General features: G+C 56.6%; 9 protein-coding genes across 12 annotated transcripts; 3 read left to right on the top strand and 6 right to left on the bottom strand.

The window, feature by feature from the left end:
* Positions 1-3,447: 3,447 nt before the first annotated feature.
* Positions 3,448-48,809, bottom strand: CBL (Cbl proto-oncogene). Its single transcript, XM_068159953.1, has 16 exons — positions 48,525-48,809; positions 42,483-42,730; positions 27,709-27,855; positions 25,509-25,665; positions 23,585-23,706; positions 22,494-22,631; positions 21,522-21,609; positions 20,027-20,158; positions 19,246-19,449; positions 16,949-17,080; positions 16,107-16,484; positions 15,491-15,585; positions 14,812-14,967; positions 13,456-13,559; positions 12,794-12,976; positions 3,448-8,777 (listed from the first exon to the last, which is right to left on the bottom strand). The coding sequence occupies exons 1-16, from the start codon at positions 48,669-48,671 to the stop codon at positions 8,497-8,499; spliced, it is 2,712 nt and encodes a 903-aa protein (XP_068016054.1). The 5' UTR covers positions 48,672-48,809; the 3' UTR covers positions 3,448-8,496.
* Positions 48,810-51,049: 2,240 nt separating this feature from the next.
* DRC12 (dynein regulatory complex subunit 12 homolog) lies at positions 51,050-52,173 on the top strand. The gene is made up of 4 exons (XM_068159895.1): positions 51,050-51,143; positions 51,620-51,779; positions 51,842-51,968; positions 52,045-52,173. The coding sequence occupies exons 1-4, from the start codon at positions 51,062-51,064 to the stop codon at positions 52,171-52,173; spliced, it is 498 nt and encodes a 165-aa protein (XP_068015996.1). The 5' UTR covers positions 51,050-51,061.
* A 170-nt stretch (positions 52,174-52,343) lies between these two features.
* Positions 52,344-56,993, bottom strand: NHERF4 (NHERF family PDZ scaffold protein 4). Of its 2 annotated transcripts, none has more exons than XM_068159951.1 (10): positions 56,921-56,993; positions 55,627-55,654; positions 55,248-55,312; positions 54,824-55,035; positions 54,484-54,670; positions 54,264-54,400; positions 53,984-54,188; positions 53,602-53,798; positions 53,277-53,447; positions 52,344-53,026 (listed from the first exon to the last, which is right to left on the bottom strand). In XM_068159951.1, exons 1-10 carry the CDS (start codon positions 56,961-56,963, stop codon positions 52,982-52,984), a joined length of 1,290 nt encoding a protein of 429 aa, XP_068016052.1. In that variant the 5' UTR covers positions 56,964-56,993; the 3' UTR covers positions 52,344-52,981. The 2 variants fall into 2 exon arrangements, with proteins under 2 accessions (XP_068016052.1, XP_068016053.1); XM_068159952.1 differs by lacking the exon at positions 56,921-56,993 and adding an exon at positions 56,287-56,622.
* Positions 56,994-57,063: 70 nt separating this feature from the next.
* Positions 57,064-63,613, bottom strand: NLRX1 (NLR family member X1). Its single transcript, XM_068159950.1, has 9 exons — positions 63,436-63,613; positions 62,017-62,144; positions 61,775-61,835; positions 61,541-61,638; positions 60,637-61,253; positions 58,778-60,192; positions 57,908-57,994; positions 57,552-57,803; positions 57,064-57,388 (listed from the first exon to the last, which is right to left on the bottom strand). Exons 2-9 carry the CDS (start codon positions 62,135-62,137, stop codon positions 57,070-57,072), a joined length of 2,970 nt encoding a protein of 989 aa, XP_068016051.1. The 5' UTR covers positions 62,138-62,144; positions 63,436-63,613; the 3' UTR covers positions 57,064-57,069.
* Positions 63,614-64,474: 861 nt separating this feature from the next.
* Positions 64,475-80,743, bottom strand: ABCG4 (ATP binding cassette subfamily G member 4). Of its 2 annotated transcripts, none has more exons than XM_068159947.1 (15): positions 80,206-80,743; positions 78,467-78,704; positions 75,598-75,715; positions 74,639-74,771; positions 74,371-74,421; positions 73,165-73,310; positions 72,715-72,838; positions 72,378-72,492; positions 71,965-72,104; positions 71,585-71,683; positions 70,395-70,563; positions 69,542-69,642; positions 69,205-69,363; positions 68,920-69,038; positions 64,475-68,806 (listed from the first exon to the last, which is right to left on the bottom strand). In XM_068159947.1, the coding sequence occupies exons 2-15, from the start codon at positions 78,693-78,695 to the stop codon at positions 68,581-68,583; spliced, it is 1,929 nt and encodes a 642-aa protein (XP_068016048.1). In that variant the 5' UTR covers positions 78,696-78,704; positions 80,206-80,743; the 3' UTR covers positions 64,475-68,580. The 2 variants fall into 2 exon arrangements, with proteins under 2 accessions (XP_068016048.1, XP_068016050.1); XM_068159949.1 differs by having other exon boundaries at positions 78,467-78,699.
* Positions 80,744-82,751: 2,008 nt separating this feature from the next.
* On the bottom strand, positions 82,752-85,564 carry LOC137451936 (sushi, nidogen and EGF-like domain-containing protein 1). Of its 2 annotated transcripts, XM_068159907.1 has the most exons (6): positions 85,470-85,564; positions 84,399-84,510; positions 83,952-84,086; positions 83,508-83,675; positions 82,949-83,152; positions 82,752-82,837 (listed from the first exon to the last, which is right to left on the bottom strand). In XM_068159907.1, the coding sequence occupies exons 2-6, from the start codon at positions 84,463-84,465 to the stop codon at positions 82,824-82,826; spliced, it is 588 nt and encodes a 195-aa protein (XP_068016008.1). In that variant the 5' UTR covers positions 84,466-84,510; positions 85,470-85,564; the 3' UTR covers positions 82,752-82,823. The 2 variants fall into 2 exon arrangements, with proteins under 2 accessions (XP_068016008.1, XP_068016007.1); XM_068159906.1 differs by lacking the exon at positions 85,470-85,564 and having other exon boundaries at positions 84,399-84,542.
* Positions 85,565-85,616: 52 nt separating this feature from the next.
* HINFP (histone H4 transcription factor) lies at positions 85,617-92,191 on the bottom strand. Its single transcript, XM_068159946.1, has 9 exons — positions 91,828-92,191; positions 91,392-91,618; positions 90,892-91,003; positions 89,408-89,560; positions 88,408-88,485; positions 88,194-88,314; positions 87,961-88,099; positions 87,564-87,688; positions 85,617-86,863 (listed from the first exon to the last, which is right to left on the bottom strand). Exons 1-9 carry the CDS (start codon positions 91,988-91,990, stop codon positions 86,341-86,343), a joined length of 1,641 nt encoding a protein of 546 aa, XP_068016047.1. The 5' UTR covers positions 91,991-92,191; the 3' UTR covers positions 85,617-86,340.
* Positions 92,192-95,993: 3,802 nt separating this feature from the next.
* POU2AF2 (POU class 2 homeobox associating factor 2) lies at positions 95,994-106,945 on the top strand. The gene is made up of 5 exons (XM_068159905.1): positions 95,994-96,117; positions 98,855-98,964; positions 104,600-104,642; positions 105,384-105,682; positions 106,383-106,945. Exons 1-5 carry the CDS (start codon positions 96,108-96,110, stop codon positions 106,782-106,784), a joined length of 864 nt encoding a protein of 287 aa, XP_068016006.1. The 5' UTR covers positions 95,994-96,107; the 3' UTR covers positions 106,785-106,945.
* A 5,605-nt stretch (positions 106,946-112,550) lies between these two features.
* On the top strand, positions 112,551-119,241 carry POU2AF3 (POU class 2 homeobox associating factor 3; the record flags this gene model as incomplete). Its single annotated transcript, XM_068159893.1, has 4 exons — positions 112,551-112,712; positions 115,503-115,569; positions 117,817-118,043; positions 118,732-119,241. Coding segments are annotated over 4 exons (789 nt in total), but the record flags the coding sequence as incomplete, so codon positions are not given.
* Positions 119,242-119,485: the final 244 nt, after the last annotated feature.

The following is a 119,485-nucleotide window of genomic DNA, read 5'->3' as shown; positions in this document are numbered from 1 at the left end:
ACCCCAATTAAGTGGAGGTTACTAAAGGGCAAAATTAGGAGGGGCTTCATTTGACCTAAAGTAACCCCTGTGACCTAAAGTAACCCCAATTAAGTACAGGTCACCATAGGGCAAAATTGAGAGGGGCTTCATTTGACCTATAGTAACCCCTGTGACCTAAAGTAACCCCAATTGAGTACAGGTTACTATAGGACAAAATTGAAGGGGGCTTCTTTTGACCTAAAGTAACCCCTGTGACCTAGAGTAACCCCAATTAAGTAGAGGTTACTTTAGGACAAAATTGAGAGGGGCTTCATTTGACCTAAAGTAACCCCTGTGACCTAGAGTAACCCCAATTAAGTACAGGTCACTATAGGGCAAAATTGAGAGGGGCTTCTTTTGACCTCAAGTAACTCCTGTGACCTAAAATAACCCCAATTAATGCAGGTTACTATAGGACAAAATTGAGAGGGGCTTCACTTGACCTAAAGTAACTCCTGTGACCCAAAGTAACCCCAATTAAGTGGAGGTTACTACAGGGCAAAATTAGGAGGGGCTTCATTTGACCTAAAGTAACCCCTGTGACCTAAAGTAACCCCAATTAAGTACAGGTCACCATAGGGCAAAATTGAGAGGGGCTTCATTTGACCTATAGTAACCCCTGTGACCTAAAGTAACCCCAATTGAGTACAGGTTACTACAGGACAAAATTGAAGGGGGCTTCTTTTGACCTAAAGTAACCCCTGTGACCTAGAGTAACCCCAATTAAGTAGAGGTTACTTTAGGACAAAATTGAGAGGGGCTTCATTTGACCTAAAGTAACCCCTGTGACCTAGAATAACCCCAATTAAGTACAGGTCACTATAGGGCAAAATTGAGAGGGGCTTCTTTTGACCTCAAGTAACTCCTGTGACCTAAAATAACCCCAATTAATGCAGGTTACTATAGGACAAAATTGGGAGGACCTTCATTTGACCTTTAATAACCCCTGTGACCTAAAGTAACACCAATTAAGTGGAGGTTACTATAGGGCAAAATTGAGAGGGGCTTCATTTGACCTATAGTTACCCCTGTGACCTAAAGTAACCCCAATTAAGTGGAGGTTACTGTAGGGCAAAATTGATAGGGGCTTCATTTGACCTAAAGTAACCCCTGTGACCCAAAGTAACCCAAATTGAGTGGAGGTTACTTTAGGACAAAATTGAGAGGGGCTTCATTTGACCTAAAGTAACCCCTGTGACCTAAAGTAACCCCTGTGACCCAAAGTAACCCCAATTAAGTACAGGTTACTATAGGGCAAAATTGATAGGGGCTTCATTTGACCTAAAGTAACCCCTGTGACCCAAAGTAACCCCAATTAAGTGGAGGTCACTATAGGGCAAAACTCAGAGTGGCTTCATTTGACCTAGATTAATCCCTGTGACCTAAAGTAACCCCTGTGACCCAAAGTAACCCCTGTGACCCAAAGTAACCCCAATTAAGTAGAGGTTACTTTAGGACAAAATTCAGAGGAGCTTCATTTGACCTAAAGTAACCCCTGTGACCTAGAGTAACCCCAATTAATGCAGGTTACTATAGGGCAAAACTGAGAGTGGCTTCATTTGACCTATAGTAACCCCTGTGACCCAAAGTAACCCAAATTGAGTACAGGTCACTATAGGACAAAATTGAGAGGGGCTACATTTGACCTAAAGTAACCCCTGTGACCTAGAGTAACCCCAATTAATTCAGGTTACTTTAGGACAAACTTGAGAGGGGCTTCATTTGACCTAAAGTAACCCCTGTGACCTAGAGTAACCCCAATTAAGTACAGGTCACTATAGGGCAAAATTGAGAGGGGCTTCATTTGCCCTAAAGTAACCCCTGTGACCTAAAATAACCCAAATTAATGCAGGTTACTATAGGGGAAAACTGAGAGGGGCTTCATTTGACCTATAGTAACCCCTGTGACCTAAAGTAACCCCTGTGACCTAAAGTAACCCCAATTAAGTACAGGTCACTATAGGGCAAAATTGAGAGGGGCTTCATTTGACCTAAAGTAACCCCTGTGACCTAAAATAACCCCAATTAATGCAGGTTACTATAGGGCAAAACTGAGAGGGGCTTCATTTGACCTATAGTAACCCCTGTGACCTAAAGTAACCCCAATTAAGTGGAGGTTACTACAGGGCAAAATCAAGAGGGTCCTCATTTGACCTAGAGTAACCCCTGTGACCTAAAGTAACCCTAATTAAGTGGAGGTCACTATAGGGCAAAATTGAGAGGGACTTCATTTGACCTAAAGTAACCCCTGTGACCTCAATTAAGTGTAGGAGAAAGTTCTCTTTTTAAGGGTCAATGAATACAGTCTGCAACTCAGGAACTTCCACCTCAAAGTGAGCAGAAACCACTTTGGTGTGAGGCTGCTGGAGGCCTGGAGCAGGCTGCCAGGAGAGGTTGTAGAGCCTCCTGCTCTGGAGACTTTCAAGACCCAGCCGGCTGTGTTCCTGTGTCACCTGCCCTGGGTGGCCCTGCTCTGGCAGGGGGCTTGGATTGGATGCTCTCCAGTGGTCCCTTCCACCCCCTCCCCTTCCCTGTTACGCCCATCAATAGACTCCTCAGTGTCAACTCAGTGTAACTCCTCCAGTGTGATGCAGCAGAGAACTGGGGCACCACTTCCCCCAGGAGATCCAGGAGACCAACGGACCACGGCAGGGAGCACCAGGGGAGGCTGAGGCTGGAGATGAGCCTCAGAAGAGGCTGTCAGGGCCTGGAACAGGCTTGCCCAGGGCAGTGGTGGAGTCCCCCTCCCTGGCTGGGTTTCCAGCCTGACAGCTGTGGTACTGAGGACCACACTTTAGGGGTGACCCAGAGCTGGCCCCCAGCATCTCAAAGGTCTCTTCCAAGGGGGGGAGGGAGGGGGCAGCCTGCAGAAGATGTCTCTGAGCCAGGCCTGAGGAAGGACTCTGAAGGACTCTTCCTTTCCTAGGCCTGACAGAACCAACACCACCCAGACCCTCTGCTACAACAAAGGAAAATTTTATTGAAAAATAAAACTTTGTTTTTATTTTCCTTTTTTTTTCCTCCTTTTCTTTTTCCTTTTTTTTTTCTTCCTTTTTTTTTTCCTTTTTTTTTCTTCCTTTTTTTCCTTCTCTTTTTTTCTTCCTTTTTTCCCTCTCTTTTTTTTCTTCTCTTTTTTCTTTTCTTTTTTCTTTTTTTCCTTTTTTTCTTCCTTCCTTTTTTTATCTTTTTTTTTTCTTCTTTTTGTCTTTTTTCTTCTTTTTTTTTCTTCCTTTTTTTCCTTCTTTTTTTTCCTTCTATTTTTCTTCCTTTTTTTCTTCTCTTTTTTTCCTTCTCTTTTATTTTTCTTCCTTTTTTTTTCCTTCTCTTTTATTTTTCTTCTCTTTTATTTTTCTTCCTTTTTTTTCTTCTCTTTTATTTTTCTTCTTTTTTTTCTTTCTCTTTTAATTTTCTTCCTTTTTATTCTTCTCTTTTTTTTCCTTCTCTTTTATTTTTTTTCCTCTTCCTCCTTTTTTTTTTGTTTTTCCTTCTCTCTTTATTTTATTTTGTTTTCCATAACTGACACAGGTGAATGAAACCCCCCCCCTCAGAAACAAAAGAAGCTCTTTTTAGTGGGCAGCATACAAGAATGGGAACAATTAATAAATAACATTAGTATCAACCTCTAAACATCAACAAGGCAACAACAACAACAACAAAAAACAACAAAAAACCAACACCTCCCCCCCCCCCCAAACAAACCCCCCCAAAAAATGAGGACTTTTTAAAACCCAAAGTGAACCTTTAAAGCTCAGCTACTCTCTGTAAGAATATTTACCTTCTGTTCTTTCTTTGTTTCCTCCTCATTCTTTACAGATCTGAAAGGATTAAATACTGCTAGTAGAGTCTGGGGGGGCTGGGGGGGGTCTTTTATATTAATGACACTATTATACCTCTTTTATTTCCCTCTCTCCTCCTTTAAAATAGTTTGTGACAAACAAAAGACATCTCAGCATTTAGTATTTCTTTCCTTTTAACACTGACATTGTACAAATTGAAGGGGGTGGGGGTAAGGGGTGTGGGGGGGTTGCTGTTTGGAAAGGGAAGAACCAGCTGGGTTCTGCCCCACTGAGGGTTTGAGCCATAGAATAATAGAAGTCCAGGCTGCTGTCCCCTGCAGAAAGGACACAGAGCTGAGGGAGCGAGGCCAGAGGAGGGCCACAAAGAGGAGCCAAGGGTTGGAGCACCTCTGCTGGGAGGATGGAGCTGGGGGGGGTTCAGCCTGGAGAAGAGAAGACTCTGAAGGGACCTCAGAGCTGCCTTCCAACAGCTGAAGGGATCCTGCAGGAAGGCTGCAGAGAGACTTTTCCTAAGGGTGCCTACAGACAGGACAAGGGGGAATGGTTTGAAGCTGAGGGAGAGCAGGGTTAGACTGGAGCTGAGGAAGAAGTTCTTCAGGATGAGGGTGGTGAGACTCTGGAAGAGGCTGCCCCAGGAAGGCTGTGGATGCCTCCTCCCTGGGGGTGATCAAGGCCAGGCTGGATGAGGCCTTGATCAGCTGAGTCTAGCTGAGAGATGTCCCTGCCCGTGGCAGGAGGTTGGAGCAGATGATCTCTGAGGTCCCTTCCAACCTGAGCCATTCTATGATTCTATGATTCAAGGGAAAGCACAACTGGTCCTTCCCCCCAGAGAAGTGCCCAAAAGATTTCTGTTAGGACCTTCAAAAACAAATGTCCTTATTCCTCCCTGATTTCTGCAGGGGCATCTTTAAGACAGTGCCCAGGGAGATGCATTTTTTACTTGCTCAACTGAAAAACAACAACAACAGCAACAAAAAACATTTACAGTAAGGACCCTGCCTCAGGATTAGCTACAGTAATGTCATCACTCTAGTGCAGGAGGCAACATGCTGTACTCAGAGCCTGCCTGGCTCCCCCAAGGGAAGGGCATGCAGAAAGCTGCTGAGAGTGAAAGCAAGAGCCCAGCATGGGCACCCCAGGCCTCACACTGCAGAGACACAGACACAGAGGCAATGCAGCAGCCACCCACAGCCCTGCCAGGCTGGGGGCTCACCTCACATTCCCATTCCTGCTGGCACTGAAGTCAGCCGGAAACCCTCTGCAGCTGCCTGCTGCTTGCCATGCAGAGATGGGGGCTGCTCCCACACATTTGGTGCCCAGCTCCAACTCTACAAAGTGTTTCCTGCTTGCTTTGTGTCCAGGGTTGCCAGACAGTGGGGGGAGCCCAGCCTCTCTTACCAGCAGCAGTAGCATTCTGTTACAAGCAAACCCAGCCCTGTCCTACAGCTCTACTGTCCTCACACTAAGCTTGGCACAGCACCAGTCCAGACAAGTCACTGTTAGTAACAGGCAAAGTAGGAAAGAGTTGAAATGCTACAAAACACAGTGTCAGGGTTGCAGTGACAGTTGCCCATCTTTCTTGCCCCTTCTTCCCACTCCTCTCCAAGCAGTCTCAGATGTCTAGCCTGGGCTCTTCATTTTCAGAGAGGGATGGACACTCAGATCCAGCCTAGGGATGCAGCATTCCCTTCAACAAGGCACTGGACATTTGGGTTGGGTTCTGGTTTGTTTCCTTTAAAAGTTAACTTCTTAAGAATAAAGAGCAAGGAGGCAAAGGGAAGAAAGAGAAATCAATCTGAGAGTTAACCTCTCCTGAAAGAACAACAAGCAAACAGAACACACACCACCACTCTGCAGTGCCTGGGTTGACTTCAGAGAGCACAGCCCTAAGACAAGGCTGCTGCACTAAGCAAACACTTCCATGTTTCAGGAAGAGAAAGGTCAAGGCTTCAGTTTCTTCAATCAGTTTGAGACACCAACAGTGCACAGAGAGGACACATGCAGGAAAAATGAGTGATACATGCCCCAGAGATTTGCCCTCTCTAATCTCTAATCCCTGGCACAACACCCACAGGATTGCCTCTCAGCACACAGAGCCCAAGGGCAGGGCTGCAACAGCCCTGCTAGGCAAGGAGTGAATTCAACCTCACCACAAGCCTGCAGTAGAGGGCTTGCATGGGGCAGGGCATCACTACCCTGGCCACACACACTGTGCAAGGCCAGAGTTAAGGCTCTCCAGCTGGCTCTGATGCAGCCCTGGCAGTGGCAAGAGTCACACATCACAGCTGAACACACTTGCACTGGGTTTACACAGCGAGTCAGAACTGAAGTGGCTCCAAACCCCAGAGGGAGCTGGTGGCAGCACTGGAGAGGACACCCAGAAAGAGAGAAATAAGCCCAGAGTGCTCCCTCAGCAGGGGGTTTGGCCTGGCTCTGCAGGACAGGGCCAGGACATCACTCAGGCACTAGGACTCCCAAGTGTCACATGCAGATCCACTGAGGCAGCGAGCCCAGTGCTCCACCTTCCTGCCCCAGCAGCACCAGGGCTGGGCTTGCTTCCCCACAAGCTCCCACAGACAGCCTGAGCAAGGCTGCAGGGCACAGCTGGCAGAGCACTCCACAAAGAGCAGCAGCAGCACTGAGCTGTGGCACACATGGGCAGAGGAAAGAGAAGAGCTTCTCTTCTCCAAGCCTTCCAACCCAGCACCTTCAGCAAAGCCAGACCCTGCTGCCCCTGCCCTCTCCCTGCAGCACTGCAGAGGCCATGCCCACTGCCAGCAATCTCATCAGTGTGCTGCATTTGCAAGTTCCAGGCCTGGCCCCAAAAGAGGAGTGGTGCTGACAGTCAGGAGAGCTCTTCAGGGCCTCAGAGAACATTTTCTTCACTACAGAAAGGAGGAAAGGAAAGAGGGACAGCTCGTGCTTGGGAACTGCCTGGACCCCACTGCATCAGTTTCTAAAGCTGGAGATGCAGAGAGAAACAACCTCACCCTCCATACACAACAAACATTTACTCCCAGCTCCCTTTGCTTCTCAAGCCCTCTGCCAATTTCAAGCAGTTCCTCTGAGACCTGGGCCCAGCTCCTGGATTCTTTAAAAGCCCAAACTGCATCCAGCTGCCATAACCACTCCAAGTTGCAGCCCTTGGCCCAGAGGCTGCTGCTGCCCTTAGAGAGGTGCAAATAACGCTGGAGATGCTCCCAAAGGCTGCCAGCCCCTCGGTGTGCACAGAGCTCATCTGCCAGGCTGTGACCTCTGTACTTCAGCCCTCTCAAAGGGAGTCACACACCTCTTGCACATCAAGCCTGTACAGAGTTAAGTAGCTGAGTAAGCAAGTCAGCCTTGGTTGGGTTGGGTTTTCTTGCCCCACTTTTAAAGCCATGTTGGTTGTTTCACAAACACAGAAGTTTCCCCAGAGCTCTTTTAACACAGAAGTTTCCCCAGAGCTCTTTTAACACCAGCCCTGGCTACACCTTAGAGCAATGGACATGGAAAGACGAAGAAGAAGAAGAGGAGCCCCCACGTTGGTGGTTTGGGTTGTGTTTTGATAGCCATGCAGAGAACTGCTGCATTTCTTTTGACTGCAAAGCAGGCAGAGATACCAAACAAAGACATCAGCTGCACCTACCACTTCCACAAGACAGCCTGGCACAAAGACAGCTAAACTCCTGCAAAAGCTCTCTGAAGGAGAGGATGGAATGTGTGTGAAGGCCACTAGTCTGCCACAACCACCATGCAATTAAGATAAATAAAACATCCCAAAGCCCAGGTGCAACATTCCTGGAGACAGAGCAGATGGGGAGTGCCCAGGGGGGCTGCTCCAAGCCCAGCAGGGCCACCACATCAAGTCTGAGCACTGAAGCACAGAAATGCTCAAGGCTGAAAAAACAACCACCCCACAAAGGAGAAGCAACAGCAGCCAGCTCTTTGCTCTCACTCCAGATTCTTCCCCCCCTCTCCCACCCCTCAAACCCAGCACATTTAGCTGCCTGCAGTCTGGTGCTGCCAGCAAGAGGACACCTAGGAGAGAAATCCAACCCCTAGCGCCGTCAGGAGCCTGCCAGGAGCTAGCCACACTACCTCCAAGCAAGAAGGGAGGTAGCAAACACCACTACTACAGGCAAGAGGGAAATGCCAAGGCAAACAGGAAGCAATCCAAAGATCCTTCCAAGGTCTCCTATTTATTCCCAGTGGAAAGTGACCTCCCAGCTGTTCTACAAAAGCCTGAGCCAGACACATAGCAGCGAACAGATCCAGACCCAGTACCACGAACCACAGGACACACCACACCGACCTCAAGACTTTGCTTCTCAGAGCATCCACTTAGAATTCACAGCACAAACACTGCCCCCAGCCTCCAGGGCACCAGCCTGGGGGGCCCTCCTGGCGACACCTTCCTCTGCCAGCCCCCTGGGAACAGAGCTGCTCTCTCAGACAAGAGGTAGGGGGAAAGGACTCCGAGACACACGCTGCATGTAGAACGCCACTCTGCTCCGTCCCCTTCCCCTGCTTTGAAATCTGGAACCACAGAAACCTGATAACTGATTCTCTGAAGAGGCAAGGACTGACCTCAGCCTTGAAGTCTCTAAAGGAACCCCTTCCCCTTTGGTGAGTAGCTGGGCCAGGGCTGCCCAGGCAGTTGGTCCACAGGAGCTGCAGCAGGCGTGGAGGTCGTGTGCTATGTGGCCACGTGCGCCGGGGAGGAAATGGAGACGAACTCCCGCAGAATATTCTTGGCCATTTCAATATTGTTATGTGCAATGAGCAGTGCTTTCTGAATGTCCTGATATGAGTAGCCTTGGCTCAGGAGGTTCTCAATCTCGCTGGAGAGCTGCAGGGAGGCGCTGGGCCCGCTGCTGGCCCCTCCTGCTGGGCAGCTCCCTGCTTTCCGCTCCGAGTTTATCCTCCGCGGCAGCGGCTTCGGAGGCCTCTCTGGGACCTGAGAGCCATCTGAAAAACCTGGAGGGAGAAAGAAATGCATCACTGACAGGCTGGAGAGGTGGGCACAGGCCAACCTCAGGAAGTTCAAGAAGAGCAAGGGCAGGGTCCTGCAGCTGGCTGGAGGCAATCCCAGGCACAAATCCAGGCTGGGCAGGGACTGGCTGGAAAGCAGCCCTGAGGAGAGAGACTTGGGGGTGCTGGGGGAGGAGAAGCTCACCAGGAGCTCTCAGTGTGCACTTGCAGCCCAGAAAGCCAATCAGATCCTGGGCTGCAGCAGGAGAAGTGTGGCCAGCAGGGCAAGGGAGGTGATTCTCCCCCTCTGCTCAGCTCTGATGAGACCCCACCTGGAGTACTGCCTCCAGTTCTGGAGCCCCTATGGCAAGAGGGATCTGGAGGTGCTGGAAGGTGTCCAGAGAAGGGCCAGGAGGATGAGCAGAGGGCTGAAGCACCTCTCCTGTGAGGACAGACTGAAGGAGCTGGGGCTGTTCAGTCTGCAGAAGAGAAGGCTCCCAGGTGACCTCATTGTGGCCTTCCAGTATCTGAAGGGGGCTCCAGGAAGGCTGGGGAGGGACTGCTCAGGATCTCAGGTGGTGATAGGACTAGGGGGAATGGAATGAAGCTGGAGGTGGGGAGATTCAGGCTGGAGGTGAGGAGGAAGTTCTTCCCCATGAGAGTGGTGAAGCCCTGGAATGGGTTGTCCAGGGAGGTGGTTGGAGCCCCATCCCTGGAGGTGTTTAAGCCCAGGCTGGCTGAGGCTCTGGCCAGGCTGATCTAGTGTGGGGTGTCCCTGCCCATGGCAGGGGGGTTGGAACTGGCTGATCCTTGTGGTCCCTTCCAACCCTGACTGATTCTATGATACTTCAAAAGCCAAAGGCCATGTGATTCTTGCTTGGAACAAAGCAAGCATGACATGGGCCTGATAAATGGCTCCTGGGAAACGTGCCACCGAGAGCCGCTGGGCTGCCTCTGCCTCCCGCCCCGCGGCAGGGATTAGCTCAGCTTCCCCTCGCGGGCAGCAACTGCCACGGAGACTTCTTTTCAACCAGGAAGCCACATCAGGGTCACTCATTAAGATAAGACCATAAAAATAGAAGGAAAAGATAAAAAACAGCACTGGCAAGGAGCCTTACAGTAGAGGCAGAGACCTGCTAGGAAACAATGACACAGAGAATGGGGCAGCTCTAGCAAGCAAAGGATCACAGAGTGGGTTGGGGCGGAAGGGACCTTGAAGAACATCCAGCTCCAGTCCCCTGCCATGGGCAGGGACACTTCTCAGCTAGACTCAGATGCTCAAGACTTTAAAGACCTCCAAGGATATCCACAGCCTTCCTGGGCAGCCTATTCCAGAGTCTCAGCACCCTTGTACTGAAGCTAGACTCAGCTGATCAAGGCCTCATCCAGCCTGGCCTTGATCACCCCCAGGGAGGAGGCATCCACAGCCTTCCTGGGCAGTCTATTCCAGAGTCTCAGCACCCTTGTACTGAAGAACTTCTTCATAGTATCATAGTATCAGCCAGGGTTGGAAGGGACCACAAGGATCAGCCAGTTCCACCCCCCCTGCCATGGGCAGGGACACCCCACACTAGATCAGCCTGGCCAGAGCCTCAGCCAGCCTGGGCTTAAACACCTCCAGGGACAGGGCCCCAACCACCTCCCTGGACAACCCATTCCAGGGCTTCACCACTCTCATGGGGAAGAACTTCCTCCTCACATCCAGTGTGAGTCCTCAGCTCCAGTCTAACCCTGCTCTCCCTCAGCTTCAAACCATTCCCCCCTGCCCTGTCTCTAGAAACCCACATGAAAAGTCCCTCTGCAGCCTTCCTGGAGAGTCTCTTCAGGCACTGGAAGGCAGCTCTATGGTCCCCCCAGTCTTCTCCTCTCCAGGCTGAACACCCCCAGCTCCCTCAGCCTGTCCTCACAGCAGAGGTGCTGCAGGCCTTGGATCATCTTTGTGGCCCTGTCTGTGCTACAACAAACAGTTCTGTAAGAGCAAGAACGTCCAAACCATCCCTTTTGAAGAGCAGGCACTGCAGCACTGCTCTGAAAGGCAGCAGTCACCATGGAGCCTTGCCCAAAAGCTTGTTCCAGAAGGACTAAGACAGAGAAAGCTCTTGAGGAAACAAAGTCATTGAAGCTTCCTCACCAACCACGCTGCAGTCTAACTCCCCAGTCTTCAAAGCACAAACTTCTTAGACATCAAAAGCTTTTTGTACAGCTGAGGCAAAGGACTGCCCCCTCCTCTGCCACAAATTGCCTTTGGAAATGGCTGATTCAGCTTGGGCTGGATGGCATTTCAGAGCCCATGGGTCACTTTGAAAGGACCACTACCAGCACAGGGGTTTTTTTGTTGTAAATGATTAAGGAATTCAGCTGTAAGGCATGAGAACAGAGATCTGCCTCAGTGGATCCCATCCTAGGCTGGCTTGCTCAGCAGCAGCCAATCCCCAGGGTTTCAGAAAGCTCCCTGTGCTTCCCAGGAACAACCAGCAGGTCCACAGCACTTTTCAGCAGAGATTCATAGAATGGGTTGGGTTGGAGAGGACCTTAAAGATCACCCAGTCCCAACCTCCCTGCCATGGGCAGAGACACCTTCCACTAGCCCAGGCTGCTCAAGGCCTCATCCAACCCGGCCTTGGACACCTCACATCACTTCCTGACACTACAGATCAGGACAGCAGCATTGCTATTTCAGGGGTGTTGACAGAAAGAAGCAGCAATGACTAAGCTGGGATGAGGATGTGAGCTCTCTCTGTCCCTTCTTATCCCTGTCTGCCACATCCTACAGACACAGGGACAGCAGGAAGGAGTGGTAAAAGCAAATAAACTACCTGCACTAGCAAACTCTTCTCTGTGCTCTACAAGGGCAAGCTCAGGGAAGGGGAAATAGTGAATAGAAGACTCACTGAGGCAAGCAGTGCTGGGTACAGGAGGCTCTGCACATCACCTGACTCCAGAAGGAACTAGAAGCTCACTGCTCCTACCTGGCAAATCACCAGGGTGCTCAGACATGCTGAGAGCCCTCAACAGGAAGAGATTCAGAGCTTCCTTTAGAGTGGCTGGGCAGCTGCAGGGACTAAGTCAGGCATTATTCAGGAAGGTTCCTGGGAGAGATGAGGCTTTGACTGCTCCCTCAGAGAGTGTGCCTTGCATCCAGAAGGCCAAGATGTCCTCTGCTCCCCAAGGACAGAAAGGTGACCTTGCTGAGCCCCTAGGTCCCTGCTCCACGTCTGCTCAGGCAGCACACTTCTGCCATCTGCTGGCAGCGGCCGCGGCCCAGCCTGCAGCAGAGGCTGTGCAAGCCCAGCTGGGACATCTCCGTGCAGCAGTGACAGCAGCAACCTCTGCCAGCTCTCCTTCATGCCCTGCTACAAAAGGAATGCCCTGCAGCAAACAGTGGCTTAAGAAATGTCCTTTAAGTTGAGGACAGGTTTTCCTAACCCTGCCTGAAACGTGATTTGCTAGCTCAGAATCCCAGAGTGCCAGGCTGGGAGGGACCCCAGGGCTCACCTGCTCCAACCTTTCCAGGTGAGAGTGGAGTTGAAATCAGCTGGCTCAGCACCCTGGCAAGCTGAGTCCTACAACTGTCCAATGGAGGGGACCCCACTGCTTCCCCTGGGAGATGATTCAAATCTCTACCTGTTCTCATGATGACCAATTGTCCTCTGGAGTCCAGTGGGAATCTCCCCAGCAGGACCTTGTCCCCATCACTCCTTGTCTCTTCCATGGGACTCCTTGTCAAAAGGGAGTCTCCATCCTCCTGGTAGCCACTCTTTATTCACTGGTCCATAGCCTTCTCTCCTCAGGGCTGACCAAGCCCAGCTCTGTCAGCCTCTCCTCCTGGGGCAGGTCAGTGACTGAGAGCCCAAGGCAGGGCACTCCCAGTTGCAAACCAAACTAAGCTTCTACCAGCAGAGTCACTTCTGCCCTGCCGCTTTGACTCCACAGCTTACACTGAAAATCTCGCCTGAGAAGCTTCAAACCTGCACAGCAGCCCACCAGCAGGCACTGCAAGAGGAGGAGCAGAGGTGCCTCACCTGTGACAGGGTCGTTTTCCAAGGACATTCTGCTGAAGGCAGGCGTGGCGTTGGAGATGTCGGACAGCGTGCGCCGAGCGCTGGCCACCGGCAGCGGAGGTTTGGGGACGTCGTAGCCATCTTCTTCATTTTCTGACTCCTCAGGGCCATTGCTGGCACTGGCTGCTGCCAGATCCCCTGCATCTACAACAACAACAGGCACACCTCTGAGCTCTGGGACTGGACACAGGCTCCATCTCTCAGGGCAGGCTCTCTCCCCCTGCCGCCCCCAAGCGCTGCCGGGACACTGAAGGCTTCGCTGCCGAAACTCCCTTCAGGGGAAGCTCTTTTCAGGAGGTGCTGCTAGAATCACAGTGCTCAGGATAGATGTGGGCTGACAAATGCTGCCCAGGAAAATAAACCAACCACCAAACAATTCAAACCTTCAGCATTTTTTCCCCCTACCACCTGCTGAGCATTTGTACAGCGCTGAGCTTCTCAGCATCGTCCCCGCACCACACAGGCTGAGGACAAAGACCCAGATGTTTCCAACAGACATCCCAGCCATGGGAACAGTGAAAGCAAATCACACTCAGTTTAGCCTCAAATGCTGCTCCAGCTGGGACTGGGAGCAGTTCACTGCACCCCAGTTTCTCAGTTGCTTTCTCAGCACACCCACTCACCAGAAGTGTTGGCAGCCTCGAAGGCAGAGGATGCTGCCTGGGAGTGAATGTTGTACATCGCTTCATACATGCAGGCCTCTGGCTGCTGCTCGCACTCTGAAACTCTGAGGGAGAGAGAGAACAAAGATTTCCCTTCACTCATGGATGCCCCCTCCCTGGAGGTGTTCAAGGCCAGGCTGGATGAGGCCTTGAGCCACCTGGGCTGGTGGGAGGTGTCCCTGCCCAGGGCAGGGGGTTGGAACTGGATGATCTTCAAGATCCCTTCCAACCCAACCCATTCCACAGCTACCACCTAGTCTCTCTGGCTGAGATTCTGCACAGGTTGTAGCCAGGAGGGGGTTGGTCTCTTCTCCCAGGCACCCAGCACCAGAACAAGAGGACACAGTCTCAAGCTGTGCCAGGGGAAGTTTAGGCTGGAGGTGAGGAGAAAGTTCTTCATGTAGAGAGTTGTTAGGCATTGGGATGTGCTGCCCAGGGAGGTGGTGGAGTCCCCACCCCTGGAGGTGTTGAAGAGGGGATTGGATGTGGCACTTGGTGCCATGGTTTAGTAGTCAGGAGGTGTTGGGTGCCAGGTTGGACTTGATGATCCTTGAGGTCTTTCCCAACCTTATTGATTCTGTGATTCCAAGTGACCTGGGAAAGAATGCTTGCTGCAGAGAATGTCCCAGCAATGGACAGTGCAATAATCAGCTTAAGAGAACTTAACTGATACCAGCAGAACACAAACTGCAGATGGAATTTTCACCTTCAGTGGCTGCTGCTCTCACAAGGAAGAATCCCAGAGTGCCAGGTTGGAAAGGACCCCAAGGATCATCTGGCCCAACCTTTCTAGGTGAGAGTGGAGTTGAAATGAGCTGGCTCAGCACCCTGGCAAGATGAGTCCTAAAAGTGTCCAGGGGAGGGAAATCCACTGCTTGCCTTGGGAGATGATTCCAATCCCTAATTGTTCTCATGATGAGTCCAATGGGAATCTCCCCAGCAGTACCTTGACCCCATCACCCTTGACTTCTCCATGGGATTCCTTGTCAAACGGGAGTCTCCATCCTCCTGGTAGCCAACCTTTATTCACTGGTCCATAGTAAAAAGGTCTCCCCTCAGCCTTCTCTTCTCAAGGCTGAACAAACCCAGAGCTCTCTGATGAGAAGGGAGTGGCTACCTGGCCCCTTCTACACTGTGCAAGGCTTCAGCAAGAGAGCAGCAGCCACATTTCACTCACACTCAGCTGTGTCAGCCTAGGCCTGGTGAGCATCACTGGGGAGGAATTCAGCAAACCAAGCAAGGAGAATCATCTAGCAAACAAATCTGCTTGCCCAGAGCTGTGAGGGGGAGGCAGAGTGCACACAAACAGAACCTCACCGTAAGCTCTGAGTCATTTCCAAAGGCATTTTGAGCTCTGGTTTTTGTACAGCAGGTCCTGGAGGCACCACAGGCAGAGAGGATGGTGACATGTATTCAGTGTCCTCATCACTTTCAGACTGCTCCCCAGGAGGCAGTTTTGGTACAGGCAGTGGTCTGGAGGCAGCAGAAAGAGAACAGAAACATCAGGAAAATACTGATGGCAAATCTAACTCAGATGAAGTTGGCCTTTAAAACCCCCAGTGGGACCAACAAGCAGCTGCCTTGGGGTGACTCTGGCTACAGACAGACTTTGGCTTTCAGGGTCCTCAGCTGCAGCCCAGCTGCAAAGTCACACTGGTGCAAAGTGTGCAGAAGGAAGCTGACAGTGTCACACCCTTTATGCATCACCTGCACCACCACAAAGACCAGCTCAGAAGGGAGCTCCTAAGGGAGTTAATGGAACTGTAGCCTCTTTCCTATGGCCACAGCCAAGGGGTGACTGCCAGCACAGTCCATGGATCTTTGCCATGCTGATCCCATCCACCTCCTCTAGGTTGTGTCTTTTGAGTCTGTCAGAAATGGAAACCAAGGCTGACAGAGCTTTGTCAAATTCTGTCCCTGGCAGCAGCATGGAGGGAGCCCTGCAGTTACAGTTCTCTAAGTTACAGAAGAGCACTTCTGCTGGAAAGCAACAGACCTGGCAGCTAAGGAGTAGATGGCATTGGCAGATGAGGAGGGTTTGATTTTGGGGTGTTCACACTCTGAGGTTGTTGGAGGACCAGTGTTCAAGCTCTGAAAGAAACAAAGTCCAAAGCAGGCATCAGAAACACCAAATACAGCAGAGTCATGGCAAAGCTGCTGGGGACTCACTGAACTCATTCACAGGCTGCACTGGCTTGGAAGGGACACTCACAGGGCGTCTTGTTCAACTCCCCTGCACTCAGCAGGGACACCTCCAACTCCAGCAGGCTGCCCACAGCCACATGAAGGTTGATCTTGGATGTGGGGCCTCAACCACATCCCTGTGCAACCTGTTCCAATGTTTCACTGCTCTCATTGTGAGGAACTTCCTCCTGACATCCAACCTAAATCTGCCCTGCTCCAGGGTCAAACCATTGCCCCTCAAAGCACCTCCCTCAGAAGCCCTCCCATTATTCTCCCTCAATTCCCCTGCATTCCAGGCACTCCTCAGCTCCTTTTCATCTCACCCTCAGCACAGGATCAGCCTATTCAGCCATAAACCATGAGAAGAGGGCACCTTGAAAGCCTCAGTTCCTCCCAGATTAACTTCACCTCCAGCAGGCCCTACTCACCACTGGGTTGTCCAGGCTGACTGTGCTGCCGAGCCGATGGCTCTCAGCCCTGGAGTCCATCTGAGAGGGCAGGGAGAAGGGAAGGGAGTGCCTGTTGGACAGCTCTCTGCCAGCCCAAGGGTCACCGGGGCTGAGAGCCACAGGGGGGGCCTTGGGAATGGGCCTGGCTGGCCACAGCTCTGCCTGGCGGTTGGAGGGCACAGGGGGAGGTTTGTCCCTTGCAGGGCAGTCCCCAGGCGTGCAGGGCAGGGGGCGCCGCTGAGCTCGCCCTTCAGTGCCGATGGAATGCGGCCGGTCCGGCGGCGGCGGCGGGGGGAGGTCTCTGAGCGTGGGTGGGATCGGCAGAGGTTTGTCCTTGTGAAGAGCACCAGGGGCAGCCTGCAGGGCAGAAGAATGCAGAACATTGCTCAACAAAGGCAGTGGAGCCCCGAGAGAGAGCAGGGAGGGGGGTGGGTGGCAGAAGGGTGGGGTTTGGCATTCACTTTGTCTCTAAGGATGTGGAGATAACTCTCCAGAGCTCCACTAGGTTAACCCTCCAGAGACATCCCCTCTGCAGGCTCCAAGGGAACAGGCTCACAGGTTGGAAGGGCCCCTTAAAGGGTATCTTGTCCAAGCCCCCTGCACTCAGCAGGGACACCTCCAACGACATCAGGCTGCCCACATCAAGGCTGACATGACTATCTCCAGGGGTGGGGTCTCAGACACACCCCTGGGCAGCCTGTGCCAGTCTTTCACCAACCTCATCGTGCAGAACTCCCTCCTGACGTCCCACCTACATCTCCCCTGCTCTCCTGCCTGCCTGCCCCACCACAAATCCCAGCTGAGTGTTTGGTGTCTCTGACCTTTGAAGTGGTGCCAGGACTGGAAGCCCCGGGTGGGTTGGCCACTCTCTGCTGCAGCAGGTCCAGCCGTGGCGGCACAGGGGGCAGGGCAGCCTGGGGAGCTACTGAGAACGGAGACGGAGGACGCTCCACCTGAGAAACAAAAGCATGAGGGAAATCAACACAGGGCCAAAGGCAGCAGGAGTCCTTTTGTCTGGAGAGGTTTCCAGGCTCTGAGAGTTGCAGTGGCTTCAACACTGCTGCTGGTAACAAACTGCATCAGTAGCTACACACAGAGGAAATCCAGGCACAGCACAACGGCAGCCGACTGGCAGCAAGCCTTGATCATAGTATCATAGAATCAGTCAGGGTTGGAAGGGACCACAAGGATCAGCCAGTTCCAACCCCCCTGCCATGGGCAGGGACACCCCACACTAGATCAGCCTGGCCACAGCCTCATCCAGCCTGGCCTTAAACACCTCCAGGGACGGGGCCCCAACCACCTCCCTGCACAACCCATTCCAGGGCTTCACCACTCTCATGGGGAAGAACCTCCTCCTCACCTCCAGCCTGAATCTCCCCACCTCCAGCTTCATTCCATTCCCCCTAGTCCTATCACTGCCTGAGATCCTGAGCAGTCCCTCCCCAGCCTTCCTGGAGCCCCCTTCAGATACTGGAAGGCCACAATGAGGTCACCTGGGAGCCTTCTCTTCTCCAGACTGAACAGCCCCAACTCCTTCAGTCTGTCCTCACAGGAGAGGTGCTCCAGCCCTCTGCTCATCCTTGTGGCCCTTCTCTGGACACCTTCCAGCACCTCCACATCCCTCCTGTAATAGGGGCTCCAGAACTGGACACAGTACTCCAGGTGATCACCAACAGCCTCAGGTGTGGCACGATAGACAAGCTGTTTGTGCTGGAGTAACAAGAGCTGCCTTACTGTGCCCTCAGCAGAAGCAAGCTGCTTCTTTTCTTGACACAAGAGGGCAGGATGTGCTGCAAAACCTCCTTAGAGCTGCAGGCACCAGTGTGCAAACGACCAGGTCCCACACTAACAGCCTGCAGCAATCATTTTGTGCACCAAAACCTTCCTTTTTGCCCCTGGAAAGCTCTTTATCCACCTACCAAACGACAGAATGTTAGGGGTTGAAAGTGACCTTGAAGATCATCCAGTTCCAACCCCCCTGCCATGGGCAGGGACACCTTCCACCAGCCCAGGGTGCTCAAGGCCTCATCCAACCTGGTTTTGAACACCTCCAGGGAGGGGGCAGCCACAGCCTGCCTGTTCCAGGGTCTCCCCATCCCCACTGGAAAGAATTTCTTCCTAATACCCACTCTGAATCTGCCCTCCTCAAGCTTCAACCCATTGGCCCTTGTCCTATCACTGATGGCAGAGTTATCACACCTTTATTGGACAAAACTATCAGCCAGCCTGCAACAAGCTGACAGGCAAACTGGCTTCCTCAGCAGAACAGCTTTGCCCTCTACCCAGTTAGTCATCAGGACCTTGGGAAGGCTTTCTCTGGTTGGCTGCATCCATCACTGAGGGAAAGGGATGAAGTTCTGCTGACATGGGTGAACTATGGCTAGTAGATCAAAAGCACCACTGCTAAGCATGCACACAGGTGTTGCAAAGCCAGACCTCACATTCCCATAGGTCAAGTCAGACATTTCGCCCTTCTGAGGCATCTTTCAGGATAAGCCACTAAAGATTCACAGATTGCATCAGGTTGGAAGGGACCCTCCAAGGTCATCTTGCCAGCAGGGACACCTCCAACCAGAGCAGGCTGCCCAGGGCCACATCAAGTCTTGAATGTCTCCAGAGATGGAGCCTCAAACACATCCCTGGGCAACCTCTCCCAGTATTTCACCACCCTCACTGCAAAGAGCTTCCCCTGATGTCCAGCCTAACTCTGCCCTGCTCCAGTTTCAAACCATTGCCTCTCATCCTACCACTCCAAGCCCTTCTAAACAGTCCCTCCCCAGCCTTCCCCTTCAGACACTGAAAGGCAGCTCTAAGATCTCCCTGGAGCCTTCACTTCTGCAGGCTGAACAGCCCCCATTCTTTCAGCCTGTCTTCACAGCAGAGGTGCTCCAGCCCTCTGATCACAAAGATTTCAAAGTGTGATCCCCACTGACAGTGCAAACTGAAGTGACAAAAGCTAACCTAAATCTCTGCTTTGCAGCCTGAATAGAAATCTCTCCTGCTACAAGGCCTGGCAACCCTCCCCCCTCCCCCCCAACAAATCACTGAGCCCACAGAAAGCTGGTGGAGAACAACACACTGCAACAGCTGCTAGCACACACTTGGGCAGCCTTACTTTGGTACCAGCAAGTTCCTTCATCATGAAGAGGGAGTCATCAGCTCTGTCATCATCATCATCATCATAATTGGGTGAGGGGGTCCCTTCTGCCCCTTGTCTGGACAATCCTCCTCCTCCCCTGGGGTCGAAGGGGTCGACGACAATGGGCTCTGTGCCTTTGATTTCACAGCGGCAGAAAGGGCAGCCCTGGCCCTCTGACTCCTGCAGGGAGGAAGAGCACTGTTACAGCAGCCACTGAGCTGCAGGCTCCAACACACACTTCATGCACAAAGAGCTTTAAAGCTGGGGTTTGGCAGCTACCATGACCACCTCCAGGGATGGGGGGGACTCCACCACCTCCCTGGGCAGCCTGTGCCAATCCCTCACCGCTCCTGAAGCAAAGAAATTGTTCCTGATCTCCAACCTAACTCTCCTCTGGCATGATTTCAGGCCATTCCCTCTCCTTCTATCACCTGATACTAGGAAGACCAACCCCCATCTCACTTCAGCATCCTTTCAGGGAGCTGTAGAGAGCAATGAGCTCTCCACTCAGCCTCCTCTTCTCCACACTGAACACCCCCAGCTCCCTCAGCTGCTCCTCCCCAGCCCCTTCCCCAGCTTCATTGCCCTTCTCTGGACCTGCTCCAGCCCCTCAATGTCCTTCTTGGAGTGAGGAGCCCAAAACTGAACATCAGCTGAACAGCTGAGGGAAACTGAACAGCTGTGGAAAGTGAAGACACCACTGCTGCAAAGAACCAGCAGCCAGAGAGACGAAGCAGCAGCAGCAGCAATGCCTCACCTGCCAGGCAGTGAGACAGGAGGTGCACATCAGATGGCCACAGGGTTCAATCTTCACATCCTTGTCATTCTCAGCACAGATTTTACACAGCTGAAAGGTGGAGCCCATCTCACAGTACAATTCATATTGTTCCTGGAGGAAAGACAGACAGACAGACAGGGGTGGGTGATGCTGTAAAATGCCAAGCATGGGCAGAGGGAGCTGTGAGAAACCCAACAGGAGAGTCACAGGAAGAAAAGGAATTGCAAACACCTGTACACAGGGCAAAGGAGAGTGGAAGTCTGCTGCTAGAACTGTCAAGCTCTGAAAAAGTGGGCTTCAGGTCATCCCAGAGCTTCATAGACTCACAGAATGGGTTGGGTTGGAAGAGATCTTGAAGATCATCCAGTTCCAACCCCCCTGCCATGGGCAAGGACACCTCCCACCAGCCCAGGTTGCTCAAGGCCTCATCCAGCCTGGCCTTGAACACCTCCAGGGAGGGCACATCCACAGCCTCATTGGGCAGCCTGTGCCAGTGTCTCCCCACCCTCACTGTCAAGAATTTCTTCCTAATCTTCAGCCTAAACCTGCCCTCCCCAAGCTTCAATCCATTCCCTCTCATCTAGTCATAGAATCAATAAGGTTGGAAAGGACCTCAAAGGTCATCAAATCCAAGCTGGCACCCAATACCTCCTGGCTACTAAACCATGGCACCAAGTGCCACATCCAATCCCCTATTGAACACCTCCAGGGATGGGGACTCCACCACCTCCCTGGGCCACACATTCCAATGCCTAACAACTCTCTCTGGGAAGAACTTTCTCCTCACCTCCAGCCTAAACCTCCCCTGGCACAGCTTGAGACTGTGTCCTCTTGTTCTGGTGCTACTTGCCTGGGAGAAGAGACCAACCCCCACCTGGCTACAACTTCAGGGAGCTGGAGAGAGCAAGAAGGTCTCCCCTGAGCCTCCTCTTCTCCAGGCTAAGCAACCCCAGCTCCCTCAGCCTCTCCTCACAGGGCTGTGCTCCAGACCCCTCCCCAGCCTCATTGCTCTTCTCTGGACACCTCCAAGTCTCTCAATGTCCTTCTTAAATTGAGGGGCCCAGAACTGGACACAGGACTCCAGGTGTGGCCTAACCAGTGCTGAGCACAGGGCAGAATGACCTCCCTGCTCCTGCTGGCCACACTCTTCCTGATGCAGGCCAGGATGCCATTGGCCCTCTTGGCCACCTGGGCACACTGCTGGCTCATGTTCAGTCACTTGTCAACCAGTACCCCCAGGTCCCTTTCTGCCTGGCTGCTCTCAGCCACCCTGTCCCCAGCCTGTAGCACTGCCTGGGGTTGCTGTGGCCACAGTGCAGCCCCTGGCACTTGGACTTGTCCAACCCCCGACTGTAGCTCCTGCAAAATCCAATATGCCAGCCTTAAAAAGAAGCCTTGGGGATACCAAGCATGAGAGAATAGGGGTAGAAGCTGAGAAGAAAGTGAGTTTTATGGGCTGGAACACTTTGCTCACCTGTGTGACTTTGATGTGGTCCTGAGGTGTGGGCTCACACAAGCCTGTCAAGTCAGGGTTCTGATTCCGGCCGTCGGGGAATAAATAACTGTGGGGAGTGGGGGAGAACAAATGGAGTCTGTGTGCAGGAACACATCTGAACAGGTATAAAGCATCTCATGGGGAAGTAGGGGAGGCAAGAAGGAATGAGGGTGAGAAGTGATGGGTAGGAATTTGAGTTACTCTGAATTCAAAAGAGGTTTGGGCAGAGTTTCCCTGGGGGGTAAAGTGCAGGCATAATGTCCTTCTTAAACACCAAAAGGAAACTTGTCTGCCTGGCTGGCAGCAGCCTGGATTTGAAAGAGGATGCTATGGTCCCAGAATACTCCTCTTAAATCATCCTAGAATCATAGAATTGTTTGGGTTGGAAAAGCCCTCTAGGGTCATCCAGTCCAACCAGCAACCCAACCCCACCATGGCCACCGAACCACGGCCCCAAGTGCCACGGCCACAGGGTTCTTGAGCACCTCCAGGGATGGGGATTCCACCACCTCCCTGGGCAGCCTGTTTCAATCCTTGACCACTCCTGCAGCAAAGAATTTTTTCCTCATCTCCAACCTAACCTTCCCTTAGCCCAATTTCAGGCCATTTCTTTTTGCTCTGAGACTAGGGAGCAGAGCCCAACCCCCACTCACCGCAGCCTCCTTTCAGGGAGTTGTAGAGAGCAGCCAGGTCTCCCCTCAGCCTTCTCTCCTCAGGGCTGAACAAACACAGCTCTCTCAGCCTTTCCTCAAATGTCAATAAAGCTTTCCTGACCTCTGCTACCTCTCCTGTGAAGTAGCTCCTGTGTGGTGTCCCCAGAGGCTACACTTCACCACTCAAATCCACTTCGAGACCTCCTCGGAGGATTGATTAAACAAACGGAGAGCGAAGAAGGGCAGAAGTGCAAGGAAAAAAACCCCCCCAAAACTCAGTGCTGCTGAAGTTACTTACAAGCCTTCCCTGAAGCCATCAATCAGTGCTTGGAAGAGAGGTTTGTTGTGGGGGATTGTCTGAAGGATGTTGCCATCTGCAGTGACGTAGCCAATGGCCCACTGCCCCAGCCGCGTGCAGCTCAGCCGGAAAATGTAACTGCAACACACGGGAAAGAAATTCACTGGGGGCTGCAGCAGCAAGGAGAGATGAAATGCCAAGCAGGCAATGTCTTTGCCTGGCTGTCCCAAGGCAGCAAACCAAAGCTAGCAGGAATAAGCTGATGAATTGTGGCAGCTTTCCTCTCAGTTTACCCCCCAGGCAGATTAAAGAATGGTTTGGGTTGGAAGGGACCTTCAAGATCAGCCAGTTCCAAGCCCCTGCTGTGGGCAGGGACACCTCCCACCAGCCCAGCTTGCTCAAGGCCTCATCCAGCCTGGCCTTGAACACCTCCAGGGAGGGGACATCCACAGCCTCCCTGGGCAACCTGTTCCATTGTCTCTCCACCCTCACTGTAAAGATTTTTTTCCTCATCTCCAGTCTAAATCTCTGCTCCTCCAGCTTCAATCCACTCCCTCTCATCCTAGCACTCCAAGCCCTTGTCAGAAGTCCCTCCCCTGTAGCCCCTTTGGGTATTGGAAGGCTGCTCTAAGGTCTCCCCAGAGCCTTCTCCTCCCCAGACTGAACAACCCCAACTCCTGTAGCCTGTACCCACAGGGGAGGTGCTCCCCTGTACTGCTCAGCTGCCTTCTCTGTCTGAAGTTGGCTTCAAATGTCCACACTGCTTGTGGGAGCTGCAATCTACTCAGCTGAGCTGGTTTTACACATGTGCAGCAGGAAGCTATGGGACCCACAGACACATTCCCCTACTCCTGATCCTGTCAGCCCACTGTTCAGGCTCCTTCTGGCAGCACCCCCTCGGTGTGCTCACGTTCTGTTGTGGTAACCTGGAGAGTGGGCAGGAGGAAAGTCACCACCCCATGGAGGCTGATCTCCACACAGAGGGCAAGCTAGAGTTTTCTACAGCTTACATTTCTGAGGAAGCCTCAAAAGACAAAGACAAAGCCAACTTCCCCAGCCAGGAATGAGCCAAGAAGTTGTCAAGCACCAACCTGCCAGGTTTGTGAATGAATTTCTGCAGCCTGGCTTTCACCTCATCATAGGTGAGGAATGCCATATAACCAGGGTGAGTCACTGCTAGGCTATTCCAGTTCCTGAGCAAGGAGGACCATGGCTGTAGAAACAAGAAAGAAACAGATTAACCATGAACAAGGCAGCAACACACAGAGAGTGCTCCTTAAGCAAAGGGATGAGTTCTTAGGTTAAAGCAGCATCATGAATCCAGCAGAGGAACCAAACCTGCATTTCCATGCAGCAGTTTCTCTCTTGTTGGTGATAAAAGCATCCCTAAACAAATCTCCTTTAATAAGCCATAGAATGTCTAAGGATCTCAGAGACCATCTACTCCAATCTGCCTGCCATGGGGGGACAGCCACCCAGCCCAGTCAGCTGAACTTGGTTGCCCAAGGCCACCGAGGTCACCGAAAGACAGCTGAAGAATAGCTACCAATTCCTGCTGCCTCTGCAGGGACCAGAGCTTATTCCTCAGACAGGGATAAAGGCAAGAGCTTCAAAAGATCATGCAGAGGACCAGAAATGATGACTAGCCTGATCTCTGACACCAGCTTCCTATATGGCCTCAGGAAAGTGCCTTCCCCTGTCTCGATTTCACCGTGCGCCAGACGCTGGTGACTGCTCCTCAACCAGCCAGCCTCCCCGGGGTGGGGCAGGCCCTGCTGGCTAGTCTCAGATTTGACTCAATAAACCAGTTGATACATGCCAAATGCTCCTGAAAGTGATGCACACAGAAATGGTAGAACAACTGTTGGAAAGCTTTCAACCTGAGACAGGCCTCAGTGCTTAAATCTCATCCAATCCTCCCTGGCTTCCTGTCCACCAGGAGCTATCAGCTCCCCCTAATAACTTCACAGCTCTTGGCAAGTGCAGCAGCTCTGAACTTGCTCTTTGTTTGCTAAAGCTGGGAAAAAGTTCTGAATGAGATCAGCTGCATTGCAACACTGAACATGGGAATTTTTCATCTAGACCTATCTTAATTACAACCCACCCTAGCACATGGGAAAAGGCAGGTCAGAGCCAAAGGGTTTGCTCTTGGTCTGCACCACCAGAAGCTCTCTTGGAGTTTATGGAAGGCTGTGGGTTAGAGTTTTACCTGCTGTTAATAACACTTCATGGAATCACAGAATGCTTTGGGTTGGAAGGGACCTCAGAGATCATCCCACTCCAACTCCCCTGCCATGGGCAGGGACACCTCTCAGCTAGACTCAGCTGCTCAAGGCCTCATCCACTCTGGCCATGAACACCTCCAGGGAGGAGGCAGCCACAACCACTCTGGGCAGCCTATTCTCACCACCCTCACACTGAAGAACTTCTTCAGCTCCAGTCTAACCCTGCTCTCCCTCAGCTTCAAACCATTCCCCCTTGTCCTGTCTCCACACACCCTCAGGAAAAATCCCTCTGCAGCCTTCCTGTGGGATCCCTTCAGGTATTGGCAGGCAGCTCTAAGGTCCCCCTGGAGTCTTCTCTTCTCCAGGCTGAACACCCCCAGCTCCCTCAGCCTGTCCTCACAGCAGAGGTGCTCCTCTGGACTCCTCTGGACTCACTCCAGCAGCTCTGTGTCCTTCTCATGCTAGGGACACCAGAACTGGAGGCAGGGTTGGAGGTGAGGTCTGAGCAGAGCAGAGTCAAGAGGCAGAATCCCCTCTCTTGCCCTGCTGCCCACATGCTCTGGCTGCAGCCCAGCACATGGAGACCTTCTGGGCTGCATGAGGGCATTGCCAGCTCATGACAAGCTTCTCATCAACCAACATCTCCAGGTAGCTACTCTCAGTTCACTCTGCACCCATCCTTACAGCACAAAGTCAGTGCAGTGTGTCCAACCCAGCTTGTCCCAGGAAAGAGAATCCACCCTGAAGCACCGAGAGCCACTTCAAGCCCTGCAGGTTCCTCACTGCTCACCTGGAAAAGTCGTGTGAAGATATCAAACTCAAAGACTGAAATGTAGTCATTGCAGGTCAGGTCAATTGTGGACTTCAGGGCCATGGCTTCCAGCCCTGAGCTGATGGGATGCACTTCATGCAAGGCCTGACGGAAGCTCTTCCAAGGAACAATAGTCCTAGGGGAAAGCAAACCAGCTGTAAATGGGAGGTGCCTGAGGGCCACCACCACCATGCACACAACTCACAGATGTTTCCTGCTCAGCATGCACCTCATGGTGTTGCAAGAGAGTACCTGAGTGCTGTGTCCAGCTCTGGGCCCCTCAATTTAAGGACACTGAGACCCTTGAAGGTGTCCAGAGAAGGGCAAGGAGGCTGGGGAGGGGTCTCTGAGGAGAGGCTGAGGGAGCTGGGGTTGCTTAGCCTGGAGAAGAGGAGGCTCAGGGGAGACCTCCTTGCTGTCTACAACTACCTGAAGGGAGGTTGTAGCCAGGAGGGGGTTGGTCTCTGCTCCCAGGAACCCAGCACCAGAACAAGAGGACACAGTCTCAAGCTGTGCCAGGGGAAGTTTAGGCTGGAGGTGAGGAGAAAGTTCTTCCCAGAGAGAGCTGTTAGGCATTGGAATGTGTGGCCCAGGGAGGTGGTGGAGTCCCCATCCCTGGAGGTGTTGAAGAGGGGACTGGATGTGGCACTTGGTGCCACGGTTTAGTAGTCAGGAGGTGTTGGGTGACAGCTTGGACTTGAGGATCTCTGAGATCTTTCCCAACCTTATTGATTCTATGATCTGACTTCTATGACTCTAAGAGAGCAAACCCAAATTAACCACATGAGATTGATTCATTTACACAAGCAGAGGATCCCCTGGCACTGCAGCAGCCAGATGAAACCCAGGCACTTTGGGAACCTTACATCCAGCTCTGCTTTCTCCTTTCCCTGTGCTCTCCTATCTTGCCAACACAATCAGGGTTTTATGCACCCTGAGCTGCACACAGCACCATCACTTGGAGCTGCTAAAGGAGGAGTTAACAGCAAAGCTTTCAGCAGAGGCCTGGGCCTGGTGGAAGTGTGGCCCTGGGCAGCCTGCTCTAGCTGGAGGTGTCCCTGCTGCCTGCATGCAGGGGGGTTGGACTTTGGAGGGTACTTTCTAGCCTGATGCAATCTGGCCAAACCAGAGCCTGTTCTGTCCACAGGAATATTTCCCTTCTTTTGAAAACATCAAGTGGGAGAGAAACACAGAAAGCAAGCTTCAGACAGCTGTGTCATTTCGGAGTGACCACCACTGCTCTGTGTCCTGACAGCTGCTAATTAAACTCTTGATGTGCAGCACCTCGGTTTGAAAGCAGCACCCCAGCTCCACTGACTTCAGTCCTGCTGCTGTGGACACCTGCAGAGTTCACTCAAGGTTTAGGAGAGACAAAACAATCCCCCCTGTCATTCCAGCACTCTGCACACAAATGGGCTCTGCACTGCCCCTGCACCTCCCAGCCCATCTCACCAAAGCCACCATGCAAACTGCCAAATGCTGAGGGGGGCCAGAAGGGAGGGGATGATGGGACTGGAAAGGTTAATTGGAGGGAAGATGAAAAGGATTTAATGTCAAGGCTCACCTAAGGGACAATTAAGAGATGGGAACCTTTGGAAGAAGAGAGTAGATTGTTTGGCATCACTCATGGAGCTTAATTAGCAGTTGGGATTCCCAGATTGCACTGGGTTGGAAGGGAGCCTCAAAGGTCAGCTTGTCCCAACCCCCCCTGCAGGCAGCAGGGACACCTCCAACTAGAGCAGGCTGCCCAGGGCCACACCAAGGCTGATCCTGAATGTCTCCAGAGATGGGGCCCCAACCACATCCCTGGGCAGCCTGTGCCAGGACTTTACCCCTCTCATTGTAAAGAACTTCCTCTTTCATTTTCCTCTCCTGAAGTGAATTAGGGAGAGGAAAACTTAAGCTGAATAAACAAAGGAAGCTCTGTATAAGAGTCTCCTAGGGAAAGACCTATGACTTGAGACATTCAGAAGGAGGCAGGACAAAGAAATCAGAACTGGAAGGGAGGTCCAATCCTGCTCCTCACCCCAGGGAGTGCCCCCAGGGGCTGGGAGCTTTCTCCTCTCGCTCCTTCCAACCTGACCGAGGCCTTTCTGAAAGGCAAGGCAGCAGGCAGTGCTGCTGTGTGCAAGTTGTTGCCACAGCTCTCAGTTCTTGCAAGCAGGGCTCAGAAACTTACTTTTCCCCAAAAGCCTTCCTCCAAAACTCAGCAGCATCTGCCTTGGTGATCCGGAAGGTGTCCCCCTGGAAGAGGCCGCTCGGGAAAATGCCTTTGAGCTCTGCCAGCATGTGGCTGAAGATCAGGGAGAGCTTTGTCAGGTTCCTCCTGCCAAGGGATGCAAAAGGAAAGTCCTCTTTTAGAACAGACACTGAACAAGACAGAAATGGACCCCTCCTGCAGTTCAACCCCTCCTCTGGGACCACCTTGCAGGGATTGCCACAGCAGCCAGAACACAGAGTCACAAAGGGGTTGGGTTGGAAGGGACCTGGAAAATGATCCTGTGTCAGACCCTGTGTCAGGGCTGGAGCTGGCAGCAGGGTGTGCAGAGCAGCAGTGTGTACACAGCAGCAGAGTGTTTCCCCTCAGTGTAGCTCAGCAATCAGCTCATTTCCAAACCACCAATTTGTCATTCTTTTGCCAAATAAACACAGAATGCCTGAAGAGAGGAAGAGCTAAACCCAAGCTGTGCTGGGGGAATGTGTGCAGTCTGCAGCTCTGGGAGGCACAGGAGAAGTCAGAGACTGTGTCACCTGTGCCAGGAGCTTTCACAGAGGCACAGAATGGGTTGGGTTGGAAGGGACCTTCAAGACATCCAGTTCCAACCCCCTGCCATGGGTAGGGACACCTCCCACCAGCACAGGTGGCTCAAGGCCTCATCCAACCTGGCCCTGAACACCTCCAGGGAGGGGACATCCACAACCTCCATGGGTAACCTGCTCTGGAAGGCTCCAGGGAGACCTTAGAGCAGCCTTCCAGTACCTGAAGAGAGCCACAGCAGAGCTGGGGAGGGACTTTGTACAAGGCCTCATGGTGACAGGATGAGAGGGAAGGGCTTGAAGCTTGAGGAGGAGAGATTGAGACTGGAGGTTAGGAAGAAATTCTTGAGGGTGAGGGTGAAGAGACTCTGGCACAGGCTGCCCAGGGAGGCTGTGGGTGCCCCTTCCATGGAGGTGTTGAAGGCCAGGTTGGATGAGGCCCTGAGCCACCTGGGCTGGAGGGAGGTGTCCCTGCCCATGGCAGGGGTTGGAACTGGAAGATCCCTACAAACACTCAACAGAGAACTGTTCCCTTACCAGCCCAAAGCATCACCACAGCCTCTTTGCTTACAGCTGCCCTCAGCTCCAAAGCCTGCCCTACCCTGCCCCTGGCACAGGGCTTTGCAGAGGGCTGCAGGATCTCAGGGGACTGTTTTAGGGAACAAAACCCAGCATGAGGCAAGCCTGCTTTTCAGTCACCCAGTGCTTACTAATCAGCTGGCTGCCCAGGGCAGGGCTCTGCAGGCTGCAACAGGCATCTTCCTCAGGCTCCCCTCCTCCCTGCCCCCTCTCAGCTGTGGTTGTGCTGCTTCCTTCCTGCTTCAGGACTGCTTTTGCTCCACTCATCTCAGGGGGAGTCAGGAGGTCAAGCAGGCACTTCCATTTGCACCACAGCTCTGCACTTCAGCCCCTCCACAGGCTGCCTCCCAGCTGGGTTTGCTGCTGCTGTTGACTCCCCCAGACCTGCAGCAGGTTTTTCTCTCCCAGTTTGCTGTTTGCTGGCCAGAAGCCTTTCTGCCCTGTGCAGGCTCAGCCTTACCAAGGCACTAACCTCACAGGAAGGGTTGCAGCTGAGCTGCCTCTTTCAGCTACCTCAACAGATTGAAACAGGTTGGAAAAGACCCTCAAAGGTCATCTTGTCCAACTGCTCTGCACTCAGCAGGGACACCTCCAACTAGAGCAGGCTGCACAGGGTCACATCAAGGCTGGTCCTGAATGGCTCCAGGGACACAACCCCCTCCCTGGGCAGCCTGTGCCAGTGCCTCCCCAACCTCCCTGTGCAGAACTTCCTCTTGGTGTCCAACCTAACTCTGCCCTGCTCCAGCTTCAAACCACTGCCTCTCATCCTATCACTCCAAGCCCTTCTGAACAGTCCCTCCCCACCCTTCCTGTAGCTCCCCTTCAGATATTGCAATGCAGCTCTGAGGCTCCCCAGAGCCTTCCCCTCCCCAGGCTGAGCAGCCCCAGTTCTTTCAGCCTGTCTCAGCAGCAGAGGTGCTGCAAGCCCTCTGATCATTGCTGATTAATTCACACTACAAAGTCACCCAGCACCTGATGTGCTTCCTGACTGAACTGCCTTTCTCCCCTCAAGGCAATGTTAATGCAGCACTACCATTCCTGCCACTATTTCTCAACCCCTTCCCAGCTAACCATCTGACACAGGATCATTTTGTTCCTCACACACAGCAAGCAGACTGCTCCACTGGATGACTCAGTCACAGTGCTGTGCTTGCACACCACAGTGTGACATGTGCACACTGCCAGGGCTGCAGAGCTCACCCTGCTGCAAACACTGCTGTGCAGAGGAACCCTTGCACCTTGTGCCAGTGCTCAAAGGGTGGCCACCAGGAGGATGGAGGCTCCCTTTTCACAAGGAGTCACATGGAGAAGGCCAGGGGCAGTGAGCACAAGTTACTGCTGGGGATGTTCCCTTTGTACTGCAGAAGACAGTTTGTCACTATGAGAGCAGTTGTTGGAGACTGGAATCATCTCCCAAGGGAAGCAGTGGGTTCCCCTACACTGGACAGCTTGCCAGGGTGCCAGGCCAGCTCACTGCAACTCCACTGGCACCTAGAAAGGTTGGACCAGATGATCAGAGAATGGTTTGGGATGGAGGGGACCTCCAGAGGTCATGCAGTCCAAGCCCCCTGCAGTCTGCAGAGACATCCTCCACTAGACCAGGTTGCTCAGAGCCTTGCCCAGCCTGACATTGAGTATCTCCAGGGATGAGGCCCCAAACCACCTCCCTGGGCAACCTGCTGCAGTGTTCTACCACCCTCATGGTGCAGAGCTTGTTCCTAACACCCTTTCTCCTTTCCTCCCATTTCAAAGCAGTGTCCCTCATCCTGTCCCTGCAGGCCTTTGGGAGCAGTCCCTCTGCAGCCTTCTTTAGCCCCCTTCAGGTACTGGAAGGCTGTGAGGGTGCTGGAGCCCTGAAGCAGGCTGCCCAGTGAGGTTGTGGAGTCTCCCTCTGGAGCCTTTCAGGACCCAGCTGGATGTGTTCCTGTGTGGCCTGCTCTAGGTGCTCCTGATTTGGCAGGGGGGTTTGACTCCATGCTCTCTGGAGGCTCACAGCCTCACCCAGCCTGGCCTTGGACACCCCCAGGGACAGGGCATCCACAGCCACTCTGGGCAGCCTGTTCCAGACTCTCACCACCCTGCTGCTGAAGAACTCCTTCCCAAGATTCAGTCTAACCCTGCTCTCCCTCAGCTTCAAACCCTTCCCCCTTGTCCTGTCTCTGGACACCCTCAGGAGGAGTTCCCCTGCAGCCTTCCTGTAGGATCCCTTCAAGTACTGAAGGCAGCTCTGAGGTCCCCCCTGGAGCCTTCTGCTGTCCAGGCTGACCACCCCCAGCTGGGTAACTTCCTGAGCAGTGTCCCAGCAGGACTTTGCAAGGTGACTTCTGTTGAGCCAGCAGCAGTTAAGAGGAATTTCATTCACTTCCTGTGCTGTAAGGCTGGTGGAAAGTAGTTCCTCTGTTTCTATTTTTGGAGCTGATTACTGTGTGCAGAGGACTCTGAGCCTGCCTCAGAGCTGCAAGAGACATCTTGGGCTCACTTCAAGCTCTCCCCCTTCCCACATGCACAGGCTGGAGCTGAGTGTCACCACCAAGAGCATGCAGAGAGCTCTGTGCTGCTGTGGGAGCAGGATCTGGCTGCTCACTGGGGGAGCAGGCACAGGCAGCTGGCTGCTGAGGCTGGGGCTGGCTGCTGTGTCTGCTGCACAGCTCACACCATCTGCAAAGCTGCTGTGCTCTGACAACCTCCTACCTCTGGGGCTGCTGAAAGGTGCATTTGACTTGTTGGAGAGTCATTAAGAGAGCTGTTGGGGGGGAGGTTAGCTCATCAGGACAGCAAACTGGAAGATGTAAAGCAGCTATAGGGGGAAAATGTCTGACTGTGCAGGGCCCAAGGGCTGTGGGTTTGATTGGTTTCATTTCCTTCAGGGCTGGAGCTGGCAGCAGGGTGTGCAGAGCAGCAGTGTGTACACAGCAGCAGAGTGTTTCCCCTCAGTGTAGCTCAGCAATCAGCTCATTTCCAAACCACCAATTTGTCATTCTTTTGCCAAATAAACACAGAATGCCTGAAGAGAGGAAGAGCTAAACCCAAGCTGTGCTGGGGGAATGTGTGCAGTCTGCAGCTCTGGGAGGCACAGAAGTCAGAGACTGTGTCACCTGTGCCAGGAGCTTTCACAGAGGCACAGAATGGGTTGGGTTGGAAGGCACCTTCAAGAGCATCCAGTTCCAACCCCACTGCCATGGGCAGGGACACCTCCCACCAGCCCAGGTGGCTCAAGGCCTCATCCAACCTGGCCCTGAACACCTCCAGGGAGAGGGCATCCACAACCTCCATGGGTAACCTGCTCTGGAAGGCTCCAGGGAGACCTCAGAGCAGCCTTCCAGTACCTGAAGAGAGCCACAGCAGAGCTGGGGAGGGACTTTGTACAAGGCCTCATGGTGACAGGATGAGAGGGAAGGGATTGAAGCTTGAGGAGGAGAGATTGAGAGTGGAGGTTAGGAAGAAATTCTTGAGGGTGAGGGTGAAGAGACTCTGGCACAGGCTGCCCAGGGAGGCTGTGGGTGCCCCTTCCATGGAGGTGTTGAAGGCCAGGCTGGATGAGGCCCTGAGCCACCTGGGCTGGAGGGAGGTGTCCCTGCCCATGGCAGGGGGTGGGACTGGAAGATCCCTACAAACACTAAAGAGGGAGGGGGCAGCCACAGCCTGTGCCAGAGTCTCCCCAGCCTCACTGCAAAGAATTTCTTCCTCATGTCCAGCCCCAACCTGCCCTCCTCCAGCTTCAATCCATTCCCTCTCATCCTATCACTCTAAGCCCTGGCACAAAGTCCCTGCCCAGCTTTCTGCCAGGTGCCCTCCAGGTACTGGAAGGTTGCTCTAAGGTCTCCCTGGAGCCTTCTCCAGGCTGCACAGCCCCACCTCTCCCAGCCTGCCCCCACAGGGCAGCTTCTCCAGCCTTCAGTTCATTTTCATGCCCTCCTCTGGACCCACTCCAGCAGTTCCATGTCCACTTCTTGAGCAGAAATCCAAGCCATGGCATCCCAGCCCTGAACACAGGAGCCAAGCACCCCAGAAACAGGCAGCAGTTGCCAAGCAGCAGTGAGCCACTCCTGCCAGCACCGAGAAGCCCCTCCACATTCCCAATGAGAATCACTCCCAACTCAATGCCATGCCTGCACCTCCAGCCACAGCAGCAGAGCCCCAGAGCTCAGCCTCCCAGCAACTCTTATTTTACAAGCACTGAGAGCTAAGAAGAATGAAAACCTCACTTCCTCCCCAGGCAACAATCTGAAAGCTCTCAGTTGGCCCTAAACTGATCTTTTTGGGGGGCAATTTTTGAGGAGAGACAATGACAATGAGTGCAAGTGGATGCCAATTATGCTAAGTGCTGCTGAGCTTCCACAACTATCACTTAGGGCTAACAATCTGCAGTGCAAGTGGAAAAGAAACCCCTGGCATTCCTCTCTCCAAAGAGCATTGAAATGATAATGAATTTCTTCTTCTTCTTGGGTAATAAGCAGTTAGTTAGTGCTGATATGCTGCAGCCTGGCAAGGAAAAGCCCTTCCTTGTGGGCAGCTTTGGAGCTGGCTCTTTCCTTTAGGATGCTCTCATTTAAATGCAGAGGTAGGCTTCCCTGGAGTGAAGCTGGAGCTGGCTTGGGAGTAAGTGACAGAAAGGGGACTCAGGCTGTGCAGCATCTGAGCTCCAGGGGTTACCTTTCTCTCTCTCTCTTTGCACTGCAGTGTGTTGCAAGCACTCCAAAGGAGGAGGGTAGAGCTCTGACCTCCCCTCTGCCTAGAAAGCTTTGCTGGTGCATGGCTCAGCACACTTCTTCCTCTTGAAGAAAAGCCAACTTGGGTGGTTGGTTTTTTCCCCCCCCCCTTCCCTCCAAGTCATCCTGGATGTATTTCCTTCCCCTCTGGAGATATGCAAGGTCATTCCCAGCAGCCACTGAGCACTGGTAGCTTTTCCTTGGGTGGATTAGTAAATCCTCACTTTGTAGTTGCAGGGGAATAAGAAATGCTGAGCCAGCAGCCCACAGGGCCATTGTCAGGGAGAACAACAGCTGAGCACAACCCAGCTTCCCCAGACCATTTAACAAGGACAAAAGAAAGGCCTCAGAGCAGCCTTCCAGCACCTGAAAGGGCACCCACAGGAAAGCTGGGGAAGGACTTTCCACAAGGGCTTGTAGTCATAGGGGAGAGGAAATGGGTTGAAGCTTGAGGAGGGCAGATTGAGACTGGAGCTGAGGGAGAAATTCTTGCCAGTGAGGGTGGGGAGAGACTGGGACAGGCTGCCCAGGGAGGGCAGCTTGCCTGCTCACAAGGCCCCAGGATGAAGCTGCTCTGCTGGCTCAAACTCAGCCTTTAAAGAGTAACTAGAAGTTAGTGTGTGCAGTCAGGAGGTGCACCCACAGCCTTCCAAGCCCCCTCAGCAGCATTAATCTTTAAGCAGATAGGGAAGGCAGCTGAAGCAGAATTCAAACAGCATCTTTGGAGCTCCCCTCACAAAATCACTGAATTGTTTGGGCTGGAAAAGGCCTCTGAGGTCACCCAGTCCAACCAGCAACCCAACCCCACCATGGCCACTAAACCATGGCCCCAAGTGCCATGGCCACAGGGTTCTGGAACCCCTCCAGGGATGGGGACTCCACCACCTCCCTGGGCAGCCTGTGGCAATCCCTGACCACTCTTTCCATGAAGAAATTTCTCCTTCTCTCCAACCTAACCCTCCCCTGGCACAATTTCAGGCCATTTCACAGTATCATAGTATCAGTCAGGGTTGGAAGGGACCACAAGGATCAGCCAGTTCCAACCCCCCTGCCATGGGCAGGGACACCCCACACTACATCAGCCTGGCCAGAGCCTCATCCAGCCTGGGCTTAAACACCTCCAGGGACAGGGCCCCAACCACCTCCCTGGACAACCCATTCCAGGGCTTCACCACTCTCATGGGGAAGAACTTCCTCCTCACCTCCAGCCTGAATCTCCCCTGGCACAGCCTGAGACTGTGGCCTCTTGTTCTGGTGCTGGCTGCCTGGGAGAAGAGACCAACCTCTGCCTGTCTGCAACCTCCTTTCAGGGAGTTGTAGAGAGCAAGAAGGTCTCCCCTGAGCCTCCTCTTCTCCAGGCTAAGCAACCCCAGCTCCCTCAGCCTCTCCTCACAGGGCTGTGCTCCAAACCCCTCACCAACTCTGTTGCCCTTCTCTGGACACCTGCCAGCAAGTCAACCTCTTTCCTAACCTGAGGAGCCCAGAGCTGGACACAGGACTCGAGGTGTGGCCTAACCAGTGCAGTGTCCAGGGGCAGAATGAGCTCCCTGCTCCTGCTGGCCACACTGTTCCTGCTGCAGGCCAGGATGCCATTGGCCCTCTTGGCTGCCTGGGCACACTGCAGGCTCATGTTCAGCCTACCATCCACCAGCACCCCCAGGTCCCTCTCTGCCTGCCTGCTCTCAGCCACTCTGACCCCAGCCTGTAGCTCTGCCTGGGGTTGCTGTGGCCAATGTGCAGCACCTGGCACTGGGATGTGTTCAATCTCCTGCCCTTGGCCTCTGCCCATCTGCCCAGCCTGGCCAGGTCTCTCTCCAGAGCCTCTCTGCCCTCCAGCAGATCAACTCCTGCCCCCAGCTTGGTGTCAGCTGCACATTCACTGCTGATGGACTCAATGCCCTCATCCAGATCATCAATGAAGATGTTAAAACTGATCCCTGGGGCACACCACTGGTGCCTGGCTGCCAGCTGGCTGTGGCACCATTCACCACCACTCTCTGGGCTCAGCCAGAAGGCAAGGGAGGAAGCCTCTGAGTGCTGCCAGCACTGACGTCACAGTCAGGGTGCTGGGAGCCACAACAGGAGGATGCCTGCAGCCTGCTGACGGTTGAGGTGTGACACAGGAGGGCTGCTTTTGCCTTCAGCAGCTCTGTGCCTGCAGCTGGCTTCAAGCTGAAGGGAGAAACCAACAGAACCCAACCCTGCCCAGCCACATCCGCAAGCACGGCGAGCGCTGACATGAGGACTTGCTTCACCCTCCCACAGCACCTCTGAGCCTTGCTGCAGTGTGGAAGCCAGGGAGCACAGTCAGGCTTCACAAACACAACTGCAAATGTTCCCCTTCTGCTCTGCTGAGACTCCACCTGCAGCATCACATCCAGTTCTGGTGCCCCAGCACAACAGGGACATGGAACTGGTGCAGGGGGGCCAGAAGATGAAGAGGATCCAAGGGTTGGAGCAGCTCTGCTGTGGGGACAGACTGAGGGAGCTGGGGGTGTTCAGCCAGGAGAAGAGAAGGCTCCAGGGAGACCTTAGAGCAGCCTTCCAGTACCTGAAGGGTGCCCACAAGAAAGCTGGGAGACAGACTTTTCACAAGGGCCTGTAGTGACAGGACAAGAGGGAAGGGACTGAAGCTTAAGGAGGGCAGATTTAGACTGGAGATGAGGAAGGAATTCTTGACAGTGAGACACTGGCACGGGCTGCCCAGGAGGGTCTGGATGCCCCCTCCCTGGCAGTGTGCAAGGCCAGGCTGGATGAGGCCCTGAGCAAGCTGGGCTGGTGGAAGGCTGCTCCCATGGCAGGGAGGTTGGAACTGGATGATCCTGAAGGCCTCTCCTAAGCCAAGGCCTCCTGTGAGTCCATGAGCAATGCCACTGCAATCTGATTTCATACCTCTGCCCCCAGCCAGCAGCAGCTACCATTCCACACTGTGCTCCCCTGGTGTCTTCTCTAGACACAGCATCCCCAAGCCTCTCAGTGCTGGCTGCCCCCTTGCAGCTACAGGACTGCTACAAACCAGCAGCTGGAAGACTTGGTGCTCCCCAAAGCCATGCTCCAGCCCTGCCTCAGCCCACCTGGGCTGAGCACACTGGGGACTCCCTGAGGAACTTGGAACACACAAGGAGCCACTCAGAAACAATAAAAATGGGAGGCTGATGCTCAAGTGGTTAAAGCAGCTCTGATCACTGTCCCACACCACAGCCTGCTCTCCAAACAGGTGACACATGGTGTGATGGGTGAACACCAGATGGATAAGGAACTGGCTTGATGGCTGCACCCAAAGAGTGGCTGTCCATGGCTCCATGGCCCAGTGGAGGCCAGGGACAAGCAGAGTCCCTCAGGGAGCAGTCCTGGGCCCAGGCTTGTTCAACATCTCTGTGGGTGCCAGGGACAGTGGCACTGAGTGCACCCTCAGCAGGTTTGCTGATGACACCAAGCTGTGTGGGGCAGCAGACAGCTGGAGGGAAGGGATCCATCCAGAGGGACCTGGACAGGCTGGAGAGCTGGGCACAAGCCAACCTCAGGAGGTTCAACAAGACCAAGGGCAGGGTCCTGCAGCTGCATGGAGGCAATCCCAGGAACAAATCCAGGCTGGAAAGCAGCCCTGAGGAGAGAGACTTGGGGGTGCTGGGGGAGGAGAAGCTCACCAGGAGCTCTCAGTCTGCACTTGCAGCCCAGAAAGCAAATCAGATCCTGGGCTGCAGCAGGAGAAGTGTGGCCAGCAGGGCAAGGGAGGTGATCCTCCCCCTCTGCTCAGCTCTGGGAGACCCCACCTGGAGTACTGCCTCCAGTTCTGGAGCCCCTATGGCAAGAGGGACCTGGAGGTGCTGGAAGGTGTCCAGAGCAGGGCCAGGAGGATGAGCAGAGGGCTGGAGCTGCTCTGCTGTGAGGACAGACTGAAGGAGTTGGGGCTGTTCAGTCTGGAGAAGAGAAGGCTCCCAGGTGACCTCATTGTGGCCTTCCAGTATCTGAAGGGGGCTCCAGGAAGGCTGGGGAGGGACTGCTCAGGATCTCAGGCAGTGATAGGACTAGGGGGAATGGAATGAAGCTGGAGGTGGGGAGATTCAGGCTGGAGGGGAGAAGGAAGTTCTTCCCCATGAGAGTGGTGAAGCCCTGGAATGGGTTGTGCAGGGAGGTGGTTGGGGCCCTGTCCCTGGAGGTGTTTCAGCCCAGGCTGGCTGAGGCTCTGGCCAGGCTGATCTAGTGTGGGGTGTCCCTGCCCATGGCAGGGGGGTTGGAACTAGCTGATCCTTGTGGTCCCTTCCAACCCTGACTGATTCTATGACACTACGATCCTCCCATCCAAGAGAGGCATCAGACACCTCCAATGGCTGGGTGCTTGCAGCCAACACCTGCAGAGCTTTCACCCTTCTCATGCAAATGTTCCCCCTGGTGCATTCAGTGTGCAGCAAGAGGGCTGTGGGGGGAGGAACAGGAGCACGTCCACAACAGGAAATCAAACCAATGCTGAAGCTGGGAGACAGGAAGAAAGAAGCTTCAAGGACAACAGGAAAACAAAGTCAGACAGAGTCAAGACAAAGTGATTATTCAGTAGAGCAGAGGAGATGTGGAAGGCATGTTTGCATAACACTGCAGACTAACATCAGCCACAAGCCTGCATGAGAAGCAGAGCAAGAGAGAGCTGCTGTCTCTCCATGCAGCCACACACACTGTCACCAGTGAACCTGCCAAGGGATCACCAAACTCAGATGGGATTGGTTTGCTTTAGGGGCTGCCCACAACCTGCCACAGAGTTTTGCCCACAACCTGCCACAGAGCTTTGCCCACACGTAGAGCCTTTAATTCTTCCAGAGCTAAGGAGAGAAAAATCAGAGTATCATAGTATCAGTCAGGGTTGGAAGGGACCACAAGGATCAGCTAGTTCCAACCCCCCTGCCATGGGCAGGGAGACCCCACACTAGATCAGGCTGCCCAGAGCCTCATCCAGCCTGGGCTCAAACACCTCCAGGGACAGGGCCCCAACCACCTCCCTGCACAACCCATTCCAGGGCTTCACCACTCTCATGGGGAAGAACTTCCTCCTCCCCTCCAGCCTGAATCTCCCCACCTCCAGCTTCATTCCATTCCCCCTAGTCCTATCACTCCCTGAGATCCTGAGCAGTCCTTCCCCAGCCTTCTTGGAGCCCCCTTCAGATCCTGGAAGGCCACAATGAGGTCACCTGGGAGCCTTCTCTTCTGCAGACTGAACAGCCCCAACTCCCTCAGTCTGTCCTCACAGGAGAGGTGCTCCAGCCCTCTGCTCAAAAAATGGTCTTTTCATTCAGCTCTCAGGAAGTCAATGATTGACTCCATGATCTCAAAGGTTCTTCCCTTCTGTGATTCTAAGAGGGTGAGAAAATATCTTAGGTTCTAAAGGTACTTTTCCTTCTGTGATTCCAACAAGGTAAGCAAACATCTTAAGCTCTAAAGGATTCTTCCCTTCTGTGATTCCAACAAGGTGAGAAACTAATCCTAAGCTCCCTCCCCTGAAATGAGCAGGCACACTTGAAATCCAGAGGTGCAAAAATTCACTTCACCACACTTCAGAGGAAACAAAGCACCACCTGAAGTGCTCAGGCTCCAAAGGCTTCACACAGCCATGAAGTCTGACAGGAGGAAATGTCACCTGGAGTACTGCATCCAGCTCTGGAGCTTTCAGCACAGGGAGGAGATGGACCTGGTGAAGGAGGCCTCAAATGGTCAGGGGGCTGCAGCACCTCTGCTATGAGGACAGGTTGAGGGAGCTGAGGTTGTTCAGCCTGGAGAAGAGACCTCTGGAGAACATCCAGCCCAACTCCCCTGCAGTCAGCAGAGACATCCTCCCCTAGATCAGGTTGCTCAGAGCCTGACCTTGAGTATCTCCAGGGATGAGACCTCAACCACCTCCCTGGGCAGCCTGTGACAGGGTTCCAGCACCTTCATGGTGCAGAACTTGTTCCTAACAACCAATCTAAACCTCCTCTAACTTCAAACCATTGCCCCTCATCCTGTCCCTGCAGGCCTCTGGAAACAGTCCCTCTGCAGCCTTCTTGTAGCCCCCTCCAGGTACTGCAGGGCTGCTCTAAGGTCTGCCCAGAGCCTTCTCTTCTCCAGGCTGAACACCCCCAGCTCCCTCAGCCTGTCCTTGCAGCAGAGCTGCTCCAACCCCCTGATCATTTTCCTGGCCCTCCTCTGGACCCTCTCCATCAGCTCCAGGTCCTCCCTGTGTTGAGGGCTGCAGAGCTGGCTGCAGCTCTCCTCCATCTCACCTCCAGCTCTTTGGTTCTATTTCAGAGAGAAGCAATTCCAGGGAGTTAATCACTCCAGCCACTCTGTAGCCACACTAACTGACAAAAGAGGGTGGGGGGCACTCAAATCAATAGATGTGAACTTCAGAGGCAGGATTCCAGCAGAGAACTTGCTCTCTCACAGCACTGATGGAGCCTCTGGGGAGTTGCTAATTGTACCACTTATGAATAAACAGCTTACAAGGGAAACAACTGTGGCAAGACTTGTAAACACAAGCATGAAACCAGAGTTACATCCTGGCTGCTCACAGTACATCTTCCTTTGCTCTTCACTCAGCCCAGGAAGCAGCTTGTCACAACATCTCTGTGGGTGCCATGGACAGTGGCACTGAGTGCACCCTCAGCAGGTTTGCTGATGACACCAAGCTGTGTGGTGCAGCAGACAGCTGGAGGGAAGGGATCCATCCAGAGGGACCTGGACAGGCTGCAGAGCTGGGCACAAGCCAACCTCAGGAGGTTCAACAAGACCAAGGGCAGGGTCCTGCAGCTAGGTCGAGGCAACCCCAGGCACAAAGCCAGGCTGGAAAGCATCCCCGAGGAGAGAGCCTTGGGGGTGCTGGGGGAGGAGAAGCTCAGCAGGAGCTCTCAGTGTGCACTTGCAGCCCGCAAAGCCAATCAGATCCTGGGCTGCAGCAGGAGAAGTGTGGCCAGCAGGGCAAGGGAGGTGATCCTCCCCCTCTGCTCAGCTCTGGGAGACCCCACCTGGAGTACTGCCTCCAGTTCTGGAGCCCCTATGGCAAGAGGGATCTGGAGGTGCTGGAAGGTGTCCAGAGAAGGGCCACAAGGATGAGCAGAGGGCTGGAGCACCTCTCCTGTGAGGACAGACTGAAGGAGCTAGGGCTGTTCAGTCTGCAGAAGAGAAGGCTCCCAGGTGACCTCATTGTGGCCTTCCAGGATCTGAAGGGGGCTCCAGGAAGGCTGGGGAGGGACTGCTCAGGATCTCAGGCAGTGATAGGACTAGGGGGAATGGAATGAAGCTGGAGGTGGGGAGATTCAGGCTGGAGGTGAGCAGGAAGTTCTTCCCCATGAGAGTGGTGAAGCCCTGGAATGGGTTGTCCAGGGAGGTGGTTGGGGCCCTGTCCCTGGAGGTGTTTAAGCCCAGGCTGGATGAGGCTCTGGCCAGGCTGATCTAGTGTGGGGTGTCCCTGCCCGTGGCAGGGGAGTTGGAACTAGCTGATCCTTGTGGTCCCTTCCAACCCTGACTGATACTATGATCCTATGAAAGGGGGAGATACCAGACACCCTTTTGCTGGTGCTGCCCATGAGCAGAGCAGCTCTCAGTTCTCTAACCTGCCAGAAGAGAGGAGAGCAGGCAGGGCAGAGGAGTCAAGAGAGACCTGCCCGAAGCAAGGCACTGCTGCTTCAGCTGAGGGTGCTGCTAAATGCTGCCCCTTCAGGGAAGCACAGAGTGGTTTGGGTCAGCAGGGGAATCCTCCACTAGCTCAGCCCCCCCCAGGCTTTTTTTAGCAGAGCTCAGTGTGACAGAAAAATGCCAGAGAGAGTTCAATATTCCAGCAGAGACGTGTGCCAGCACTCCCCACCCACACACACTGCCCACCACCTCGCTCCCTTCCCCCAAGTGATGCACCCCAGCAGCTGCCAGGGCCTTAACCACATTCTCCCCAGAGCAACTCTGCTCAGCCACTGAGGGCTCTGTGCCACTGGGAGGGTGTGAGGGGGTTTTTGGTTGGTTGGTTGGGGTTTTTATTCTCATTCTTATTCAGCATCTGCTCCGAAATCCTGAAAGGAGTCTGCAGTCAGAAGTGTGTGCTGGGCAGCTCTGACAGCCCTGCTGCCAAGCCTGGGAGACAGACCTGCTCCACAGCTTTACTCTGCTCTTTTAGGCTCACACAATGGGCTGGGTTGGAAGGGATCTTAAAGATCACCCAGTTTCAACTTCCCTGCCATGGGCTCAAGGCTGCTCAAGGCCTCATCCAGCCTGGCCTTCAACACCAGTTCTGGAGCCCCTATTGCAAGAGGGATCTGGAGGGGCTGGAAGGTGTCCAGAGCAGGGCCAGGAGGATGAGCAGAGGGCTGGAGCACCTCTCCTGTGAGGACAGACTGAAGGAGTTGGGGCTGTTCAGGCTGCAGAAGAGAAGGCTCCCAGGTGACCTCATTGTGGCCTTCCAGGATCTGAAGGAGGCTACAGGAAGGCTGGGGAGGGACTGCTCAGGATCTCAGGTGGTGATAGGACTAGGGGGAATGGAATGAAGCTGGAGGTGGGGAGATTCAGGCTGGAGGTGAGCAGGAAGTTCTTCCCCATGAGAGTGGTGAAGCCCTGGAATGGGTTGTCCAGGGAGGTGGTTGGGGCCCTGTCCCTGGAGGTGTTTAAGGCCAGGCTGGATGAGGCTCTGGGCAGGCTGATCTAGTGTGGGGTGTCCCTGCCCATGGCAGGGGGGTTGGGGCTGCCTGATCCTTGTGGTCCCTTCCAACCCTGACTGATACTATGATACTTCCAGGGAAGGAGTATCCACATCCTCCCTGGGCACCCTGCCCCAGGGTCTCCCCACCCTCCCTGTCAGGACTCTCTGCCTAAGCTGCAGCCTTAAAGCTGCCCTCAAGGATCTGCCGCCCGGAGCTCGAGCCCCCCCGAAGCGCTCCAGCGCCTCTCTCCCCGTTACCTAGGCTGGGAGTTCTCCTCATACATCCTCTCCTTCCCTTCTTTGAAGAGGCTGATGGTCTGCTTGGTTTTCTTCATCAGGTTCTCCATGAAGACCCGGAAGTACTCGTTCTCCCCCAGGGTCTCCATCTTGCCCTCGTAGCGCGAGAGGATGGTCCGCAGGTGCTGGTAGGTGTCCGGCAGCAGGTCCAGGATGTAGGGGGGGCTGTTCTTCAGGGCCAGCTTTGGGTTCTGACACAAACGAACCACCTGGGGGCAAGGAAAGCAAAGATGAAACCACATCTTGAAGGCTTCCAAACAGCAAACAGTCCTCAGAGACTCAAACACCTGCCGGCGCTACCGCTGCGCTCAGCGCTGCTCAGGCCACACCTGGAGTCCTGTGCCCAGTTCTGGGCCCCTCAGGTTAGGAAGAACATTGAGAGGCTTGGAGGTGTCCAGAGAAGGGCAATGAGGCTGGGGAGGGGTCTGGAGCACAGCCCTGTGAGGAGAGGCTGAGGGAGCTGGGGTTGCTTAGCCTGGAGAAGAGGAGGCTCAGGGGAGACCTTCTTGCTGTCTACAACTCCCTGAAGGGAGGTTGCAGCCAGGAGGGGGTTGGTCTCTTCTCCCAGGCAAGCAGCACCAGAACAAGAGTACACAGTCTCAAGCTGTGCCAGGGGAGGTTCAGGCTGGATGTTAGGAAGAAGTTCTTCACAGAGAGAGAGATTGGCCATGGGAATGTGCTGCCCAGGGAGGTGGTGGAGTCACCATCACTGGAGGTGTTCAGGAAGAGCCTGGATGAGGCACTCGGTGCCATGGTGTAGTTGATCAGATGGTGTTGGGTGAGAGGTTGGACTTGATGATCTCAAAGGGCTTTTCCAACCTGGTCTATTCTATTCTACAAACCATTTAGTGTTCTGAAGAGCAGCCTGAGAGGGAACCCTATCAGTGTTCAGAAGTATCTGAAGGGTGAGTTGTCAAGAAGGAGGAGCCAGGCTCTTTTCAGTGGTGTCCTGTGATAGGACAAGGGGCAATGGAACCAAACTGAAACATAGGAAGTGTTTTGCTCCCTCCCTGAAAGTGGTCAAGATCAGGTTGGATGAGGCCTTGAGCAACCTGGGCTGGTGGGAGGTGTCCCTGCCCACGGCAGAGGGTTGGAACTGGATGATGGTTAAGGTCCCTTCCACCCCAAACCATTCTGTGAATCTATGGATCTGTGAGTAAGCTTCACCTCAGCATGAGGAAGAGATTCTTTGCTGTTCAGTGTGCTGGAGCAGGCACATCCTGAAACTACCACAACCAAGCACATGAATGAGGTCTAACCTGAAGACAATGCCAAGGCTAAGGGAGCACAGGAATCAAACAATGGAGGGCTGCAAAATGCAAAGCTTAAGGGAAGTGGACATGAGAAGGCACAGGAACAATCCCACATCCTTTTGCAGGGCATCATTTCCACAAAGCCTTGTGAAACCTGCAAGCAGAATTGAGCAGTTCCCTACAGTGCACTGAAATGCTTTTACTTCCCTTAAACACTTAAATGCTAATGGTAAACAAAGACCTGTCTTCTGAAACTGTCCTCTAGCCCTTAACTTTGCCACTTAGGGTGCAGGCAAACAGCAGCCCTGGGGAGTTGACTGCCATCACCAATTAGATCTTGCAGCAGAGCCTCAGCTGACAGAAAGACTCAGTGTCAGTGAAGGGAAATGCACTCAGTGTGTCAGAACTCCCACAACAAAACCTGACTGCCATTGTCAGGTGGAGAGGGAATGGACTGAAGGTCAAGGAAGGCAGACTGAGACTGGAGATGAGGGAGAAATTCCTTCCAGTGAGGGTGAGGAGACTCTGGGACAGGTTGCCCAGGGCAGGCTGTGGATGTCCCCTCCCTGGAGGTGTTCAAGGCCAGGATGGAACAGGCCTTGAGCAAGCTGGTCTGGCTGGTGGGAGGTGTCCCTGCCCATGGCAGGGGGGTGGGAACTGGATGATCTTGAAGGTCCCTTCCAACCCAACCCATTCTGTGAATCTCTAAGCACTGTCAGAATTACATCTCTGAAAAAGGCTCTCCAAGAACACATGGGGGAACAAAAGCTATCCCACTTCCCCCTCCATGTCCCTGCCCATGGCAGGGGGGTTGGAACTAGATGCTCCTTGTGGTCCCTTCCAACCCTGACTGATTCTGTGATGCTATGATTCTGAAGAGACCTTAGGAGGTCTGGATAAGGAGATGCTGGTCAGACAACAACTGATTATCCAAGCTGATTCTGATGCCTCTGATGCCTCAGCTGCTGCTTCCTTGGAGCCAGTGAACGCTGTACAGCAAACCACATCAATGGACTCAACACATTTGTCCCCTGAATAAAACTAGTTTGGCTATGCAGCATGAATGGGCTCTAAATATGCTCCTCAGACACTGCTGAATTGTGCTGTGGAGGGCAGAATTTTTTCCCTTCAACAGAAATTGTTTTGTCACACAGTGAGTTTAACACTGCAATCAATCAGCTCTTAGGAGGAAGCCACATCAAGCAAGCTCACAAGGCAGAGCATGCACTTCTCAGTGCCCTTATAACAGGAAAGTTCCACCTCTAACAGGCAAGTTTGGCTGCCACCTCTTTGAAACGGGGACTGAAAGTGGATACCTGTGGAGGAAGCAGCCCCTCTGTGCTCTCTGTGCTTCAACAGCCTACCAAACTTCACTCTCAAATGAGGAAAAACTTCCCCCCACCCCCCAGCAGCAGCAAGTTCTGCAAACCACTCACTCTGACAGCCTCTCTGAACTGCCTCCCAAGAAGTGAACTTGCAAAGACAGCTCCAGGAGTGAAGAGAAAGGCCCAAAGCGCTGTGATTTCCTTAGCAAATGAGCTGCTTGCTTTACCAAGCAGACCAAAAAGCAGCTAAGCTAAGCATTTCAACAGAGCTGCACAACAAGGAGCTGCTGCTGCTGCCTCTTGAGCACACTTGGCTGCTTTAGAAGACAGCAGCAGGCAAAGCAGTTGCATTTTGGGTGCTTGCTCTCCATGTGCACTTGCAGCGTCGTGACGACGTCCAAAGGAATGTTCCCAGCCCTGGGAACAGCTGCCCCTCAGCCAGCTCCCCTGCCTTCCACAGGGACCAGCAACGTGGAAGGAAATTGAGCACCAAAAAAAAACAACAGCCCCAAGAAGAACAAACAAACAAACAAACAAAAGGGCAGCTGAACATTTTCAGTCAGGTGAGATGGCAACAAGCAGAGGCCACCCCGGGCTGTAAGCTGCAACACCTATTCACCCGAGTCTGCTTGGGCTGGGCTTTGTTCTCCCACGACCAAGGCTTTCACTAAGGCTTTCAGAGAGAGCAAGGAAGCTTAGCATGAGGATTCTAAGAGACTCAGAATCTAAGGCCTGTGAAGAACCCTAAAATTGCCTTCAGTGATTTCTTTCCCCACTCAAGAGGAGAACACAACAACAACAAACTGCTTCCCCCCTCAGCTCTGCAGAACCATTTTGTTATCCACTCACTGGAGGGGAAAAAATATCCATGCAGATTTCCCTGCCCTGGGTCTGAATCTGTCCCCTCAAAGACTCTGCAGCTTGCCTTGACTGACTATGATATACTACATATATATATGATACTATGACTGGATTTAAAATGTAGGATGAGAGGGAATGGATTGAAGCTTGAGGAAGGGAGATTGAGGCTGGAGATGAGGAAGAAATTCTCACCAGTGAGGGTGGGGAGACACTGGAACAGGTTGCCCAGGGAGGCTGTGAATGCCCCCTCCCTATTAGTGTTCAAGGTCAGGTTGGACAAGGCCTTGAGCAACCTGGGCTGGTGATGATCCCTTCCAAGCTTCTATGAATCTCTATCACCTGTACAAGAGCAAAGATGTGCAGCCCTCCAAGCTGCATCTGCCAAGCTCAAGCTGCCCTTCCCACATCATGCTTGCCCTCCATGTTTACAAGAGAGCCATTGGCACTTCTCAAAAGGCCTTTTCCTTTCTCCCAGCCTCTCTCTGTAGAAGGTGATCACAGCTCCTCACAAGCACAGCAGCACACAGCCATGTCTTCTGGTGAGGCAGCCAACACAAAGTGACTTCTTGGCATGAAGGTAGTTTAATGTCTTTTTAAAAAGTCATCTCCCCTGCCTGCTGTAGCCTTCACTGCAGGAGATTCAGGCACTGCATGCACAAGGGATGCAGGGGAAAGAGAAAGAGAAGTTGAAAGGTGTAAGCCTGCTGGGCAACTGGATGAGGTATGCCCATGGGCCCTGCTTGCTCTGCTCCCAGAGGGGAAGAAGGTGGCGAGGTGACACACCCCAAGCACTGCAGGCAACTCTGGAGATGCTCTTCCCCTGCACTGCCTTCAGACTGCAACACCCCAACCCTAGCCTGGATTCTCAAGGCTGAGCCACAGCAACATGAAGAGAATAAACCTTTATTTAGAATAAACCAAACCAGGTTGGAAAAGACCTTCAAGATCATCGTGTCCAACCCATCAACCAATCCAACCCACCCAAACAGCTAACCCATGGCACCAAGCACCCCAGCAAGTCTCCTCCTGAACACCCCCAATGACAGCGACTCCACCACCTCCCTGGGCAATGGGCAATCACTCTTTCTGTATAGAACTTCTTCCTAATATCCAACCTGAACCTGTGACTGTGTCCTCTCGTTCTGGTACTGGCTGCCTGGGAGAACAGACCATCATCCGCCTGTCTACAACCTCAAGAGGATCAGCCAAAATCCCAGCAAAAGCCATGGGACGACTTTTCTTTCATCAGGTCACTCTCTGAGGCATGTGAGCACTCACTAACCACTCACCAGGATGTCCTGGAACAATGGATTCATCAACACACCTAGCCAGGCTAGGAAATCAATTGCCATAGCCCATCAGGCCAAAAGGTCCTGGTGTCCTGCCCCCAGCAGCAGCCATTTCCTGGCATTTAAACAGACAGTGGAGGGGAGGGTCTGAATGACCCCGGCGTGCACTGTCCCCACGAAGGCGTGGGACTGGAAGATGGTTTTTCCATTGCCCTCACCACAGGCTTTTGTTGTTCAACTTCGTGTCGTTTCACACCAGCTTTCATGCTCCTTATCTCTCTGTAGCCAGATGCATCCATTGCAGAGGAGGGTTGGTTTATTGTTATTTATTTAGGGTTTTACCAGGCAAAAGGCTTTGTGAGAAACTCAGTAACACACCACAGAATCCTAAGGGTTGGAAGGGACCTCCAGAGTAATCTGAACTGTCACAAGAGAGATGTTCAGCCTCACCATCCAGTGCTCAGACACCAGGCTCTATCACAGGCCAAAGCTCAACTTCAGACAAGTAAATTCTAGACTCCTCCACGGCTGCACACAGGTAGGACCTTGCTATTGACTCCACCAGGCTGCACCTGCAGCTCCCCACCAGGCCCTACCCAAACCCAGCCTCTGCTCCACCAGCACCACCCACCCCAGCGACTACAAAACCACGAGGGCACAAATCCCACGTCCCCGCGAGCAGCTCTGCATCCTCCACGCCAAACCTACCTCTCTTTCTCCAACCTCTTGCCCCCTGGAGTCCTGCCTGCAGCTCACCACCTGCAGAGCTGCTGCCCTCTCTCCACACCTTCCAATCTTTACATCCCACTTCCCCCCTGCCTCTCATCCTCTCCTCCGCCCCACACCTCCCCACCGGCTCTCCCCATCCTCTCCCCTCACTGCCTTGCGCGCTGCCGTGCTCACACACAGCTCTCGCCCTCCCCGAACATTCCACCCCAGCCCCACCTCGAGTCGTGAAGCTCTCTTTCACCCAACCAAGCCTGCAGCCGAAAGCTCACCCTGCACCCTCAGAGCCACCCCACGGGCCCAGACTCCTCAGCCCAGCCTTTTGCCACCCCTGCACAGCCCTATCTGCCTTTCTCCTCACTGCTTTACGCTAAGCCCAGCTCCCGCAAGCGCTTCAACCCAGCCTCCTAGAGGCGCTCTGCCCAGCTCCAGGCCCAAGACCCTTTCCCCAGCCCTACCTCAGCCCACGAGGGCGGCTCCCGACCCCTCGGAGCCCCCCCCAGCCCCCTCCGCCTGCCCAGCGCGGCCCGACGCCCCCGCCAGGCCCACCTTGTCCATCAGCTTCCAGCACTTCTCCACCATCTTCTTGTCCACCGCGCCGGGCTGGTGAGGGCCGAGGTGGTGGTGGTGCGGCTGGAAGGCGTCCTTCATGAGCCCGATCAGCCCCCCGGGGCCCTTCTTCAGCGGCGCCGACATGAGGGCGGCGCGGGGGCGGGGGGCGGCCGTGAGCGCGCCCACACCCGCGCCCTGCCCGTCGCCCCCGTCCGGCCCCGGGCCGCGACCCTGCAGGGTAACCGGGAGTGGGGGACGCTCCCGTAGGGAGGGGCGGGCCGGCCGCGCCGGGCCGGGCCGCGCCGGGCAGGCGGCAGCAGCGGGAGCCGCGGGCGGTGGCGGCAGCGGCGGCGGAGGCGCCCGGCTCCAATCAGCCCCGCCCTCCGCCCTGGACACGCCGCGCTCCGATTGGCCAGCCGGCCCACGGCGCGCCGGGGCCCGCCCCCAACGCCGAGGAGGAGTCGGCGCTGATTGGTCAGCGCCCGCGCCCGGAGGAACGGGGGGGCGAGAGGCGGCCCGGTGGGGAGGCACCGCCTCGCTGCCCGGGAGCAGGCGCACGGCGGCGGCGAGGGCGACGCTGCGGCCATGTTTGGGGCGGGCGGGCGCGGCCCGGGGCGGGGCGGGGTCGCCATGGGAACAGCGGGGCACAGAGCGCGGCGGGACAGGGCCGGGCGCGGCGGTGGCGACTTGGCAGTTCCCTCTCTCGGGTCCGCTGCGCGCCGGGCCGCGCCGGTTGCGGAGCTTGCAAAACAAGATCGTTTCCCCTTTCCAGCCACCGCCTTCCCTTTTCTTCGAATGACCGGTGCCCAGCCCCAAAACGGGAAGCGGCCGCGGGAACCGCACTGCACCGGGCTGGCAAAACCTTCTCGCCCTGAAGGGCTTCATTCGCTCAGGTCGCGGGAAAGCAGAAGCCGCCCTCGGCCCGCTGGGGCAGACGGCAGGCACCGGGTGGAACGGGAGCTGAGCCCAGCCGAGGACAGCATCCTCCAACTGTGAGCCCTCGGCAGGAGGGAAACCGACCCCAACCGGTACCACACCCTCAAGGGTGCTGCGCAGGATGGAGACTGCAGGGTGGAGGATGCAAGATGCAGCAGTCCTCCGGGCAGCTGTCCCTCCTGGGGGGCCAGGGCCGTCTCCTGGGACACTGGAAATGAACCCTACAACACAGCTCAGCCCTTTGCTTCCCCTGTGGCACTCATGCACCCCCTCTCGCGTGGGCGCCACGACCCCTGGGGTGCCAGGTGTGCCAAGGCAGAGCAGGACAGAAGAGCTGCTGCCCTGGCACGCCAGCGGCGATGGCTGCTGATGAATTCCTGCAGAGCACAGAGCTTGCTGGAGCATCAGGCACGGAGGACAGGGGGAAGCAGCATGAAGCACTAGCTAGAGAAAGACACAGAGAGGTGATGCTGAAGGCCATAGTGTAGCACCCCAGGTAGTGGCTACACCTGGTGATCTTAAAGGTCTTTTCCCACCCAAACTCTTCTGTGCTGTTGTGCAGCAGGGGAGCTCTGCCCAGCTTGGTTATGAAACCCTGTCTTGATTTTACTGCCTTTGGTAAAGCTTGGTAAATATTTCTGGGACAGGCAGCTCCTTGTCTGGCTTTAATTACCTGGGTAAATTTTCCTAAGGATTATATTGACCTCAAATATGTCAACATTTATTGAGGCAGTGTTCCTGAGGCTTTTCCCATTAGATGCTAATGGATTCTGGCTAATAGTCAAGCCGGATTGACCACCGGAGGCTGCCCTGGCCAACTCTGGGATACCACAAGTACCTGGGGAGAGGACTGGGGAGGGTTACACCATCTTTGTGAGGCTAAATATAAAAATCACCGTGGCCCTCCTCCAAAGAGATCAGGGCACATGCTTGAGCAATTACATTCCTAACTATCTGCTTCTCTGGGCATGATTCACTCCAAGCCATGGCTGTGTTTACGTGTGAGACTTCAAGCAAAGGTTGCTTTCGCTTGAGACTGTTTCCTCCTTGCAGGAAAGAGGAACCCAACACCCCTCTGCAAGGTGGCTCTTTGCTTCTGTCCCTCAGGGCCCTGGTCAGCACAGTGGTCACTCGCCCCTGCTCTGCCAGAAAGCCATGGCACACTGCTTGTTTTGAAACAGCCTCCCTCCAGTCTGGCAGCTGGCAGCCAAGAGTGTGTCTGGGGGCCCTGGCTCCCCCTCTGCAGTGCCTGTGGTTGTGGGTAAGAGCAGTGTCCAGGTTCCTTGCTGGTTGTGCTTCCCAAGGAAAGGGAGAAACCTGTGCTCCTCTTCCCTTCTGTGTGCCCCACACTGCCTGCCAGCCAGCTGCACTGGTGCCCCTTTGATTGAGGAGGTGTCCACATCCCCCTGGTTTGGGGAGCAGGGAAAGGCTAGGAATAAGTCACTGCTGGACCAAGGTCCCCCAAGGAGCAATAGCTACCCAGCGTGGTGTGGAAGGCAGCCTCTGACTGTACTCCAGCCGTGCGTCTCCGTGGTGTGGGTCACCGTGGCAGTGCGGTGTGTCTCTGCATGCAGTTCTCTGGAGGGACATGATCTGGGATGCAAAAGCTCAGGAGGAGGCTCAGGGACCTGGAGAAGACACTGAAGCAGGCATGGGAAGACAAGCAAGGCATTCATGATGGTAAGGGCAGAGGGGGCAGGGGTCGATGGGACAGCTGCAGAGACCTCCCATCTTGGTGAGAGAAGCCAGCCAAACTTACCCCACCTCTCCCTTTGGCCTTGACCACTCGGCACAAAACCCCCCTGCTGCGTGCTAGGCCTGCTCCCCACCGTGCTATCAGCATGGCAAAAGCTCTGGCCACGGACATGCTACACCCCAGCTGAGGAGAGAACAGAGGCAGAGGCTCCCCTGCCTGGGAAAGTCTTTGCTTCGCCGTTTCCGTTAGCGCTCCAGCAGGGGCTGACACTCACAGAGGTAAAACCCCAGCCACAGGTTTGTGGTCTGTGCCACATGCAAAGCTCCCTGCTCATTTTCACTCTCCCATGCTCAGCAGTGAGTACAACTTTCCCTCCACAGCTTCCTCCTGCTCCCCACCCCCTACCACAGCAGCATTCTCAGGGGAGAAGGTGCTTCTGAGAGTCACCCTGCAAGTGCAGCCCTCAGGTCATGTCTGGCCAGGGACTGCCTGCTTGTTCCTTGTGTGGTCAACACTCTGGTCACCTTCTCCCTTCCCTGGCAATACCAGGAGCTGCAGAATCAGCCAACAGCCCACAGCCAGTGCCTGGAGATGAAGAGCCTGCAGGAACATCTTGGTATGCTCCTCAGTGGTAGGTCAGGATGGAGTTCACTCCAGGGCAGCAAAGCGCACTTGGGAGGAGTGAGGGGAGAAGGGAGTCACCCACACAGGAGACTGTCACACAGACACTAACAGAGAGGAACAGGACCACTACCCAGCTGCAGAGCAGGCTCAGTGCCATGGCCAGGGAGTATGAGAACATCCTCCATGTGAGTTGGGATGTGGCTGGGGGTGGCTCCCCCCAGCAGCATGGTCTCTGCTCCTGACCCTCCTCTTTCCCACCAGGGTAGCCTGGATCTTGGACTAGCTAAGATGGCAGAGACCAGCAGGCACTGGGAAGAGACAGGAACAACCATCACCATGGAGCATAAGGAGCACTTACAAGAGCTTGGCCTCACCCCCTTGGAGATATAGCACCCTGGGGCTCCTGGAACAGGATAGGCTCTCAGCCCCTATTTCCCTATCAGCACACTTGCAGAGCTTCTGCCCAACACCTCAGCTGCCCTGGGCCAGGTGCCCATCCTGTCTGGCCCCAGGCTGCACTGCTGAGTCACAGTCCTCTCCATAACATCACCCACACACACTGCAGTGTCTGCTTGTCCTTTAATCACACCCCAACGGGGTGATGGAGCAGTGCTGTGATGGGTGCTGGGCACTCACTGCCCACAGGTTCACAGGGTGGGTGAGAAGAGCAGCACAAGAGAGAGATCCATGCAGGAACAGACCTGAGCCAGCAGGCTGAGAGCTGGAGGATTTGTTCCTCCAGGGCCATGTCAGTCTCTGCTGCTCCCTTTCCATGTCACACAGCGGCCTGAAGGCCAGTCCAGGGATGAGAGAAGCCTCAGGCTACTCCCTCCTGTGCCATGGTGTGGAGGGCAGTGCCCTGGCTCCTCCTAGGAGCTCCAGTGCAATGTCTCTGGATGCCCCTGGAGGCAGCTGGGCAGGCAAAGACACAAGTTTGTCTTCAGGTTACAAGAAGTCACTGCCGTGGTTAATAGCAGCTTGGAGGCAGCCTCGGGTCAGTGAAGGTGAGTCTCTGGGAGGTGTGGTGCTGCCAGTGCCATTGTGGGCATGGAGACACAGCAGCTGTGTGTGCAAGGGCCATGCTGAGCAGTGCTGTGCCCTCCAGGTACCCAGCAGGGCAGCACCAAGAGGCTGGATGCGAGCTGGGTCGAGGAGCTGTGTGAAGCAGCCTGGTCACAGGCAGGGTGCTCTCGGGCCATTAGAACTCCTGGTGCAGCCTCCTCTTCTCTTCCTTCTGTGGGCTCTGTGGGGACACAGCAGGGGCATTGTGGGCACCACACGACCACCCACCCCACCACACTCCACCCTTCAGCAAGCTGGAGAGGTCTTTCTGCCTGGCTCCTTTGGCCAGCAGACCACACAGCCCTCTCCTGTCAGCCTCACAAGTGCCAAGAGAAATATTAGGGCAGGGCAGGCCAGGCAGGAGGGTGCCAGGACTCAGCAGCACCAGGCTGTGAGCAGCACTGCCCCAAGAGCCTGGCAAGAGAGCTTACCTGTGTGAGTGTTATGCTGTTGGCAGCAGCCACCAGCCAGGAGCCAGCTCCCTTTGGTTGCAGCTCAACGTGACAGAGTCCAGGAGAGCCGCTGGGAGAGGGTGGGGAGGGCGTGTGGGAGTCTGAGGCAGGGCTGCTGTTCTCAAAGGACAGCAGAGGGGACAGCCCAATCTGGAAGAGCAGAAGAGGGACAGCTGTACAGCTCCATGGCAAGCCAGGTTCCCCAGGGAGGAGCTCACTGTGCAGGCCTGGGGACAAGACACCCATCCCGACACCCCGGGGCTGCCCAGCCAGCTGGGGACCACCCTGGGTGCCCCAAACCCACCGAGTGGTAGAAGCGGTCGCCAGCAGGGTCGATGACCAGCAGTACCACCTGGTCATCGTGGGCACGGATCTTGAGCACCGTCTGGTGGTGGTCCAGCCCCTCCACGCTCTCGCCATTCACGGCCAGCAGTCGGTCTCCATCCTTCATCCCTGCCTGCTCGGCTGGCAGCCCTGCATCCACCTCCCACAGGAACTGGCCTGCCACAGGAGCACAGAGGATGGGGAGATGCTCTCAGAGGCATTCAGCCAGAGGAGGCCTGTCACCCCTGACCCCCTGTGTGAGGGTGGGGACAGGGTCCTCCTGTGAGCAGAAGGCTTGCAGCTATTCCTGCCACTCAGACATGCCTTGCTCAGTCACAACTGTCCCTCTCAGCCCCCTTCACCTGTGGCCCCTGAGATGCAGTCATCCTCCTTGAGCAGGAACCCATAGCCATCTGGACCCTTCACCAGGTGCAGCTCCCGGGCCTTGAAAGGCAGCCAGGAGGTGTCTGCCACAGCAGCTGCGACCTGCAGACCCCGCAGACGGTAGAACTCCTCCACGGCACTGGATGCCACCAGCAGTGTCACCTTGCTGCCACTCTGCTTAAGCTGGATGGGAAACAGAGTGCTCAGTGATCTTGCCCGCCTTGGCCCCCCGCTCAGCAGTGCCAGCAGCACACAGACCTTCCTGGTGAGCTGTGCCTGTGAGTAGCTCCTCACGCTGGCCCCGTTCAGCTCCAGGAGCCAGGAGCCTGCTGGCACCCCTGCTCTCTCTGCTGGTCCACCCTGCTGCACCGACAGCTGGAAGGTGCCCTTCATGCCTGCAGGGGGGGATGCACGTTGGGGTGAGCAGGGCACTGCGCAGGGGAGGCTCACAGCACCTGCATCCCACTGCCTGCTTTACCTTCTGGACCTGAGACGCTGAAACCAAAACCGCTTCTGTCCTGCACGATGTGGCAGAGGCGTGGGCGGATGTCAGCTGGCAGCAGCTGGGACAGGTCCCGGCCCAGGGCTTTGGCTGTCACGTAGGAGTCACCATCCAGCACCGCCAGCAGGACCTGGTTCCCGCTGGCCTTGATCTTCTGAACCACCTGAAGGACCCAGGCAGTGAACCTTGGGCAGGGTTCCCTTCCAACCACAGCCTGTAGGATCAGGGCCCCAGGGTGCAGCAAGGTAGGAGCTTCTGTGCCCCTGGCTGGGGAGGACCTGGACGTCTGCAGGGCCCAGGGGTGCGCCCAGCTTACCCTGCAGTGGTCCATGTCGTCCACAAAGTGGCCATTGACCTGGAGGAGTCGGTCTCCATCCTGCATCCCCCTGCGCTGGGCCAGCCCTCCCAGTTCCACCTGCCGGACGATGTGGCCCTGGCAGCCCAACTCCTCGTGGAGGCAGAAGCCGAAGGTCTCTGCACTGCCCTTGCTCAGGAGATAGAAGCGGAGCTCCCCCAGGCCCTCACCATCTGCGTGGCAGCACAGCCCGTGAGCGGTGCCCCGCAGGGATCCTAACCCGAGCTCTTTACTCCATCCTGGGTTGGGGTCTCTCCATCCCCACTACCTGATGTGTTCACCCCCCCACAACACCCCACTGTGAGAGAGCCCAGGAGCCCAGCAGCACCCAGCTGCCAGGATGCCACACTAAGGCAAGGGTGCCCTGGGAGGTGAGGGTAGTTACCCGTGTCCTCAGCCAGTGACAAGGCAGGGTTGTCGATCCCAACTTTGGGGTTAAACTCAAATTTTCTGAAATGATAAAGGGCAGGAAAGGCCTCATCAGTGCAGCAGCATGGCCTGCCTGCTGCCCCCCCAGTCCTGCTGGGGGGAGCCCCATTCCTCCCAGAAAGGGCAGTGTGTGGCCCCAGTCCCAGTGCTTCCTCTTCCTTGGGGAAACCCAGGAGGGGATCTCCCTCTGGACTGCCCCTCGCATCTCTGAGTTAACAACTCAGGAAAGACCTTCCTGAGGTAGGCAGCTAGGACTGGCAGCCACAACCCACACCACCTCAGCTGCCCCAGCACAGCCCCTGAAAGCCCCTGGCCAGGGGTAGCTTAGCACTTACATGATGGACTTCTTGTCACCCTCGAGTCCTGCAGAGGGAGAGGAGAGGTCAGTGCAGGAGGCAGTGGGCTGGGAGCAGACCCCACACTCTCCAGCTCTCAGGGTTCATCCATTCAGAGGCTGCCCATGCCACACTAGGTGAGCTGGGTTTGCCTCTCCCGCCCCTCTGCCTCCCAGCTACAGCCTGTGCCTGGGCACAGCTGTGCCCTTGGCCCTGTCACAAGTGTCCCCTTGCATTTCAAAGCAGCAGGACATTACTCCTTGGGTCCAGTGGTCACCTTCTGCCCTTTCCAACAGGGTCCTGCAGCACCAGTGGTACCAGGATGGAGCTGCGACCCGGGGGCTTACAGGGGTTTTGAGGGAGAGATGAGAAGGGTCAGCAGGGCCCCAGGGAGCTGGGTGGAACCAGAGGCTTTTCCCTGTCACCTCCTCATAAAACCCCTCCCCACCACTTCCAGCACAGGGATCCCCAAACTCAGAGAGAGGGGAATCCTGCCAGGGGGCCCTGCAGCCCGCATCGGTATCTTCCCGGCCGCCTCTGGCTCCTTCCCACGGCCTGCCTGGGCTCTGACATTGCTTCCTGCACGTGGAAGCAGGCTCTGGGGATGTGCATGTGTGGAAGGGTCTGCTCAAGATGAAGCCCCACTGCCCCAGTACCTACCTTTTGTTTGCTTCATGACTGCGGTGAGTGTGAAGGGAGCAAGGTACAGCGTGAAGTGGCAGGGAAGGCTCTGTCCCCGCCCCTCCCAAGACGCCCCAGGTTTAATGGTTAAACAGCCCCAACGTCTCCTCTGTCCTCTCAGGCCTGAGACACTGCCCCAGCCCTTGGCCCAGCAGAGCTAGGAGCAGTGGCCAGCACCCTAGGACACCCATCTTGGGAACAGATAGTGGTGTCCCCAGCTTCCAGCTGCCCCAAAGGAAACCCCATGGTGAGGAAGACCAACTGGAGGCAAAGTGGACTGCCCCATTCTGGTCTCATGAGATGGGCAAGGGCCAGAGCCCTCCAACCCAGCTGCTGGAGGGACAGCTGAAGCAGCACCTCCCCCAGAAGGACCCAGAGAGGAGACTAAGTCTTGGCTTCAGTGGGAACAAAGTGGTGCACTTTAATGCTACCAAAGCTTTCACAAGCAAGCCTGAGTCCTGCCCCAGAGCCACTGCTGCAGCTTGCAGCCAGGATGCAGGAGCTGGGTCTCTACAAGCCCAGGAGAACAAGTCCCATTTGCTCCTGGCCTGCTCTCTGTGCAGCTCTCCCACACTCCAGCCTTGCCCACAGTGGAGGGCTGAGCCCCACGTACCCAGCACCTTTGACAGCCTCGGCAGCACCCAACCACTGGGCATCTCCACAGGGATAAGGTCGCAGGGAAGCTGCTGCTGCTGAGGGACGCTGCAGTCTCTGCTCCCCAGCAGCACTGCTCCCTCCCTGGCTGAGTGGATGGGCAGCAGGTTAGAGGGTTCCATGCTGCAGCTTCCCCAGCATCTTCTTGACTTCACTCTCAACTCGTAGGAACTTGGCTTTCCTCCAGGGGTTGGCAGTCTGCCTCCGGCTGCTCTCCAGGTCCTGCAGGATGAGGGTGAGGTGCTGCAGGACCCGCTCACGGTCCCAGAAGGGCAGGTTCCTCTGCACCACGCTCAGGATGTGGGACCAGTAGTCAGAGACGTCGGTGCCAGCTGTCAGGAAGACCAAAGCTCTGACACCGTCCCGGTCCATGCGCAGGTTGTGCAGCACTCGCTTGCCCTCCTCACTGATGTCGTTGAAGTACAGACTGCAGGTTGAGAGAAAAGCACCAGGGGACACTGTCAGGGCTGGGGGGAAGGGGGGAGAGGGGCAAGATACAGAGGCAGGGAGGGGCTCCCTGCTTGCTGCCATAGGGAGGGACGCTGGGGCAGAGGCATTGGCTGGGAAGAGATGGGGCAGGGTGAACTCACTGCACTTTGTCCAGAGTCGAGTGCTTCTTGGCCACCTCCACCACACGCAGGGCGGCTGCGTCTGTCAGGGAGTTGTAGCCCAGGTTGAGCTCCTGGAGGTGCTGGTTCTCAGCCAGGTGCTGAGCAATGACCTCGACGCCCTGGTCCCCCAGCGCGGTGTGCAGCAGGGACAAATGGGTCAGCGAGCGGTTGCCTGCCAGCGCCTCAGCCAGGTACTGTGCCCCCTGCTCGCCCACTGGGTTATTGGCCAGCCTGTGGGCACAGGAGCTCAGGGCAATGCCAAGGCTGAGCACGAAGCCCAGGGCACGTGGTGGGCAGCAGAGGCAGTTTCATGCAAGGACAGAGGTTCTACTCACCGCAGGCTGCTCACCACGCACTTGTCATGCAGAAGCAGGTCACGGATTTCCTTGCAGGCGTCAGAGCCCAGGCTGTTGAGCTGCAGACTGATGCAGAGGGAAACATGGGGGTGGCAGGACTGAAACGGCTGCCACCTGCCAGGCTGCCAACCCTGGTCTCTCCACTTGCCCTGGCTCTCCTCAGCACTGTCCTACCTGGGCTCCCCAGGCAAAGCCATGCAAGGCTTCCTCTCCAAAAGCAAGCACACTGAAACCACATCAGAGCCTGGGTAGCATCAGCCAGGAACGCCAGTGACAGCAGAAACAAGGAAGGGGAAGGGGGTGCAGAGTCCTCAGAGAGTGGGTGAAAGTCTGAGGAGGGATCAGGACCCCACCGAGCCCTCGCGAGCATCTGGAGGAAGGAAAAGCGCCGCACCGCCCTGCTGCACAGCCGAGCCCTGCTCCGCCGGGAGCGGGTCGCCACCTCCCGGGCGCAGGGAACACTGCGGCTCCGCACACCGAATGGGACGGAACCCAGCCCAGGCTCCCACCCTTGGCAGTCAGCAGGAGCAGAGCCAGCGAATGCGGGGGTGGCTCCAAGCAATGGGAGGGTCCTGCGTCTGCCAGGAGAGCTGGCAGCCCAGGCTGTGGTACCAGATGCAGAGAGCTGCCCAAGGAGGCTGTACTGGGACTGCAAATCCCAGCATGCAGTGCCCTAGGAAGGCTGCTCAGGGAGTGTTGCACTTTGGAGGCTGCAGTCTCCTAGGTGTGCACCGAGGATAAACAGGGCACGCAGGCCACTCTCGGGCTCCTACTGCATTCCTGCGATGGGCAGAGGTGAGGGAGAGCCCAGGCCCTGAGCACTGCCCGAGGGCAGAAGGTGGTACTCACTGGAGAGCTTGGCATCGCAGCAGGACCGGGAAGAGAATCCTCAAGCTTCTAGCGTCCAGATTGCAGGAGGAGAGGTTCAGCTCCTGCACCTCGTGGCACGTGGTGCCCATGACAGATGCCAGGACAGAGCACTTGAGAGGAGTCATCTTGACAGAGGAGAGGTTGACGGTGCGGAGGGAGCGGACGGCCTCGGCCGTGAAGCGCTCGTTCTGGAACTCGTGCAGGAAGAAGAGGTAGTCCATCAGCTCCGAGGGGGGCAGCCCCCTGCGGCCCTTCCTGATGACTGTCTTCTTCATGGCCTTGGCAATCTCAAAGGCTGCCAGGTTCTTGATGGAGCAGCCCAGCTGCTCGAGGATGGCACGGTTCCGGCGGGACAGTATTCCCCCCATGAAAATGGGGAAGAGCTCAAAGACCTCATCCTCGGAGGCCTCGTCAGGGTGGCGCATGGGGCCTTCCACACCCAGTATGCTGAAGTTGATCTGGTCCAAGACATCATCGTTGTAGTAGTCCTCCTCTTTGAACAGCTCCTCTGCCATGGTGTGGGCAATAGCATCCCGGTCCTTACCGCTCAGCCGCGAGAAGTAGCGAGGGAAGATCTTGAGCAGGTTGAAGAGCACCGGCAGGAAGCGCAAGGGCAGCACCTTGGAGATGATGTTCAGAAGGATGACAGCATCATCACTCACCTTCCCAATGACCTCTGACAGCTCCTTCCCCAGCCTCTGTGCCAGGCTCTTCTTCTCCCCCAGCACTACGTAGAGGGCCGCCAGGTACTCCTGCATGGCAGGGATGGTGAAGACAAAGGTGTGCTCTTTGCCTGGCTGCACACAGGGCGTGAGGAAGAAGCGGAAGACGTCGCTGCGGAAGACCTCCAGGAGGTTGAGCTCCCTTTCAGTCTTCATCTCCACCTCAAAGCACTGCTGTAGGTCATCCTCAGAGAAGCAGGTCTTGCGGGACATCACCCCTTCGTAGGCCAGCTTGCCCACCGTCTTGGCTACGTACTTCATCATGGAGATCTTGGTGGAGTCGGTGCTGTCCAGCACCTCCCCACTGAAGTTGAGCCTCAGGAAGCTGGTGTAGATGCCAGTCAGGGTCTGGCTGGGAGGCACCGTCCTCGAGAAGTAGAGGAAGTGCAGCGTGGTGCACACCAGCCAGCAGTAAGAGGGCAAGAAGCAGGCAGCGGCAATTTGGTTGTGGCGCTCCAAGTTCCTCGACAGCATCTCCACCAAGTCCTCCTGCTCCCCTGAGCTGCTGCCCACACTGCTCTCCCCGCTGCAGCCAGGCTGGCTGAGGCGCATCTGGAAGTACGTCTTCTGCAGGTTGGTGTCTGAGAAGCCACAGATCTCAGCGTAGCGACCCACGTACTTGCCAGGGATGCGGCGCACTGCCGACGGACGCGTGGTGACGATGATGCTGGCCTGGAAGCAGAGGGCTGAGTGAGTTTGGAGGTGCACCCTCTCTGGCTTTCATCTAAGCTCAGCAGGGTTCCAAGTACATAACCTACAGATGGGTGCACCAGGATCACACCACCCAGGGCCTGGGGTTCAAGAAGCTGCAGCCCAAAGGGCATTGGTTCCAACCTGGCCCAGGTGGAGGGGACAGAAGAACTTTCTCCATCTCCTGCTAAACAAATGTCAAGTCTGGAAGACCACAGCCCAGCAGACTGTCCTCTTTGCCTTACCAGGCCTGCCTAAAGAGCCCCCAGAGACAAACCAACATCAGTGACACGAGGCCACCTTGGTGAGATCCTCCAGGAACGGAGGCTGCCTGCTCACTCACAGCCAGCTGGTCTATGAGCAACAAGCACAACGCCCCTTGTCTGCAACGCCCCAGCAGGAAGGAGCTGAGGGGATACCACTGACCTCTGGCAGGAGGTATTTGCGCAGCAGGTTGACCACAATGGCAGAGGGGGGCACAGGCTCACTGGGGTCACAGCACAGCTCCGTGCCAGCCAGCCGGAAGTCCAAGTCGAGGCGCTCCAGACCGTTGAGGATGAACAGCACCTTGAGGTTGGAAGCGCCCAGCACTGGCACCAGGTCCCGGAGGTGCTGGTACTTCTTGGTGATGAGGCGCCGCAGGGAGATGGGGGCATGGCTGTGGGACAGGTCCTCACAGGAGAAGGGGATGACCAGCTCAAAGCGAGGCAGGCGCCCGTGGCACCAGTCCACCACCAGCTTCTTGATGAGCGTGCTCTTCCCCGTGCCCACCGTGCCATACAGCACCACGTTCTTCACCTGGCGCCCGCAGGCATCCACGTCAAAAAGGTTCTGGAGGCTGATAACCTGGCTGCAGGACTGCTGCAGCTGGTTCTGGATGGTTAAGTCAGGTGAGGGCTTCAAGATTTGCTCCAGGGAGCTCTCCCGGATCACTGGATCCACGTGGACCGCGTCCAGCGAGAAGGAAGGGCCAAACTGCCTCTCTTCATTGGGCTGGTGGCTGAACCACGCAGCCAGGCTCCTCTGGTGCTTCTTGATGGCCTCTGGGAAGAGGAAGGTGTCACAGTATCACTAAGGTTGGAAGAGACCTCGAGGATCATCGAGTCCAACCTATCACCACAGCCCTCATGACTAGGTGATTTACAAGACAAAGGCTTCTTCATACCAAGGGACAGAGGAAGCTGCCTACCCCAAGCCACTGCAGCGATGTGGCTGCAGGAAAGGAGGACAGAACCCAGTTCTTGCTAATCCTCATGCTGCCCAGACCCACAGCTGCTCCCAATCCACTGTGGGACCCTCCACCTTCTTCAGCACAGGGCTGCAAGCTTACCAGAAGAGGCCACATTCCTCAGCTGGGGTGTGCCGTGGCGAGAGGATCTGGGCTGGACAGAGTGGTCCTGAGACCCTCCCTGGTAACGGACACAGCCTCTGCAAGAGGAAGGAGAGTGTCATGAACTGGGCAGGGGCCAGCAACAGCCTCAGGGGTCTCAAAGCAGCCACCCAGGTCCTGTGGCAAACAGCCAGAGAGCAAAGTGGGCCAGGTCCCAGCTGTGTGGTACTGTACCTGGGGTGGGAAAGGCTGCTTGCACGAAGGAGTTTCCTGAGGGAGTAGCTACCTGGAATGCCTGTGGGGGAAGAACAACACAAATGCTGAGGGATGGCTTTCTCCAGCCCCTCACCAGCTTCACATCTTGCTGGGGTGAGCCACAGATTGCACAGTGCAGCTGGGGAGGGACATCCACCAGGCACAGAGCTTCCCTGGGGGCAGGACAGAGTCAGGGCCATAGTCCACAGAGCCCAGCTCACCTGGCACTGAAGCAGCACACAGATGCACAGCTCGGGCTGCCCTGCTGCCTGGCAGGGATCGATGCAGCTGTGCCCAGCTGCCCCAGGGCAGGCAGCTCTGGCACCACCCGGCCTTCCACATCCTCTACCTGCAAGAGAGGCCACAGCCCATGAGGCAAGCTGGCTATCTAGACAGGCTGGTTCCTTGCCTCAGCCCAGCCCAGAGATGCCTGGATCAGGAACAACCTCCTCCCACATCTGACCCCACAAACCCATCTGCCACAGGGAGCAGCAGCAGGCTGGCTTCAGGGTGGCTGCTGGAGCTGAGCTGGCAGAAGCATAGCCCACCTCAGATATATCAGGGCTTCCTATGAAGAGCAGACCAACTGCCATCCCCAAACTACCAAGTAAAACCAGGGGCTAGGGCTGGGAGATAGGAGACAGTAGGGAAGGCAGAAAATGAAAGTGATTCCATATCCACATGCATGGTGGCTTCACCCAGTCTGGCCCTGACAGAGCCTGGGGCTGCCCATGGTGGCTGGCCCTGGTGGGCAGTGCCATCCTTTCTGTGCACAGCCTCCTCCCATTTAAAGCAGCAGGGGCTGCTGGGGCTCAGCTGGTCCCTCAGAGCTGCACCACGTCCAGCCCAGCACAGGGTGCTTTTTCCCCAGGCATAGCTCCCATCTTCAGAGGGGGACATACAGCTCAATAGCTCCAGGGTGCTCAGGCAGCTGCCCCCCACGGGCCTTACTCTGTGGGGCAGAGCAGGAGGGGGTTGGCAGCTCTGCTCCACAGGGAGGTGGTGTGGCAGCGCCCTGCCCAGCCTCTCCTGCCCCGGCAGGGCTCCATCTGGCAGAACCGGCTGTGGCAGCACTGAGTCAGCTCCCACCCCAAGGATGAGCCTTCAGGAGCAGGAGTTACTGCTCCCAACATCCTGAGAAACTGAGACACGAAGTGTGGGGAAAGTGGAGGCAAACTCCAGCAGGCAGCAAGGGACAGCCTGCAAATCTCTCCACACTTGGCATCCCCTAGGAGGGGTCGAGCCGGCTGGCGGCTTACCGGCAGCTCCCGCAGCCCAGGGCTCTGGCAGGCTCTCAGATGGAGAAACTGAGGCAAGGCGCTGGGGGCAGTGGGGCTGACCTTGAACCTGGGTGTCCTGCCCTTGAGGTCTTAGCAGCGAGCAAACCCGACGTATCCCATGGCCGTCTCCCGGCCCCCTCCCGGCCCGCCCGGCTGAGCAGGGCACTGCCCGAGCGAGAGCCCCGCACCGCCCGCCTGCCGCAGCCCCCCTCTGGGCACCCCCCGGGCACGGCCGCCCCTGCGCACTGGCTCCTGAGCCCTCCTGCCCCCCTGCTTCGCTGCCCGCCCAGAGGGACTCGGCGGCCACGGCCATGGCGGTGTGGGGCCCGGGGCAGTGCTGAGCGATGGCCGTGGGGTTACCTCCAGCGGGACTCCGTGCCGGGGAGTCTGAGCCGCCCAAGCCTCCTTCTGCTCCTGCTGCCAGGCGCCGAGCTCCCGGGGCCGGTGGCGCAGAGCCTGATGCTGCTCAGCTGCCTCCTTCCATCGCTGTCCCGGGCAGAGGCTCCTCCGGAGGCGGCGGTTCCGCAGCTCTGACTTCCTGCAGCGCCATCCCGGCCCGCCCCGCGCACGGCCGCTGCCAGCTGCCGCTGCCGGCTCCACCGAGCAGCCTGCCAGGGTGCCCACGGCACCGTGTTGGAGCCACGACAGAGGAGCTGGCAGGCACAGTGGCACGGCAAACCCCTGTACCCCCAAGCACAGGGGCATACAGGGTCCTGGGCTCTTACCAGCAGTGCTGTGAGGGAGGGTTTCCTCCGGACACGCTTGGAGGCTCTGCATCCCCAGCCGGCTGTGCGATAGGAGCCCGCAAGGACAAATTCTGCTCCGGAGCACAACGCGCCCATGCTCACACGGTGCAGGGAGCAGGGCAACAACGGCCCCAGAGGAAGCTGTGCTAGCAGGGCAGCCAGCACTACCTGGTTTTGCGTGGCTGTGCAGGGACATGCACACTGGATGCCCACTTGCTGCTTGCAGATCTGCTCTGGCAAACCAGTAAGGTGGTGCTGAGCCCAGAGCCAACAGTATCTGCAAGGTTGCTTGCACCTTGCTCAGTCCCTGGGTGCTGCCCCAGGAAATGCCTCCCCCTCTGCCTGCCACAGCCAGCACTGCCCCAGTGATGCTGGAGCCGAGGGTTCACAGCCAGGCAAACCCAAAGCACTAATAACTTGCACCCCCAAAAGGCCAGCATGTAGCCCACAGGGACACACGTGTCCCTGCATGGCTCTGCACATACTTGGCACCCATACCCAGCAATGTGTGCAGCCACCTCCCTGTGTGCTGCCCCCCCCAGCACCCAGCTGGACACAGGGACACCCATGGTGTACCCAGGCACACACGTGTCCTCCCATGAGCACACTCTCTGGCCACTCAGGGAGAGGCATCCAGGCAGTACACTATAAATATAAGTTTTATTGATGTGTGAAATCCAACAAGTACAGCTGGCATCTCAACCACAACATCTCCACCTGCTTGACAGCTCCTGGGCCCCCCCAGACACTAGTGAACACTATCAGCAAGCTGGGACTTGGGGACCCTGTCCCTGTGGGGCACTTACCTGCGTGTGAAGCACAGCCTGGAGAGCCAGCAGGGCCCTGCCAGCAGCCCTGTGCTCCCCACAAAGTGCAGGGGCTCACCTCCACCCTGCCTGGTTCCTGCCAGGCTGCAGCTGTGGGCAGTGGTGCCCTGGCCCTGCTTTGCAGCCTTCTCCAGTAAGGCAGAAAGACCCAGAACAGACAAACGCCACCCACGTGTGGCTGCCACAGCAGCAAGCAGGCTGAGCTGTGAACAGTCCCAGGAGAAAACAAACAGCAGCTCACCTTTGGTCATCTGGAAGCTTGGGTTTCCTCAGCCCCACCCCTCTGCCACACATGCACCCCACTGTACAACCTGCTCTGCACACATAGCCACGGCCAAGGCTGGACAGCCACGAGGTCCAGCAGGGTAGGAACACGCACAGAGAGCCCAGGCAGCAGCAGGAGCTGCCACACCAGGAGCTCCCAAGGCAGAGGGAAAGGACAAATGGTGTCCATACACTATGGATTTATTGCCTGATTTGAGAGAGGGGTGAAACCCTGGGAGAAGCCTCATCCCCTCTCCCTGTTCTACCCCAGTCTCCTTTCCAACAAACCCTAGCACCAGCTGGGTGATGATGCATTTGCTCTCCTTGTGCATGTGACAAAGGTGGCCTGGCTGTGCCAGGTGAGAGGCCATCCCCTGCCTGCATTTCCAGCAGGAGCGAGGCAGAGGCAGGACCTGACGTGACCATGCCTGTGGGCTGAAGGAGCCAGGCTCAGGGGCTCAAGCAGCTTTAGACAGACTGAGGTTCCAACGTTGCTTCCAGGGAGCTGGAGCCACAGCCTGAACCCTATCCACATCCATTCAAAGTGCATTACAAGGGAAGGCAGGGGGAAAGAGGAGGTGTGGAGGAAGAAACCTGCTCTGCTCCATCACGCTCCTCATGATTATCCAGACGCGTTCCCTGGGGGGATTCCTGCAGCCACAAGCACTCACAGTCCCCACTCCCCAGCGTCCTTGCACAGCTCAAGGACACAGCCACCCCTCATCCACAGGGCTTGCCCTGCTCCTCTGCCCCACAGTGGCCACATACCTGCTCAGCATACCTGGACTCTGCCACCTGCACAGTCACCAGCACAGGAGGCCTGGGCTGTGCTGAACTGTGCTGGAGATTCTGGAGGTGCTGCCAACTGCCCTGTCCCAGACAGGCTGACCCAAGCAGCCAGCTGTGGAGCTACCTGCCCTGGCAGTCTCCCTCTGGCCACACTGAGCTCGCACAGCCTGTCCCATGGAGTTTCTCTGCAAGCAGCAGAGGCTGGCCAGCAACAGCTGCTCTTGCAGCATCCCAGTGCAGGGGCACATGGGCAGTGGCAGTCACAGGTAGCCCTCTCTACTCCACACATGCTTCACTGCCAGTCTGTCTCATCCTGGTCCTTCTGGGAGTGGTAGAGGTGCTGGTTGTGATGGCACAGGGGTGCCCAGCAGACACAGTTTGCTGGGTGCAGACAGCAGCAGGACAGTGCTAGGGACTGCACTGCCTCTGGGTCTGCAGGAAGCAGGACCCACCATGAGAACTCCTAATGCTGGACTGGGCAGGAGGCAGAAGCTGTGCAAATCTGCACCATTGGTACCTCCTGCCACCTTGGGATCCATCCAAGGGAATGCCCTCAGCCCAGCAGTGTGCACAATGCGTTGGGCAAGGCCACAGCCCGAGGGCAGGACAGAAGTGAGGCATTGGCCCCACCAGCCCCATGGACAATGAGATGGAGAAGGGTGCCAGGCTACAGCTCCACCATCCCCCTGGGTCCCTACCCATCCATTCACCTTGTGACAGAGCAGACATGGAGACCATTCCCCACCTGAACGTGCCCCTGTGGCTGCAGCTGGCAACATCATGCCCAGGAGACTGCAGCCCCCCCACCAAGCTGGCATGGCTCCATTGTAGAGCATTGCAGAGGGCTGGAAGTGAAGGAAGATCCAGGAGCAGAGTGGAATTTTGTGAGGGACTGCAGTAAATCAGGCAGAAGCCCTGGGGAAAACCCAGCACAACAGGGCATCATGGCATGTCCTGCTTCCAGACCTTCTGTGAAGGAGAGTCCCACGTCTACAATCCTCACAGCAATGCTGTCCAGGCAGAGGAGAGCAGACCTTGCTTGGTGCCCAGCATCAGTGCTGCCACATCTGCTGTCCCCCTGCAGGCCAGCCAGACCCTGCTGTGTGAAGCAGTCCCACCAGGAGACAGTGAAAGCAGAGGACAGCCTGAAGGATTCTCTACAACCTGGCATTTGCCTACAGTCCCCTGCTGCTCAGACTGCCAGCAGCAACATCTCAGAGACTGCACTTGAGCCAGGGCCCAGCATGCCAGGATGGAGCAGAGCTGCCTTCCCCATGTCCATGCTCACTAGAAAGCAGAGGGTTGCCATGTGCACAGCCCCATGGCACCAGTACCAGCACAGCCACAGGGGCAGGCCTGTGCTGTGGAGCTAAGCAGAGTCCTGTTCCCTGCACAGCAGTGTGTGTTGCTGCCTCTCCAGCTCTGGCCTCAGCTCTGCTCCTTAGGAAAGCCAGCAAGGTCCTGAAATGCCTTTCCTCTGCAAGGGCTGGGGAGAGGCAGGTGACCTTGGAGGAGTCACCAGAAAGATTTGCCAAGATGGATCTTTTCTTGATACCAGCCACGAAGTGCAAAGCCTTTCCCAGCATCAGGGTCACCCAACACCAACAAACCTCTCCAAGACCTCACCTGCTTTCCAGTTCTGGCACTGCTGGGACCCCCTTCTGCCCCCAGGGTTACCCTGGGACGTTTGCAGTGTGGCAAGGCTGGGCATCCCCGAGGCTGGCATCCCCTCCTGGCACAGCTGAGTGAGGCTTGTCCTCCCTGTTCTGCTGAGACAGCCACAGTCACACCAGGGGAAGGAGGGTGAGGAGCAAGTTGTTGCAAGGGGAAGGCTCAGGGCCAGCTCTTCTCATGCAGTGGAGGCTCCAGTGATGGAATTGCTGAGCCCAGCTCTGGTTTTCAGCAGCCTGGCAGCGGATGGCAACCCAAATCCTGCTCAGTGCAGCACTTGAAGGGCCCAGTCACTTCACTCCATGCAGGCTGATCTTTATCCTCTTGGCTTAGGCCCCAAAGACATCAGGGGCTGGACACAAGGCTCCCTAAGGTCTGAGAATCCTGTCCCATTCCCACAGGCACTGCCACATCCCCAGGGTTGAAGATCCCATCTCTGAGGATGGCATCCAGGCAGAAGTCTGAGACAGACCCCCAAGTCCTTCTCTTCCTGCTGGCTCTCCTGTCCCCTCCGTGCAGGCTGGGAAGCAGGGAGGGTTACAGGAAAACAAACCAACCAAAACAAACAAAAAAGGAAAAAAGGGGGGAAAAAAATACAGAGCTACAACAAAACAACAAAACCCCCAAGCCAAGGCCAACAGAAAAGGGGATGCACCAATTTCTGTGCCTGCTGCAACAGGAAACACGACAGCCTTGTGCAACTTGGCCTATTGCATCTCTGGGCTCTTCTCAGCACTGAGACTCATGCTGCTGGCCAGGGAGAGCAAGGTGGGGTGTGAGCTACATCCTTCTTCTGTCAGTGTCTCCTCCTGGCTTCCTCCCCAGGCTCAGGCAGCCCCAGGGTGCTCCTCTCCCTCCTGCCCCGAGCAGCCAGCTCCTCTCAGCCCTGCTCAGCAGACAGCCACCTCCATGGGGCTATCCCCAGTGTCTGGCAGAGAAGGGCAGGGGTGACAGAAGGGGAGCAAAGCTCCATGAGGTTGGGCAGTCCTGGGGGAGAGGGTGGCACACGCCAGGGCTGTACGAAGCTGCTGCAATGAAGAGTCTGTGTGGAAAGGTTAAAACGGCTCCGAGATGTCTTGAAACCCTTCTCGGCTGAGTCAGGCCTGGCTGGCATCTACAGACACCTCCACTCTGGTCCATGACCTGCCAGGAGCACTGTGTCCACCTGCAGAACATCTCTCACAGCAGGCCAGGGCCCCAGGGCCCCTTTATCTCTCTGATTTGACTTTGTACCTGAGGACCAGGTAAGCCAGGAGCCGCAGGATGACAAAGAAGATGCCCAGGATTAGGAAGTCCAGGTAGAGCTTGGCCTCCTCCACATCCAGCTCCTGCAGGATCTTTATGGGCTTTTGGAAGGGGCAGAAGTCCTCCAGGCACTCCAGGTCCTCACGCTCCATGGCATAGATGGTGAGAATGACACCCTCGAAGCCGTACCTAGGGCAGAGCACACTGCCAGAGTCATTTCCTGCCCCAGGCTGCCCCAGCCTCTCCCCAGCCCATGGGAGTCCGGGGGGCAGGAAGCTTCTGGCCAGAGTGTGAGATCCCACCTGACATAGGAGACATAAGAGCTCCACTGCAGGTAGGTAGGGATGGTCTTGAAGCTGACGAAGAAGCCCGAGAAGAGCAGGACAGGGATGGCAGTGACAGGTCCCACAAAGGTGGCCACCTGGGGAGCAGAGGCCACTGGGTGTCATCTCCCTGTCCACAGGCACACTGTGGCACTCCCCAGCCTGCCTGTGGCTAACACTGCCCACCACCCCTCCTTGTCCCAGGACACCCTGTGACTCTCCTTCCATCTGCATGGAACAGGAGAGGCCAAGGCTCTGTCTGACCTGCAGGGAAGTGGAAGCAGCTCCGATGAGAAGCCCGAGGGACTGGGCCACCAGGGCGGTGGCGGTGGCCAGGGCAGAGAAGAGGAGGAAGCGCGTGGCCTCCGGGGGCTGGCCTGTCATCCAGTACACGATGCTGCAGTAGGCAATGGGGCAGATCACCTGCAGAGGGGCAGGCAAAGAGACCACTCTGCTGGGCCCATGGCCATCCTTACCCCACAGACCCTTCCTGGGGCAAGGAGAACCACAGGCACCCCTCAAAGGTCAGCTCTGGGCACCGGGGTAGCCAAGCAATCGGCTGTGCCAGGAGGGCCATGCTTCAGTCCAGCTGAAAGCTCACCTGGAAGGGCACATCTGCCATGGTCTTTGCCAGGTAATAGGCTTTCAGGCTGTACCAGTAGTTGAGGTGCTCTCTCAGGAACACTGTCATCTCCTGAGGGACTGCATGGAAACAAGCAGTTAGCTGCTCCAGCCCCAACTCCCTCCTGCAGCTATGATGCTGTCCCAGCACAGAGCAGCAGGCAGCCTCCTGCCTGCCTGCACCACAAGCAGATGCTCAAATGTCCACCAAAAGTCAACTTAGCTGGTGTGTGTGTGGGGGGGTTAGGCAAATTCTTTGAGGAAGTGAAAGAGAAGTGAAGCAGCTGAAAATACAGCTTTGGAGGAGGGGAAATGGCCTGAAGTTGTGCCAGGGAGATTCAGGCTGGAGACAAGGAAACATTCCTTTGCTGCAAGGGTGGTCAGGGATTGGCACAGGCTGCCCAGGGAGGTGGTGGAGTCCCCATCCCTGGAGGTGCTCAAGCAACCTGTGGCCATGGCACAGGGTTAGATGGCCAAGGTGGTTGGACTCAGTGATCCTGGGAGGGCTTTTCCAACCCAAACACTTCTGTGGTTTTCTCAGAAACAGAACAACAGGGGGGGGGAAATTTCCAACGTTCTGCTTTGAGCCAGAAAGGAAATTCTAACATTAAGTAAAGGCTAAAAATTCTAACATTAAGTAAAGGGTAAAACTGCAAGACACCCAAAGAGAAGATTTTCCCCCTCCTCTCTTTTGTTAGAGCTTTCATCTTCTCCTCTCCTTTGTCCAACTCATCTTCCTCCCCCACCCAGCAGACACACTCCCAACACAGCTGGGAGCCTTCTCCACAAGGCTTGGGAGCAGCCAAGGGGCTTTGGGGCCAGGAGCTGCTTACAGGTGAGGATGGTGGGCATCAGTGCAGCAAACATGAGGAAGAGCATGGAGAAGAAGAGGAAGCCAGTGTTGTTGAAGACTTTGCCTGCGTCGTTGCCGATGTGCAGGTAGAGCAGCCCGATCAGCACCCCGATGCAGATGTGTGACATGAACCGCAGGTGGGTCAGCACCTGGGGGCAGAGGGGGGATGCAGGGGCTCAGCAAGGCAGGGCTGCACCTCAGGGGCATCCCAAGGGAGCAGAGGGCAGCCTGCCTGCTCCTCAAGGCTGAGCCCCACTCATCCCAAGGCAGCACAGGACAGCCTGCCTGCTCCTCAAGGCTGAGCCCCACTCATCCCAAGGCAGCACAGGACAGCCTGCCTGCTCCTCAAGGCTGAGCCCCACTCATCCCAAGGCAGCACAGGACAACCTGCCTGCTCCTCAAGGCTGAGCCCCACTCGTCCCAAGGCAGCACAGGACAGCCTGCCTGCTCCTCAAGGCTGAGCCCCACTCATCCCAAGGCAGCACAGGACAGCCTGCCTGCTCCTCAAGGCTGAGCCCCACTCCTCCCAAGGCAGCACAGGACAACCTGCCTGCTCCTCAAGGCTGAGCCCCACTCATCCCAAGGCAGCACAGGACAGCCTGCCTGCTCCTCAAGGCTGAGCCCCACTCATCCCAAGGCAGCACAGGACAGCCTGCCTGCTCCTCAAGGCTGAGCCCCACTCATCCCAAGGCAGCACAGGACAGCCTGCCTGCTCCTCAAGGCTGAGCCCCACTCATCCCAAGGCAGCACAGGACAGCCTGCCTGCTCCTCGAGGCTGAGCCCCACTCATCCCAAGGCAGCACAGGACAGCCTGCCTGCTCCTCAAGGCTGAGCCCAAATCATCCCAAGGCAGCACAGGACAACCTGCCTGCTCCTCAAGGCTGAGCCCCACTCATCCCAAGGCAGCACAGGACAGCCTGCCTGCTCCTCAAGGCTGAGCCCAAATCATCCCAAGGCAGCACAGGACAGCCTGCCTGCTCCCCAAAGCTGAGCCCCACTCATCCCAAGGCAGCACAGGACAGCCTGCCTGCTCCCCAAAGCTGAGCCCCACTCCTCCCAAGGCAGCACAGGACAGCCTGCCTGCTCCTCAACTCCTGTCTCTGCCTGCCCCCAGTGACAGAGAGTGACTGCCCCATCCCTCATCGCTGGCCCAGCCTCCCCTGACCTCACCGTGTCCCTCAGGATGCAGACGAAGGTTCTCTTGAAGAGGATGCAAAACTGAGTTGAAGTGCTGGTGGCAAACGTGTGGCTCTCGATGTGGTCCACATCCTGCAAGAGCACAGGCAAGTCAGGGACATGGGGCAAGCTCACAACACGAGGACCCTCCTGGAACACCACCCAAGCACTTCCAAGGAGCTGTTTGTGAACACCCCTGGTGAGCACAGGCTCTGGAAGCACCAAGCTGGTCCTCAAGACAAGCAGAGGTTGGCAGGACACCTCCATGCTGTGTCCAAGGGGCAGTAAGCATCATAGGATACCTGTCCCTGGATGAGCACCCCGGTACCTGCTGCTCCCCATCACCACAGGGGGCTCCTCTTGCTGCCACTCACCGTCACACAGTGTGCTGGGCACGAGGGGTCTGACTTGTCAGGGCTGCTCTTCTTCTCAGCCATGGTGCACATGCCATTCTGGACAGCCCGGAACAGCACGGGGTTGAGGTCTCCATACTCTCCTGAGGCCACCTCAATAACTGTGGAGGAGGACAGGCACCCCTGAGAGGTGCTGAGACAGCCCCTGCTTGGCCTGCCCAGCCCAGGACCTTGTGGAACAGGAGAGTGGGAGCCCAGCACAACCCTCGCCCTGCAGTGCTGCCCAGCCAGCACCTAACAAGGAGGTGATGGCCAGCCCTGCTCCCTGGGAAGCCTGGGGTGATACCAGGCAGCACCAAGGGCTTGGGAAATGGGTTTGGACCTTGCCACCCTCTGCTCCCCACCACAGCCCCAGCTGGGGCAGAGGCACTCACTGAAGTCAGCAGGGTTGTGGTATGTGGGGCAGTGGAGGCCCAGACCCTTCAGGTAGGGGATGAGGTTGGTGACAATGCCTTTGAAGATGCACTGGCCCTGGCTCAGGATGTAGAGCTGCAAGAGAAAGGCAGAGTATGGCAGGTGCAGAGCAGCCAGGGGCACTGCCACCTGCTCCTACCCTCATCCCTGCCCTAGGGTGACACAGGGCACCCTTGCCAGACCCCAGCCGTGGGGGGCCGTGTCCCTGAGAAGCACCAGGCCAAATGCCTGCAGCTCAGGGCCTCTCCCCTGGGTCTTGAGGCCCTGAAGAGCTCTGTGGCCCAGCCCAGCCCAAACCTTGTCGAACATCTCGAAGAGCTTGGCGCTGGGCTGGTGGATGGTGCAGATGATGGTTCGCCCGCCCTGAGCCAGGGACCGCATCAGGGACACCACCTGGAAGCAGGAGGCACTGTCCAGACCGCTGTGACCACGCAGGACGGGGTAGAGGAGACAGAAGACAGCAGAGAGAGAAGGGGAGAATTGAGAGAGGAAGAAGCACACCCTAAGGATGCCCCCAGCCTGCCTCCCTTCGTGGGCGCCCTCCTGTCAGATCAGCAGAGAAGAGCAGCCCCAAGCCCTGCCATGCCCCAAGCCCTCCTGGAGCTGTGGTGGGCACAGTCACGTCCCACCCTTAGGTCTTGCAGCCCTGCTGTGCTCCAGAGGGTTCCACCCACCCTGGTGCCCCCCCCCAGTAGGGTAGCCCAGCTGGGCAGGCAGTGTGAGGAGCCCTGGCCCCTGTGGTCTCACCTGGTGGGCTCATCAAAGAACATGACCGGAGGGTTGTTGACCAGCTCCAGGGCGATGGCCAGGCGCTTGCGCTGCCCCCCCGACAGCGAGCTGGTTCGGGTGTAGGAGCACTCCAGCAGCCCCAGGGCCGTCAGGATCTCGTTCACCTGCAAGACATGGGCTCACCATGGGCTCCCAGGGACCCTCTCATCCCATCTCTGCCACCTCCCTTCAGACCTCCATTGCTGGAAGTCGCAGAATCATGAAGGTTGGAGAAGACCTCCAAGGCCACCGGGTCCAACTGTTAAGCTAATGCTAAACCACATCTGCCAGCAGCACCTCACATACATAGAATAGACCAGGTTGGAAGAGACCTTCAAGATCATCACATCCAACCCATCAACCAATCCAACACCACCTAAACAACTAACCCATGGCACCAAGCACCCCATCAAGTCTCCTCCTGAACACCTCCAGGGATGGTGACTCCACCACCTCCCCGGGCAGCCCATTCCAATGGGCAATCACTCTCTCTGTATAGAACTTCTTCCTAACCTCCAGCTTAAACCTCCCCTGGCACAGCCTGAGACTGTGTCCTCTTGTTCTGGTGCTGGCTGCCTGGGAGAAGAGACCAACCTCTGCCTGTCTACAACCTCCCTTCAGGTAGTTGTAGAGAGCAATAAGGTCACCCCTGAGTCTCCTCTTCTCCAGGCTGCAAGATGTGAACAGTTCCAGTGCTGGGGACTCCACCACTTTGCTGGGCAGCCTGTTTGAGGCCTTAACCACTCTTTCAGAGAAGAAATTGTTCCTAATGTCCAACCTAAACCTCCCCTGGCACAGTTTGAGGCCATTTCCTCTCATCCTGTCACTTGTTGCTTGGGAGAAGAGACTGACCCCCACCTGGATCCAACCTCCTTTCAGAGAGGTTTTTTTTCCCCAGGCTGAACAATCCCAGTTCCTTCAATTGCTCCTCCAAAGACTGATGCTCTAAGACCCTGTACCAGCTTTGTTGCCCTTCTTTGGAAGTGCTGCAGCACCTCAAGGCATACTGAAGTTCAGTAGTATTCTCTGGTGGAGCCTAATAATCATATTCTAAGGTATGAAAATTCTGCTACATGCATATCAAGTCTCTCAGCATCCCCCAGCGCCCTCAGGGCCCTTCCTTCTCTGCTGTCCCCATCTTGGGGGGAGACGAGGGGGCCTGGGCCCAGCTTCCTCTGCACTTACCAGCTCCTTCTTCACCTCCTGCTTCTCACTCAGCTTCAGGTTAGCAGACACCTGCAGAGAGAGGATGGGCAGGGAGACACAGCTGTCAGATGCAGGGACCAGAATCAGCTGCACCACAGCCCCTGTCCTTGCCCAGCTGGGGGATGAAGGGAGCGAGAGCAGCAGGATTTGCGTTCCCATGTCCCAGAGCCCTTGGAAATGCCTGATGTCAGTGTGGGCTCAGTGCCCAGGGGAGCCCAGCAGGCTGCCTGGCCTCTGCATTGCTCACCATCATGGCCTCCAGCACGGTGAGGTGTGGCAGGAGCATGTCATCCTGCATGATGTAGCAGGACATCTTGCGGAAGGTGCGCAGGTCCCGCGGCCGCCCGTTCACCAGGATCTGCCCCTTCATCCCAGTCTCCCTGCAGGAAACAGCTGCTGGGGGGCAGGTGGCACAGGGACCCCAGCCCTGCGCCCCCAGCCCTGCTGGCTTCCCCTTAGCCTCATCTGCAACCACCAGCAAAGAGGTGTTGGGGGGGAAGGCAGCACAAGAACCCCAGCCCTGCGCCCCCAGTCCTGCTGGCTTCCCCTTAGCCTCATCTGTAACCACCAGCAAAGAGGTGTTGGGGGGGAAGGCAGCACAAGAACCCCAGCCCTGCGCCCCCAGCCCTGCTGGCTTCCCCTTAGCCTCATCTGTAACCACCAGCAAAGAGGTGTTGGGGAGGAAGGTAGCACAAGAACCCCAGCCCTGCACCCCCAGCGCTGTGCCCCCAGCCCTGCTGGCTTCACCTTAGCCTCACTTGTAGCCAGCAGGAAACAGCTGCTGGGGGGAAGGTGGCACAGGGACCCCAGCCCTGCACCCCCAGCCCTGCTGGCTTCCCCTTAGCCTCATCTGCAACCACCAGCAAAGAGGTGTTGGGGGAGAAGGTAGCACAAGAACCCCAGCCCTGTGCCCCCAGCCCTGCTGGCTTCACCTTAGCCACATCTGTAGCCAGCAGGAAACAGCTGCTGGGGGGGAGGTGGCACAAGGACCCCAGCCCTGCACCCCCAGCCCTGCTAGCTTCCCCTTAGCCACATCTGTAGCCAGCAGGAAACAGCTGCTGGGGGGAAGGTGGCACAGGGACCCCAGCCCTGCTAGCTTCACCTTAGCCACATCTGTAGCCAGCAGGAAACAGCTGCTAGGGGGGAAGGTGGCACAGGGACCCCAGCCCTGCACCCCCAGCCCTGCTGGCTTCCCCTCAGCCTCACCTGTAGCCAGCCAGGATGTTCATGAGTGTGGACTTCCCAGCCCCCGAGGGCCCCATGATGCCAATGAGCTCCCGCTGGCAGAACTTCCCCGACAAGCATTTGAGCAGAGTCTTGTACCCTGGAGAGAGAGAGCAGCACAGGTTGGGCTTTCCAAAGCTGCAGCACTGGGTCTGGAGCACTGCCCTGTGAGGAGTGGGAGAGCCCTGGGGTTTCTTAGTCTGGAGAAGACTGAAAGGGGATTTAATCAATGTTTATAAATACCTGAGGGCTGGGGGTCAAGAGGGAGGGGCCAGGCTCTGCTCACCTGCACCCTGGGATAGGACAAGGGGCAATGGATAGAAACTACAGCACAGGAGGTTCCACCCCAACATGGGGAGGAACTTCTGCACTGGGAGGCTCACAGAGCCCTGGAACAGGCTGCCCAGAGGGGTTGGGGAGTCTCCTTCTCTGGAGACTTTCAAGCCCCATCTGGATGTGCTCCTGTGTGATCTGTGCTCTGGCAGGGGGGTTGCACTCGATCTTCCAACCCCTAACATCCTGTGAGCACAACAGGAACTGTGATGCTATCCCAGCACCTAGGGGCCCTTGGGACCTCCATGCATTGCACCAGGGGCTGCATGCACTTGGAGACTGTCTCCAGGCACACCCAGGGCTGTGGCCACAGCGCCTGTCACTTCCAGCATGAGCCCTGACCCTGGTCTTTGGCTGACCCCACTGATTTCCAGTGCCAAAGATGCACATGCCCTAGATGAGAGCAAAAACCAGGGAAATCCCTGGATTAGGGCATGTAGCTGCTAAGGAAGATTACCAGGCTGTAACATTAGCCCTGGGCACACCGTCAGATCCTGATCCCTAGGGCCAGGGCAGAGGAGCAGCAAGAAGCAGGGCAGCATGGGCAGGCAGTCCCCAAGCCTGCTGGATGCCCTGTGGTTGCCTTCATTGGCATTCAAGCTGTGACACTCAGCAGCAGCCACTGCTAATCAGACCTGGAATTATCTCTGCTTTAAAGGCAGCTGATTAGCATTTTCTGGCAGAAGGAATACAGTGTTGGGAGTAGGGAACAGGTACAGCCTCAGGCTCTCAGGAGCTGCCCCCAAAACACAGCCCTGGCGAGAGAGCAATGCTTTACAGCATTCACAGATTGCATTGGGTGGGAAGGGAGCCTCAAAGGGCATCTTGTCCAACCCCCCTGCAGGCAGCAGGGAGACCTCCAACTAGATTAGGCTGCCCAGGGCACATCAAGGCTAATCTTGAATGTCTCCTGGGGATGGAGCCTCAACCACAGCCCTGGGCAACCTGTTCACCACTCTCATTGTTCAGAACTTCCTCCTGACGCCCAACCTAAATCTACCCTGCTCCAGTTATGGTCCCTCTGTTAGGACCCTGCTTGAACCACAGCCAAAGCTGAGCATCTCCTTGCTGGAAATATGCCTTCCCCACCCCTCACCCCCCGCTTCTCCCCCACTGCCTTGTGCCCTATAGTGGCAGCTGGCACGGGGTGAGGGCAACACACTTATCTCCAGCCCTCAGAGCAGCTGACAGCCCTGATAACCACCGGAGGCAGGCAGGCAGGCAGCCCCTCTGGCTTGTCCATCCCCAGGACAGGGCAGCCAGCCCCGCAACCTCCCACATCCCCCTCCGCATCCCTCGGCGGCAGGCGCCCCGCACTCGGGAGCGAGCGCAGGGGAGGGCAAGGGGCTGAGCATGACGAGAGCGGAGCAGGGCTGCCCAGCAGCCTCCTTCCCCCCCGCACCCCGGCACCGCGCACATGGCTCCCGCACCGCGCATGCTGCTCACGTCGGCGCCTCTGCAGCCTGCGCAGCGGTTACCGGCGGTCATTGACTGCCAGTAACCTCCTGCCTCGGCACCGCTCGCTGCTGGGGGCTGGCACCAAGGGCGCCGGCAGCTCCCTGCCAGCTCCTCCACCTGTGCCCGGCCCGCGGGATAGAGGAGTCCCTCTCACTGCCACCCCGGGGTCCCAGCACCCCTTGGCATATTCCTGTCCAGTCCAGCTGCCTTTTCCTGCCCTCTGGAGGGCACAAGCCCACTGGCAAGCAGCTGGGTGCCCGGGATGCCTGGCTGCTGAGGAGGCATCCCAGACAAAGAGGCTAACCTCATGTGGAGTCTCCTTCTCTGGAGACTTTCGAGACCCATCAGGGTGTGTTCCTGTGCGAGCTGGGCTGGATTCTATGCTCCTGCTCTGGCAGGGGGGTTGGACTGGAGGATCTCCAGAGGTCCCCTCCAGCCCCTAACATCCTGTGATCCCTGGGGATGTTGGGCTGGTCTCAGTGTCTTTCAGTGCCTCAGTTTCCCTAGCTGCAGAGCCTGGTTGGGGACAGAGGTCTCATCTGGCACTCCAGGCTGGCAGGGCACCCTGCTGAGCAGCCCTGTACCCTCAGTCTCCACACCCCAAGTCCCTGCTCATCCCTGCCTGCCTTCAGCTTCTGCAGATCAGTTCCCCTTCCATCTCATGGGGTTGCCTGATTACCATCCTAGTAATTGAGAGAGCTAATTAAAGCAGACTACCACCCACCAGCCACCATCTGCCTCCCCTCTTCCCTCCCTGAGCTCCTGGCCAGAGTCACACACAGGAAAGGGGATCATGGCCTCGGCTGCACGGGGAGAGGAAATCCCCTGCAAGCCACAGGCATTCTCCTTGCCAGGCTCTGAGCTGGAACATCTCTTTGGGGTTTTGCTGTCAGCACATCACACCCCAAACAACAGTGCTGGGGAAACCCATCCGCCCCTGGCTGCCCCTGAACCAGGAAACCTGCCCAGCCTCCCCCATGCAGCCCTGGACAGAGGCACACAAACATGGGGAGGGGTCCAACAGCCCTCCCAGAGCCCTCCCCCAGCCGGCAGCTCCTACCTCTCTTCCTCCACCAGGAGCCTTCACGCACAGAGTAGGACAGGTCAACGAATTCAATGTTGACAGCCGAGCGCTTTGGGAGGTGGGAAAACCTCTGGGCCTCTGTGATGTGGTTCTCCACCTTCTTCAAGTGGGTGGTGAGGAGTGGGGCATCTGGAGGGCTGGTGTGGCACACTGTGTCCTCCAGGGCAATGGAGACACAGGCAGGGTCCATGCCCTTCTCTGCCATCCTGCTGCTCTGTGGGAAACGCACAGAGACTGACTCAGGGTGGGCCAGGGACCGCAGGACCAGGGAGCAGCCCACAGCAGGTCCTCCCACACTCTTCCCTGCTGACTCCAGGCCCCCCTCTGCCCTGTGACACCCTGCCTAGCTGTGGTCTGAGTGGAAGGATGGACCTGGCCAGTGCAGTCAGGCCTGCACCAAGGGGCTTAAGGCAAGCAGCAGCTGCTCAGCTCAACAGTCAATAATTGATGCACCTCCTGCAGCTGGGTCTGGCTCTGGCAGCAGAGCTGGAAGGCTCTTCAGCTCCCTGAGCTCCAGTGCTGCTGGTCTCCCTGCCCTGCCCCTCTCTGCTCTAGTCAGTGCAGGGTGGGAGGTGGGAGAGCTGAAGTTCTCTCCTGAACTGTGAACTACCCCTGCCTGTCCTAGCCAGGGCTCAGGGGACACAGATTTGGGGTCCCAAGCAAGCATCTGCTCTCATTAGTTCCTCAGACACAGCATGCTGTGCCTCACCCAGGCTTCTTGGGCAGAGCTGCCTCAGCCAGATGAGGGTCCCCAGGTGCTTGCTGGGATTGACTTCACAGAACAGGGAGGTGGCCCTACTGTTTCCAGTCCTTCTCTACCTTCCTTGGCTGATTTTACCTTTTTAGCTCTTCTTAAGGCCTTTTTAGCTCATCTCAGCCTCTGAGACCAGGCCAGTCTCTACCTGGGGCCATTGCATGATGCTAAGGGACACCCCTGCCCAAAAGCTCTCCTGCTGGGCAGCATCTTCTGACTGCAGCCCTCCTCATGGTCGGCTGCAGCACAGCCAAGCTCCCTGCATTTCCTCTTGGCTTGAGGACTCTTGCAGTGCTGGGTGTGGAGCACACAAGCCCCAGGACCCACTGCGGCACCAAAGGCTGTTTGGGGGAGCTGGGGGATCCCCACACTGGCAAGAGGAGTCCAAGCTGTTCCTGAGCAGGCTGGGCCCAACACCCATCTCTGCTCCGGGGCTGGGATGGCAATGTTTGCTAACCTACATTTTGCAGCTCCTCGCCGCCGCTGCAGTGCTCACACAATCCCCTGGCCCCGCCAGGAGCTGCGCCGACATCTTCCCAGCCCTCTCCCCGCTGCAGACAGAGCCTTCCAGGGCTGGGAGAAAGCTGACCCCAGCCCTTGGGAAGAAGAGGTGGCAAAAACGACAGCACCCAGACCCCTGTCTCGGACCCACGCTTAGCACGGCGGCCCCCGAGCGTGGCACGCAGCCCCGAGGGGGCTCGGGGGGCAGCAGGCACGGAGCGCCCTCGGGCTCACCTTGACTCCTGGGCTGGGCGCTACCAGCAGAGCTAAACCCCGCAAGCCGCTCTGCGCGGCTTAGCCCAGCCCCGAGGCGAGGGGCAGGAGGCTTTGTGGAGGATGCTCTCGCTCCATCCCTGGCTCCCCGGCTCCCCAGCTCCCCCGCAGCCTGCCCGGCCCGGGCATGGAGCTCCCCCCGGAGCCGGGGCTCCTCCGCCCTGGCTCTCCCGGCAGATTCTCTCACCTGGGAAGCTGCGGGCGCGGCGGCTCCTCTCTCCCCGCAGGCAGCGCCCTCCGTTCTCTGCCTCCTCCTCCCGCAGACAAAGGGGCGATGCCCGCGGCGGGGGCTGCGGGACGCTGCCAGGCAGGGAGCGGCTCGGTCGCAGCCGGCCCCGGCACTCAGCGCCAGGCCCCGGGCTGGGCGCTGTCCCCGCGGGTGGTCCCCATTCGGGGTCTCCTCCCCATCCCTCCGCAGGGCTGGGCTAGGCAGCGGGCTGGGCTGGCAGGGCGGCGGCGCAGCTTTCCGACCCCAGCCCAGCGATGGTCGGCAGCCCCCTCGGTCCGGCTGCTCGGCGGTGCCCCTCTCCGCCAGCTTTGTCGCTGCTGCTGCTGCCGGTCGGGGCGGCAGGATGGGCTGCCCAGGCAGGCAGCAGTGCCAGGCAGCGAAAAATCCTCTTAAAGGGCCCGGCCCTATTTCCTCTCCCCGCAAACCAGCTGGCCCTCAGCATCCCCAGCGCACAAGCCTGGCGTTTGCCAACCCCAACTGCACAACCCCCAGCACCACTGCCTGCTCCTGCTCACGGATGGGGCAGAGCCTGCTGCAGCTCACTCCTTGCAGTCTCAGCCCCAAATTCCGTGAGCTCAACCCCTCCCCCCTGCAATGTCTGCTCCTGCGTGAGACACTGCTGCCCCGCTCAGCCCTGCACTGAGCTGGGACAGGGGCTGCACCACCACGCAGACAGCCCAGTGTGGGCACTGCTGGGTGAAAAGAGGGCTGAAAGGCAGAGCACTGCCTGGGAAGCCTGCAGCAGGCATCGAGAGCCAGGGCTGGTGGGGTTACAGCCTTCTGCAAAGGGCTCTGAGAGAGGAGTGCTCCCCTCGGGCTTTACCCCCAGCACACCGCTCTGCAGCTCATCATGCAGGACCTGCCATCCTCCCACCCCTCCACTTCCCCTGCAGCACCGTGCCTGGCTCCCTCCTCACTGTTACTCACACCTCTCACCCACCCCAGCACTTAGCCATGAAAGACATATGGAAATGAATGGTGCTGACAAAAGTATTAATTAAGGAACCAGCTCTTGAGCCAAGGGAAGCTTTGCCTTCCTACACTCAGCTTTGGGCCCAGACAGAGCTTAGAGCAGTGATTTGGCTCTTTGGCAGAGCAGGATCCAGCCCACAGGCTGGGCAGGAGGAGGGTTCAAGGAAGTAGTCATGGAGCCAAGCTCCACGTGGAGGCCTGAAGTCATCTCCTCATGAAGCAAAAGATACTCTGGATCCATCCAGTTTGCTCTGAGCTCATTGGGCTGACTCCCAGCCCCAGGGTACTCATCAGTACCAGATCTCAGCCCAAACCTCCCCTGCACAGGGCAATGCAGAGCTGCTCCTCTGCAGGTGGGCAGTGAGCAGGGCCTTGGAGTGAACGCCCCTGATGCTAAAACCCTTCCCTTCTCAACTGCTCAAGGCTGGGGCAGGAGCTCCTGTGGCCAGGAGACTCATTTCAAGGCAGAAGGCTAGCAGGGAGGGTAGTCCAGTGGCCAGAAGGGCTTGGTGGGCAGTCCCATGGGCACATTCAGCATTCATCTGATCCCCATTGGGGTCTTCCTCCAGTGGCCTTGACCACAGCTGTGTCCCCATGGTGGCTCTCACGTTCAGGACAGTACTAGTGGCAGAGTGAGGCTGTCCTGCCTCTGTTCTGGATGTCCAGGGCTCCAGGGACAGAGCAGGCAGCTGAATCTCTTTCATGACTGAGGAACCTCTGCAATTTCCTGTAAAGGTATTTTTAATTACCCTTGGTGGTGCTGCTGGTCCTCCAGCTCCCCTGCTACTCCCAGCACACATGCTGCAGACAACCTTCTCCTTCCCTGGGGGAATAAAAAGTCCAACTTTTCCATTGCTGCTTCAGAGGGAGCACAAAGGGAGAACAAAATGCTTAGGAAAGAGCCTGGTCAGAAACTCCCTCCTGGGAGGTGGCACAGTGTGGGGTTACAGAAGTGTCCATGAGGGCTGCTCCTGCCAAGGGCCACATGAAGAGCAGCTGTGCACAGGCTAACAGCTCCCAGGGAGGCTGTGGGGCAGTTGGTCCCACTGTAACCCTTGACTAGGGCAATTGGTCCCCCTGGGTTCCTCAGCAATAGGTGGTGCAGCCCTGGCCAGGCTGCTCTGCCCATGGCCTGGGGCAAGCAGACAGATCCCACACGAGCTCTGCTTGATGGCTGCAGCAAGCACTGAGGGCAGCTCTACCACTCAGCCCAGGGCCTGGCCCAAGTGCAGGAAATACCTGGCAGGGAGAAATCACAACCTGCAGCACAGATGGAACAGATACTCCCCAAAAGGGGACATGAGCCTCCTCTAGGAAGCAGCCTAGAGACTAAGACACCAGTGTCCCCAAGCCCAGCTGCAGGGGACAGGCAGATCCCCAGTGCCTGCGGTTCACACAGCATACCCTGCCCTTCCAGAGCCAGAGCCAGGGCCAGGCAGGAGCGTGAGTGAGCCCAGAACACCTCTCCTCCCTGCTGACAGCCTCGGGAGGGATGGAGCTGCTGGAAGGAGCACAGCACTGGAGAGATGTGGTGAAGGGAAGCAGACATCCAGGGTGGAAGCATCGCTCTGCATGGGGCCGGCGGAGTCCCAGATCGCCTGCCTCTACACGGAGGAAGCTGTGAGGAGAGCAAGAGCAGCAGATCTTGAAGTGCTTGGCAGCCCTCAGTGCCAGCCACAAGACACAGAGAGGTCCTTCCCAAAGGCAGGCAGCTGCCGGCGGCACTCACCGCACGGCACGTGGCAGTCGCACTCGCAGACGTGGCAGCGCAGGAACCAGCGTGCCCAGCCCGGCTGCTTGGTGGCACAGCCCGAGATCTTGATGCAGCCACGCTTGGGGGTGCCTCCCAGGTAGGCCTGGGTGCTGCACGACGAAGAGCAGCTCCCAGCAATGTCCCACTCGCTGATCTCGATCCGACCTCGCAGGCAGATCCCTGCAAGAGCAGGGCCAGAGCACCTCACCCGGTGCCCACCTGCCCACGGCAGCACAGGGGGAAAGGAGGATCAGAGACGTGCCTGCAGCCCCCCCACCTGCTTCCCATGGATGTGAGGAAGAAGTTCTTCCCCATGAGGCTGGTGAGACACTGGCACAGGTTGCCCAGTGGAAGCCTCCTGCCTGGAGGTGTTTGCAGCCAGGCTGGAGGTGGCTGTGAGCAACCTGCTGCGGTGTGAGGTGTCCCTGCCTGTGGCAGCGGGGTTGGGACTGGCTGAGCCTTGAGGTCCCTTCCAAGCCTGACAGCTCTATGATTCTGTGGCTGCCATGTGGGCAGGGGTCTTCTGGGTACTCACGGAGGCAGGTGGGCTTGGGGGTCCAGCGGCCGTTGGACTGGCAGGCGCTGGCAGCGTCCCCCCGCAGCAGGAAGCCAGGCCGGCAGCTGTAGCGCACCACGGAGCCCACCCACCAGTCGTTGCCGTGCACCACCGAGTTGAAGTCTGCTTCTGGGCGCCCACAGTTCACTGGGGACAGGCAGGGTCCTGTCAGCAGTACCCTCTGCAGCCTGCCTGACAGGAACCAGCCCAGGGGGATGCACCCAGACAAGGCTGCGGGTCCCGGGTGAGGATCTGGGTGCTGGGCAGGACCCACGGGTACCCCGGGCTGTGTCCTGTCATGGCCCAAGGGTGAGCTGCTGGAGACACTCCACACAGATGTGTTGTACAAAACCTGCCCCCCTTCCCCCCAAAAGCCCTGCAGCCACCCCCAGAGTCCCCCCAGGGTCCCCCCTCTGGCTGTACCTCTGCAGAGGGACTTATAGCCCAGCCAGCAGCAGCTGCCATTCCCACACTGGCTCCTCTTCAGCTCCTTGTGCTTTCCCTTGCAGCCTCCCAAGCAGATGGGTGCTGTGCCAGACCAGTAGGTGTCCAGGTCTCCTGGTGCCACAGGGAGCAAGGAAGAGCAGGACTGAACTGGGGCCATGGACCACCTTTCCTGCCAGTTCCCCAGCCCTCAGAGCCCCCTAGGGAGGTGGTGGAAGCCCAGCAAAGGCTCAGCCTCAGCCCACCCCAATCCCTGCTGTACTGCTCCCAGCAGTTCTGCAAACCAGCTGCCCATTTCCCTGTGCCAAGGCTTGGCAGAGGGATGAGTCCAAGGCCTTGCTCCCTGCTGGGGAAGACCTGTGTGGCCAGGTGGCAGCAGCTCTGTGGCACCCTGTAAGCCCCTCTTCCCCCCAGACACCCTGTTACCTTCTGGGTCCTCACAGGAGACCAGCATGGTGAGGAAGAGGAGGCCCAGTCCCATAGCACACACCATCCTCCTCCCCTTGCCCCTCAAATCAAAGGCCTCCTCTCTGCTTGCCTAGGAGAAAGTGAACTTGGCTTCCATACACAGAGGACAGGGGGGAAGGGAGGAGACATTCCCTTTAATTCCAATCCTCTCCCCAGCAGATAATCTCTGGCAGATTACCCTCCCTGGACCCAGTGTTTAAAGGGACAACTCCCAGCCACTGCTCCCAACACCTCCTGCTCAGGCTGGGCAGGAGCACCAGAGGCCAGGAAGGGGCAGGGGCAGGCAGGGCTTTGGCCTGAGGCCTGCATGCTGGAAAGCAGGCTGGGAGTGCTGCGAGTGCAGAGCTGGCAGGAGGCCTCTCTCTCTCTCTCCCTCTCTCTCTCTCTCAGCTATCCCTGGCCCAGCCCTGCCAAGTACCACATCCCGTGCCAGCAGCCCAGGGGTGCTCTCCCCAGAGTCAGCAGCCCCAGGAAACCTTCCCACACAGCTCTGCCCACTTCATCCCTGCTCCCCACACACCCCCTGTGACAGCAACTGCAGGGCACACTGTGCCCACCCAGGGCACAGGCCTAAGGGGCTGCTCTCCTCAGCCCACCCCAAGGGCACAGCCACAGCTCCCATCCACTGTGTTTGTGGTCAGGAAGCAAGCAGATGACCAAGGCTGAGTATTTCCTCCCTCAACCCAGAACTGCAACTGCTGAGAAAGGAAGCAGTGGGGAAAGGCCAGTGTCCAGCCCAGGACACTTCCCTGCCCCCATCTGGGCACATCACCTTCACACACAGGGCAGTGAGAGCCTGAGTCTCACCCCAGGGACACCATCTTCTCCCTGTCCTCATCCAAATCCCTCTCCAAAGGGCAAGCTGGCTGTGCTCACCAGCCCAGGCTGCTCTCTGTGCTCAAACAATGACATTGCAGGCAGCTGACATTCACACCCTGAAGGAGGCAGCAGGGAAGGAGTGCCAGAGCTCAGCCTGGCCTGCCAGTGCCACCTCTGGAGATGTGGAGCAGCACCCTCCAAGACACTCACCAGCTGGACATGCCAGGAGATCCTGGCAGCCCTTCAGTGCCCACCTCCCACACTGCAGGCTCCAAGCAAATTGGTTTCATCCTCCCACCACAACATGTCTCAGCTGGCAGGGATGGGGCTGAAAAGGACACCACAGCAGCTGGCCTGGCAGTCTGACTTTTATTTGCTTGACCAAAGTACACTTTGCCCAACCAGGAGGCCAAACCCCAATGTGGGGAGGAAACTCAGTGAAGGACAAAAGCAGCAAGAAGCTCCCAGTCCCCCAGAGCTGCAGGGCAGCAGCAGCCCACAAGGGACAGCACCTCCAGCCCTCTCCATCAGTGCAGTGCCAAGGCATCAGTAGTGCAACCCCCAGCAGCACCAGCAGAGATGATGCTCAGGCAAGTGCTAATGAAGGCAGAACTAGAGCAAGCCACCCCCTGGAGAAAAGAACAGACCTGCTAAAGGCCACAGACCTCCAGAGGGCAGAGGCTTCACCCACAGGCTCTGCTCTGCCTGGGGAGATCCTAGCTGAGGACCATGCTCAGCAACAGCTGACAGCTGCACAGCAGCAGGGACCACATCACCCATGAGTGACCAAGAGGGGAAAGCCTGGGTGGGTGGGTGGGAGAGGCTTGCTAGTCCCTGATCCCCAAAGGAGGGGACAGAGAGGTTATCTCAGCTCAGCTCACTTGACCCACAACCAAGAGGGACCTGTCCTTCCCCTTCCCCCATGCTCACCACAGCTGGCAGCCACTGAGGCTGGGGCAGAAGAGGGGACAGTCAGTCAGCTGCAGGCAGGTGAGGACCACCTCAGCCTCCTTCCCCAAGCTCTTCCCAACCTCCTCCACATGCCCCAGGGGCTGAAGTTGTGCTCATGCAGGCAGGCAGCTCAGAGGATGTGGATGCCCAGCTCCTCAGCTGTCCTCTGCAGACGGTCCATGACATTCTCCTCCAGCTCCATGGGCAGCCCCCCCGGCGCTGCCCCCTGCTCCTCGGAGGGGGTGCTGGCCATGACATAATAGACAGTCTCACTCTGCCCCTGCTCGTTGGTCCTGTTCACCACACGCACGATGGGGCTGCCCAGGCTGCTGGGCTCCTGCCCTGGGCACTCAGCTGCTCCTGGCAGGGCACTCAGCTGTGCTGGCTCAGAGCTCTCACCAGGGCAGGGGGGCAGGGCCAGCGGGGCCGCCGGCAGCTCGCCACAACTGTTCTCCTCCAGGGGAGCCTCTGCTGGGGCCTCCAGGATGATGCCCTGCAGGTTGCCCTCCCCCTCAGACAGCACCACGCACTCAGCTGAGCTGTCCAGGGCCTCCCCTCGCTTCTCCCTGTCCTTCAGCAGCTGCTCGGTCAGCTCCACGCTCTCGTAGCGCACCAGCTGCAGCCTCATGTAGCCATCCTCGTGCTCCTTGTACCTGGGCAAAGAGAGGCAGGGCAGATGGAGGCACTGCCCCTGCAGGCCCTGCCCCAGGGCCAGCCAGCAGCCTGAAGCAGCAGCCAAGGAAGGCACACTACAGCCTAGGTTCCCCAGGAAAGTAAGGTTAAGACCCCTGCAGCCCCCACACCTAAGAGCACATCCCTGTGGCAGCCTCTGAGCTTTCTGCCAGGCTCTATCATGTCCCAAGCCCATCTCTTGCCTATCATGTCCCAAGCCCACCTCTTGCCTATCATGTCCCAAGCCCACCTCTTGCCTATCATGTCCCAAGCCCACCTCTTTCCCCCACTCAATTTCACTGGGAGCATTTGAGGTCCATCCCTTTTTTTCCTTCCAGGTTTTAGGCTCTGGAAACCATTTGGAGAGGATGCAGCCAAGGCATCTGTCAAGAGATTTACCTGCAGCAGTTCTCTAGAGCAGGACAGCATGACCTGGCCCCTGCCAAGCTCAGAAGTGTCCTACAGATGCAGTTGTGATGGCACCACTGCTGCCTCTCTGCTCCACTGCTCTTTGCCTATCAGATGTTTGCTGCCCAGTAACTCCCAGCCATTGGGGAATGTGTCTTGAGCACACCACAGGCAAGCATCAGAGCCCAGGCACTGCCAGGCCTCTGCTCCAGCAGGATGCAGGACACAGCTCCACTAGAGGGGAGGTGGTGTGGAGGCAAGGATGGGCAGTACCTGAAGCGAGGATGCCCTGAGGGCCATTTGAATTGGTGCTTCTTCCTGAGGTGCACAGTGAGGTTGTTCCCACGTGTGAAGCACTTCTCACAGACATGACACTTGTACCGGGGCTCTGAGTCACCCTGCAAGGCAGAGAGAGGGCTGTGAATACCCTGTGAGCCTGCTCAGAGGGCCTGGTGTCCCTGCATGGGCATGAAGGCAGAATCAGGTCCTCCAAGAGGACTGTCAGGAGGCATCACTGCTGCAGCGAGTGAGGAATGCAGCCTGACCTCACACTCCTACAGCCCTGGGCAGCCTAGCAAGCTGCACATCACTTCTGGGGAGCATGCTGCACTGCTTCTCGACCTCACTGGGAGAGAGCACAGAGCAGAACAGCCCTCTGCTGCCTTCTCACCTCGTGGACCTTCCTGTAGTGCAGCTTGATGGAGCAGAGGGAACGTGCAGTGAAGCTGCAAGCCTCAAACTCGCAGCGATAGGCTGGCTCCTTGCTGTGCGTGTCCAGGTGCTTCCTCAGGTCAATCAGATTCTTGCAGCTGAAAGGAGGTGAGGGAACAAAGGGGAACACACCCATACCTCTGGGGGCTCCTCCATCCCCACTGAGGGAAGGGGCAAAGCCCTGCTGCTCACCTGTAGTCACAGTAGTCACATTTGAAGGGGCGCTCCTCGCTGTGCCGAAATCGGATGTGGTTGCGCAGGGAGGAGGGCAGTGGGCAGGTCATGTCACACAGGGGGCACTTGTAATGGTTCACTGTGCCAAAGGGAGGGTGAAAAGCATCACCCCAGTGCAGGGCAGAGCACAGGCTCTTCAAAGGTGCAGCTGGGAGGAGGAGGCTTTACTCACCGTGGTTCCTCATATGGTCACGGAGCAGCCTCTCGGTGGCAAACCTCTTGGAGCAGTGAGAGCACTGGAACCTCTGCTCTGCAGCGTTGGAGGCAGGGAGGAAGGGGAGGGGATGGTGGGAAAAGTGATCAGAGCAGAGAGAACAGCACAAAGGGCAGCAAGGGAGAAAAAGGGGTAGGTACAGTGGAGCTAGGCCCTTCTCTCCTAGCAGGCAGAGAGAGCAGACACTGCCTATGAAGCCAGACTGAAAGCCCAAGATGCAAAGATCAAGCTCCCTCTGAAACAGCCTCCTTGTGCTGCCAGTGTGGGAACAAGGGAGCAAGCACTGCACACCACCCTGCCAGCACCACACAAGGGCACTCCACAAACAAAGCCCTGTGCTGCTGCTGCCCTTGACTTCAGCCCTGGGTCACCAGAGGAGGAATGGCTCTGGCTGCAGCAGCGTGAGCCCTGTGCAGCCTTGGAATCACAGAACTGTTCAGGGAGCTTCAGGTAGCTGTAGACAGCAGTAAGGTCTCCCCTAAGCCTCTTCTCCAGGCTAAACAACCCCAGCTGCTTCAGCTGTTCTTTATGAGGCTTGTGCTCCAGACCCCTCCCCAGCTTTGTTGCCCTTCTCTGGACACCTTCCAGCATCTCAACATCTTTCCTAACCTGAGGGGCCCAGAGCTGGACACAGGACTCAAGGTGTGGCCTCAGCAGTGCTGAGCACAGGAAAACGATGACTTCCCTGCTCCTGCTGGCCACGCTGTTCCTGATCCAGGCCAGGATGCCCTTGGGTGCCTTGGCCCCCTGGGCACACTGCTGGCTCATGCTCAGCTGCTGTCAACCAGCACCCCCAGCTCCCTGGCCGCTCTCAGCCAGCCTTTCCCCAGCCTGCAGCGCCGCATGGGGTTGCTGCGGCCAGAGCGTAGAGCCTGGCGCTCCGGGCTGGTTAACCCTCCTGCCCTTGGGCCCTGCCCATCTCTCCAGCCTGGCAAGGTGCCCCTGCAGGGCAGCTTACGGTCCAGGGCGGTCTGGCGGCGGATGTGGTCGAAGAACTTGGTGTTGTTGGCGAACATCCCCCCGCAGGTGGGGCAGGCCACCACCTTCTCCTGCGTGTGGCTGCGGAGGTGCTCCCGCAGCTTGCAGCGCCCCTTGAAGCTGCAGTCACAGTCTGGGAGACAAAACAGGGGGAGGGGGAAAATGTCAACCCACCACACCCAGCCTTGCCACCTCCTGACTGGATGTGTGGTGGGTTGAAATTTCCAACCCCCCTCCCCTCGACATGAAGTTTGCCAGGCCCTGGAAGCAAATGGAAGCTGTACTCACAAGCCAAAACCACAACCTCCCAATGGAAGGCAATGAATATGTCCAAAGCTTCCAGCATTTACAGATCATAGAATCATAGAACTCTTAGGGTAGGAAAGGACCTCAAGGCTCAGCCACTTCCAACCCCCCTGCCATGGGCAGGGACACCTCACACTGCAGCAGGTTGCTCACAGCCACCTCCAGCCTGGCTGCAAACACCTCCAGGCAGGAGGCTTCCACCACCTCCCTGGGCAACCTGTGCCAGTGTCTCACCAGCCTCATGGGGAACAACTTCTTCCTCACATCCATGGGAAGCAGGTGGGGGGGCTGCAGGCACGTCTCTGATCCTCCTTTCCCCCTGTGCTGCTGTGGCTTTGCAGTTAATAAACAGCACAGGAATCCTCCTGGCCAAGGAGCAAGGGAAGCTACTAGCTTCTCCCTCCCTGCCTGCCTCCCCCTTACCCCCAACTGTACAAAAGGGACAAGAGAAAGGAGCAGAGAAGTTAGACTTAGCCAAAACAATGCAGCCAAAGTCAAGCAGAAGCAAGTTAGGATCTCCCAGCCCAAGAAAGGGAGAAGAGGGAGAGATTGTTTTGGTGCAACTAGTTTGAAGCCCCCTTTTCTCTTCCAATGGCAATCTCTCCCATGGGGTTATTCAGAGCTAATGATTGTTTTCCTTTTTACACCTACTGCTGATTTAATTCACATTCTACTGCTTTCTGTTCAAGATCTGTGGAGAAATGTCCAGGCACAGCCTAAAACTACCAGGGAATGGCAGCCTCCTTGCTTCTCTTTTGACCAGCAAGGATCAAAGCCCTGCTCCAAAAGAGCTCCCAGAGCAGGGGCACAGCAGGTTGATGTCACTGGTGGACAACTGGTGTGGCTCTGTGGCAAGCAGCTGAGGAGCTACACAAAACCAGGAGAGAGTCACTGCTGAAAACATCCTTAACTGGAGCCCTTTCTTCTTTCTAGGTGCTGATGGAATATAAATGAGAAGGTCAATATTGAGCACTCAGTTGGAGCCCAGGAAGGAAATGCTACAGGAGCAGTGCACCCCTCGGGAATTGTGCACAAGGATCTTTCAAGCTCAAGAGGGTCACTGAAACCCTGCCAAGGAGTAGAGAGTTCTCCTCTGCAATGTTTGCAATGCAGCCCTGTGCAAAGCTCTCTAGACAGGCCTTGCATGCACTCACTAACCTTTCCAGCCACAGAAGACCACATGGTTCTCCTTCCCTGATGCCTTGTACTCAGAGCAGAAGCTGTGATCCTCCACATGCCGATAGAACCACTCAGGATTATCAAATGATCTCTGTTGGGGGAGCAAGGGCAGACAGAGCAGGGTGCAGAGATCAGGAGGAGCTGACCTCAGCCAGAGCACCACAGATACTTGCATAGATTGGTTTGGGTTGGGAAGGACCTTCAGGATCATCCAGTTCCACCCCTGTGCCGTGGGCAGGGACACCTCTCACCAGCCCAAGTTGCTCAAGGTGAACACCTCCAGGGAGGAGGCAGCCACAGCCTCCCTGGCCAACGTGTTCCAGTGTCTCCCCACCCTCCCTGGGAAGAATTTCTCCCTGACACCTAGCCAAGAGGCAAGTGTGCAGGAAAGCTGCAGGACAACTGCAGTTCTGCTTTCCTTGGCTGCCACAGCACAAGCAGCACACAGGAAAGCAAGCCCGGGTCTCCTGTCCTCTCACCTCACAGTACTCCCAGAGGCAGAGGAAGTTCTCCTGGATCTCAGGGATGATGTTGCGGCTCTGGAAGTCCAGCTGGCAGTGGCTGACGTCCGACTGGTTCTGCAGGGCCCTCAGCCCCCACTGCTTCAGCTTGGTGTGGTAGCAGTGGAAGTAGACATGGCGAATGAGGTCAGCCGAGCTCTCCGGGGAGCAGAAGCCGCATTCCTGCCACAGGCACGTGTACTCCTCTGCAACACAAACGGGAGGCAGCCAGCCCTTAGTGCTCTGGTGGAACCTCTCCAGGTACAGCCGGCTCCCGCAGGCAGAGACACGACATTCTGGTCTTGCAACAGGCAGCGCCGTGCTCCCCGGGGAGAGGAAGCTTCTCTCACAGAGAACATCCCAGAGGAGAGGGAGGGCTGATGAGCCGCAGCAGTGCAGGCTGCTGCCTCCTTACCGAGCGGGTCCACCTCGTCCCGGTACTCTCCGGGAAGGTGCTGCTGCAGGTGCTGGGCCACATGTTCGCAGAACTCCTCCATCTTCGAGGCCACGTAGGTGCACACCCCCCACTCGCACTGCAGCACCAAGGCCCCCTTGCCGCCGGCCCTGGAGGGAGGCATGGCCGGGGCCACCGGCCCCCGAGCGCAGGGCGGAGACGCCGAGGGTTCCCCTCCCCGCCGCGGTTCCTCGCTGCCCGAAACCGGGCACCGTCCGGCGGGGCCTTGGCGAGGCGAGGAGCGGCCCCGAGCTCCCGCAGCGGCGCTCGGAGCGGGGCCCGGCGGCAGCAAAGCAGCGAAGCGAGCCCCGGGGCGCTGCAGACCACCGCGCTCCGGCCGGCCCCGCTCCGCCGGGGGGCGCCGCAACCCAACGGACCAGGCCGCGCCGCCCAATAGCAGCCGCCCGTGCGGGGCCACCGACCAATCGCTGCGCAGGAAGCGGCTGCCGGCGCGCGGCGGCCGGGCGGAGCCGCCGGGAAACAGCTCCAGCCCCCAAAGGTTCCCGAGCCGCTCGGGGCTGCCCTGCCCGCCGCCTCCCCTCCCGCAGCAGCGCCGCTGCCTCGGTTGGGGCTTCGGGAAAGCCCTGTCCCGGGAGCCGGCGGCACTTGTGTGCCTCTCAGGGCTTGCTCCTGCGGCGCTGCAGCGCGGAGGGCAGCGCAGGCTTTGCTGCTGCCACGTAGGGCGGTCCCTGCTGCCCCCAGAGCCGCCCCTGCCGCCCCCAGAGCCGTCCCCGCCGCCCTCCGAGCCGCCCCTGCGCACAGAAAGTCCTAGCAGTGCGGTGGCTGTGGTCAGAATCCCCACAGCTGAGCAGCGCCCCACGCAAACCCCATCTAATGCAGCACATCCTCTTGACTCAGAAACGAGAAGGCAGGCTGAGAGGACAGGTTGAATTAAACAAATACCCCTTGGGTGTTGCCTCCTGCTCCTCTGGGCTTTTGGAACACAAAGTCAGGACACAGTTCTCAGAGAGCTTGCTTTGGCACAGGTAAATGCCACGCTAAACCCAAGTGGGATGGTGTGAAATCCCTCCCAAAGCCTGCCGTGCCAATACCCAGCTGCTCTCCCCTCTGATAGGGATGGGAACTACACGCCCAGATGCACTAAAACACACAAGAAAAACGAAGGTCTGATGTTTTCCCAAGCACGGTAAGAGATTAATCTCATCTAAAAGAAGGCTGACCGACTTTCTGGTTTATCTCTTGTTAGTTTTTTCCCCAGAATCAGTGGCTTTCAGTTTGTAATCAGTGCAGAAAACACCTGGGCTGGCTGCAGAGTGCAAAGCGATTCACTGGAACAGGACTGGCATTCAGCTTGTGTATCCTCACCAAAGTATACAAACATCCAGCACGGGAGACAAAACTACCTGGGAAGCCTGCCAGGAGGCAGGTGGCAAACAGGCTGCTGCTGACAAAGCAAAGACAGCCTTCCTCTGTTGCAACTTCACATCTGCTCACGCTTCTGCAGCCTGCCTGGTGCTCCTGCAACCTGCCTGGTGCTCCTGCCCATTCTGGTACCTCACCTTCCATAGCTGAGGCACCTGTGGGCACCAGGAGGGGTGGCCAGGCTACAGTAAGATTTGTTTTAATGTAAGAGGGATTAGAGAATCACAGAATCAGCCAGGTTGGAAGAGACCTCCAAGATCATCAAGTCCAAAGGATCACCCAACCCTAACTAATCAACCAGACCATGGCACTAAGTGCCTCATCCCCCAATCTCTTCTTAAACACTTCCAAGGACATCAACCCCACCCCCTCCCTGGGCAGCCCATCCCAAAGGCCAGTCTCTCTTGCTCTGAAGAACATCTTTCTAAGACCAAGCCTAAACTTCCCCTGCAGTTTAAGACTGTGTCCTCTTGTTCTGGTGCTGGCTGCCTGGGAGAAGAGACCAATCCCTACAACCTCCTTTCAGGTAGTTGTAGAGAGCAATAACATTTCCTCTGAGCCTCCTCTTCTCCAGGCTAAGCAACCGCAGCCTTTCCTCATAGGAGAGGTGAAAGGTTTGAATCTTCCATGAACTTGGTTGTATGATATCAAAGATCACTTGGGTCCAACCTTTAAAATCACAGAACTGTCAGGGCTGGAAGGGACCTCAAGGTTCAGCCAGTTCCAACCCCCTGCCATGGGCAGGGACACCTCACACTACAACAGGCTGCTCACAGCCACCTCCAGCCTGACTGCAAACACCTCCAGGCAGGAGGCTTCCACCACCTCCCTGGGCAACCTGTGCCAGGCTCTCACCACCCTCATGTGCAACAACTTCTTCCTCACATCCAATCTGAATCTCCCCACTTCTAGTTTTGTTCCATCCCCCCCACTCCTATCCCTCCCTGACACCCTCAAAAGTCCCTCCCCAGCTTTCTTGGAGCCCTCTTAAGATCCTGGAAGGCCACAATAAGGTCTCCTTGGAGGCTTCTCTTCTCCAGACTGAACAACCCCAACTCCCTCAGTCTGTCCTCAGAGCAGAGCAGCTCCAGCCCTCTGCTCCTCTTCATGGCCCTGCTCTGGACACCTTCCAGCACCTCCAGATCCTTTCAGTACTAGGGGCTCCAGAACTGGACACAGGCTCCAGGTGTGGTCTCACCAGAGTAGAGTAGAGGGAGAGAATCACCTTCTTGGGTTGTCCTTGTAATATAGGAGGTCACTACTTTCCACAAGCATATCAAGTGTGGATGTGGCCCTCTGGGCTGTGGTTTCATGGCCACAGTGGTCTTAGGTTGATAGTTGGGCTCCATGATCTTAGAGGTCTTTTCCAACCAAAACAATTCCATGATTCTGTATCCTCTGGGTTCTGAGCAGGCAGAACCCCTGAGCAGGCAGAACCCCTGAGCTCTTCTGCAGGTTAAGAGTATTAGGGATTCTACAGGATGTTATCCCAGCTCTGCCTTCCCCTCAAGCCTCAACAGCCCTCTGGCCAGCTGCTGCTGCTACTTTAACACCTAACAGCCTTCCCCAGGCAGGCAGTTCACAGGGACAGGCCAAACTCTTCCCCAGGAAAGTGCTGGGGGAAATGCCTGGAGTTACAGAGGGGGATGGCTCTTGCCTCACAGACCCACGAGCTGGCAGCAGACTCCAGCAGGAGAGCAGGATTTAATTATCAGGAAGGCACTGGCGCCAGCCTCGGCCTGATCATGTAAGATGAGCACAAAGCTGGGCACCAGCCCTCTCTGCTTGTGTGTAGACTCCAGAGATCATCTGACTCACCCCAGCCTGCCCTCACCACGCTGGCAGGGGTGCTGGCCATGCTGCAGGGGCAGTGGCTCCCTTGCAGCAAGTGCAGAGGTGTCTCAGAACGAGGAGATGAGCTGCAGTGCTTCAAGAAGAGTTGAAAGGCTTCGCTCTGCTTTTTGGTTCAGGTATTGCAGGTCCCCCTGGAGGCAGGGGCCAGAGGAATGGTTAAAGCAGGCCTGGCCAAAGGTCCTTTGAATCTGGGTCCAGCAGCAGTTCGAGAGAAGGTCCTTTCCTGGCTGCTGTTTCCCCTCAGACCTTCAGAAAGAGAACTTCTCACTTGGTAATGGAGAGCCAAACCCCAGCCTCCCCTCCAGGAGCATATGGGTTTGCTAAAGGGTGTTCCTGCCTGTCCCATGGGCATGCTGTCCTTGGCTGAGGGCTCTCCCTCTCCTCGAAGGTGGATGCCATGCAGAGCCTCCTGGGTTCACAGTGTCCAAAGATGCAGTTCCAGTAGTGTAATGCACAAGGCAGCCTGTGGTGTCCCACAGAGGCAGTGCTGCCCCACACAGGCAGTGCTGCTTCCCAAGCAGGGCCTGCTGTGTGCATCTCCAACAGCACAAAGGTGTCTCACCTCACACATGACAAGATGCCCATGTCCCAGGCTCTGTTTGCCCAGCCAGGTTCCTCACCTCTCAGGAGATGCTTCAGCACTGCAGGACTTAACCAACCTTGAACTTGAACCCAGGTGGTTTTTTTTCCCCCCCCATTGGTAAACCTCAGCTCAGTTTCCCTCCAGCTCTGACAGGAAAGAAGCTCTTGGGGAATGATCTACACTGACCATGCAAATGGGAGCCAGAGACCAGAGCAAGAGATTTGCATTTAAACAAATCCCAAAGAAGGGATCATGGAAATGCCACTGAGTTGTAGACAACACATTTCTGCCAGGCTCAGCTGGAACTTCACCAGAGGAGTATGAGCACTGACTTCACTCTGCTCTGGGAAGCTCATGCCAGACAAGCCTTCTGCAGAGCCCTGCAGGACCTGAGAGCTGGGACTTGTCACCAGTGGCCACGATGGAGACAGGTGAGTCTCAGCAGCTTGGCTTTTCACCAGCACCAAGAGGCATCTGCATGGCAAGGGCAGGGGAAGGACAAACTGTGCCACCCTTGGGCTCGCAGTTTCTCTCAGGAGAAACACAAATCAGAGGCAAGAATTGTGTCAAAATCTCCATGAGGCATCCTCAGTGCCTCAGGGACTTGAGAGCATCTGGGTAGGCTGAACTTCTGTTCCTTCAGAAAGCAGCAGATCTCCAAAAGACATCAAAATGATGTCCAAAAAAGAGGAGGAGGAGGGAAATTTGCTCAGTGCAGGTTCTCTCCCCCCACCCAGTGCTGCCAACAGCAAAGTTAGATGGAGTTTGAATAGCTCAGCCTTGGCTTCTCCACTGACAGCACCAAGCTCAGTGCTGGGAGGCTGGGCTGCCATGTTAAAAAGCAAGCTTAGAGGACACAGCCTCTCTTACTCAGAAGGGTCTGGACTCCTCTGAAGGAACTCTCATGCCATGGTGTTTCTGTTTCTGCCTCTCTCACCTGCTCTGCCCACAGCTTTGGAGTTCCAGCTGCATGGGCACGCTGAGTGCTTGTGCTTCCCAACTGCCCTCAGTAAAAAGAGCCCTGAGAAGGATGTAGAAGAGGGAGCTTGCCTCCTTGGGGCCATGAAAAGGTGGCATCCTCAGCACAGAGATCCCTCTCAGCTGCAAGAAGTGGTTTTCATGTCTGCCTGTGTCCTGGCTTGTCCACAGATGCTCACAGTGCACCCCTGGCATTCACTTCTGTGTTGGTGTTTAGAGAAAGGATGACTCCTATCATGGCCTTGAAAGGGAAGCACCTGGGCTACACAGGTTGATAGAATGCTGTGGGTTGGAATCATAGACTCATAGAACTGTTAGGGTTGGAAAGGACCTCAAGGCTCAGCCAGTTGCAACCCCCCTGCCATGGGCAGGGACACCTCACACTCCAGCAGGTTGCTCACAGCCACCTCCAGCCTGGCTGCAAACACCTCCAGGGATGAGGCTTCCACCCCCTCCCTGTGCCAGTCTCTCACCACCCTCATCTTAAGCTTTCTGGGACACTGCCTCTTGCAATCTGCCTGCCTTGTGCCCAGCCTTGGTTGAAGTCTCTCTGGTGAGTACTCAACCACCAAAGCCAAGTTGCAGTTGCCCCAACCCTGCAATTTCCATGGCCCTGGCCCAAGAGGAAGCATGTGGACTAATCCCAAGCCAGCACTGAGGTTCTGTGTTGTTTCAACTCCCTGCTCTTCCCTTTCTGAGCTCCCCATGTGTGTGTGTGCACCTGGGGACACAGTCTGATGAGGATGAAAGTGATAAACTGAGCCAAGTGACACATCCTGGAAAGCAGAGGGGCAGAATGATAAATCACAGGTTTGGAGATCAAACACATCAGCTGTGGAGTGGCTGTTTGTGTTCCCTCAGGAGGATGTGGCTGTGTGTTTTCCAAGGGATTAGCTTCAAAGCTAAGTTTTTCCTTGGAAGATCCCCATCATCAAAGCCCATGTGGGCACATTTCTCTGGCTCCACAGGTGTGAGCTCTCCCTGCAGGCACAGCTTGCCAGCCAGGATAAAAGAGCCGTCCTGGACATTGCACCTTGGTACCTCTCTCCCCTCCCTCGTGCCAAAAGGCCTGCACACAAGGGCAGGCCTCACAAAGCTTCACCCAGGCAGGGCAGGAGAGCAGATGCCTTTCACCTAGAGTCACACAAAGCCTATAGACAGGCTGCCTGTGCTGCAGGCAGAGCCAGGAAACAGAGCCAGGCTTGCCAGCAGCCTCTTGGCCCAGACACCGCCTTGGTGCCTTCCTCCATCACCCAGGAGGGCACCCCTCTGTGCTTGCTGGAGAAGCAAAGCAGACTTGAGCAGGCAGCTCCTTGCCTTCTGCTGAGCTCTGCACCCTGATTCACAGCACTGTTCAGAGGAGCCTCTCCAACTGGCTGGGGTTTTTCCACCTTTGCTGCACTGAGCTCAAAGCTCACAGAGTGATGTGCTGAAAGCCAGCACCTCCAGAAGGGGCTAAGCCACAGCACCTCTGCTGAAAGCAACAGAGGTTGGGTGGGGAAAGCCAGTTGTGCTGACACAGAAGGGAAGTGTTGGGTCCTCCAGAGCTCTGCTTGGGAACACAAAAGCCAAGCTCCATCAGCCAACCATATCTGCCTTTTCACAAGGGCTTGTAAGTGACAGGATGAGAGGGAATGGATTGAAGCTTGAGGAAGGTAGCTGTAGACTGGAGATAAGCAAGAAACTCTTGACAGGGAGGGTGGGGAGACACTGGCACAGGTTGCCCAGGGAGGCTGTGGATGCTCCCTCCCTGGAGGTGTCAGAGGCCAGGTTGGATGAGGCCTTGAGCTAGCTGGGTTGGTGTGGCATGTCCCTGGGCATGGCAGGGGCTTGGAACTGGATGTTCTTTAGGGCCCCTCCCAACCCAATCTCTTCTCTGAACCTGGCACAGAGGGAGCTGCATGGAAACCACACAGCACTGGATAGTAAAACAGAGAGGGTAGGACACCTCTGTCTTTGTCCTCTGCAAGTGAGCAGCCCTTGCTGTGGGGCTCCTGAAGGCTGACCTTGTGTTACTGATCAGCAGTCTCACACACTGCCTGACCTGCTGTCCAGGGCTGATTCATTTGCTTGTTACAGAAAGCCTGCACTTTATTGCAGAAAGTGAGGCATTTCCTGCCTCTGCAGCAGCCTCTTCTGGCTGCTCACTGCTTTCACCAGCCATTTCTAATGCTCATTTCATCCCCTCAGTGCCTGCAGACTTTAGCAAGCGTGTGTACCAGGGAGTGAGAGTGAAGCACACGGTCAAGGACCTGCTGGCTGAGAAGAGATCCAGGCAGAGCAGTGGCTCCTGCTGCAGTGTAAGTCCCTCCCTCCCCAGCTCTTGGGTCTCTAAAGCAGAGAAGTCCTGTCCTGTAAACCTGAGCAGGGCAGGCTGAGACTGGAGATTAGGAAGAAATTCATTGCAGTGAGGGTGGGGAGACACTGGCACAGGTTGCCCAGGGAGGCTGTGGATGTGCCCTCCCTGGAGGGGTTCAAGGCCAGCTTGGATGAGGCCTTGAGCAGCCTGGGCAAAGACATCTTCCACTACACCATGTCAGGGTGGTTGGAACTGGATGATGCTTAAAGTCCCTTCCAACCCAAACCACTCTGTGATGAGGCAGGGCCAGAGGAGGGACATGAAAATGCTCAAGGGGTTGGAGCACCTCTGCTGTAAGGCCAGGCTGAGGGAGCTGGGGGTGTTCAGCCTGGAGAAGAGAAGGCACCAGGAAGACCTAATAGCTACCTTTCAGCACCTGAAAAGGGCCACAGGAAGGATGGAGAAAGACTCTTCACAAAGGCCTGCAGGGATAGGATGAGGGGAAATGGCTTCACACTAGAGCAGAGCAGGTTTGGAGTGGGTGTGAGGAGCAAGTTCTGCACCGTGAGGGTAGTGGAGCACTGGAACAGGTTGCCCAGGGAGGTGGTTGGGGTCCCATCCCTGGAGATCATAGAATCAGTCAGGGTTGGAAGGGACCACAAGGATCATCTAGTTCCAACCCCCCTGCCATGGGCAGGGACACCCCACACTAGATCAGCCTGGCCAGAGCCTCATCCAGCCTGGGCTTAAACACCTCCAGGGACAGGGCCTCAACCACCTCCCTGGACAACCCATTCCAGGGCTTCACCACTCTCATGGGGAAGAACTTCCTCCTCACCTCCAGCCTGAATCTCCCCACCTCCAGCTTCATTCCATTCCCCCTAGTCCTATCACTCCCTGAGATCCTGAGCAGTCCCTCCCCAGCCTTCCTGTAGCCCTCTTCAGATCCTGGAAGGCCACAATGAGGTCACCTCGGAGCCTTCTCTTCTGCAGACTGAACAGCCCCAGCTCCCTCAGTCTGTCCTCACAGCAGAGCAGCTCCAGCCCTCTGCTCATCCTCCTGGCCCTGCTCTGGACACCTTCCAGCACCTCCACATCCCTCTTGCAATAGGGGCTCCAGAATGGAGAAAGACTCCAGAAGGGAGAAAGACTGGAGGGGCTCCAGGATGGAGAAAGACTCTTCACAAAGGCCTGCAGGGATAGGATGAGGGACAATGGCTTCACACTAGAGCAGAGCAGGTTTGGAGTGGATGTGAGGAGCAAGTTCTGCACCGTGAGGGTAGTGGAGCACTGGAACAGGTTGCCCAGGGAGGTGGTTGGGGTCCCATCCCTGGAGATACTCAAAGCAAGGCTCAACAGGGCTCTGGGCAGCCTGATCTAGTGGAGGATGTCCTTGCTGAGTGCAGAGGGGGTTGGGCTGGGTGAGCTCTGGAGGTGCCTTCCAGCCCAGCCCATTCTGTGTCCGATGATTCTGTGGCCGTGCTTCACCTGTGCCCTTTCTGGAGGCGGCAGCTTCAACGGCTGAGCTCACAAGCCCTCAGGACCTGTAAAACCTTTGCTGCTTGCTTTATGGCCCTTTGCTTTGTATTCCAAAGCTTTGCAGTTGCCTGTCTATCTCATGCAAAATCAGCACTGTTGCTAATTCCCCTCTGAGAGATGGAAAATTATTGTGCAGGGCAAACATCCTTGTTTGCTCGGATGATGAAAAGCACAGCTGTGAGGGCAGCTCTGTTGAGCTGGCACAATGCAACCCAGAATCAAAGCAAACAGGAGAGAGCAGGACACCCCTTTGGATAGCCATGGTGCAGAGTAATCCAGCTGCATCTTTTGTTCCAACCTCACCTCTGCTCCAGGAATCCCTGAGCCTTTCTCGTGTGTGCAAGGGGAGGTCTGTGGAGGAGATCCACGCTGCTGAGGAAAGGTTCTTGCTGAGCAGGGCTGAGCTGCTGGGCTGTTCAGTGAGGCAGCAGAACAGCAACAGTTTGGTGACAGACAGTGCCCTGATGGGAAACCAGTGTGTGCTGGGGTGAAAACCACCCCATCTGGGCTTCAAACCACCCCATCTGGGCTGCTTCAAACCACCCCATCTGGGCTGCTTCAAACCACCCCATCTGGGCTTCCCACCAACTGCAGGGCAGAGAGGCTTGGGCCAGGGCTGGAGAAAGGGTCTGGCTTTTCCCCTTTGGCTCATCCATAGGCATGAATCAGCAGTGACTGTCTGCAGCAGGAAAGGGATTGACCTTTTTTCCCCTCAGATGGGGAAAGTGGTAGGTACACAGAAGCAGCACAAAGCCCAGCAGCACTCAGAGGCCAGGGGCAGATCCTTCAGCAAACTTTGCTGTCAAGCAAGCCAGGGAGGTGCCCTGCCCAGACTGAGCTTGGGTTTCATTACTAATTTTTGTTACTTCAGCTGCTGTGCTACAGATGGAACCCAGGGAGGAGAAACACCAAAGCCAAAGTGTTCTGGAGTTCTGGAGCCCTTATTACAAGAAGGATCTGGAGGGGCTGGAAGGTGTCCAGAGCAGGGCCAGGAGGAAGAGCAGAGGGCTGGAGCTGCTCTGCTGTGAGGACAGAGAGAGAGTTGGGGTTGTTCAGTCTGGAGAAGAGAAGGCTCTGAGGAGACCTAATTGTGGCCTTCCAGGATCTGCAGGGGGCTACAAGAAAGCTGGGGAGGGACTTTTGAGGGTGTCAGGGAGTGATAGGACTGGGGGGGGGGAATGGAGCAAAACTAGAAGTGGGGAGATTGAGATTGGCTGTGAGGAAGAAGTTGTTCCCCAGGAGGGTGGTGAGAGCCTGGCACAGGTTGCCCAGGGAGGTGGTGGAAGCCTCATCCCTGGAGGTGTTTGCAGCCAGGCTGGAGGTGGCTGTGAGCAACCTGCTGTGGTGTGAGGTGTCCCTGGCCATAGCAAGGGGGATTGGAACTTGATGATCCCTGAGGTCCCTTCCAACCCTATGATACTATAGTCAGAGGGCACCACAGAGCCTCACTGCAGGGCCAGGTCGTTATTTTGACCTGGATCCTTGCCTTTAGCCCCCAAGGCAGCCTCATTGGTGAGCACTCCTGTGTTACAGAGGCAACAAAGGAACACAGCTCTGTGGAGTACCTCCCTCCCAGTATCTCTGCCCAGTCATGTGCAAGGCAGGCCAAGCTTTTCAGCAGCTGAATCTGCTGTGGACTCAAGTGATGCTAAGCAGACACACTGATGTGGTGCAGAAGGTCCAGCTACCCAAGGCCTGCAGCACTGACAGGAAGTAGTGCAGGGAGGAAATGACTTAATTAGTTTAAGCCATGCCCATCCTCCCCTGTTATGAAACCAGGAGCCAAGAGAAATCATGGAATAGTTTGGGCTGGAAAAGGCTTCTAAGATCATCCAGTCCAAGCAGCAACCCAGCACCACCACAGCCACCAAACCACATCCCCAAGTGCCATGGCCACAGGTTTCCTGAACCTCTCCAGGGACAATGACTCCACCACCTCCCTGGGCAGCCTGTGCCAGTCCCTGACTGCTCCTGCAGCACAGAAATCTTTCCTCACCTCCAGCCTAAGCCTCCCCTGGCACTATTCCAGGCCATGTCCTCTCCTTCTATCACCTGATCCAGGTCTCTGCAAGTGTGCAGGGGCCTGCCATGGCAAAGGTCAAAGGAGGGCTTTGATGATGTAGAGGCTCTTGCAATGGAGTTCAGGCAGGTAAAGCCCTTGCAGCTAATGTCAGCTCAGTGGTTGTCCATCACAGCTGAGTCCAAGGGGGGCTGCTGCCTGTGACAGAGAGCTTCAGTGGCTGCTGAAGAATCAGAACCAAAGATGAACTGCAGATGCACTGAGAATTCTAAATGCTCCACACTAGAGGCTGGAAACTGCCCAGAGACCGTCCTGTCCTACTAGCAAAGCCTCCCAGCTCTCATCACTGCAGCACTTTGACCTGCAGGCAGCATCTGTGCTACCTGCAGCTCCTATCTCAGCCTTCCCCTCACAAACAGGATGCAGCATTAGACTGCATCCCAGAGGGGTGGGCCCTAAATGCCAGTGCAAAGGTCTGCACCATTACTGTCAAAGAGTCTCCTCCTCAGTGAGGGCAGACAGAAGCTGGCTGCAGGACATGATGGCCATGGGCAGGCAGAGGAGGCAGTGGGCAAGAGCCCTGAAGCAGCAGGGGGCACTACTAAAATGGATGAGAGGAGTGTCTGCTGAGCCCAGATTTGCATGGGGAGGCTTCAGATCTGCAGGGCAGTGTGCTCTGATCCTCACTGAGCTCTGATCCTCACTGAGCTCTGAGGCTGAAGAGGGCCCAGATGGAGCCAGGTGCAAGCCCCAGCCTGACCCTGCAGTGTGAATGCTCTCATCTGCCCACGAGCCAAAGGGCTCCTTCCTGCCCCCTCCCATCACTCCTGCAGCCCCTGTGACTGGTGTGGGCTCATTTTCATGATGGAGCAGGGAGCAGCTGCAAGCCTCCCCCAGCAGCAGAAGGAAGTCCCAGCCCTGGCAAATTTAATTCAAATCTAAACCTCTAAATTTGGTTGCCTGCTATGGCAGGAACCTCCTGTTTGCACAATGCAAACTGGGAATAGCATGGCACCATCCCTGGCCAGGGCAGGAGGAGCTGCAGCCATGGGCACTGCAGCCATGGGCACTGCATTTCTGCTCCAGGGCTTTGGAGGTCTGGAGGCAGAACTTAATGAGACTCCCACGCCTGAGCTCTGCCCCAGGGGAGAAGATGCCTTTGCCACACTGCTTTGTAAGGAGTTAGCCACCATGGGCACCAGGGTCACTCAGAGCCAATTCTCCCTCACCTAGAGGCCAAGGGAAGGTTATTGCTGTAGCACCCAAGCAGGAGCTAGACAACTGCCAGCTGGTTCTGCTAGGACAGGGCAGCTAAGGAGGCTTTGTGCAGGGAGACACAGCACAGGAGAAGCAGGCTAGAACAGGGACAGTGCAAGAGCTGGCCAGCCTGATCTAGTGTGGGGTGTCCCTGCCCATGGCAGGGGGGTTGGAACTAGCTGATCCTTGTGGTCCCTTCCAACCCTGAATGATGATACTATGAAGATCTGCCTGCTCTGACCAGCTGAGGGCTTAGATGCCAGCTACTTGAGCCCTAGTTTGTGCCAACAGCAGAATGGTTGCTCAGCATTAGGGCTGCATTAAAGTTCCCTGCAGTACAGGAGTCAGAAGCCAGGTCTCTTGATCTTCCTGCTGCTACCAGCTCTACACAAGACCTCCTTGGCCTACATTTGCCAGCACCTGAGTGGCATCAGTCATGAGATCTTATAGTCAAGATCTTCATACTGGTAGCACCAAGGCTCAGATAGTGCATCTGAGTTATACCAGCACAGATTCATGGATGGTTTGGGCTGGGAGGGACCTTAAAGACCATCCAGATCCAACCCCCCCTGCCATGGGCAGGGACACCTCCCACCAGCCCAGTTTGCACAAGGCCTCATCCCACCTGGCCCTGAACAGCTTCAGGGAGGGGACATCCACAGCCTCCCTGGGCAGCCTGTGCCAGGGTCTCCCCACCCTCCCTTTGAAGAGCTTCTTCCTAATCTCCCCTCTAAACCTGCAATCCATCTTCCCAAAGCACCTGCTCAGAGAGCTGTCTTGCATGGGAAAGACCTTTGTAACATAACTTCATCTTTTGCAGGGCAACACCAGCACACCACAGCCACCTTTTGTCCAAGTGCCAGGTGAGGTTTTCCTCCACTGATAAATACCTTCCATGCAGCTTGGCCACTTAACACTGCCCCTGTCTCTCCTGCTCCAAAGTGAGCAAAGGAACACCAGGGCAGGACCACCCCTCAAAACAAAAAGAGCCCCAGGAGGAAAGCAACTGAAAGAGTCAGACCAGGAACGATGCAATAACAGAAAGACTCCTGGTGTCTGCTGGGATACTCCCAAAGAGGGGAAAGAGAGGAAATTAAAGCAGTTCCCACCTCTTTTGGTAGGCATTGGATCCTCTCTTTTCCCTCTTCATCTTGCAGGTTCCCATGGAGCTGAAGAGAGAAAGCACAAAGCCAGAGGCTGTTCTGTACCTTGAGCTCTTGGGCACAGAGTGGGGAATAAGTCCAGGCCAGTGGCAGATGGGTTTTGAGCTGTAGCCCCATCCTCCTCCTCCTCCTCCTCCTCAAGGGTGGTAGCAGAGCAAAGGCCACCAAAACTAACCTCAGTTTCCCTAGCCTCATACTTGCAGCTTCCCAGGACACATTTGGATTGCTGCAGAGGGAAGCCCCTAGATGGATCAGGGCAGTCTGAGGTGCTAAAAGCACTTGGCCTGACACACCTGTTTCAAACCAGGACTGATTCCTGCCCTGGCTGGTGCTAGAGACAAAAAAGGCTCTGCCCTGCACCTGCAGAGGTTCTGTAGCTCCCCAGGTGCTGCTGTCTTGATTTCCACTCAGCCAACTCTCTGTTTCTTCTGCCCACCCCAGGCTCACCCCCCGTGGCTGGCTACTATGGCATCAGGAGATCCTTCACAGCTGAGTTGGATTTCTCCAACACAAAGCAATTTGTCAGTGATGTCTACTCGTCCCCTCTAGGCTCCAAGACCTTCTCATGTGATTCCTCAGCCTCTCAGGGTTACTCAGCACTCCTGGACCCGTATCTCAGCGACCCCTATGGGGATTACCGTGCAGCTCCCCTCACAGCTGGTACCAGCTCCTTCTTCAGCCCTTCTTCCGTGCCCCCTCTCCTGCCATCCTTCCCCAACGACACAGCGCACTTCCTACTCGTGAGTGAGCCTACACTTCTGTCCCCCAGTGCAAGAGGACCCAAGCCAGAGCTGGGGGGAAGCCAGGGGCACTCCTATGGCAGAGGTGTGGCAGGACAGAGCCACAGAGGAGCACACAGCAGCCAGGGCAAGGCTGGGGAGGAACATTTTTCCTCTTTGCTGCCACCCTCCCTTTAATTGTCCCTTAGGAGATCAGATCCTGAATGAACAACCTCCCCAGAGCAACCACTCCACTAAGCTACTTCTATTTCTAGCAGCATCCTTTGCCAGCTCCAGGCTGCTGCCTATCCCCATCCCTGCTGCTGCCCAGGAGCCAGCTCCATTCACATCCCCAGGGCAGAGCTCCTGGGGCCTGTAGGGCTGGGGCTGCTCAGCCTCCCCAGGAGCTTCTTGCAGGCCTTCACCCCTACTGACAGCATGGAGGTTTCCTTTCAACAGCTTTAACACCAAATACTGCTCCAGAGCAACAGAAGTCCTTGAGTGTGCCATGCTCCAGCTGATCAGATGGGGCTGGTTGATCAGATGGGGCTGGGGTTGGACTCAGTGGCCTTGGAGGTCTCTCCTAAGCAGGCTGGTTCTGTGAGCCAGCCAGGCTCTGGGGGTAGCTTGATTTGATGAAGCCATGGATGCACCATTGCCTCCAGGACAAGCTTTTATTCTTAAGTGTCTTTCTTGCCTTTCCCTCCCCTCTTCCATGCAGAGAGAGCCCTGGGAGCAGGCCTCACCAGCCAGCCTCAGCCAGTCGGACAGTGCCTGCCCAGAGCCCCTGCAAGCGCTGCCTGCCGGCGCCAGCTGCCTCTCCTCACACGACCCCGGAGCTGCTTCCCCATACCGAAGCTCAGGCTGGACCCAAGGCATTCCTGGAGCCCAGCCTTACCCTCTGCATCCTCTGGAAGACGTCCCCTACTCCCCCAGCTACTCTGCCACCTCACCCTACTCCTTCTCACCATTCATGACTGTGGCAAATGAGCTTACCTCCAGGATGAGCCACCTCTCACCGGAGCAGGCACCGGAGACACCACCCCTTCATGACCCCTCTGCTTGGGCAAAAGAGGATGGGAGTCCCACCTGGGGGGCTTATGAAGCCAGGAGAACTTACTGATGAGAGAGAATAGCTGGAGGAAAGGAGAAATTGGTCATTATTGAAGCAAACTAATTACTTGTCTGCCTCTTCCCCCTAAAGCTGCTCCATCGAGCAGGGGATGCTCACAACATGCAAATGCTTTATGCTCTGTGTAGAAATACAATCACTTGGGTACAGCACATTCAGCTCCTGCTGGTGCCTTCTAGTGCTTTATGAAAGTCACTGCTCACAGCCCCAGTGTGCTGCAAGTAAAAACAGCTGCACCCTGGAGGCCTTTCCTACAAACGAGGATCTCAGGTACTTCTTTTCATAGCTTCACAGAATGGGTTGGGTTGGAAGGGAGCTTAAAGATCATCCAGTTCCAACCCCCCTGCCATGGGCAGGGACACCTCCCACCAGCCCAGCTTGCTCAAGGCCTCATCCAACCTGGCCTTGAACCCCTCCCAGGGAGGGAGCATCCACAGCCTCCCTGGGCAGCCTCTTCCAGTGTCTCCCCACCCTCACTATCAAGAATGTCTTTCTCTGATGATTCCAACGTCCCTCTTGCCCCGGATTAAACAGAGAGCTGTTCTCCCTCTTACCTACAGATCAACACAAGTGATGTGCCCCAAAGCCTTGTGCCAGCGGGCATGAGGCAGCCCCTTGCCAAGAGGCAGCCCCCCGGGGCTGGAGGTAGAAACAAGGCTGCGGTCCCAGTGCCAGGCTGGAGCCCGCGGCCACTAGAGGGCGCTCTGCACACACGAACCCGCCCAGCGCTGCCCGCAGCCTTCCTGGGTGCCGCCAGTGCCACCTGCTGCGCTCATGCCCCCCTTGCCCAGCTCAGTCCCCAACCTGCCACCCGCAGAAGCCTGGCTGGGCAGGAACAGGAGCTTTCCAGGAGCTGAGAGTGTGTAGTGATGAGATGCTCTAAGGCCCTTCCTTCCTTTTCCCCTCAAAACCTGGGGCTCATAGAGCACTTGGAGCCTCCTCAGCATCCATCAGGGGTCACAAGTGGCACTGGGGGTCACAGGACCAGGCCCAGAGCATTGCTTCGTGTCATGCTGCCTGCAGGCAGCTCTCTGCAGGGGAAGATGAGGACACAGCCCTACAGCTGCAGAGAAGCCTCTGGAAGCAGCACTGCAAGAGCTGCCAAGAGGGCCAGGCCAGCCCTCCACACACAGCCCTTCCTCCTGCAGACACCACCTAGCACCAGCCCTGGCAGCCCTCAGCCTGAGGCCCAGCGAGGTCCCTGCACCTCAGTGCACACACAGCAACTGCACAAGCCCCTTGCCCAGCCCACACCTGGCAGGCAACACCTCCCTGGCTCTTCAGGCACCTGCAGACCACCCAGAATGTGTTCTGGCATCAGCATAGGGAAGGGGAGATCCTAGTAGCTGTCCCAGAAGGGAAGGCTCCATACATTCTGCCCTGATAGCCTCTCACCCTGACCCTTCACAGCACAGCTGAGCAGCAGCTGCAAGAGCCAGAGCACCACAGCCCTGGTGCAATGTGCCTGGCAGAGTCCATTTGCGCCTAAAGCAGCTTGGCACAGCTGCCACTTCTACCTCATGGACTCTGCAGCTCACTGCAGCATCAGGAACTGGCCCCACAGCAGCCTGGGAGCCATCCCAGGGTCACTGCTGTAGGTTAGGCTTGGGAGGGATAAGGAAAGCTCAGCCCAGGGAAAGAGCCAGCAGCCAGAGCTGCTCTGCATGTGTTCTAAGGGCAGGGTGAGCTGAGCCTGGCTGCCCCCTCATTTGGTCCATAGGCACTGAAGGTAGGTGCAGAGCAACCCTGGGTAGCACTCACTCCCTCAGGCTGTTCCCCTGACTTGGGCCACAGCAAGGCAAGGAGCCTCAGAGCATCTCAGGGGTGTGCAGGTCTCCTTGCCCCACACTCAGCCCCTGTGCTCCCAAACCTGCATGAGCCCTCAGCCTGCTTCCACACCAGAAACAGCAGCACCACCAGGCTGCATTGCTGCCTGTAGCTGCTGGCTGACACAGTGGCAGAGCAGCCACCATCCATCTCAGCTGTACCTTCTGCAAGGGCCTGGAGTGGACAGGGACATGGGGTTGGGCTGCCTGCATTGCTGCCAGACTCTGGGGCAGAGGCAGGGACAGACATTTCTGAGCTGCCTTGGCAGTGTTTGGCCCTCTCTGACATCCTGCTCTTGACTAAGGCAGGCTCTGTGGGAGCACCCTGGGCACAGGTGGTTCAGGTTTCCTTAAGGCACACACAGCTCAGGCAGGACTGGAGCTGAGCAGCCCTGCATGCTCTGCTCACAGAGGTAAACATTACCCCAGGAGTGCCAACTCCCCAGCACAGCACCCACAGCCTCCCTGGGCTCTGCCCACCCACCTCCCATGCTTCAGCTTGAAGAAGCTGAACATAAAGGCTTTAGGTCCCAAACCATTTAGCATGGACAAGCCTGTGGTCCTCCCCTCTGCAAGACCCCTGCACAGCACTCTCCTTCTTGTGCTGTATCACAGGTGTGAGGAGAGGGCTTCTCCCCAGGGGAGGGCCAGTGGGAAGCATCCCTCAGTGCTGGCCTGAGCAAGGCTTGGCCTACCAGGAGCTGCAGGGACACGTTTCAGCTCAGGGGATGACATTGCCACTGTGACCACTCTCCACAGAAGTCAAATATATTCCTTCAGCTTAGAGGAAAAAGGAGGGGGGAGAAATCCAGCTGCAACAATAGCTCAGCCTGAACTGCCGGTAGATTATTAACAGCCTGGCCTGCTCTCTGCCTCAGCCAGCTCCTCCTGGGGCATGGCAGAGACAGTGGAGACCAGGGAGAAGCTTAACTGTAACCTCCAAAAACCATCCCAGCTATGTCACTGGGGTGACAAAGGGTGACCCAAAGCCCTGTGTCACCCTGCCACACGCTGGAGCCCCACAGCACTCAGGGCAGGCCATGATGAAGCACATGAGAGAGAGGCAAACCTGTGAAGCAAGGGCAAACAGCCTGAAATAGGGGGAAAATACAAATAAACTCCCAAATGAGCCCAGAATCTGGGCAGAGGGAAGGGAAAGCTGTGGAAGGAGCGGGGTGCAGGTAGCTACAGCTACCCTGGGTGTCCAGGGCAGCCTCTTTCCTTCCACCACGCCCACAGGCTGCCAGCTGGGCCCCAAAACCTTAGCATTTAGCCTTAAAATGTGGCCAAAAGGTGGAAAAAGCAGCTGAGCCCTTGGCAGAGCCTTCTCTGCAGGTAGCAAATGAAACATGAGAGGGCTGGAGCCCGGCCGGCGCATCTGAGGGGAAAACACTGAGCCGGTTTGAAGGCATCTGCTTCACTGGGGGGAGAGATGGCCAAAACCCTGCAAATGCCCCCAAAAGCAGGGGGTGGGGAGGGTGGCCCCAGCGGATCCTCTTCCCCCAGAACCTCTGCTAGATGGGGATGTGCTCAGCTCCACCAAAAGATAGCCCATTTTGTGGAGCCTTTGAATATTCAAATTGAAAGTATCGCGCAATCATTGATTGTCAAATCATTGGTTTCTAGAGGTTTTAAATACTTGGCATTAGGAGAGTAAAACTCAAACTTATACCCGTGGGGATAAAACCTTAATATTGCCGGGATCCACCTGGCACTGCCGCCGGGGGCCAGCGGCTCCCCTTCGCCCCCAAACCTGAAGCCTGCCTCCTCTTGCCCCCTCTCAACCTGCTCCGCGGCCAGGGCCGGGGCCGGGGCCAGCACTGCCGCCGCAGCGGGCAGCCGAAGAGGTGCTGCCGGCTCCCGCTCAGCATGTCCGGTAAGCCCCCCCTGCGCCCCGCTCCCCTCCCGCCCCCGCCGCCCCCATTCGGGGCCGCTTCGGGGGTTGCCGGGGTCACTTCGCGAGTGAGGCAACCTCGCCTGCCAAAGCCAGGAGGAAGCGGGGAGGGCGGGGAGGAGGCGAGGAGGAGGCGAGGGAACGGCTGCTGCCTGCCAAGTGCCAGCCCCGGCGCCGCTGCCGCCGCTGCGGGACCTCCGCGGGTCGCGGCGCAGCGGAGCTCAAGGAGCAGGGGCGCAGCGGCCGGCGGGGGGAGCCGGGGCGCAGCGGAACCCGCACGGCAAGGCTCGGCAAGGCACGGCAAGGCACGGCAAGGCACGGCACGGCACGGCACGGCGCTGCCAGCCCTGCGGCACCCCGGCGCTCCCCAGCCCCTGCGGCTCGCTGGGCGCCGCGGCTCCCTCCCGACACGGTCTGCCCTTGCCACGCTGCTCTTCAGCCTCGGCTTGCCCTGACCGCCCTGCTCCCCGACCCCTTGTCCACCCTGACCCCAAGGCTTCCTCTTGTCACCCTGCTCCTAATTCGCAGCCCACCGGAGTGCCTGACTCCCAGCCCAGCCTGAGCATCCTGCTCCCTGACCTTAGCTTCACTGCCCTGCACCTTCCACCCACCCCTTGCCAGGTCAGGAGAGCTGGCCCTGGCAGCCCTGCTCTGGATGTTTCATCTGCACGCAGACTGAGGGTGCTTGGAGGAGCAGAATCCTTGGGGCACAGTGATCTGCCTTGGAGCTGGGGGCTGCCAGCCAGCCAGCCCCCTGGTTATAGATGCATCCCTACCTCTTAAGTCACTCCTAGTGTGGCCCCTTGCTCAGTCCAGCCCCCTGAGCACATTCACAGATTACAGCAGGTTGGAAGGGATCCCCAAAGATCATCTTGCCCAAAGCCCCTGCAGGGAGGTCTCCAGAGAAGGAGACTCCAACTAGACCAGAGCACAAAGCCAAACCTGCAGAAGGGGCTGCTTGGTCAGGGTCTTGGCTGGCTAAAGGGAGGCCTGGGAACAAGGTGTTACTAAACTCAACCCTTCCCTCCTGTCATTTCCTTCATCTTTGTTTTGCTAAGTAACCCCCAAAACATAAAAATATGACCTTAAGAACTCCCAGATGCTGAGAGCTAAATGCCCTGAAGGCAAACCCAGCTCAGCCTTCCTGCAGGGACCTGCGTGCCTGCCACAGCTTGCCCTCAAGCAGAGCACCGAGGGGGCAGACAGGAGGCTGAGGATGCTCTGTAGCCATCAGCAAGAGGGAGAGGTTCTATCAGACCAGGACAATGCCTGCAGCCTGGAATTTGCTGGCCATGCAGAGGGAACCTGCAGGTCCAGCACTGTCCCCTTGCTGCAGGCAGCAGCCAGAGGAGAGGGAGCCTGCAGCCAGCTGCCTGCAGGATGAGGTGGCACTGGTGGTTGCAGGATCTGCTGCTGGATAAAAATATCAGCAGGAAGTTAGAAGAGAAGCAGAACTGCCAGGGGCTCTGAGTATTTTACCATGAGCACAGCAATTTCTTCAGAGGAGGTAAATTCTTTACCATTTCCTGTACTAAAAATGCTTCAGCAGGTAGCAGCCTGGCTGCTGATAGCTTTGGGGTGGATTAAAGACTTCCTAAATGCTTGTTTGATATTAAAAGGCAGTGGTGCAGAAATGAAGGAAACAGAGAGAGGGAGGGAGAGAGAGAGATCATCTACACACTGCAAGAAGTGATGAATGGAAGGAGTCCTTTTATTTGTGCTTGGTGGAGCTCTCTGAATCTCTGCCCAGACACTTCCATTGTTTCATTCCTCATCCTCCTCTGCCAGCTGAAGTGCTTCCCACAGTTACTTGTGGGTCCCAAGCGTGGCAAATATGAGAGGAATGTAAATAAATTCAACAGCAGCAGCAGGTGGGAGCTTGGCAGTAGGACACCTGGAGGGTGGGGAAGGGAAGGAGATGGAGATAAAAGACAATGAAACATTTCTGATTATGAAACACAACCAGCACCAAGTGCTCCACAAGCTTGGATGGCAGGAGCCAGAGAGCACAGAGGGTTTAACAAGTCAGCTGCCTGAAAACCTGCAGGGTTTGCTCTGAAGGTTTCCCACCTCAGGAAACATTTCCCCCACCAATTCCTTTCAGGAAAGCCCAAGGTGTATCAAGGTGTGAGAGTCAAGATCACAGTGAAGGAGCTGCTGCAGCAGAGAAGAGCAAGGCAAGCAGCAACCACTGCAGCAGTGAGTAAAACTCTCTTGGTGTCTGTTTTGTCTCTTCTCTCTTGATCCTTCTCTCTCTCTGGGCCCAGGAGACTGTCAGAGTCCAAATGTAGCAGGCTGGTCAGGATGGAGGAGAAGAATGTTCAGCCAGGGTAGCTGCAGCAGTGATCTAAACAGGTGATGGGCAGAGCCATTAGTGCAGGGGAAGAGCAGAGCTGGTTGTCCAGGAGTGTGACTCACTCTGGGAGGAGAAGCCCAGGTGGACAAATTTCAGTCCAACTCACAGGATGTTAGAGGCTAGAAGAGACCTCTGGAGATCTCCCACTCCCACCCCCCTGCCAGAGCAGGAGCATAGAATCCAGCACAGGCTGCAGAGGAACACATCCAGATGGGTCCTAAAGTCTCCAGAGCAGGAGACTCCACAACCTCTCTGGGCAGCCTGCTCCAGGGCTCTGGGAGCCTCACAGTGAAGTTCCTCCTCATGCTGGGGTGGAACCTCCTGTGCTGGAGTTTATATCCATTGTCCTATCCCAGGGTGCAGGTGAGCAGAGCCTGTCCCCTCCCTCCTGACCCCCTCAGCCATCATATTAAATCCCCTCTCAGTCTTCTACAGTTCCCATAGCAGCTGCCTCCCGTTCAGGACGTGGCCTGCCCAGGCTGAAGCATGCACCACACTGTTGTACAGCATCAAGTGATGCCCAGGGCATGCCTTCAGCTCAACCTGGGCAGCTTTGAGGAGCCACCAGTGCCAAGCCCTGCCACACTACAGCTCCCTTAACCTCCCCCTTTCCCCCCAAGTCTCAGCCCTCCAGGAAGCTGCTTTCAGCCACCCTTACCGCTGGAGGCTTTCTCTTGTCCGGTTGGATCAGGCAGAAAATGAGGGCAGGAAGGGGACCATGGCTCCAGCAGCTCCCAGGCAGTGGAGAGGGTTTGGGAATCTGGGGCTCAGCAACAGCCCCAGACTTTAGCTAGCAGAAAGGATGGGGGAAAAAAAGGTATGGGGAAAGCCCCTTAAGCAGGGCTCCATCCTGCTCCATCAGGGCTCCTTAGCAGAAGATTCAGCTGTGCCTGACTGAATTTAGGTCTCCAACTTTTCCAGTGCCACCTGGGCAGCAACTAGCCCCAACCCTTCTAAAGGAGGGGACAGAGATCTCTGTGTACACACACACACACTCTCTCACTCTTGCAGTCTTTGCAGGAGCCCTCTAGCTCAGGCCACTCCAGGGATTTGCATACAGAGGTTGGTAAATCATCACTGCTTCCTGGTTCATGACATTACAGCTTTGGATGCTTTTCAGATCTCATCTCCCACCTCCTGTGCCTCCTTGCAGCTGATTGCACACAAAGCTGCTCAGCCTAGGAGGTGCAGGAGGAGAGGCCTGAGTGAGCTGTGTGTGTGCAGCTGCTGGGCTTTGGGAGTGCTACTCCTCCCCTCCAGCCCTCCCGGGAGCAGCCTCTTCACCACAGGCAGGTGGCACAGGGCTGCATGCAACTGGTTGCTGCTTGTTTTGCTCACACAGAAGTGAGAGGTGGCAGGGCAGGAGGTTACCTTTGTGATCTGCAGTAGGTTACCTTTGTGATCTGCAGGAGGTACACGTTGTCCTGGAGAGGCTCCAAAGGTTAGGGCCAGCAGGATAAGCTGAACCTGGAAGCTTCTGCTGCTGGTGGAATGGCTCTGTCTGCTTTCTCCCACGTCTGCAGCCAAAGACAAGAGCAACCCTGCAGGCAATTCCAGCCCAGAATAGCCACTAGTTAATTAATAAATGCAGGGGGATGTGCTAGGAAGTTGTTGCTAGGGAGATGAGCCACTGACTCCAGAGCATCTTTGAGTGAAGGCAATGCAGGGCAAGTCTCTATGAATGAAAGCAGGTTTTGTACTTGCAGAATGCAAACCTGATCCCGAAGAAGACTCCAAATTCCAGTTGGGCTGGAGTTCTCCCCTCCAGCTGGTCAGCTTCCTAGAACAGACTGATCTGCTGCTTCAACTTCCAGCATCCCCTAGGGAATGGGGCTCTCTGGGTTTGTAGAGGCTGTGGGTACCAGTGCCAAAGCTGCCTCTCAAATGACATCCACCACCAAGCATGGCAACCCAGCCTGATGCCCAGCCGTGGGCAGCTGTCTTCAGTCGTGCTGGGAGGGTTACCACTACAAATCTTAGTTATTCTCCATCATATTGATCCCCTACAAATTCTCTGGGATCCCTCCACTGTGGTGGTCATGATCCCAGACTTAACACCTCTTAGTTTCAGAGGCAAACCACTGACTGAAGGGCAGCAGTGCAGGGGGAGGAGGGAGGGCAGCAGTGCAGGGGGAGGAGGGAGGGCAGCAGTGCAGGGGGAGGAAGGAGGGCAGCAGTGCAGGGGGAGGAAGGAGGGCAGCAGTGCAGGGGGAGGAAGGAGGGCAGCAGTGCAGGGGGAGGAAGGAGGGCAGCAGTGCAGGGGGAGGAAGGAGGGCAGCAGTGCAGGGGGAGGAAGGAGGGCAGCAGTGCAGGGGGAGGAAGGAGGGCAGCAGTGCAGGGGGAGGAAGGAGGGCAGCAGTGCAGGGGGAAGAGCAGTCCAGCAAGGTGCTGTATCAAAGGCTTTACCCCAGGCTGATGTTGTGCTCCTCCAGTGCCCTTGCAGGCTCAGGGAGCAATCACGTTGTGCATCTTAATCTCATCCTCTAAGCCCTGGGGAAGTTTTCCATCTCCCAGGCGTGAGGTGAATAAGAGTCAGGCAACCAGGCTGAAGCAGAATCCTGACTTACCTCAGCGTGCTGCAAGAGGTCAAACTGTCTCCACAGCTCCTCTTTTCTCCCCTTGTCTCCGGTCAGGTTTCTTGGGGCGGCAGCAGCAGCAGCGACATCCAGTTTTCAGAGTCTGTGTCTCCTCCTCACCCAGGTGGGTACAAAGCCTATCCTCATCGCCCCTTTCCCACCCCCCCTTCCCCATTTCTTTTTCCCACAGCCCAGCGTCTTCCCAGCCCTCGGCTGAGGCAGGCGCTACCAGATAACCGCGGTGCAGCCAATCAGCACCTGAAAGGAGCCCATGAAATGCAGATGAGGCTGCCGTGAGGCCAGCAGGGTACAAATCACCCTGCTCAGCAGCCTGAGCCCGGCTCTTATTTCTGCAGCAAGGAGCAAGGTTCCCCTGGGGAAGGAACGCTAAGGACTAACACTGCTGGTGGCACCGTCTCCAGGCTGCAGCCTGCGGGTCCGACCGGAGCTAGAGGGTCAGGTGGCCCTGGGGCACCTTGCTGAGCTCTGTCCTTGCTGAGCTCTGTCCTTGCTGAGCTCTGTCCTTGCTGAGCTCTGTCCTTGCTGAGCTCTCTCCTTGCTGAGCTCTCTCCTTGCTGAGCTCTCTCCTTGCTGAGCTCTCTCCTTGCTGAGCTCTCTCCTTGCTGAGCTCTCTCCTTGCTGAGCTCTCTCCTTGCTGAGCTCTCTCCTTGCTGAGCTCTCTCCTTGCTGAGCTCTCTCCTTGCTGAGCTCTCTCCTTGCTGAGCTCTCTCCTTGCTGAGCTCTCTCCTTGCTGAGCTCTCTCCTTGCTGAGCTCTCTCCTTGCTGAGCTCTCTCCTTGCTGAGCTCTCTCCTTGCTGAGCTCTCTCCTTGCTGAGCTCTCTCCTTGCTGAGCTCTCTCCTTGCTGAGCTCTCTCCTTGCTGAGCTCTCTCCTTGCTGAGCTCTCTCCTTGCTGAGCTCTCTCCTTGCTGAGCTCTCTCCTTGCTGAGCTCTCTCCTTGCTGAGCTCTCTCCTTGCTGAGCTCTCTCCTTGCAGCAGCCATAGGGGTGAGAGGAGCATCAGGTTTTCAGCGGGACAAAGTTTTCCCCTCCTGGGAAAGAGTGAGGGAAGAGCTCACAGAGCCTGCAGTTATTCTGCAGCCAAAGCAGGGGACCTGAAAGGTTGGGCAGGTGTGAATATATACATGGCATGGACAAGCAAACCATTAGCTCACCAATATTTGGGACTCAATTTGCTTGTGTTAACACAGACAGGTGAGGCACAGCACAGGTTCTGCAGGCTGGGAACTCTCTGTCTGGTTAGGGATTTTGGGTGCTTCTGACTTCCTCCCCAGGTCCAGCCAAGCACTGCCAGCTTCAGCCTGCAAACACATGGCTCTGACTCTGCCTCCTCCAGAGCTGCCCCACTCCCACTGCCTCCTCCAGAGCTGCCCCACTGCCTCCAGACTTGCCTCATTGCCTCCAGACCTGCCCCACTGCCTCCTCCAGACCTGCCCCACTGCCTCCTCCAGACCTGCCCCACTGCCTCCTCCAGACCTGCCCCACTGCCTCCTCCAGACCTGCCCCATTGCCTTTAGACCTGCCCCATTGCCTTTAGACCTGCCCCACTGCCTCCAGACTTGCCTCATTGCCTCCAGACCTGTCCCACTGCCTCCTCCAGACCTGCCCCACTGCCTCCTCCAGACCTGTCCCACTGCCTTCAGAGCTGCCCCATTGCCTCCAGACTTGCCTCACTGCCTTTAGACCTGCCCCACTGCCGCCTCCAGACCTGTCTCACTGCCTCCAGACCTGTCCCACTCCACCTGCAGAAGGCTTTCCCTTCAGCCATAATTGAACAGAGCATGAAAAGATAATCATTCTGCTAAGCCAGGCCTGCTGTGAGCTGTCATGCCCCAGCAAGCAAGCTGCAGCACTGAGAGCTTTCTAGGAACTTGCCCTTCCACAAGTGCCACCACGTGGATGTGATGCCAAGGTAGCAGGGACTTCCTTCATTCTGGCTGCTCAAAGCTTTGCCTCCTGGAGGGCTGTTTGGAGAAGAGAAGAGCAAATTATTCTCCTGTCCTGCTCCTTTTCCTGGAGTCTGGGTGAGGCAAAGCTGTTGGGCATTAATCACTGCATGGCAAGCTCCTGGGTCTGTAGGCAGCTGGCATTGGAAGGGAAGGCTGGGAATCAAGAATCTGAGCGAGCTTCCAGGTGGATTCCTGTCCAGAAGGGGACCAGAAAGGTTTCTAGCAGTATTTCAAGAGCTGTGGAGCTTTCCAGGGAGGCTAAAATCCCCCACACTGTGCCCAGGCTGCTGAGCAGCCTTCTGCTATCTGCTGCCCTAGGAAGTTCCCACTGAACTTGAAGGGTCTTTGTCCTTGCCTAAATCCACAGGGCTACTAAACCCTCTCTGGTTTACCTTCTCTCCTAGCACCTTTTGATGCAGAGCCCATCTCCTCTGTTCCCACCTACTGCCCATCATGGCAGTTTTCCAGCTGCCTCTCCTGTGAGGAAAGCCCCAGCTATCTGGAGCAGCTGGTGGATTCCTGTCTGCAGACAGAAGCACCTCTAGACCCAGCCTTCAATGCTTGCCAGACAGCCTCACACTACACCTCAGATGCCTTCCAGCCAGTCCCACTCTGCTTTAACCAGGGCCTGGTAAGTTTGTGCCCCCAGGGGAGCAGCACTCAGAGGGAAGGTGGGGAAGGGAATCACACCCAGGGGCAGAACAGCAGCGGAATGCTTTGGAAATGTGGCAGCTTTGGGGGGGGCAGGCTGCTGGTGTGGACTTCCACATGGATTTCCATCAGGAGCAAGGGGCAAGGAGGCTCAGCCACCCCCAGAGAGAGGCTGTAGGACAGGGAATGTCCCCTCTGCAGACCCTGCAGGTGTTCTGCAAAGAATAGCCCAGCTCCTGCTAGGGGACCTCTAACTTGCAGAGAAGGTTCCTGAGAAGGAATGTCACAGAAATTACCCTTTGGGGTTGGGCCTGAAAGGGCCAAAAGTGCTCCTGGAGCAGGCAGACCCTGCTGAGGAAGGCAGTGGCACGTTGGAGTGGAAGCCTTCAAGTGTCATGAGGTCTGTGTTGATGATCCTCGAGGTCTCTTCCAGCCTTAGTTGCACTGTGAAGTGAAGATCAGAGCTCTCCTAAGTGTGGTGCAGAATAAACAGCAGAGCCTGGCTGAGCTCTGCCCCTGCTCTGGTCACCGTTTTGGTGCTGAATCACAGCACTGTTTCAGCTGTGGTCCCTTCCAGCCTGGCAGTCTGTGCTCCTGGCTGCCCTGCACCTCTCCCCAAGCGCCCCCCTGAACCCCCCTGCTTCCTTTTGTCTCCTCTCCCCCTGCAGGCTGCCGGCTGCCCCAGCTCAGCTGACCTGCCCAGCCCGCTGAGCCACAGCTGCTCCCCTCCCCAGCTCTCTCCTTTCACTCCACCGCCCCACGGCTCACCCTCTGCCCTCGACACCAAGACCTGTGGCTACCCTGCCGAGGAGTGGTCCTGCCATACCCCCTCCCCATACCCCCCCCCTGCCTGCTGCTGCACGGCCTGTGGCTCCCAGCATGGGGACAGCAGGGCCCCACAGTGCTTCTCCTGCCCCGGCACAGACTGCATGGACTACCTCCCACCCCTGGCTGATGACTTCTTCAGGAGGGATAGGACCTGTGACATCTGCTATAGCTAGTGGGGGCTGTGGTTTTACACATCCACTGTACCCAAATCAGGTTAATTGCCCATGAACTATGCAAAGCTGCCCTGCCCAGCACAATCCACTCAGCTCTTCACTACTCACACCTCTTCTACACCATGCTGTCACTACATTAGTCCTGTCCTGAATGATCAGAGGCTATCTTGGGGCTGTCTGGGGGGTTGGGGGAGGGTTTGGTAGGGAGGGTTGGGGGGGTTTTGATGTTTTTCTTACCAAAGAGATGTTTGAAGCCAGCTCTTTTTGATACAAATAAATACCTTGGTATGCAAGCTGAAGCCTGCTCATTCCTCCTGTGACAGGCAGGCACTGGGGAGGGTTATCCAGGGAGGTGGTGGAGGTGACCATCTCTGGAGGTGGTCAGGAAGTGTGTGGCCATGGCACCTGGGGACATGGGTTG

This window comes from Melanerpes formicivorus, unplaced genomic scaffold (genome assembly GCF_026170545.1).
Source record: "Melanerpes formicivorus ecotype bairdi unplaced genomic scaffold, bMelFor1.0.p_v2 SCAF_47, whole genome shotgun sequence".
In the NCBI taxonomy this organism is placed as follows: Eukaryota; Metazoa; Chordata; class Aves; order Piciformes; family Picidae; genus Melanerpes; species Melanerpes formicivorus.
Note: the sequence above shows the minus strand (reverse complement) of the source record. Positions and strands in the feature narration are given on the sequence as shown.

Bases quoted from the DNA above. Each gene is read 5' to 3' on its own strand.
- CBL (XM_068159953.1), bottom strand. From the start codon at position 48,671: ATGTCGGCGCCGCTGAAGAAGGGCCCCGGGGGGCTGATCGGGCTCATG. The intron at 20,159-21,521 runs GTGAGCAAAGTG...TCTTTCCTCCAG, and splicing joins ACCACATCAAAGTCACACAG to GAACAATATGAATTGTACTG. The intron at 16,485-16,948 runs GTCAGAGACACC...TCTGCCCTGCAG, and splicing joins GTCCTGGCACCACTTCAAAG to GCTGCCCCTGGTGCTCTTCA.
- DRC12 (XM_068159895.1), top strand. From the start codon at position 51,062: ATGCAAAAGCTCAGGAGGAGGCTCAGGGACCTGGAGAAGACACTGAAG. The intron at 51,780-51,841 runs GCTCCTCAGTGG...ACTTGGGAGGAG, and splicing joins CTGCAGGAACATCTTGGTAT to TGAGGGGAGAAGGGAGTCAC. The intron at 51,969-52,044 runs GTGAGTTGGGAT...CTTTCCCACCAG, and splicing joins AGTATGAGAACATCCTCCAT to GGTAGCCTGGATCTTGGACT.
- NHERF4 (XM_068159951.1), bottom strand. From the start codon at position 56,963: ATGCCCAGTGGTTGGGTGCTGCCGAGGCTGTCAAAGGTGCTGG. The intron at 55,655-56,920 runs GTACGTGGGGCT...CTCCCTCTGCAG, and splicing joins GAGGCTGTCAAAGGTGCTGG to GACTCGAGGGTGACAAGAAG. The intron at 55,313-55,626 runs GTAAGTGCTAAG...TTATCATTTCAG, and splicing joins GGTGACAAGAAGTCCATCAT to AAAATTTGAGTTTAACCCCA.
- NLRX1 (XM_068159950.1), bottom strand. From the start codon at position 62,137: ATGTGGAAGGCCGGGTGGTGCCAGAGCTGCCTGCCCTGGGGCAGCTGG. The intron at 60,193-60,636 runs GTCAGTGGTATC...CTCTGCTTCCAG, and splicing joins GCAAATACCTCCTGCCAGAG to GCCAGCATCATCGTCACCAC. The intron at 57,389-57,551 runs GTGAGTTCACCC...CTCAACCTGCAG, and splicing joins TCGACTCTGGACAAAGTGCA to TCTGTACTTCAACGACATCA.
- ABCG4 (XM_068159947.1), bottom strand. From the start codon at position 78,695: ATGGCAGAGAAGGGCATGGACCCTGCCTGTGTCTCCATTGCCCTGGAG. The intron at 72,493-72,714 runs GTTTGGGCTGGG...TTTCTCTTGCAG, and splicing joins TCTTCGAGATGTTCGACAAG to CTCTACATCCTGAGCCAGGG. The intron at 72,105-72,377 runs GTGAGTGCCTCT...CCTCCTCCACAG, and splicing joins CCACAACCCTGCTGACTTCA to TTATTGAGGTGGCCTCAGGA.
- LOC137451936 (XM_068159907.1), bottom strand. From the start codon at position 84,465: ATGGTGTGTGCTATGGGACTGGGCCTCCTCTTCCTCACCATGCTGGTC. The intron at 83,676-83,951 runs GTACAGCCAGAG...GCCTGTCCCCAG, and splicing joins CTATAAGTCCCTCTGCAGAG to TGAACTGTGGGCGCCCAGAA. The intron at 83,153-83,507 runs GTGAGTACCCAG...CTGCTCTTGCAG, and splicing joins CCCCAAGCCCACCTGCCTCC to GGATCTGCCTGCGAGGTCGG.
- HINFP (XM_068159946.1), bottom strand. From the start codon at position 91,990: ATGCCTCCCTCCAGGGCCGGCGGCAAGGGGGCCTTGGTGCTGCAGTGC. The intron at 91,619-91,827 runs GTAAGGAGGCAG...TTTGTGTTGCAG, and splicing joins GGACGAGGTGGACCCGCTCG to AGGAGTACACGTGCCTGTGG. The intron at 88,315-88,407 runs GTGAGTAAAGCC...CCTTTGGCACAG, and splicing joins TGACCATATGAGGAACCACG to TGAACCATTACAAGTGCCCC.
- POU2AF2 (XM_068159905.1), top strand. The intron at 98,965-104,599 runs GTAAGTCCCTCC...CATCTTTTGCAG, and splicing joins GCAGTGGCTCCTGCTGCAGT to GGCAACACCAGCACACCACA. The intron at 105,683-106,382 runs GTGAGTGAGCCT...TCTTCCATGCAG, and splicing joins ACACAGCGCACTTCCTACTC to AGAGAGCCCTGGGAGCAGGC.